Source organism: Labeo rohita, chromosome 2 (genome assembly GCF_022985175.1).
Source record: "Labeo rohita strain BAU-BD-2019 chromosome 2, IGBB_LRoh.1.0, whole genome shotgun sequence".
NCBI classification, from domain to species: Eukaryota; Metazoa; Chordata; class Actinopteri; order Cypriniformes; family Cyprinidae; genus Labeo; species Labeo rohita.
In genome coordinates this window covers 32,991,513-33,113,408 of record NC_066870.1, presented here as the reverse complement: position 1 = coordinate 33,113,408, position 121,896 = coordinate 32,991,513, and the positions used below count along the sequence as shown (strand labels likewise).

The 121,896-nt window shown below is 36.5% G+C and overlaps 1 protein-coding gene and 1 long non-coding RNA gene across 5 annotated transcripts; one reads left to right on the top strand and one right to left on the bottom strand.

The window, feature by feature from the left end:
* Positions 1 to 3,957: 3,957 nt before the first annotated feature.
* On the bottom strand, positions 3,958 to 32,130 carry wu:fb63a08 (MAM and LDL-receptor class A domain-containing protein 1). Of its 4 annotated transcripts, XM_051093751.1 has the most exons (37): positions 31,997 to 32,130; positions 31,855 to 31,895; positions 30,912 to 31,001; positions 29,972 to 30,222; positions 22,456 to 22,537; positions 21,966 to 22,321; positions 19,511 to 20,051; positions 18,792 to 18,988; positions 17,326 to 17,706; positions 15,542 to 15,825; positions 14,471 to 14,736; positions 11,831 to 11,881; positions 11,614 to 11,751; positions 11,244 to 11,500; positions 11,061 to 11,145; positions 10,740 to 10,814; positions 10,214 to 10,351; positions 9,875 to 10,134; positions 9,709 to 9,793; positions 9,504 to 9,590; positions 9,218 to 9,355; positions 8,850 to 9,109; positions 8,648 to 8,732; positions 8,430 to 8,534; positions 8,144 to 8,281; positions 7,779 to 8,035; positions 7,537 to 7,624; positions 7,332 to 7,418; positions 7,046 to 7,183; positions 6,520 to 6,779; positions 6,234 to 6,318; positions 5,963 to 6,103; positions 5,677 to 5,814; positions 5,309 to 5,568; positions 5,026 to 5,110; positions 4,744 to 4,889; positions 3,965 to 4,419 (listed from the first exon to the last, which is right to left on the bottom strand). In XM_051093751.1, exons 1-36 carry the CDS (start codon positions 32,071 to 32,073, stop codon positions 4,765 to 4,767), a joined length of 6,132 nt encoding a protein of 2,043 aa, XP_050949708.1. In that variant the 5' UTR covers positions 32,074 to 32,130; the 3' UTR covers positions 3,965 to 4,419; positions 4,744 to 4,764. The 4 variants fall into 4 exon arrangements, with proteins under 4 accessions (XP_050949731.1, XP_050949722.1, XP_050949716.1 ...); XM_051093765.1 differs by lacking the exons at positions 5,309 to 5,568; positions 5,677 to 5,814; positions 5,963 to 6,103; positions 6,234 to 6,318 and having other exon boundaries at positions 3,961 to 4,419; XM_051093759.1 differs by lacking the exons at positions 5,677 to 5,814; positions 5,963 to 6,103; positions 6,234 to 6,318; positions 6,520 to 6,779 and having other exon boundaries at positions 3,961 to 4,419.
* On the top strand, positions 15,715 to 46,902 carry LOC127152895 (uncharacterized). Its single transcript, XR_007825141.1, has 3 exons — positions 15,715 to 15,854; positions 38,154 to 38,242; positions 46,452 to 46,902. It is a non-coding gene; the product is annotated as an uncharacterized LOC127152895 (long non-coding RNA).
* The last annotated feature ends 74,994 nt before the right edge of the window (positions 46,903 to 121,896 follow it).

Here is a 121,896-nt window from a genome sequence, read left to right as displayed (position 1 = left end):
GGTATGATGATTCAATGTACTTCTTTGTTGAGGTGTTGATGAGGATGCAGAGATTGGTGGTGGGGATGAAGAAGAAGGTGGTTCTGAGGTTGGTGATGATGATGATTGGTTGGTTGTAGATAGAGAGGATGAAGATGGTGGTGAGGTTGATGATGATGTGGCAGCTGAAGGCGATGTTGAGGATGCTAGTGAAGCTGGAGATGAGGATGGTGAAAAATGGTTAATGTTGAAGAGTATGAAATAAATATGAAAAACAAATAGATTTTTATTTATAAACAGGAATGTTTTAATTCTGGTTTATCATATATAAATAAATAGAGGCAGGGTTGTAGTTTGTATTTTATTTATTAGTTTAGTTAGTTAGAGTACTGATTAATATTCAGATACCAGTATCCTCTCTAAATTATGGAAACTTAAATTAAAGGTAAATTGTATTACAGTGCGTTATGGCATGTTCTTGTTTAAAGAATAATATCTCACTGAAATGTTAAAGATTATCTTATTAGGCAATGTTGAGCTGATTATAAACATGTATATTTTATATCAAGAGTATTTAGTCTTACACTGAATGCATGTCTGATTGTAGTCATCACAGCAGTCCGTTTTTGTGACGCAGTACTCATCACAAAAACACCCACCACGCTTGCACTGGCTATTCTTTCCAGCACAGCAGAGCACTGTAGGTACTGAACACTGGGCTAAAAGATATGAAACATGAACACACAAAGCGCTTTTAACCAAGATGTGTATTCTTTGCTTTTGTAAAATACAGATCTGACTCTCTACAACAGCTTTACTGCTCTCTTTCACCCAAAAATTGTCCAGATTTAATTGTTAAAAAAACTTACTTCTCACACAGCACAGTCATAAACATGATGGAGCGCTTGGTTGAAGCTCTCATAATTGCTGTAGTTTCTCACAGAACTGAAGCATGCTGTCAGTCTTACCTGAAACCTGGTTTCTGTCAGTTTGGACCAGGAACAATAGGAGAAGCCAGGAGCGAGCATCTGAGACCTTCATCTTAGTCCAGCTGAGTGTGCACATTGCGGTTTGGGTGTTTTTTTTTTAAAGTGAAGCATTAGTGAAATTCACACCCAGACACTGGCATCATTTCCTTGTACTACTCATGTTTTAAACATTTAGCTTTTTACATGTATCTTGTCATTCTGGTTCATCTTTGATTGATGCAGAATTTAATATTTAACATGCTACTTCCTGTTTGTCTAAAAAAAATACTGATTTTCCAAAGAGCGCAAGAAAACTTTTCTATTAAAGACTGCTTTAAAATCTCTGTTTGCAATATATTAAAATTAGGGCTGTCAGTCCATTACATTTTTTAATCTAATTAATTACTGGCTGGACTATTGCCGTGCTCTTTTGGCAGGTCTTTCAGACAGTTCTATCAAACCTTTAAAATTAGTCCAGAATGCGGCTGCAAGATTAATTCTTAATGAGCCGAAAAGAACGCACGTCACACCTCCCTTTATCAATTTGCACTGGCTACCAGTAGCTGCTTGCATAAAGAAGGCATTAATGTTTACCTAAAAAAACACTGACTCTATTCTAATTCTAATTCTATTCTTTATATATATATAAAAAAAGAACTTGCCCTTTAAGACTTACACACTATTCATCTTCTCATTGCTAATTTTTTTCTTTATTTATTATACAAATTAACAAAAAGCAAAAAAGAAGGCCTCTAACACTAGCTTGCTATTCTTTTTCTGTTATAAAAAATATATATTTTATTATTTAAAAAAAAACCTTGTTACGTGTTCTGCATTAGGCTAACTGAGACTTCTCATAGCACTTGCACGTTATTGCTCTTTTGTTGATTTTTAATTGCCTCCATTGTCCTCTTTTGTAAGTCGCTTTGGAAAAAAGCATCTGCTAAATGTCTAAATGTAAATTACATGATGTGTCGATTAATTAATCGAATTAATCACATATTAATTGAAATATAAATTTGACTTTGAAAATACCCACAAAAGATTATTTAAAGTTACTTTCATTTAAATGAGAAAGTAGCAAGTAGAGATTACAAATTGTGGCTTTAGAAAGAAATAGTTTATTTGATTCAGCATAAAATGTATTACACATAAACATTTAGACTGCAACTGCCTAATGTGAAATATGGAACATAAAAGAAGATCATTAGAGTAACGTCTCAGTATTTTTTGTTCATATAATGAAAGTCATGGTGATCAAAATAACTTTGTTACCAGCAGTCTTCAAAATACCTTCTTTAATGTTCCACAAAAGAAAGGTTTGAAACGACATGAGGGTGAGTAAATTTTTTGGGGTGAACTATTCCTTTAATGTTGTTATTATTATTATTATTATTTAAATTAAATGATTCTCTAAGTGAGAAACTAAATCTGCCAGCAGGTGGCGGTAAATGTCTTTTTGAGTCATTCACACCATTGGTTCAAAACGCGGATTCATTCAGAAACTGATGCTGCATTCACGCCATCTCATAATTCCGAGATGAAAACACGTGACTCTACTCCATCTGAATTATGAGTTTCTATGGCAACACTATAAACGCCAAAGCCCTCAAGTGCTCCTGAACTCGTAATGACAACGTGTAAACTCGGAATGTTCTGAGAGTTTGACTTGGACCAGTGACAGATGGTAGTGTAAAACAACACCCTTTTTACCTTGCCAAAATCAGCTCTGCAAAAATCATCCTATTCTGGTCGAGGCCACTTTAAATGCAGATGAACTCTGCTTGCCCCGCCCCTCTCTTCTCTCTGTGGAGTGACAAGCCTGTTTACTTTAGCTGCATTTAGCCGCTAAACTTACTAACTAGCACATTATTAGGAAAGGCGATCACAAACATTCATAAAAAAAACCCTTATACTCACTTCTGCTGTAAGTGAAGCTGGATCACGAATGATTTGCGTGAACATAGACGCATTTATGTAGATCGGGAGGCGCATTCCCTTCACAAACAAACGTAATCCACTGCATCTTCAGCAGCTCAGATGCCGGGAGTAAATGACGACCACTATGTTCATTACTGCTTCCTCTTACTGGCAATTTAATACGCATTTGCTACGACACTTGGCGTCAAGATATAAAGTTATGTTCCTCAAAAGAAAGTAATTGCAGTGGAATGCTGGAAAATGGGTTTGCTACAAAGATTGCACCCACAAAAATGTTTCGTGTTATGTATATAATTCAAAATATTTTCTATGAACGAAGTACACAAGCAGATGAAAAGATAAAGAGGTCACTCAGATTCAAATTTTATTAAACTATATTAAAGCATATTTGTTTGTTAAATGTAAATGCAAAACATTCACACTAGATCTAAAACCAGTATAATTAACCTAATATTTGTGTGGGCTATACATTTTTGCTTATAGCTCAATAGAGAATTGAGAATATGTGTTGTAAAATCTGATTACATTTTTGTCTTTTTTGGAGATTTTTAATCTCATTTTACAGTATAACACAGTACATCTGCTCCAGTGACCTGCTGTTTACGCATGTTTTATGCTGTAGTGCCACCTAGTGAAAAACATGTCGTTTTTTAAATTGATATTAAGGATGGATTAAATGGGGGGGGGTTGGTGATGATGGCAAGGATAATAATGATGATGATGGTGGTGGTGAAGATGATGCTGAGAATGATGTTGAGTTTTGTGATGATGATAGTAGTAGTGAAGTTGGAGATGACAGTGAGGATGATTGAAATAATGGTTTGGTTGGTAATGATGATGAATATGGTAAAATTAATTCGATGGTGTTTCTGCTGATGGTAATGATGGTGGTAAGGTTATTGATGATGCCACTTCACTGTGTTTAAGTACAGCTGCTGAATTTTCTTGAGGCTACATATTGTTTTGCATCTGCATCTTGCTAAGCTGATTTTGTAGAATCATAAATATACAAAGTTAAAGAAATAACAGGCCCTTCAAAAACTGTTTTATTGAATGAAATAATGTTTATTAAATGAAAGACAAAAAGAGATAACATGCATATTACATAATTTTAACAAAAAGAAGTTAGCTAGTTTTTTTAAATGATAAAACAGATTAAATATTGAAAATTAAAATAAGTAATTGCACATTCTGTGGATGTTCAAACATTAATGTAACGTTCTCATAATTAATGTCCTGAGGTTACAGTCCTGTGTGAACTTGAGGAAAAAAATTACTGTATCTTTCTATGGTGTTATCTGTAACTGGTAATATGAAATTACTATGTAAGAGGTGATAACAGATATGTCCTAGGTAAACAACACTTGCACACCAAATGCTCTTGCTAAAACTGGTTTGAGTAGTTCATGAGCTATGATGTAGAGGGGGTCCATATTGACAGATGACAGGTGTTTTCAGGTAATCGTTTGCTTCGTATGAAGGAAGTGTTTCAACTTAAGCCCGAAAACGTTCCTTGAACTGCAGGGATCGCCTGCATACCAAAGATTAAAGGCAAATTAACATACTGATGTCAATCATGTTTGTTAAAAAAACAACAGCTAACATCAGTGTTTCTTAAACAACTGCATAATTTCATCTCATATATTATATATGAGCAGAAAGAAGAACAGCTATTAAACCAAAACATACAATACAGCTTATTTTCTTACATAAATGTACAACTATATAACATGCACTATAAAAAGTATTGTATAATTAGTATAAAAAAGTATAATTGCATAAATGCATGGTAAGTAAATTACAATCACATGTGCATATAGAGTATACAGTATACTGTATATAAAAGGCTCTTTACCTCCGTCTTGCTGTGATTTTGTCATCTGTTGCTTTCCAACTCTCTCCAAACTCTTTCTCGTTCTTTGCCCCCCTCCTCATTCGGTTTTATCATGTTATTTTTGCTAATGCTGTCAGAATTTCCACGTGTACCAGAAAGAGTGATCTCTGCAGAGACAGAGAGAGAGGTTTTGCTTGCATGCTTAGGTATTGAAGTTGGATTATACTTCTATTAAATCTATTTACAAGTCTTAACACATTGGGCTGTTTAAACTAAAGGACTCCAGAGATAGGAGAAACATACCACTACAGGCTCCTTTGTGCAGTGAGACGTCATCAATAGCAACATCTGATCGGGCTGAGCTTCCTCTTCGTCCCTCAAAGATCACCTGGTAGATCAATAATAGAGATTTTTTTCTTTACTAAATGCCACTCAAACATTTTTCTTTGCCAAAAAGTAATTAGGATATACTATATAGAAGAGGTTCAAGCCTGCACCTCATGGTAAACTAATAAAAAGTTCCGTAACGTTTAACGTGGAGCATTTAATGAAGATTAGATACTGTAGTTCTCAAGCTTTTACTGACCTGGAATTTAACATCTGGTCTCAGGTCCACCTGTGCAAAATGCCACATGTTTCCCTGGTCTTCTCTCATTCTCCACACCTCCTTGGCCACATTGCCATATTGCAGCAGGTAGACGCTCAGTCCCATGGTCCAGCTGGAGCCATACATGTGGTACCAGAACTGAAGACACTGAGGTTGAGTGTCAGCGCATTCTGCACTGAGGAGACGGGCCGTGTCACCATGGGTAGCACTGTCACCCTCAATGTACATATAAAAACCACCTGGAAAGGAAAATGTACAATGCACCTATTAATTTATTCATGTAAAATAATTATGATTTTAATCTTAAAATTACAGAATGATTTCAAGACCTAGAAAATAACACCTACTTCCTGTTGAGTGGTCAGAGGAGGGGCCAGTCATTGATGTGGGGGTGGAGCCTCTGTTTCTCGTCCAATCAAAAACATCAGTCGGCAACTGAGTCCAAGCGCAAATGTCTTTTTCAAAATCACAGTTGATGACACAAGCTGGAGGAAAGAATCAAATTTCATTAATGGTTTCATTAGTCTCTTTCTGAAAACAATGGAAGCTGCAGATAATTAATTGAGGGAGTGTTGTGGCATCATCAGTCATAACAGAATGTGATCACACTGTGGTAGTAGATAGTAAGCTCACATGCTGAGGTGTTTGGTGTTTCTGTAGTATGGATGGGTCCAGGCTGTGGCATTGTTTCTGTAGTTTGGATGGGTGCAGTCTGTGGCGTTGTTGTAGTGGGTGGCAATGGAACTGAAGGAGGATTCCCAAGGTTTGGTAAATCTAAAAGATATTTACAACCATTAACATTTTAACTTAAAAACTCCTTTGCAAATGTCATTCTGCTGAGTAAGCTGACTTGTTTTTAAAGCTAAATGTTTTCACTAAGGGCCGCAGCGGAGTAGAAACATACCGCTACAGGCTCCTTTGTGCAGTGAGACGTCATCAATGGCAACATCTGACCGGGCTGAGCTTCCTCTTCGTCCCTCAAAGATCACCTGATAGATCAATAACAGATTTTGTTCTTTACTAAATGCAACTCAAACATTTTTCTTAATACGCTTTTTACCAAAACATAATGAAGATATACTATATAGAAGAAGTACCTTATCCTAAACTGATAAAAAGTTTAGTACTGTTTATTTAAAGTGGAGCATTTAATGAAGATTAGATACAGTAGTTCTCAAGCTTTTACTGACCTGGAACTTAACATCTGGTCTCAGGTCCACCTGTGCAAAATGCCACATGTTTCCCTGGTCTTCTCTCATTCTCCACACCTCCTTGGCCACATTGCCATATTGCAGCAGGTAGACGCTCAGTCCCATGGTCCAGCTGGAGCCATACATGTGGTACCAGAACTGAAGACACTGAGGTTGAGTGTCAGCGCATTCTGCACTGAGGAGACGGGCCGTGTCACCATGGGTAGCGCTGTCACCCTCGATGTACATATAAAAACCACCTGGAAAAAAAATTTGTGTGACACACTAATTAATTCATTGAAATTAGGATTAGGAGATTGTTTAGCAGAGAAATTGTCAACAGGAAGAGAATTTGTGCAACAGTACTTTTAATTTATTAACCTGAAATAACTTATAATTTTGGTGGTAAAATGATCTTAAGACTTAGAAAACAAGACCTACAGAAGTTGTGTGACACCTAGTAATTTATTAATGCAAAATGATTATGATTTTGATCTTAAAATTATAGAATGATTTTAAGACCTACTTCCTGTTGTGTGGTCAGAGGAGGGGCCAGTCATTGATGTGGGGGTGGAGCCTTTGTTTCTCATCCAATCAAAAACATCAGTCGGCAACTGAGTCCAAGCGCAAATGTCTTTTTCAAAATCACAGTTTATGTGACAAGCTGGAGGAAAGAAGCAAATTTCATTAATGGTTTCATTAGTCTCTTTCTGAAAACAATGGAAGATGCAGATAATTAATTATGGGAGTGTTATGGCATCATCAATCATAACAGAATGTGATCACACTGAGGTAGTGGATAGTAAGCTCACAAGCTGAGGTGTTTGGAACTGTTCTACGTTGGATGGGTGCAGCTGGTGGCAATAGGTCTAATCGTGGAGCCACTTGGTTTGGTAAATCTGAAAGATATTTACAACTGTTAACACATTAAGTTCACAACTCTTTTGCAAAATGTAATAGTTGTTCTGCTGAGTTGCTTAAATTTTTACTAAGGGCCAGCACAGAGTAGAAACATACGGCTACAGGCTCCTTTGTGCAGTGAGACGTCATCAATGGCAACATCTGACCGGGCTGAGCTTCCTCTTCGTCCCTCAAAGATCACCTGATAGATTAGTAACAGATTTTGTTTTTCTAAATGTCAAACATTTTTCTTAATGCTTTTTCACTGCTGATATATTTCCTAAACTCATAGTTTAGTACTGTTTACTTTTAATTAGCATTTAATAAAGCATTCCAAGAAGTTTCACTTTTACTGACCTGAACTTAACATCTGGTCTCAGGTCCACCTGTGCAAGATGCCACATGTTACCCTGGTTTTCTCTCATTCTCCACACCTCCTTGGCCACATTGCCATATTGCAGCAGGTAGACGCTCAGTCCCATGGTCCAGCTGGAGCCATACATGTGGTACCAGAACTGAAGACACTGAGGTTGAGTGTCAGCGCATTCTGCACTGAGGAGACGGGCCGTGTCACCATGGGTAGCACTGTCACCCTCAATGTACATATAAAAACCACCTGGAAAGGAAATTGTGCAATGCACCTATTAATTTATTCATGTAAAATAATTATGATTTTAATCTTACAATTACAGAATGATTTCATGACCTAGAAAATAACACCTACTTCCTGTTGTGTGGTCAGAGGAGGGGCCAGTCATTGATGTGGGGGTGGAGCCTTTGTTTCTCATCCAATCAAAAACATCAGTCGGCAACTGAGTCCAAGCGCAAATGTCTTTTTCAAAATCACAGTTGATGACACAAGCTGGAGGAAAGAATCAAATTACATTAATGGTTTAATTAGTCTCTTTCTGAAAACAATGGAAGATGCAGATAATTAATTGTGTGAGTGTTGTGGCATCATCAGTCATAACAGAATGTGATCACACTGCGGTGGAGGATAGTGAGCTTACATGCTGAGGTGTTTGGTGTTTCTGTAGTTTGGATGGGTGCAGGCTGTGGCGTTGTTGTAGTGGGTGGCAATGGAACTAAAGAAGGAGTCACCGGGTTTGGCAAATCTGAAAGATATTTACAATTGTTAACATTTTAAGTGAAGAACTCCTTTGCAAATCTCATTCTGATGAGTAAATTGATTGTTTTTACAAAGGGTCGCAGCAGAGTAGAAACATACCGCTACAGGCTCCTCTGTGCAGTGAGACGTCATCAATGGCAACATCTGACCAGGCTGAGCTTCCTCTTCGTCCCTCAAAGATCACCTGATAGATCAATAACATATTTTTCTATGTCTCCTAATGTCACTGCTGATATATTTCTAGCCATAGTTTATTGCATTTAATTATATATAATAAAGCATTCCAAGAAGATTCACTGACATTGAACTTGACTTCTGGTCTCAGGTCCACCCGTGCAAGATGCCACATGTTACCCTGGTTTTCTCTCATTCTCCACACCTCCTTGGCCACATTGCCATATTGCAGCAGGTAGACGCTCAGTCCCATGGTCCAGCTGGAGCCATACATGTGGTACCAGAACTGAAGACACTGAGGTTGAGTGTCAGCGCATTCTGCACTGAGGAGACGGGCCGTGTCACCATGGGTAGCACTGTCACCCTCAATGTACATATAAAAACCACCTGGAAAGGAAATTGTGCAATGCACCTATTAATTTATTCATGTAAAATAATTATGATTTTAATCTTAAAATTACAGAATGATTTCATGACCTAGAAAATAACACCTACTTCCTGTTGTGTGGTCAGAGGAGGGGCCAGTCATTGATGTGGGGGTGGAGCCTCTGTTTCTCGTCCAATCAAAAACATCAGTCGGCAACTGAGTCCAAGCGCAAATGTCTTTTTCAAAATCACAGTTGATGAGACAAGCTGGAGGAAAGAATCAAATTTCATTAATGGTTTCATTAGTCTTTTTCTAAAAACAATGGAAGATGCAGATAATTAATTGAGGGAGTGTTGTGGCATCATCAGTCATAACAGAATGTGATCACACTGTGATAGTAGATAGTAAGCTCACATGCTGAGGTGTTTGGAACTGTTCTACGTTGGATGGGTGCAGCTGGTGGCAATAGGACTAAACGTGGAGCCACTTGGTTTGGTAAATCTGAAAGATATTTACAACTGTTAACACATTAAGTTCACAACTCTTTTGCAAAATGAAATAGTTGTTCTGCTGAGTTGCTTAATTTTTTACTAAGGGCCAGCACAGAGTAGAAACATACCGCTACAGGCCCCTCTGTGCAGTGTGATGTCATCAATGGCAACATCTGACAGGGCTGAACTTCCTCTCTGTCCTTCAAAGATCACCTGATAGATCAACAGCACAGTATTTACTTTAACATATAGAGCATTTAAAGAAGATTAGGTAGTTCTCAGATATTTTCTGACCTTGAACTTTACATCTGATCTCAGGTCCACCCGTGCAAGATGCCACATGTTTCCTTGGTTTTCTCTCATTCTCCAGACCTCCGTGCCCACATTGCCATGTTGCAGCAGGTAGACGCTCAGTCCCATGGTCCAGCTGGAACCATGCATGTAGTACCAGAACTGAAGACACTGAGGTTGAGTGTCAGCACATTCTGCACTGAGGAGACGGGCCGTGTCACCATGGGCAGCACTGTCACCCTCAATGTACATATAAAAACCACCTGGACCAAAAAAAAAGTATTAGGAAAATGGTCAGAAAAACTTGAACAATATGTGAAATAATATGTGAAATTAACCTACTTCCTGTTGTGTGGTCAGAGGAGGGACCAGTCATTGATGTGGAAGTGGAGCCACTGTGTCTTGTCCAATCAAAAACATCAGTCATCATCTGAGTCCAACTGCAGATGTCGTTTTCAAAATCGCAGTCGATGCTACAAACTGTCAAAGTAAAGCAACCAAATAATCATCATGCAAGCAGACTCTGATCCACCAACATGAGAAACTATAAACTGATGTCTGATATCACACAAATCCCTGTTACTTTTCATTCACTCACTCCCCTTGTGTGTCTAACTCCCACTCTTCACAATCCATCCACTTTACGTTTATTTTCACAAGACACATGTTTCAATTGCATTGAAGATAGACTGTACATTTTATCAGTTCATGCATTCCATGAAAATTAGACTCATGTCCTCTGCAGTTTGAACTACAAAAACATGTACATGGACAATTACCTATGAATACTGTGTGAACATCTCATCTCACTTGATAAAACAACAGGAGATAATTAATATAGATAAATAATTAATATAGGAAATCTTACTTGGATGGGGGTCAAATAAGTCTGGAGTAGATGGATGGGGTGCCAGAGTCGAGTGCAGATCTTCTACAGACAAATCTGCCAATATTTTGAGATCAAATTAGTTGGAGCTTGTTTTAGTCAAAATATAAAATGCAAAAAATATTATATATAAAATATACTTTAAATATAAATATTCAGTTAACAGCAGCATTTCTGAAGAAGAGTCTTAAGTAGTATTTTTGAGATAAACTATGCTTAAAAAAAGACAGAAAGTAGTCACAGATCATGCCACAAAAAAGAATCAGCTTCAGTTTGTAATAGATTTATATATACATGACTTACAGTCACATGCACCATGCATTATGGCCACATCGTCTATGGATACATCTGAGTGAGGATCTGAGCCCCTGATGGCTTCTATGATGATCTGAAACAACAAACAGTCACTCACTCATCATCATATTTAACATTATGTCCTCTGAATTCAGCACATTCTACATGCAATCTACACATACAGTAACTTACCTCGAAAGGATGTTGTGGTTGGATTTCAACCTGGCCTTTGTACCAGTTGTTGCCCTGGTTGTTGGCTCTGGACCATATTTTGATGGCACGATTGTTCTCAAATATATAGAGATTGAGTGACATTGCATTTGCCAGGCCATACATGTGAAACCAGAAACTCAAACACTGCTTGCCGGAAGTGTTGCAGATGGGGCTCATTATTCGGGCTGAGTCGCCATGGACCACACTATCCCCCTCGATATACATGTAATAGCCACCTGTATAAAAGAGTCAGAGAGGTGAATAAGGCAGTCAACCCATTTTTTAAAAGTATTTACAAGTCTGCTTCACAGAATGCCATCAGAATCCCATAGTCTACCAGCAAACCTACGTCCTGTGGTGTGGTCACCATCTGGCCCGGTAAAGTTTGATGGTGTTGACCCTGACCATCTGGTCCAATCAAAACTGTCTTGGATAAGTTGTTCCCACCCACATTCATCCTGGTCAAAGTTACAGCTCCATGTGCAACCTATGTGATGACAAAAGAATTAAAATAAATACAGAAAGGAAAAAAAGAAAGACCGATAGATAGAAGAGAGGCTGCTTACTTGCAGACGATGGAGGTGGTGTGGGTTTATCTGTTGGGAGTGGATTGGCAACTGTATGGAAACAGAAAAAAAGAGTCTAATATCTAATACACTGTAAAATCTAATTAGTTGGGCTTACTTAAAAAAAGCATGCAAACCGATTGCCTTAAAAAAACTAAGTAAAGTGAAATAGGAATAGTATGTTGTACTGACAAATGCTTAGTTAGTATAGTTTACTTACACGAGAGTTCTAGTAACTACAAAAGAACTGTAGGGGGTACTTAATCATTTACTTTAGGCTTACACTTGACTTAGTATAGCTACTCACTGACTCCCAGAGTGCATTGCGGCAAGAATAAATTATGCAATTGCTTTGTTTTACTGTTGTTGTTTTTATTTGCTAATTTTATTTACTGACTTGTGTCAGTAGTAGCACAACAAAAAGAGAAAATAAAATAATATAATGGTTATTGTCACGATTACTAAAAATAAATAAAATTGAATTGTTACCACTGTTGTGATTCACGTGCTGAATGTTGAAGTCTGTGACTTGAGCACATTACCATAAATATTAAAGGACTGTCTCAACCCAGTAAAGTTTCTCAAGGTGTTTATGAAGAACAATAAAATTGTGAAACGTCATTAATAAATATACAAAATACATCAGCTAAAGAATTAAAAGATTTAGCTAATCAAAACATCAGAATTACAAGGTTACTTTCTAAAAGCAACCTACTTATTACTTTTCTTCCCTTGAAATCAAAAATTATGACTTAATGTTACATTGCTGCATCAAGAAAATTATAATGAGAAAAACAAAGTTCCAAGTGCCCAACCAAACGGAATATTAATCACTATAATGGTAAGTAAAAAAAAAATAAAAATAAAAATAATAAATAAATAAATAAAATAAGACACACCAACAACATTTTACGAAAATCAACATCAATTTATGAAGTCAGCGTATGTGATGTTCTCTCAAATATATGGTTGCATTGAAACAACATTCAAGATGACTTTGGGAAATGAGTGAATGTAACTAATGAAAAATAACTGCAGATTAACAATTGCCACCTCAAAAAATTGCTTTTCTTCTTCTTCTGTTGTTATTTTGCAAATTAGCAACATATTAGTGCACTGCTGCCTCTAACTGGTTTATTAATGTCATTGGTTCCTTTGTGGCTACTTGAATATTTTAAGTAAGCATCACTCAAAGTAGTAAGTAAACTGTTTTACTCGCTTGAAAGTAGCTGTAACTTAATAAAACCTAGTAAGTATAGCAACTAAGTAAAGATCAGTGTTGGGAAGGTTACTTTGGAAATGTAATAGGTTACAGATTACAAGTTACTTGATTTAAAATGTAATAAGTAGTGTAACTTTTCAATTACTTTATTAAAGTAATGTAACTTATTACATTTAATTACTTTTTGATTACTTTTCTAAATTTCTAATATTTTCAAATGTTAATCATTTTGAAACATTTAAACCAGGCAGAGTTAACCTTACAGTAGCACTCAACACTGATTACTGTCAGACTTTCAAAATCCTTTATCACTTGAATTAGGATTATAATAAGTAAGGGATAATATACATTTTTATTTTGCGATAGCAACTGGCTGAATGTACATTATCTCACTTATTACACAGCTGCTTGATAGATTATTTAGATGTTTCCTGTCAAAATTATTAGATCTGAGTTGAAATATTTGAACACAAAGCTTCCATGAAGAAATCAGTTGCTAGAAAACGTCAAGTTCAAACTAGACATTTTAGGGATACAGTGCAGTCATACCAGTTTTCTTACACAACATTTCAGTTGTGTAATAGTACTAGTTTGTTAGTTCTTATAATCCATTACAATGTAAAAAAAAAAAATGGCAGCAGCTGCGTTTGTATGAAACAATAGAACAAGTCCACGATACCAGGATGACAGAATTAAGAAATTGTCCACATAATACTGAATTAAGCTTTAATATTTTATTACTTAACCAAATGCAAAGCTTCCGCCAAGAAAAATTATCAACCATATAGCACTGACCTAAGTTGCCCTAAAAGAGTCTGAGCTGTGTAATAATTTAATTTAAAGCACAGCCACCACAAATTCAGCTTTTTTTTGTATGTCATTAGATCAAAATATAAATAACATCATAACAAGAAATATTTTAATAGCTATGATACTCGGTTTGAAATCAAATGTTTGCATAGTTATGACAGAAAACACTAGCATCTAACAATGCCTTGGAAAAACATCTTAAAAAATAAAGTTTATGCATAAACCCAAATAGGAAATAAAACAGTTATCGAATAAGCATGTGTCCTATTCTGTGTCCTAAACTCCTGAAACATTGGTGTCTTATTTTAGAGCAGTCAATGCAATTTAAAAGAAGTTAATTAAATCTGTAAGTGGGGGTGGGTGTGTGGAAAAATTCAGATGTAATCCCCTTTGTAATCACTGGCTTTTTTCAAAAGTAACTGTAATTTAATTACATATTTTTTCTTAGTAACTGTAACTAATTACAATTACATTTATTTTGTAATTAAATTACGTAATTCCGTTACATGTAACTAGTTACTCCCCAACACTGGTAAAGATAACTAATTATATCTAAGTAAGGTATCATCTAGGCTTTTATTTTTTTTTAATTTTTACTGATCACTTACAGCACAAGGTGTGATTCCTCCAATCTGGCAGAAACACCTCAGTCATTTCACAAGCAGACACATAGTCCTCAAAAGAGGTGCAGAGCTGAGCTTTGTCGCCCTTGGAAATGCAGTAATCAGAAACACAGCTGCTAACATAAATCTGTGGTGGAACAAACCAGTGGCACTCTTTGAAAGCGTCTTCATACAGTTCACTGCATTTTGTATATGCTTCATCCTCCAAGTCTGAATGACACTCAGGAGGGTATGGAGAGCCATTAGTGCAACTGGAAAAAAGGTAGAAAAAAAGGGCATTATGTATTTATATGATAATACAATATTGCAAATCTGTTTATTTTATGCTTATTTTATACTACAAATACATTTACATATTATGCACTTAATAAAAATACCCGACAATTGTACTTTTAGTATACTAAACTGGTATATTCTGCTAAATTGGAACAACTAGTTGTGTACTTAATGCACTTTAATTGTGTGGAAATAGTGCTGAAGTCCAACTAATGATAAACTCAGCTATATTTAATTGTGCTAAAGTGGAACTACTGTAAGTATACTTCATGTACATTTTTTGCATTTAAAGACTGATATTATTTAAAGATCATAAAATCCCCATTAATAGTGACATTAAAACATATTTTAGACTTAATATTAAGAAATGTGCACTGTGCACAAGTAGCACTCCAAATAAAGTTTAATTACAATTTTATATCAGTAAGTCTCAAGCTATATGTCAGTAAAAATGTTAATAGACTTGAACTATACTTAGTGTAAAATAAATGCATTTTAATGCATCTATATTAATTCATTATTTGTCAAAATGTTGTACCCCCTTTATAATTCACAATCTGAACCAGTTATCATTACTTTTCTATTTTATCCATAACAGTGAATTGAGTCAGTGAGTCGCTAAATCAACGCATCGTGAACAATGTGAACGTGAACAATGATTCGTTCACAAAACAGCGATTGTAACCTGTCAGAATCATTGCGCAATATCTTTTTTATCTGTCTTTATCAATTTAACGTAATATTTTAGAAATCAACGGAGAGTACTCATTGAGTGCTTACGGCCAGTCGGTGTCGTCGGTATTCCAGCTGCTGGCGAACTCGTACGGATTCGCTACTGTGTTGCCGCCGGGTGTCAGAAAATCGTCAAACTGACTTCCGGAGTAGGTACCGCAGAGGCCGCACAGCACTCCTCTGTAGCGTTCATCCACCTGGACGAACAACCTGGAGTTTCCAAACAGCAGCCTCAGACCGAAGTTTGTATTAATCTGAGTATAAGGTCCTGACTCAATCACAGACACAGAGGAACTAAACTCCGCAGGGAGGCGAACCTGAGCACCGTTTGCCTGGAGTAAAGAAAAAAATATTGGTCAAGGTAAGGAACATTTTAAGTCTGTCTCATCAATCCTGTCGAGAAAATGAGGCCTGTATTTAGTACCGTTACGATTAACGATTACACATATGACTATCTGTCTGTCTATCTATCTATCTAGACTTAACTATAAAACTTCACATTACTATAACAGTTGCTACTAATTATACTAAGAATACCTTAGTTTTCCACCACAATACAATAATAGGAATATGAGTTTTTTTTCTTTGTTTGTTTTGCGTTGCATTGCAATAATGATTTTCCTAATGTACAAAAATAGGTAAAAATTAATATCACAACAGAAAAAATTGCAATGGTCCTAAAATAAGCTTTATTTTATATATGCTTTTTTTGCGCTGACATTTCTGAAAGTGTTTTTTTAAGTTTCAACTTTTAAGACTATGCAGATGAACTATGATAGCCATAGATTCTGCCAAAATACTATTGATCCTGTTACTATTATGAAGTCATGATGCATTTATTGTAGTTGTGTAATCTCCTTCTAAATGATCCTTTCAGAATCTTTGTCGTATTTATTTATGTAATGTTTGTGGTAGCTGATGCAAAGTTGACACAGTTGTAATGTAGTAAAAATATCTGGAGTATGTTTAGTATTCTTCTAGGACAGTTTTAGTAAATGTTTGATAAGAGATATTTGATTATAATCTCAAATTATTGCCTATCATAAAAAAGATCTTGAAGATTTGTGAAATTAAAACTGGGTCATTGATTTGTTGGCACATTGCTTTATCTCTAATGTGAAGGCCAAAGAGTGTCATCTTACTGATAACATAGCGATGAATACTTCGGTTAAAAAAAACGAGACCAGTTTAGATTTGAAGGACTGCAGCTGTATATCTTTGCCAGAGTACTGATTATGTGAAGCAGAAGTGATTATCAGGACGCTCCTCAAATGTTATCACTTAAAGATAACATATGTCGGCATAAGCAAACATGTCTCTTATCACTTACTTAAAATATGAACATTTTACTTACTGTAATCACTAATTACGGGTCATATATTTTGGCAGCTCCTGCCCACATTTCTTTCCACGAACTGTCCATGTATATCATGAATGATTAGGTACATCATGAAAGATAAGTGCAATGTGGAAAACAATGTGGAGGGATCGTGAACTTCCCGTAATTGTACTCTAACACAGTGCTTGCTTGTTTTCTGGTTCTCTGGTGCTATGTTTCTTCCCCTATTTTCTGATCACATGTATAATCACCAGATTGGATGGTCATGTGTTGATGCATTTATCTGTATGATGTTGCTGAAAGTTGTCATTTTTGCATTTTTCATAGTATTTCAAGCCCTCATTGCCCATGATATGATTCCTTTGGTATGCAACTCATGCCAAATTAATATTTTCCTTATTTTTAAAACTGCATATTTGTGGTGTAACTGAATACATTACATCAGTATGCACTAATGGTGTAGTCGAATAAATGACAAAAACAAGACACTCACGTAAACTTGCTTGTTCTTCCCGATGACAATGTGTAGGCCTTTCGTGTGAAGAGCTACAGAGTTAAGAGAGGAAGTTGGAGAGTTGCTCTCTCCCTCATTTCGTGCCGTTATCTCGAACGGGGTGTCAGTAGGCCCGCAGGTCTTTGCTATGGTGTAGTTGCAGGTGCCCCAGAAGGAGTAGGCTTTGCCATCGAAAGTAATGTAATGGGGGTCACCGTAGACACTGCAGGTCGCCGGGCTCGATGGAAAGCAACCCAAGACGCCGTCCTTAACCATGCACGCTTCATCAGCCAAGCAGGACATACGTGAACATTGAATGTTCCCTTGGCCCAAACACTGGCATTGTTGCTCACATTCACCCTCCATAAATGTCTGTGTGATCTAGATAGGACAAAAGAGAAAGAATGTACTGAAACATACTATTTTGGTAAGATACACAGAAATATTTTAGTAAAATATAATGTGTACTAACATGTATAACATATTTATTTTATTTTGTTAGTAAGTAAAATAAAAGTTTTTGAACAGTAACATTTTTAATGTTTTAATTTTGAGACATTTTTACTGTTTAAAAGAATTGTTTTCTATTTGAATATATTTTAAAATGTAATTTATTCCTGTGATTTCAAAGCTGAATTTTGCCATCATTACTCCAATTACATGATTTTTCAGAAAGCATTCTAATATTCTGATTTGCTGCTCAAAACATTTATTATTATTGTTATATTATGTTGAAAACATTTTTTAGGTTTATTTGATGAATAGAAAGTTCAGAAGATCAGCATTTATCTGAAATATAAATCTTTTGTAACACTACAAACGTCTTTATCATCACTTTTGATCAATTTAAAGCATCCTTGCTAAATAAAAGTATTAATTTCTATAATTTCTTTACAAAAAAAAAAAAAAAAAGAAATTATGACTCTAAGCTTTTGAGTGATATAGTGTTTAATGTTAAGAGCTTTTTACTTCAGAAAAATTCTGATCTTTGGATGTTTTTGGATTCTAAAGAATCCTGAAGCTCAACTGCTGAGTACTCAACTGTTTTAAATACTGATGATAATAATAAATGTTTCTCGAAAAGCAAATCAGTGTGTTAGAATGATTTCTGAAGGATCGTATGGTACTGAAGACTGGAGTAATAATGCTAAAAAATTCAGCTTTGATTGCAGGAATAAATTACATTTTAAAATATATTCAAATGGAAAGCAGGTATTTTAAATAGTAAAACTATATGACAATTGTACTGCTTGTGTTGCTTTTTTGATCAAATAAATGCAGGCTTGGTGAGCAGATGAGAATTCTTTAAAAAACATTAAAACTCTTACTGTTCAAAAACTTTTGACTGGTAGTGCATGTACAATGTGTATGTGTGCTATAATATTTAAATGTATAACTTTGTAAGGACAAATGATAGGTATAAATAATAATGTGATGATAACAATAAGACGGCTAAGCTATAGTACCGAATAATGCTGTTCATTAGCCCAGCATCCACAGTCTTCAGCTAATACGCATGCTGCTCCGCTGAGCATAAAGCCATCGTCACAATCACAGCGCTCTTCACATATCCCACAAAGCCCTGTAGCGTCCTGGGTGGAGCAGGTCTTAGGGCAGCCGCTGGCACAGGCGGTGTAATGGCTGTTAGGCCCACACGTCACAGCTAAAACACAAACCAGGAGAATCAATCATAATTAATCTGACTTACAGATTCACAGTGTGTTTCCCAGTGCCTTTGTAGTTTGTAATGGAAAGTTTCAGGTCTGCCGGTGAATGTGTGGGAGATGATTAATTAATAACCAGTGACTATGTCTAGTACTTCTGTGTGGGTTGTTAGGTGGAGACCAGACTGCTGATTACAGAGAGGTAGTTTGCTCTAATCAGTGACTTAGTGACTCAAATCAGGTAGTCTGATCTGACACATCAAGCCTTAATTTATATTTATGATTAGCCAAACAATACTGGCATTAGTAAATTGCTGGTCTGTATTTACACTAAATGTGCTCATTGTTTCATAGCTTTGGGTGGAGATGAGATAAGCTTCAAAGCAATTTTAAAGGTTAAATGCATTTTGATAGAGCTCAAGGCCTGTTTCATGCATGCTGCTTGATGCCTGTTTTAACATTTAAAGGACGATTTATATAGTGTTATTTGTAATTAATATGAGTAATTGTTAAGCACGTACGACAGAATGTGGAGTTCCTCCAGGCCAGAACAGAGATCCCAGCTTTCTTGCAGGTTGCACTGAAGGCCTCGATGGCATTGCAGAGCGCGTCAGGATCTCCGTGAGTTGTGCACATATCATACATGCAGCTTTGGAAGAAAGTATCTGCATTCAGAACAGATAAGCACATTGAGAATGGCCCTTGTTTGGATGTTAGCATGCCGCAGTAAGCCTCGCTGGTGTACTGCTTCTCCTCTGCGTCTGTGCAGACCCTGGGCAGGGTGGGCTCCTCACACACTCTCTGCCCTAAAACATGAGCGTCCTGCACATGTGACCCATCTGGGATCTTGAAGTCGTCTTCTGTCTTGTGGTTAAAGTTGCCACACATGCCACAGATTCTGTTTGAGTAATGGCTGGGAACGGTCACCTGAACGGCACCGGATCGCATGTAGAAGACGGACAGTTTGAAGTCGGTCTGAAGGACCAAAGCATCTTTCTGGGCGTTAACCGTAACTCTGTTTTCTTTCAGGTGTAGAGGGAGATTATTCCAAATCCCGTTTACCTAATTAGGACAACAATGGAGTGGTTGAAAGAATAGTTCAAACAAAAATTAAAATTTGCTGAAAATTTGCTCACCCTAAGGCCATCCAAGATATATATGAGTTTGTTTAGTATTAGAGAAATGTAACATTACATCACTTATTCACCAGTGGATACTCTGGAGTGAATGGGTGCTGCCAGATTGAGAGTTTAAACATCTATTAAAAGCATCAATATAATTCACAGGGGTTGACTGATTATCAGCCTGACTGGTTATCGATGCTGATAATAAGCATTTTTATGGTTATTGTTATCAGTCATTTTTAAAGCCAGTAAATAATTTAAAAGCGTTGAAAGAGAGTTTTTGACATTTAATTTTCATCTTTACACCAGGCATACACACTCCCAGTCAAAAGTTTTTGAACAGTTACCAAGCCTGCATTTATTTGATCCAAAATACAGTAAAAGCAGTAATATTACGAGAGATTTTATTTTATTTAAAATAACTGCTTTCTAATTGAATATATTAGAATAGGCCTCATAATTTTATTCCTGTGATCAAAGCTACATTTTCAGAATAATTTTTCCAGTCTTCAGTGTCACATGATCCTTCAGAAATTATTCTAATGTGCTGATTTGCTGTTCAAGAAACATTTATTATTATTATTATTATTATTATTATTATTATTATCCGTATAAACAGTTGATTAATTTTTTTCAGGATTCGTTGATGAATAGAAAGATCCGAAGATCAGCATTTATCTGAAAAAAAAGGGTTTTGTAACAGGGAGGGAGGAAGAAATTATAGAAATTAATACTTTTTTTTTTTTTTTTTAGCGAGGATGCTTTAAATTAATCAAAGATTATGATAAATACGTTTCTAATGTTACAAAAGATTTTTATTTTAAAAAAAAACGGTCTAAAAGCTGTTCTTCTGAACTTTCTATTCACCAAAGAAACCTAAAAACAAATGTTTTTTGAGCAGCAAATGAGAATATTATGATTTCTGAAGGATCATGTGACTGGAGAAATGATGCTAAAAATTCAGCTTTTAAAACACAGGAATAAATTACATTTTAAAATATTTTCACGTAGAAAAGAGTTATTTTAAATAGTAAAAATATTTCCAAAATGTTACTGTTTTTGCTGTACTTCGGATCAAATAAATGCAGGCTTGGTGAGCAGAAGAGACTTCTTTAAAAAACATTACAAATCTTACTGTTCAAAATCTTTTGACTGGTAGTGTATTTTGGTTCAAAATATCGGTCTACTTGATGATCTGTAATAATCGGTATTGGCATCAGCCCTGAAAAATGCATATCGGTCGACCCCTAATCCACACAACTCCAGTCCATCAATTAACTTCTTATGAAGTGAAAAGTTGCATTTAAAAAAAAAAATAAAATTTGACTGTATAATCTATAATAGTACTTCCCCTGGTCCATCCTCTGTTGTCCTCTCACATCGAAACCCACCTATATATTTGTTTAGAACTGTTTTTGCTTGCTTGATCTGTGCATCATTCACTCATAATTCAGGGAAAACAACTTTTTTACTGGAAAAAGCAATAATTATGGACAGAAGACTCTTATTTTAGCTGGAAGCAATAGTTTGTTAAAACTTCTTGATGGATGTGTTTCTTACAAACAGCTTTTCACTTCACAAGATGTTCATTGATGGACTGTGATGTGGATTACTTGTAGATGTTTTTATCAGCTGTTTGGATTCTCATTTTGATGGTGCACCATTGGTGAGCAAAGGATGTCATGTAAATTAACACCAAATATGTTACGATGAACAAACAAACATTTCTGCATTTTTGATAGCCTGAGGTTATTCAACTTTCACCAATTTTAATTTTTGGATGAACTATTTCTTAAGGCAAACAGACATTAATGTTATATCTAATCATCATAAATTATGGTTGATCGCTCACCATGACTTTCTTCTTCTCTGTCCTCATCATGGTCACTGTGAGACCATGTATATTGACGTTCACCTGCTGAACGGAGGATACGTGTGACTCCCCTTTTTTCTCATTCTGCACCTCCACTGCAAACTCCGGAAGCAGCCCTGACTCATCACAGACCTTTGACATTACATAGGTACAGGGACTCTCAAATTGGAAGCTGACCCCATCAAAAGTAGTGTAATGTGGGTCAGAGGCCACATGGCAGGTGCCAAAGGTGTCGCTGGACCAAGGCATGTGAGAACAGATGAGTTGCTCATCAATGCAAGCACAGTAAGTGCTTTTATCAGTCCAAAATGTGCTTCTTTGCTGACATTGTGGCCCTGTGGATGATATATTAACACTTTAGTATTTCTCAAAGGCCAATGAATGTGGTGAATTTATATCTCAGTGTTAGCCTGAAGATGTTTATGTTGGTAAATGATGTAAAACTAGGTCAAAATAATATGTCACCCACCACATTGTCCCTTCCGTATTCCTATTCTGTCAAAAGCAGTTTTTTCATCATCATGCAGGCCTTTTGATAGCTCAAAAACAACCTGCCAGAGAACACAATTACAGTTGCAGTGAGTAATAGCGATTCTTTAGTGCCTGCAAAAGTTCATCGCTCAAGACACAAACATTTCAAATGCCTACAATTACATTTGTGTAACAACTTCATCGTCAAACAAATTCATGTTGTGTTTTAAGATGGCAGACAGTTTAACTTCAAATTCATATGTCTAGAAGTTAAATCCTGGACGTTTTTCAAAGGGATTCTACTTAATCAGTCTCTACTGGTGAACTGAATGGAGTTATTGTTTTTCTTTATTGCATCTTTATTGTATTTACTGTAAATTGTGCAACCAAATGCATGTTTGTATATGTGACCCTGGACCACAGAGTCATTAGGATATTAAGTATAGATCATGTTCCATAAAAATATTTTGTAAATTTCCTACCGTAAATATATCAAAACATATTTTTTGATTAGTAATATGCATTAAGAACTTCATTCGACATCTTTAAAGGCAATTTTCGCAATATTACATTTTTTTTGCATCCTAAGATTCCAAATTCCAAATTCCATATATTGTCCTATCCTAACAAACCGTACATCAATGGAAAGTTTATTTATTCAGCTTTGTAAATGACTTAATCTGAATGACTTGTTAATTACTGCACATAGCTTGACTATAAAAAATAAAATAAAAAAATAATAGTGGCAATATTATTATTTCACTTTATTTATTTTGTTTTTTAAATAAGTAATAAACAAATTAACAAATAGAGTTTGATAATACCATTATATTTTAAAAGAAGAAGTGAGTATTAAATAAATATGCTTGTTTTAGTACACCTAAAATATTTACATTTTCAGTTTTTTTTCTTTTTAACTTTACATTTTTTTTGTTTTTAATATTATTTTCAAACCTAAGCTTTTATTTTGACAGGTTGCCAGCAAGTAAGTATATGCGCTGGTGTTTTTAGCACTGCCGAGTGAAGTGCGTAAGTGAAGCACGCCAGTGAATGAAATATCAGTTCCCCTTCAGTCGTTTCACTACGACGTTACATATGGGAACTCGCTTGAGAGTCCAATCATCTCCAAGCCTTATTCAAAAGGCCAATGAACATTCATGAACATTGGCGAGTGGTATTTGCATGCCGAGCCACTCCCCCGTACATACGGGTATATAAGATGGCGGCGTGCAACCACTCATTCAGACTTTTGCTTTTGGAGCCTCGTCTCTGAGCCAAAAGATAATAAAAAAAAAAAAAAGAAAAGAGTTCCTGAGTTCGCACTCTCTCTGCTGGCGTGCTGCCGAACTTCTAAAAGAGCTTATACTAAAAGAGCGTTCGGCAGCCGCCAGCATAATCCTGCGGGCTGCCGTTTTCACGGCATTAACGCCTCCCGCACTCCAGCGAGCGCCCCGTCTGAGTGCACGGTTGTGCCGCGGTTCCTCCCTGGGCGGACCGGGATTTCAAAAAGAGTGAATTTCTCACGGCTGTCGAGGGCATCTTCCCGGTATGTCTCTCCGGCCGTGCGCTTCCGGGTGCGGTAGTTTCCTCGCTTCTGTGGACGGACATGATCACTGTCTCACGTGCCTGGGCCGAGAGCACGCTGAGGCAGCATTCAAGGATGGTACATGCGTTCATTGCGAGCGTATGTCCATGGCCGCGTTAAAGTCCCGCCGCTCATTCATGAGCCGGCTCCCCTTGTCGTCTTCCCGCGGTAAGTCGTTGAGCCGTCAAGGTTTTATCGGCTGCCGCGGCGAGGCACTTGGGGGACATACAAGTGACTGTACAGAATGTTCCGTCGGCCCCTAAAGCCCCGCGGACTTCTGTGTCACGGAGCGGTCCCGTTGAGCTGCCAGAGCAGTACACCTCCCTGTACAGCGGGCTGGGTGTCTCCTTTGGCGCTCCCCAGGACGTTGAGATGTCTGCTGCAACATCAGAGGGAGAGCCAGGCGGTGAGGCTGACGACTCGGCGGATCGATACCCCTCTGCGGTTGCCGCTCCGTCTGAGACGGATGCTGAACTGTCGGCTATGCTCCTCCGAGCCACCAAGGAGATCGGTCTGAACGTGCCCCAAACACCTCCGGCCGATCCCTCTAGGCTGGATGATTGGTTTCTGGGGAGGGCTCCTGCGGCGCCGCCGCGCTCTCCCCAGTACCTTTCTTCCCGGAGGTGCATGAGGAGCTGGTGAGGACTTGGCGAGCCCCGCACTCTTCTCGTCCGCGTCCCAGCTCCTCTCCCCTCGCCTCTCTCGATGGCGGTGCAGCCCGGGGTTATGAGGCGGTCCCTCAGGTCGAGCACGCTGTCGCGGTGCACCTATGCCCGCGCGGCGCCGCCACCTGGCGGGATCGGCCCCATCTCCCCTCCAGGGCGTGTAAGCTCTCGTCCGCTCTCGCGGGCCGGGCTTAACACGCCGCTGGACACGCTGCCGCCGCCTTGCACGCCATGGCCACCTTACAGGTGTACCAGGCCAAGGTGTTGAAACACCTACACGAGAAAGGTTCTGACCAAGGTGCAATGGAGGAACTCCGCGCCGCCACCGACTTCGCCCTCCGGGCTACAAAGGTGACGGCGCGTTCCCTTGGTCAGGTGATGTCCACCATAGTGGTCCAGGAGCGACACCTATGGCTGGCCCAGATGGCAGACGTCGACAAATCACGGTTTCTCAACGCTCCTATCTCCCAGAACGGCCTATTCGGCGACACCGTCGAGGACTTCGCCCAGCAGTTCTCGGCGGTTCAAAAGCAGACGGAGGCGATTAAACACATCTTGCCCCGCCGTGACATTCCATCCACGTCCGCGGGGCCCCCCCCTCCGCCTGCTCGTCGCCGAGGGCGCCCCCCCGCGGCCGCAAAGAAACAACCAGCTCCGTCCCCTGCTGAGGTGCACGACGCCAGATTGGCAGCCCGACGTCGAGCTGCCCGCGGGAGAGGGGCGCCGCCTGCGTCTCAGGGACCGGTCACCCGCAAAAGATCTGCGAAGCGTCCCTGACGCGGGCAACCCGGAGGTGGAGGGAATCGCTCTTTGGGGGGCGACAACATCAACGTCCCCACTCCCGGTGGAGGGCCGGGAGCTGCTGTGTGCTCAGACACTGCCGCCGGCCTACGGGTCGGCGGTACCCACAAGGTCACAGAAAGAGCCAATTTTCTCACCTCCGGGGTTCAGGCCCCGAGTTCCCTCTTTGAGCAGCGCCCAAGAAGTGTTTTCTCGGACTCGGAGCCTGATGTCGCCAGCGCGGGAACTAGGGAAGAAGGTAAGCACTGCTCAGTGCAGTCTGACTTTTCTCCAGGACGTTCTTCCTTCTGGGATCAGTCCCCATCCCCTTCCCCCCCAGGCTGCCCCACTGCGGTCACGTCGGTCAACGTCCCTTTGATACCCCTGGCGACCAGGCTGGGAGCCTGGCTTCAGCTTCCCAGCCCCTCGCGGTGGTTGATTCGGACGGTACGTCTCGGCTATGCGATTCAGTTCGCCAGGTGTCCGCCCAGGTACAGAGGCGTCCTTTCCACTTCTGTCCATTCGGACACACATGCCGCTGTGCTTCGTGCGGAGGTTGCAGTCCTACTGGCGAAGGACGCAATCGAGCCTGTCCCTCCAGCCGAGATGAAGTCAGGGTTTTACAGTCCTTACTTCATCGCGCCCAAAAAGAGCAGTGGGTTAAGACCCATCCTGGATCTTCGAGCCCTGAATCGGTCCCTTCTCAGGCTGCCGTTCAAGATGCTCACGACGAAGCGCATGCTAACATGCATTCGTCCCCAGGATTGGTTCGCAGCCATCGACCTGAAGGATGCGTACTTTCACGTCTCGATCCTGCCTCTCCCTTTCTCCCCGCGCCTTTACAAAAGTCGCGGAGGCTGCCCTGTCCCCTCTTTGGCAGACGGGCATTCGCATCCTCAACTATCTCGACGACTGGCTTCTCATAGCTCACTCGCGAGATCTGTTGTGCGAACAGAGGGACTTGGTGCTCCGGCACCTCAGCCATCTGGGCCTTCAGGTCAACCGAGAGAAGAGCAAACTCTCCCCAGTGCAGAGGATCTCTTTTCTCGGCGTGGAGCTGGACTCGGTCAGTATGACAGCCCATCACTCAGACACAAAACAGCGGTCCCTCTCAAAACATTTCAGAGGCTCCTGGGGCATATGGCAGCCGCAGCCGCAGTGACGCCGCTCGGCCTGCTTCATATGAGACCGCTTCAGCGCTGGTTACACGATCGAGTCCCGAGATGGGCATGGCACCGTGGCACACTCCGGATTGGCGTTTCCCCGCAGTGTCGCCGCCTGTTCAGCCCGTGGTCAGACCCGGCCTTCCTTCTGGCCGGAGTCCCCCTGGGACAAGTCTCCAGGCATCTTGTGGTATACACGGATGCCTCTTCCACGGGTTGGGGTGCTGTATGCAACGGGCAAGCAGCATCGGGCTCCTGGACAGGACCTCGACTGCAATGGCATATCAATTGCCTAGAGTTGTTGGCTGTGCTTCTGGCCCTTCGTCGCTTCCGACCGACGTTGCGTCACAAGCACGTGCTTGTTCGTACCGACAGCACGGCGACTGTAGCCTACATCAACCGTCAGGGTGGTCTACGCTCCCGTCGCATGTCACAACTCGCCCGCCATATGCTCCTATGGAGTCAGACGTGGCTGAAATCGCTACGTGCCGTTCACATTCCAGGAGAACTCAACCGTGCAGCCGACCAGCTCTCACGGCAGTCCACCCATCCTGGAGAATGGCGACTCCACCCTGAGACAGTCCAGCTGATTTGGAGCCATTTCGGGGAGGCCCAGATAGATCTGTTTGCTTCCCCCGAATCCTCCCATTGCCAGCTGTTTTACTCCCTCGACGAGGCTTCCCTCGGCAGGGACGCACTGGCACACAGCTGGCCTCCGGGGCCCAAGTACGCCTTTCCCCCAGTGAGCCTCCTTGCACAGACACTGTGCAAGATCAGGGAGGACGAGGAGCAGGTTCTGCTGGTTGCGCCATACTGGCCCACCCGGACATGGTTTCCAGAACTCATTTCCCTCGCGGCAGCCCCTCCCTGGAAAATCCCCTTGAGGAGAGACCTTCTTTCTCAGGGGATGGGCACAATTTGGCACCCGTGCCCCGACCTGTGGAACCTGCACGTCTGGTTCCTGGATGGGACGCGTCAGACCTCTCCGGCCTTCCACAGGCTGTGATAGAAACTATCACTCAGTCCAGAGCCCCCTCTACAAGGCAGGCTTATGCGCTGAGATGGGGTCTGTTCGTCGACTGGTGTTCCTCTCGTGGGGAGGACCCACAGAGATGTACAATTACAGTAGTGCTTTCCTTCCTGCAAGAAAAGTTGGAGCGCAGGCTGTCCCCTTCAACTCTCAAAGTGTACGTTGCTGCCATTGCAGCGTACCACGATGCAGTGGATGGAACATCCCTAGGTAAGCACCAACTCATCGTGAGGTTCCTGAGGGGTGCGAGAAGGGTTAATCCCCCCAGGCCACACCCCATACCCTCTTGGGACCTCTCCGTCGCCCTCCAGGGCCTGCGGGAGGCCCCATTTGAGCCACTTGCGTCAGTTGAGCTAAAATATCTGTCACTCAAGACAGCGCTCCTGACCGCACTGGCCTCCATCAAGAGGGTAGGGGACCTACAAGCTTTCTCTGTCGACGAAGCGTGCCTAGAATTCGGGCCCGGCGATTCTCACGTCATCCTGAGACCCCGGCCTGATTATGTGCCCAAGGTTCCCACCACGCCTTTCCGCGATCAGGTGGTGAACCTGCAAGCTCTGCCCCTGGAGGAGGCAGACCCAGCCTCTGCGCTGCTCTGTCCAGTTCGCGCTCTGCGTATATACGTGGACCGCACTCGGCACTTCAGATGCACCGAGCAGCTCTTCGTCTGCTTTGGAGGTCAGCAGAAAGGGAATGCTGTTTCCAAACAGAGGTTGGCCCATTGGGTGGTAGATGCCATCTCCCTGTCGTACCAAAACCAGGGAGAGCCATGCCCCTTAGGTGTTCGTGCCCACTCCACACGGAGTGTTGCCTCATCCTATGCGTTGGCTCATGGCGCCTCTCTAGCAGATATCTGTAGAGCTGCGGGTTGGGCGACACCTAATACCTTCGCCAGGTTCTACAACCTTCGCGTAGAGGCCGTATCCTCCCGTGTCTTAACATAGACATCACAGGCGAGCGGGAGTACGGCTGGTGTCGGCTTGCTGCGCCATTCCTAATGGATCCGTGCGCTATTTCCCTCGGTTGTTCCCTCCGGCGAACCTGGGTCCTCCATGCCCCGCAGTCAGGCCTAGTGCGGAGTAGTGCTTGTCTGTGCTCCGGTTGGGTCTCCTTCGCCCAGCAGGTTGTGGCAACATGTTTCAGTATTTTTCCACGGTCAGCCAGAGGGCCGATGTTTCCCTCATATATCCCTAAAATCTATGGATATATTGAATTTCTTGTGTTCCACATGTAGAGATGTCATGTGCTCCCCCCCCAACTCCTGCTTCAGTACAACTGGCATCCCTGAGGGGCCCCCTATTGGCCCCCAGGGCGTTGGGAAGGTTACGCTCATATCCGTCTGCTGACATGTCCGCCTGTCGGCGCGCGGTGTGTTGCGTAACGCGACGTCTGGTTCGTGGCCTGTTCCATGGGTCTGTTCCCATATGTAACGTCGTAGTGAAACGACTGAAGGGGAACGTCTAGGTTACGTACGTAACCCTCGTTCCCTGAAGGAGGGAACGGAGACGTTACATCCCCTGCCACGACCTTACGTCGCGCTGACGCCGGGCTGCAGCTCGGCTCCTCAGCAAAAGCCTGAATGAGTGGTTGCACGCCGCCATCTTATATACCCGTATGTACGGGGGAGTGGCTCGGCATGCAAATACCACTCGCCAATGTTCATGAATGTTCATTGGCCTTTTGAATAAGGCTTGGAGATGATTGGACTCTCAAGTGAGTTCCCATATGTAACGTCTCCGTTCCCTCCTTCGGGGAACGAGGGTTACGTACGTAACCTAGACGTTTTGCATTTTGCTCGGAAACAGGCAGTGCATAGCCACAATTTCTGATTTCCATTTAAATGCAAATCTTATACAGTTACAATTTGACGATCTAAAACGGTGATTGTACATTCACAGCTGTCAGCCATGTAGGGACGCAAATGAGCAGTCTAAATATATATATATATATATATATATATATACACTTTTCAAATCTTGGTCTCTCAACTTTTTTTGCAAGCACATTGAAATGTTTTGCTTAACTTTTTTCCTTTCGTAGAAAGTATTTTTATTTATTTATCTTTTTTTTTTTTTAAGCTCATTGGACAGCGGCAGATTATGCATGTTAAATGCATTTCTGTTGGTTTGTTTCTGTTGGTTTTGGCTGCAAAATGTTTCTAGATACACAGTTAAAACAAATGAAAAATAACTAATAAAAAGAAAATATCTTCTCAAACATTTTAACATAATCTGCTATCTTTCTCCATATAGATGTCCAAAACCTAAATATGAATATTTAAAATGCTGTACCTGGACGTTGTCATTGTCAGATTGCTTTGTGAGAGGAATGAAGACTTGTCTCCAGTGTCCACTGCTAGATGTCTCCGAGGTCCAAATCAACGTCTGCAGAATGTCATCCACTAGCGAAACTTTGAGTTCAGAACTGTTCTTGTTAGGTTTATGGTACCAAAACTCCAGACAGGAGTCTTCTGAGATCGTAAGAAATCCACTCTTGAGACGAAACACACCAGATGGACTCTCAGGATGGAGAGCCGTTTCCTCTATAGAACAAGTATAAATTTAGCAAGAGAGCTGCTGAAATAATCTTGTCAGTTATTTCCTGTGAACATTTTCTGCCTTTCAAAGTTGGTAATTTGCCATTTTATAATAACAGTTGTCAATAATAATTCAGTTTTACTGCTGTGTTTGTGGATAACACATGTATCCGGCTTGCTGTTACCCGTCCCTGTTCTTATAAGTAGTACAAAGCCCAAAGAACAGCTGTTTCATACAGGTTAAACTGCTATGAATGTTTTTTCTCTAAACAAATCGAGGTTGTCATGTACAAGCACAGGCTGTATTAGTAACATATGCTCTTGCATATAGATCATAGATTGACCTCTAAAAGCATGCAGTTATAAATAATTATCAAATCATCTGCTTAAACGTTCAAAGCCAACACGTGCCACAAGTTAGACTCTGATCTGAACTTTGTGTTTTGTGAATTCTTACAGTGTAACCTGTCGATCGATTCCTTGTTCGCACAAGTGGTGCCTAGCGTATTTGAAAGCCAAGTTTAAGAACATAATTTGAGGAATAAGAAGTTTAAAGAAGCTCTGCTAAGTGTTGTTAGAAAGCTATTAACTGCTGTTGTTGTTGCTGCAGGTGAATGGATTGGTGGTAAACACCAGCCAAATAACACAAAGCAGCAACTGTCTCTGCAGCAATTTCGTCTCCGCAGTATAATTACCTGTTGCCGTCTGAGCGCTGATGGGTCCCTCAGAGGTCCAATCGCAGGATGCTGGCAAATCACTGCCAAAATCACACTTTGCGAAATAATCTACAGCACAGGAGGGAAAAGTGATTAAATGGACAATAAAAAACTAAAGTGGAACGAGAATAAGAACCTAATCGAAAACAAGAAACAAACCGAAAACATAGTTCTGTTTGGCTTGTTATAACAAATGTTTGTGTCCCCCAGTCACTCTTGCGAGAAATTGGTCATACCGGTGTGAGTGCTTCTATTAGAGAAGCCTAAAAAGTTTTCAACTCATCTGAGTTTGATAGAATGGTTTCTGACAGGTCATCTTTTCAGTACTGCAAAAGTTGGTTACACTTTACTTAAAGCCTTTATATATAATCCATTATATAAGCGGTTCTGATGCATTAATTATGCATCATAATGCACAAATAATTGTTTTAATGTTATATTCATTGTTGCACATTTAGAAAGTATAATGCATTAAAACAAGACAAAGAAACCGTTAAACATTGTAATGCATTTTAACTTGACAGTTATTTATGAAAAAATATAATGCATTACAATATACATTATAAATATTATACATAAAGGGTTAAGTATTTTCAGTAACACTTTACTTAAAGCCTATGCATTATATCTTTTCATAAATAATTGTAACCAACGTTAAAATGCATTATAATAATTTGCAGGTTGGTTGTCCATACATAAATATCATAATTAGTGCTGTCAAACGATTAATCGCATTCAAAATAAGTTTTTGTTTACACAATTTATGTCAACTATTATTCATGAGATTATAGAATGCATTATAGGGTGCATTACAAATCATAATTAATGCATTAATGCATTATATTTTAAGGCTTCAAGTGTTACCACCCTAAAATTATAATAAAAGTGCGGCATCTGGATTTGTGCTGATAAAATACAGTACCTGCATTTGACCTCCAGTCAGGAAGAGAGAGTGGAAGACTTCTGCAGATGATAAATCGAGAAAATGTGATGTTATTAAAATGTTCAGATGGCTTTGTTATGCACAGTGTGCACAATGTAAGAGTGACAGAAAGACAACCTACCTTGAGTAAGCCTCAGTGTTGAGAACACATAAATAGGCTACTACAGAGAGCAGCCTCAGGTATGTGTCCCCTGACATAGTGTCTCTTCCAGTGTCCCGCTAATAAGTTCTCTAGTGTTAAGCTGAGGTGGGTCTACCTCACGATAATGAGAAGGGTTTGAATGTGCTGGCTTTTATGAAGGTGAGGAAAGTGCACCATTGACCCTGAGAAGGCGTGGTGTTGTTGATGGTGCCCCACTGAAAAGGGTGGGGTTTGGATAGTTACGGTAACAAAGATGAATCAGATGTTCAGTGTACTTTATTTCATTCAGTTTAGTCCCAGTCACGTCCTTATCAAAGTCCAGTTATTGCATTTTAGCAACGGCTTTAATTACTTCTGTCTAATGCAACATTACAATTAAAATGTTACATAACAATATTTCAGGAACTCCAAGCTTTTTGATGACCAAGCTGATATTTAGCTGGTTTCATTAGGTGGCGTGGCGATTGGCTTGACCTGCTGAAAAGTCCAAAATTATTTAGAACCAAGAAACCTAATCAGACTTATTTGCATGTTTATGTGACCGATTAGCGTTATGCAGAACTGATATTTGTTTTACTTCTGGTTTACTTCTACTGAACTGAACAAGCTGAATTTTTATTTATAACGCTGTCAGTGATTTCACTCCGCCCTTGCAAACAAAACAAAGCGACTTTATTTCTGCATCAGTAAATAGAGGTGTCTGAAACTGAAAAAAGTAAAGTGCAATATCAGTAAAGTGCCTTTGTTAAATGAAAGCAAAATGAAAGCATTTGTAACAGGTTACAAATAAAGAACATAAATAAAGAAAACATTCTAAATCAGCTGAATAAAAAAAGCTTTGCTACTTTAGTGGGGCTTAACATGCCCAGTTGAGCAGAACTAGGTCGTAGTGTAGAAAATAGTGTCTTTCAGCACTCTAACAATACACAAAATAGATTTACAATGTCAAATGTTTTAAAAACAACACATAAATAAACCACAGGAGAGTCTATCCATTTTACAAACATTTTAAACTACACGTTAACCATCTGCAGTATAAAGCTACAGTGTGTAGTTTAATAGACTAAAGTCTGTGAAGATCGCTATTTAGCTGGAGTAAGTTTACATTGCAAATACATAGTCAATATCGAATGGCGCATTATCAGGGTTAATAGCCTTTTTTCTATCTAGATTATGAAATGCCTGCTGACAGAGTGCTGTTTTTATCTATGGGTTTACACCGAACGTATACACCTTATTCTTCAACAGGGAAGTAAACCGTACAGTAAATTGTAAAACTGTTTGCACTACAAACCAATGTTCATTATTAAGATAAGATACCCCAATTAAATCAGTCAATCAAGCAGCAAAATTAGCTGTTTTGTACAGCTGAAAAAATGGACGCAGATAAAACTGGAAACCAGACCCATAGAATTTACAAATGGCCATGCCCCCTCTTGCAGGAAAAATAAGGTTGATACTCAAATTGCGGTCTCTCGTGGAGATAATTTCCACAGAACTGTAATTACTTGAATGCTTTTTAATGAAATAAAGTAGGGATGCACGATATAAGCGGACCGATATCAGAATCAGCCGATAATGGGTTCAAATGTTAATATTGGCATCAGCCTGATATAAAAAATTATGCAGATATGTCTTGCCTATAAGAGGAATAGCTCACATGTGCTCAAGGTGTGCTAGCGATTAGATAACTTCAGCAGTGTGACTCATTCTTGAAGCAAAGTTTTGCCTGAATGATAATTACATTCACTGTTTCACTGCATTTAATCTGAGAATGCGCATACAGAATGACACGTTCTGTGTAGGATACAGGGCCGTCGCCAGAAAATCTTCAATGGGGGGTAATTTCGTTTTCATAGGGGGCACAATTATGAGCAGCTATAAAATTATAGTACAAATTTATATATACAAATTATAAAATAAATCATAAATTATAGTGGCAGTCGTTATGAACAACATATAAAAGTCAAACCAAAATGAATTTAAAAAACAGACAAATTATAATATAAAACACAAATTATAATGGCAAAGAAACAGTCAAATTATAAAATGAAACAAATTATTATGGCATTCGTAATAAACAACATATGAAAGTCTAAGCAAAACATACGATACATCGATACATCTCTCATTCGGCACGAATACAGATATTTCCCACGAGAGGCTCTGGCGCAATCGCTTAGATCTTTTTTCCTTATAGAAGCAGAAACAACTTACTATGTCATTTTTGGTCGTGTAGAAAAGAATAAGACATTCAGAATTGCAAAAGTTTTAGAGCGTGCAGACGAGACGAGGTCATGTTAGCTTATTTTCGGAGCCTGATGTTTGGGAACGCAGATCTGGGAGTTAATTGCAACAAAAGACTTTGACCAGACTTTGCTCAAGCATTTTAGAATGAAAAAACTAGCATTTCAGATGCTGTGCAAAGAGATCGGTTTGTTGGTTAGTCCAGTTATGCTGTCTCATCGCATTTACGTGTATTTTTTTAAGGTGTTTCCATCGTAGTTTATGCGGATGTTTTCTTACCGGATAAGAATTTTAACCACTTTGAGCAGATAAGTTTTTTTATGCGTATTTTTAGAATTTAGCAGCCCCCCCCAGGTCCTAATGCCCATTCGGTAAGGAGTTTTAATACCGTAGGGTATTAAACATTTAGACTGTGTTTCTGGTTAAAAAAAAGCAGTAGCAAACAAGTATATGCATGTATGCAAAAAGTATGCATGTATGCAGTATGCAAAAAGCATATGGTGTCAGTATTGGGACATGCCTGAGCGTCAAACAGGTAAGTGAACGTGCTCAGCAAATGCCAGCTTTACGGGAATATAATTATATTACATAAACAACAAAGAGAGTTAAATTACGCTGGTTTGCTTCCAACATACACTTATCTAAGTCTGTCTTATTTAACTCCTCTAAAGTCACGTTTTTGGGGCATGTCTTTATGGATTGCACATCTCCTCTTTTTATCTCTATTTCTCAACACCAAGCTTATCAAGCAAATCAAGTTGCTTTTCCTGTAAACAATATTGTTGACCTTTTCTCTTCAAAATGCAGAGCTGTAATGGCAGTCTTGCATGCCACGAATTGACACCATATATTACTGAATCCGAAATCGATAACCGATAATAGAAAAATGCTTAATTATTGGGAAAACTGTTGGTAAAACTGATTATCGGTTGATTTCTGATCAGTAAGAGCACCAAGCCAGCTCAGGCTGGTTTCATTTTTTTATTACATAGATTAAAGAAAAATTGTAGTTTTCGAGCGGCACATAAAAAAGTAATTTTGATTAAAAAAAAAAAAATCAAGTGTCATTTGTCTGCATATGCAAGATAGGTTTCTTAACATGACCATGTTATGTAAATTGGACACTGTTGGAAAATATTGTTTATTATTCAAGTAGTGTATTAGAGTGCATGCAAATAGATTTGCAGTGTCCTCAGGTTAATTGAACCTTGCAAGGCCATTAAACACACATTTGAGACATATTTTACTATGCTTTACTAAACATTATATTTGTGTAGATCAAAAAAGAGCAAAACCACTATTTAAACTGATGCTGGGAATTGACACCTTGACCTTGTGGTCCATAGCTGTACCCCTGACCAGTTAAAGGCACATTTCTCTTTGTCTCAAGCACTTTTTGTAGGACGACTGTATTTGAGCTAGAGCTAATGGACTTTGCTACAATTATGTCACAGTCTTTGGCTTTTTGCACATGTAAGTTTCCAAATTTATTTCTCCTGTTCTTCTCTTTAACCTGTCTGATAGATAAGATAACACCAGCAGCCTTGTATTGTAAGAGATGGCCACATGCAGTATCAGATAGTAATTTTCTTTAATGATGTTATATCAGATGTACGTAGGTGGTCTGACTTCCAGGATGTGGGTGTCATACATATGCTATCACGTAAAATCTTGGATTCCAGCAAACAAAACTCCTCCTTTACTGTAAGCTGTGAAACAGACTGCAGGTGAAGAGACAGGTGAATGACTGCGATTTTTATCTCTGATAAGATTACAATTGCTGTTTACCCTCAGCAGATCATTAAGTGTCATCCTCTGACAGCAGATGTACAAAATCAGGAAACGAACATCGCTTTTCTCCTGGCACTTGGCTTTAATGAGAAAGTGTGCATGAATGATTGGAAACGAATGCCCTAAGAGAGGTTAGAAATAGCTCTTCTTCTGATGCTCAATTATAAAATAACCAAGGTCAAGAGCAGGTCAAACCCTTGTGTATAAAGAACCATGGCCAGTTGCACCAGCTGTTATGACTTGTTACATAAATGCTTCCCATCAGACCCAAATAAATTAAACTTGATCTCATCGCTGAACTTTGGGCCTGTTCTTCTCTCTCCACACAACATGCTCCTCAGCAGAGGTGAGTCTTTCTGTTGATAAGAGGCTTGGTCACTGCAGAGAGCGTTTTTTTTGTTTTAAACATGACGTGACAGATCCTCACCCTGTTCAGCGCTGAACTAGCAAGCAATTCCAGCTGCAGTGTTAAACCGATTCCCCATTGAGAGTTCTGCATTATTCTGTCTTCTTGTGCATTTGACTTGCGTTGGCGACCAGCCTTTTTGGGGGACTTGAATTAGTCTCTTTGCAAACCTGCAATGCAACTTCTCTTGCAGTTGCTGACTAGGGGTCATCTGGACAATCTACTTTCGCAGGGTTTCATTCACCTTAGAGCAGCCCACCAATCTTGCAATCTCAGTGAAAACTGGAGGAATGCTGCCAGTTTAAATAGGGTTTGTCATTTAATTAAGAAAATTAGCACAGTCTCTAATTTTGTTCTATTTCAAGTATCTCATTTAAGTTTTTATACTGTGCTTCAGAATACAATTAATTGTGACCACAATTAACCAATTAAATTGTGGACCACAAAACCAATCATAAATAGCACGGGTATATTTGTAGCAATAGCGAACAATACATTGTTTGAGTCAAAATCATTTATTTTTTTCTTTTATGGCAAAAATAATTAGGATATTAAGTAAAGATCATGTTTCATGAAGATATATTGTAAAGTTCCTACCGTAAATATATCGAAACTTAATTTTTGATTAATAATATGCATTGATAAGAACTTCATTTGGACAACTTTAAAGGCGATTTTCTCAATGTTTTGATTTTTTTTTTTTTGTACCCTCAGATTCCAGATTTTCAAATAGTTGTATCTCAGACAAATATTGTTCTATCCTAACAAACCATTCATCAATTAAAAAAAAAAAAATCAACCCTTATGACTGGTTTTGTAGTCCAGGGTCACAATTTATCGAATATGCTTAAACTGCCCTTCTACTCCTGTTAGGATAAATTCAAATAGAACTAGCTTTTCTATTAAAAATCATTCATATTGTAATATCAGAAAAGTGAAATTAAAATATTTACCTGCAAAATTTATTTACCTCCAAATATTAAATAATGTTTTGCAGTTGAGTACCCCCTCTTTTCAGAGATGAATACATTCACGTGTTTAAATTTATTGAGCCATTGTGTGAAAAAATTTGAATGCAGAAGCACTGTCACATTATGTAGCAGATTAATGGCTTTTATGGGTAGTTTACAGGTGTGTGATGTGTATACAGAGCCCAGATAAAGGCTGGTGTCAATGAGTGTTTGTGCAGAGTGTATTTGCCAACTGTCAGAGATAAGCGAAGCCTCTCTATGAGAGCACAAGACTGACAACTCTAAATGGACATTCCCCCAGCCGTTCCCTGACACTTACTGTCATTTGTGTCAATATAGACTGAACTGAAAGAATATTAATGCTTTGTTCTGTTCTGTTCTGTTCTTTTCATCTCATAATGTCTCTCTCTGAGATTTTATGTAACTGTTTGCACACACAGAGAGAAATTACGTTTACATTTAATATTTAAATAACTGAAGTGATGTGACAACTAGATGGCATTTTTGACAGAAACACTACACTTTGGTGTCTCACTGTCCCTTTTTTGACACAGGTTTGTTGTGAGCTGTTATATATATAGTATGTTTGATAAATTGTTATAGTAAAATTTAACTCAACATAACTACTTTTAAGCATTAAATACCTGTGATTTTAACTTGAAATCAGTTGCATTGGTTGTTTTTACACAGCCCTTAATTAGTTTCCAAAACTTTCCTGCAGAGACCTTAGAAGTGTGAGCTGTTCGAGAAACTTGGGAGAGACGTGTTTGCGGTTTGTTGCTCAGCGAGGGATTTGTTGCGGAAGCCCTGGTGAGTTAAGCTGAGAGCTGCTCTGTGTTTGAAGTGTAATGTTGGATAGGTGATATATTGTGTGCTTTTCCGAACCATTTCCCCTGGACACCCAGCGGACAGACTGTACTCTTACAAAGCTCCAGTTCTCCATAGTGTTTAATTTCAGACATGATCTGACCCATTTCAAAATGAGGCAAAGCCCCAAACTCAGGACCTGTTAATAAGATGTTTATTTAGGGCAATTTGTTAATTGAGCTTAATCCACATCATTCAGACTCATTTTGAGGTCATAAATAATTTATACCCTTAATTTCAGTTCTCTGATTTGATTGGCTTGACTGGTGGTAGAGTACTTATAATTTGGGAACACTAACAATATATTCTCCCTTACACAAAAAAATATATGAGGACATCATGTAAAACAAAGGATTAGAAACATTGCAAGTCGATCCGTTTACCACTTCGTCATGCATTAGCATGTAAATTCCAGCAGGGAGCGCCAAACCCCAGTCTTTCCTTTCCTTCTGCTTCTTTTTATTTAAATCTTGTGCAAGAAGTGTGTGGAGAGGGAGCTAAACGTGTGAAATTCATCTCTTTATTGCCAGGAGAAAAAAAAACAAACAAACAAATCAAGTATAAAATTGAAGGATGCATTAATACAGCAGTGTCATGCAGTAGGAAGATCTGAAATGTGTAAAATTTAAGATGCTTTATGACTACAGTCAATCATTATATTTGATTATTACTTGCATTTCCTGAAGAAAATATGTTCCCGAGTAAAATGGCTTGCCACATCAGAGTAGAGATGCATCAGTTAGCCCAGTGGCCGTATGGTTAATTATTGAGGTCAACTTTATTTTATTTTATTTTATTTTATTTTATTTATTTTATTATTTTTTAAGCAGCTGTGCTTTAATTAGTGCATTACTTTTTTATTTTTTTATTATATTATTTATTTATTTCTTAGATGCAAGAAAACCATGACCGATCACAAGTCAATATCCAAATAAATGCTACACTCTAAAAAACAATGCTGGGTTAAAAACAACCTTGGGTTATTTGGCAACCCTGCGCTGGGAAAATATTGGACAAAACACATGCTGGGTTATTTTGACCCAGCTGGTTGGGTTAAATGTTTTTACCAAACATGCTGGGTTATTTTAAGTCAACAGTTGTTTAAAAATTATTATATTGCTGGTTTAAAATGGAGTGGAATTTATAAAAACACACACAGAATTACTAGAGGCAACAGCATTAATCAAAAGGTGAACATTTATTATTAAGCAAGAACACATGGACAAAATACATATATACAAGACAAACTAAATTTATTTTGGTGAATACAGCATAGTTTACAATATTACATACATTTAAACTAGTTTAACAAGCATTTTAGAAAAAAAAAAAACAAACATTTAAAAGTAGAATTTTAATTTTAGTGTATTTAATGGTTCTCTGTAATTGCTTTTTACCAAAATAGCGCAGATTCTCTTGCTGATGTGTCACCGAAATCTGAGCCGGTGAAGGGCTGCTGTTTGCCGGGTTAACTGCGAACTTCAGACTGTGGCCTTGTTGTTCATTCGTAGCTGAAAAATCTCATGACTGACTCCAGAACCTACCCATAAACAAACGGTACTGACATTAGAGGACATATTTTAAGATTAACCTCAGTACAGTAACAAATAAAATCCATTAATTTTATGCAGGGCAAAAGGCGTTTCGATCCTGCGAAACAACCGCTCCTGACGCAGCATTTTCATCTTGTCCTTATGTTGCGTTGCATAAAATAACACAATTTACAGCACAGTAAAGACTTAAAAATTAAATAAAATGTATATAAACCTTTATTTCATTGAAGAAGTGCAAATCGTTAGTGCTGAGAGCCAGTCTCTCCTATAGAGGACTCAAAAGACCTGCGCTCTGACTGACTGTAACTCAGCAGCTTGGTTGTTTCGTCAGAGACAGGCTTAACCCAGTGGTTGGGTAGAAAAAAATAACCCAGTGTTAAAAATGACCCAGCAACTTAGTTACAGAAAAACTACCCAATAATAAAAAATATTAAAAATAACCCAATATAATGACCCAACAAGTTGAAAAAAAAAAAAAAAAAAACAGCACCTGGGTAAAAATATTAAAAATAACCCAAAAAAACAGGATAAACCCAGCATTTGGGTTAAAAAAAATAACCCAGCATTTTAGTAGAAAAGTCAGAATTTTGAATTGTGACATCATGCTATTGGTAACATTTTTAAATGGCGAACATTTACAGTTCACTGAAACAATTTACTTTTAATCTTAAATTTCTCAGTATAAACTGATGATAAAGTGAGCAGATGTTACTGTCAGCAATCTGTATCAGCTGCACTTCAGATATGCTTTGCATCATCTGTCACTGCATGTTGTTATCAGACATACTGAAGATGCTCTCTGAAAACCTGTGTATGTATTTGCATGCATTTTGATGTGGTAAAATCTCAACATTTTAGATCACCTTGGTAATACAGCATGTAAACACAGGATCTAATAGTGCTTGGTCTGTCATAGTCTATCTGAGATTATGTGTGTGTGTTTATGTGACTGTGTTGTTGTCCAGACCTTGACAGGGTCATGCAGCTCTGCTCTCAAAGTCATTTCCACGCCCTGCATGCCACCTCAGCACCACGCAAACCCATCAAAACTGAGAACAAATGCGAGGAAGTTTAAAAAAAGCGAAAAAGAAAGGGATGAAGAACTAACTCCCCCTCGTGCCTCCCTGGTCTCATCGATCCGGTGAACTTCAGAGAGGAGATGATCTTATGCTTGTGCCTTTTTGGATGGCCAAAGCAGAGGGGGGGGACTAAGATCAAAGAGCTGTTCCTGTCTTTCTATCCCTCTATCTCTGGCTGTGAGTGGAGGAGAGGAGGGAGTGAGAAAAGAGGAGAAGAGGAGGAAGATCAGTGCATGAAAGCAGGAAAGATCTTGGTGGATTTAGTGGATCTGAGGGGATGGCATCCCGCTGTGTTCACCTTGCATATACGCACATCACGCTGAGTTTGACCGCATTGAGGGAGTCAAGTAGTATGAAGGCATTTGAGATGGTAGCATGGGTCAGTTTACTAGATCCAAACAAACATGGCGTTAAACAAGTTCAGGCCCAGTCCCAAATAAACGCTATTACCACTGCCTAAAAAATGTGAAATTTGTTAAGTCACACACTAACATTCAAAAGCTTGGAGTCAGATTTAGAATGATTTCTTAAGGATCATGTGACATTGAAGACTGGAGTAATGATGCTAAAAATTCAGCTTTGCATTACAAATAAAAATTAAAATGGAAAGTAAATGTAATAATATTTAGCAGTTTTTAGTTTTAAATACCTTTTTTTTTTTCTAAATAATCTTTTGGTCAAGTTAATTAAAAATCACATCAATCCCAAACGTGTATATATACACATTTATGTGAATAAATTTTGTTAGCATTAGAAATGAAATAACTAAGTGACCTTAGAAATAATTATTTATTTAAAAAAGTTTTCCGAGTGAGAAAAATGTTTTGCATAACTTGCAAATCATGCTTTTTCTAGTTAAAAATGAATTCCATGAATTAAAATTCATTCTGTGTCCTTGCATTCTGATTTGAATTGCAGGATTATATCCTGTTTGCTGCCTCAATTCAAATTCAGGAATTTCATTGGAGTTTAAAGTGCCTTTTCACTGAAATATTGCAAAAAAGATCTGCTGCAAAACACACTACCAAACAAAATGGTTGCAAACACAGAACAAAAACAGTCCCGAACAAAGTCACTACCCAAATAAACACAGAAATGAGGGTGAATTGTGTCTCTTCTGCATTATACGATTAATTGAATACATTAGCTGAGTGCACCTGTGACCTGACTGCATGACGAACTGCAGGGAATGGAGGGGAATGTCAAATGAGAGCAGGATGTAGAGAGATGAAAGAGGGAATGATTTCTGCAGCAGTGTGCATTACAGAATTCCCAAACAACACACTTACAGATTAAACTGTTTTGTTCCAGTGTTGCGCGTTTCTGCCGGGGAGTCATTTTCACCTCAGCAGCTTTCCCAGACGGGTCCAATCTAGTGCTGGTTAAATCAGAGATGGGCCAGACCAGTAGTTTTTTTACGTGTACTTGCTTGTACTTGTGCCTTTTTTACATAATGGTTGCTTTTCGCTCAAAGCTTATTATTTACTATTCCTTTCAAAAGCTGTAAATTCATTACTGCAACTCTCCAAAGCACTTGAAGTGTTCATTACGGTTTGCACTAGTAATCAATTGTTCCTGTCATGTTCTGGATCAAACTAATGACTGATGGCGTTTAATGACTGTGTTGCAGAATGCTTTAGTTTGATTAATTTTGCATCGGTTTAAATGCTCTTTTCTAAGCCAAAATCACTTTTCCATAACGTTGGATGATACCTGAAAGCAGTGTTTGGTAAGTTACCCTAAAAAAGTAATTAATTACTAGTTACTAATTACATCTTTAACAGTGTAATTAGATTACTGTACAAATTACTCTCTCCAAAAAGAATTTAATTACTTATTACTAATTACTTTCTAAATCCTATATCAACCTCGGCAAGTTAATGAATGATACAAGGATAGACTGAATAAAGGTAACACTTTAGTATAGGAAACAATTCTTACTATTAACTAGTTGCTTATTAGCATGCCAAATCATAGCATATTGGCTATATATTAGTACTTATAAAGCACATATTCTGCATGACCATATACATCCCTAATCAACCCAATACCTAAACTTAACAACTACCTTGCTAACTACTAATAAGCAGCAAATTAGTAGTTTATTGAGGCAAAAGTCATAGTTAAGGGTTTGTTAATAGTGAGAATTGGACCTTAAAGTGTTACCCGCATAATTATTACATAATTACAGAAATTATTCTGGTCACACTTTAAATTACACTGTAAAAAATAAAAAAACATAATTTGTTACCCTGCTGCCTTAAAATTTTAAGTTCAGTCAACTAAAATAAGTTTAGTCAACTTGAAATGTTAAGTTGTACTAAGTAACAACTTAGATATTTGTGTTTGCTAAACTTAACAGATGGGTAAGTAACCATCTGCCTTAAAATTTTAAGTTGATTTAAATCAAATATCTAAGTTGTCACTTAGTATAATTTAACATTTCAAGTTGAATAAACTTTTTTTGAAGTTTTTAAATTTTAAGGCAGCCAGGCTACAAATTATTTTAAGTTGACTCAACAAATTGTTTTTTAAAGTGTAGGATCCAGTTCTGACTGTTAACTAGCCATTAACTATGACTTTTGCCTCAATATAATCCTAATTACTGCTTATTTATACTTAGTAGTTGTTGACAGTTAAGTTTAAGAATTGGGTAAGATTAAGGATTTAGAATAAGGTCTTGCATAATAAGACATTAATATGTGCTTTAAGTAACAATAAACAGCCAATATGCCAATTATATCCACACTAGTAACTAACTAGTTAATAGAGAAAATTGGACACTAAAGTGTTACCAATATTCTTATTAACTCACTAAAGTATTTGAAGTAAGAGGGTTACATAAAAAGCATGCATTTTAACGTTAGACTTTATATTTTGATGTTAAATCCGCTATTGTATTGTACATAAATGTTCTACAGTCTATACACAGTATTAAGTTTAATTACATAAACTAGTAGTAATGTAATTAAATTACAGAAAAACTAAGTACAATATTTTTTTGTTTGTTAATTCTATCTTTCTGAATATTAGATATCTGCACCTCACATGTCCAAACAAGATAGATAGAGGGGAGGAAAGCCAAACCTGTAGTCTCTAAAGTGCTATTAGACTATCTCTCTGAAAGCAACCAGGACAGAGATGTTCTTCATTAATTCTGGTGGGTAATTCTGGTTTTAAGTATGTCTTTCGCATCATTGTACAGTTTTATTATCATTGTGCAGTATGTTTTATTTGTACTATTGGCTACTATACAACTTCTGTTGTGCCTCATGAGACAAATTCTCTTTACTCATCTCATTACGAATCGTGTATGTTAGAAAGAGACAGTTTTTGGTTCAGTGAGTGAGAACCATTTGGACTGTCTCAGTTTGCTTTGTGAGCCAGTCGTTCAGGGCTGTGTTTCCCATAAGCATCATAGTCCAAGTAGATCATAGAGACCATTGATGTGGGTTTTGTGAATAATTAGTGGAAATGGGTTGGCTCAAAAGAATGATTCATTCATGAATCAGACATTGCTGTTTTACAGCTCAGGTTAGTCGCTAGTGAAAGGTTTTGGACTGTGTTGTTCTTGTGGTGCCATTATGCCATTTTCCAGCATGTTCAGAGTGATTAGTCACATGATATTTTCTGTTCAGGCTCTAAAATTACTTTTTTTTTTTTTTTAAACCAAATGTTGGGTTGGTTCATTTTAATGGGTTATTTTAATATTTTTACCCAGGTGCTGGGTTATTTTTTCTGTACGATGCTGGGTGATTTTTAACGCTGTGTTATTATTTTCTACCCAACTGCTGGGTTAACGTGAAGCCTGTCTCTGATGAAACAACTCAGCTGCTGAGTTACAGTCAGTGGGCTTTTTGAGTCCTCTAGAGGAGAGACCAGTTCTCAGTGCTGTCGATTTGGTGCACTTCTTCAGAGCAATAAAGGTTTGTATACATTTTGTTTTGTTCATAAAGTCTTTACTGTGTTGTAAATTGTATTATTTTATGCAACGCAACATAAGGACGAGATGTCAGTCAGCTGCGTCAGCAGAACGGAAACTCCTTTTGCCTTGCATAAAATAAATGGATTTTATTCGTTATTGTACTGAGTTTAATATAGTTTGATATTAAAATATGTTATCTAATCTCAGTACTGTTTGTTTATGGGCAGTTTTTGGAGTCAATCATGGTATCTTTCAGCTACGAGTGAAATGCTAGGCCGCTATCTGAATTTTGCAGTTTCTCCTGCCGAACAGCAGCCCTTCACCGGCTCAGATTTCGGTGACAAACCGGCACGAGAATTAGCGAGAAATTTCAGTAAAAAGTGATTACAGAGAACGGTTGAGTACACTAAAATTAAAATGCTTTTAAATGTTACATTTTTTATGTATTAAATGCTTGTTAAATGTATGTAATATTGTAAACTATGCTGTATTCACCCAAATAAATTCAATTTGTCTTGTATTTTGTCCATGTGTTCTTGCTTAATAATAAATGTTCATCTTTTGATTATGGCTAGTAATTCTGTAATTCTGGTGGCTAGTAATTCTGTGTGTGTTTTTATAAGTTCCAGTGCATTTTAAGCCAGCAATACAATACTTCTTAAACAAAAGCTGACTTAAGTAAAATAACCCAGCATGTTGGGTAAAAACATTTAACTCAACCAGCTGGGTCAAAATAACCCAGCATGTGTTCTGTCCAATATTTACCCAGCACTGGGTTGCCAAATAGCCCAAGTTGGGTTGTTTTTAGTGTAGCTTCATGGATCACGCAGCAACCTTTGCCTATAAGATGAATAGAAATCTTACCAGCTTTATCCAGGTATCTGTTGAGAACTGCTGTATTAGTCCTCTGACATTACCTAGGCTGGTTTGCTAGTCTTAGAACGTCTCCAATCAAGGTCAGACTGGTCTGATTTGCTGGTTTTAGAAGGGCTTGGGCCCTCCATAACTGGAAGACCACCTGGTTTGAAGATGAGCTTAAACCAGCTAAAACCATAAAATCAGCTCATGCCAACTTCACCCTTTTTGCTTTTTTTGTTATATGTGACCTTGGACCACAAAACCAGTCTTAGGTAGCACAAGTATATTTGTAGCAATAGCCAAAAATACACTGTGTGGGTCAAAATTATCGATTTTTCTTTTATGCCAAAAATCATTAGGATTTTAAGTAAAGATCATGTTCCATGAAGATATTTAGTAAATTTCCTACTGTAAATGTGTTAAATCTTAATTTTTGGTTAGTAATATGCATTGCTAAGAACTTCATTTGGACAACTTTAAAGGTGATTTTCTCAAAATGTATTTATTTATTTTTTTTGCACCCTGAGATTCCAGATATTTAAACAAACCTGTCCTAACAAACCATACATCAATCAGCTTATTTATTCTGCTTTCAGATGCATATATCTTGAATTAAAAAAATTGACCTTTTTGACTGTTTTTTTTGGTTCAGGGTCACATATACAAAATACCCTACACACACACACACAAAAACTGTTTCTTTCTCTCCCTCTCCTTCTCTTTGTTTGTCTAATCAGCAGGCCGTATCAGATCCGGTCCTAAAGGTCAGCAGGTGGAGAGAATCAATCTACACCTTGCCCTTTTTAACTGAGGAACAGGTCACGGCGTGCGTGGAGGAGAGGCTGTGCGCTGCATCATCTTCCTGCTGCACACACACACACACACACACACACACGGACAGATTATCAGGTCAAGGTCATTGCTTTTGTTCCGATCTGTTGCTCTCGCTGACCTTTCATGTTTTCGTCTGCAGTCTCTGCAGTATCTGTCTGTAATCAGGATTCCTCTCTCACACCGAGTCTTATTTCATCTTCAGACCTTTTAAAAGCTTTTAAAAGTCAGGATAGAAATTCACTGTTTGCACAGCATTTGGGATTTTACTGAGAAAGAGGGTCACCTTTGAGGGCGCAGAACTCTTTTTGGGAAGCACATCTATCTAAAGTCTCTCCCTGTACATTTTAAAAGCATTTAATTAAATTATGTAAATATGTATTTTGTAAATACTTGTATTACTTAAATTACATTGTTTACATATGGTGGTTTGTACTACCTTTAATTCATCCAGATTTGTGTGTGTGTTTGTGTGTAATGTATAACACTTTTTTAAAATTAGTGTATTTCAGTCATGAAAGTCTCCATTAAGAATGATAAAAATGACAAGAAAAGCCTTCAAATTAAAACATCCAGACACATTAGTACTGGCAATTCAAGGGCAAATGTGCTTAACTGTCATAAAATTAATGGCACAATGCAAAACATCTTAATGCTCTTATCGGCTTCATTTTCTTTATGCAAAATACAGTTATTTATACTTTACTTTTATTTCTGGAGGAGAAATGCACTGTTTTGTGAGATTCACAAGAACAAGCGTTAAATGAGCAGCAGATATGGATCTTTAGACGGGCGTCTGTCTTCCCGAGGGTGGATGGAGGCAGGGGATTTCTGGCTGAATATGGCTCCTGTTGTTCTACATTGGCAGAGCAGTGCATTGTGTTAGATATGATCAATAGATGTGAGCAGCCAGCGTTTAATTGCCTTTTGTTAACATGGAGGTGTTTGACAGAAGGAAAGGAGAGTCCCCTAGGGCTGAGCAAGGGTGTGAGTGGATGCAGGAGAGCGTGTGTGCGCTTGTGCCCGTTCTACATGCAGGACACGCTTGTACCTTTGTTCCTGCTGATGCCACATTAATTGCAAATTCAACTCAACAGCTCTGCAGACGTTGCCTGTTTTCTTTTCAAGGCCCGAAGCATAGCCTATGCAACTGTGCTAAAGGAAACGCTTCTAGCTACACAAAACTGCGTCAATGCATCATGAAATGCGTCAGACTGCAGGACAAGTACCTATTGCACAGTCCCACGGGGAGTTAGTGTAAACTCTAGTTTTACGGTCATTTCTCTCTTTTGGGTCAACTGTGAGCAAGAGTTTGAAGAGACTGTTAAAGTTTTAAGTCACTACGTATCTGAATGATGACACATTGGTTACGTTTGTCAGCAAAGCAAAAACACGGGTCAGTTGTCTTCACGAATGTTAAAAAGGTAATAAGTCTGTATGTTTATAGCAGCTATCTGAACAGCAACGCATCTTGTTTAACGGCATAGACATTGGAAAAGGTTTGTTAGCAATGTAGAAACGCATTAAGTATGGACATCCAACAGCAGGGCCAAAGTGATGTAACTCTGTGGAAATGAGCTCATGAATATTAATTAGTTCAGGGATGATGTTGCTTGATAATCTTCATACACCATTCAGTCACACCTAATTAATATTCATGATCTACAGGAGTTCCATGCCGATTTGCCTTTTACTTACAATATAATGCCAGTTTTACAGTATTATTATATTTACTTAGATTTATTAGATTTTTTTTTGTTCGAATTAAAATGTACATTTATGTATTAAAATATATTTATAGTAATAGAAAATTAATGTAATTAAAATATTACAGATCATTTTGTACATTTTAGCTTGTAGTAAAATAAAATAAAAATGTAAAATAATTAACAAAATTTACAATTGTCAGTTGTTTAACTGTTGCTTCACACAAATGTAAGATAAAGAAAATGCATATAAAAATAGTTTTCCTAGAACGTCCAGTTACATTACCTAATTAATATTTATGAGCCACAGAAGTTTATCAGTTTATTCATTTATTTTTTAAATTCTAATTAAAATATAAATGCATATATTAAAATATATTTATAAAATATTACATTATATAAATAATGCAATTTTTATAAATAATAAAATAATTTAATATAAATGTAATATTCATGAGCCACAGGAATTCCATTCTGTGTTGGCTTTTAGATAAAATATGCCAGTTTTACGTTATTATCATATTTGCTTAGATTTATTTGATTTTATTTTCATTTAATATATATTAAAATATTGTTATAAAAATAGAAACTTTACTGTTGGCAGTATTTTGGCTATTGCTCTACGCAAACGTAAAAGACTAAGCTCTACGCAAACGTAAAAAAAAGTATTATTATTATTTTTTAAATTTTTTTTAAAAGTTTTTAAAAATAATTTTCATAGACCGTCCAGTCACATTACCTAATTAATATTATTAATATAAATAAAATTTACAATTGTTAGTTGTTTGGCTACTTGTTCACACAAATCTAAGATTTGTAAACAAAAATTTTATGAAATGTATATAAAATGTATATTAAAATAATCTCTCTAGACAGTCCTGTCACATTGCGTATTTAATATTCATGAGCCATTGTTTTGAAAAACAACAAGCCAGTTTTACATTGTTATTTTACTTAGATTTATTATTAATTTTTAATTCTAATTAAAATATACATTTATATGTGAAAATATATTTATATATTTATTGATACATTTAAATATAACATTTATATAATTAACAATTTGATTTTTACCCTGTAGTAAAGCTCATAAAATAATTTCTAATTTTAGTTGTTTGGCTATTTCTCCACACTAGTTTAATTTTTTAGTTTTTAATTTTTTTTTTTTCTTCTGAAATGTAATTTGTTTGAAGAGTCTTTTTTTTTTTTTTGCTCAGTTCACAAAGTCAAATGCGCATTTGAGAATTTATGATTACTTTGTAAACACTACTGTTCGTTTGGGCTATGCTAGACATGTTTCAACAGCAAATGTTTTCAGATTTTTCCAACTGTTTGACCCTGCCAGTATCTTTCTCTGGGCAACCTTGTTCTGGCTAAGTGTCAGAATCGTAACCGCTCCAAAAATTCAGTAGATCTGTGCGCAGATACTTTGATCTGTTTTTTCTTTCTTTCTTAGTACAAGGTCAAAAAGGCACATGTACATGTTCGAAATATCACCAGGTACTAAAACTATTGCAAATTATAGCCTACATCAGAAATGTGCTTTTAATGCAAGCCAACAGAAGTAGATCATATAGCTAACAAGGATGTGGGCTGCACTCGTGTACGTGGGGGTCGCACACTTGCAATGCGTTGGACGGGCATTCCTGACAATCAGTTCGCAACAAACAAAACAAACACTGTTTGAGCCAAAAGACTGAGATGAAAACAGGGTGCTTCAGCACAAGAGAGGGAGGGAACGGAAATATAGAGGACCAGCCAAGACTAGTTCAAATTATTTGTGCTGTGTGTGTGGGTGTGTGATATCTTACAGTGTCTAAATGAGGATACACACATGCAGGGACTTTTATGTGTGTGATTTTTTTTTTTTTTGGTGTTGCAGCCGTCATGTGGAGTGTGTGTGTGTGTATTTGTATAAATGAGGAAGCTTGCATGCAGGGCAGAGAGGACACATAGCTTTGAAGTGTAAATTACTGGCACAGGAAGTGTGTGTTTGTGGTGCTGGGACACATTTCATTATGCTCCAGCCTTTCTGTTTAGCATTTAGGTAGACCAGGTAAAATCACAAAGCGTGGCTTGGTCACATAGTCTGTCCCTGCCATCCTATGCCCATGAAACAACATGATATACTGTGTTACTGTGGGGAAAAAGTATCAACTTTGGTAGCTTTGGTTTGTATAAATTACTACTTTACCTTTTCATTGACTTCACATGTTGATGCAATGCTGAAAGTAAAGGGAGAAAATTACAAATTTGAAATTAAAAAGAATATACTGAAGTGTGATCTAAATGAATGAATTTTCAGACACCTATCTGCATGTTAATTGCCGTTTAATGAAGGTTTAAATGTATATTTAATTCAGTTAATTCAGTTTTAATTCAGTTAGTTGAACAGTTTTTTATTTATACAGTGCTAAGCCATTTAATATAATTTTATACTTCTATTGTCTTTGAAACATGCCTGAAGCGTGCTGCTGAATGTACAGACAAGCATTTATGGTAAATTAAAATGTATTTAAATGTCATTCCTATTGAAATTGATGTCATGTTGTTAAATATATTTTCAATTGCACATGTACTGAAGTATACTTCAGTGGCCATTTACTTCATTAATATTATAGTATCTGCAAGTACAGTTTATTAAAAAAAAATATTTTTAAGGATATTTTCATTTTTTGAAATTAAATTAAATTACATGTATTTTTTTTTTTTTTTTTTTATTAAAAAATATACTGCTAAGGATATTTTACAGAAGAAAAGTTTAAATTTAATTTAATTTAATTTAATTTAATTTAATTTAATTTAATTTAATTTAATTTAATTTAATTTTAATTTTAATTTTATATTTAACTTAATTAATTTTCATACAGAGAAAGCCAGTGGGGTCCAGTTTTGTTTTGTTTTAACTGAAATTCAGTAGGGTCCATTCATGTACAAAAAAAAAAAAACAGAAACAAAAAACAAGTGTACTTTCTTTAAGTACACTTAAATGGCCATTTATTTAATTAATACTATCTTATCTGCAAGTGCAGTTAATTAAACAATTATATACTTTTAAGGATATTTCACAGAAATGTTTTAATTTTTTTCAATTTAATTTAATTTTCAAATATTTAATTTCATGAAAAATATACTGTTAAGGATTTTATTTTATTTTATTTTATTTTATTTTATTTTATTTTATTTTTTTATTTTTTTCATGTGAAAGCTTTTATTTTGGACCCTACTGAATTTGTCAAAACATTCTTTAAAAAAAATCTTACATAAAAAATCATAATTTAGACTAAAATTAATTTTTGTTTGAGAGCGAACTATCCCTTTAATGGAATAGTTCTCCCAAAAATAACAATTTTCTGAAAATTAACTTGTCCTCAGGCTATCCACAATGAGTTTGTTTCTTCATTGGAACAGATTTAGAGAAATTGAACATTACATCACCAAACAGTCCAAACAGCTGATAAAAACATGACAATAACCCACACCACTCCAATCCATCAATGTTGTGAAGTGAAAAACTGCATGTTTGCAAGAAACAAATCCATAATTAAGATGTTTTTAAATTTAAACCATTGCTTCCAGCTACAATATGAATATTCTATCTATAGTATTGCTTTTTTCCAGAAATTTTTTTGCGGTGAACTAATAGTTGAAGAACAGTTGGTTTAATTGTGTTTTTGTTGCGCTGCTCTTGTGACACGTTTCATTTCTGTGTCTTTGAGTCTTTTGCACATCAGTATGACTACTCGACTACCAACAAGGCAAGACATCACGCTCTGTCGCTTGCAAACATATGAACTCAGACACTCTCTCTGCAGTGATCAGGCTTTTCTGTCTGGCTGGTGTGTGGCGTTTCAAACATGAAAGCATTTAAACTTGTAAATGGCGGAATCAATATTTTCTGACATCAAGAGATCCTGACCGAGCTGTTCCCTTCCACAACAGCAGAGGAACCCTCTACTGTAATTGCTAATGAGAACATATACACACACCCACACACATATACACACAAGCACAAAAGCTTCGCTTAAGGACATTTATCAGCGGTTTGCCAGGAACAGAGACTTGCTGCACTTTGAGACTCTTTCTCCTCACGCTTTTGTCCTAATGTCTCTTTCCCTCTCTTGGACCCCTGCCGTCTCTCCTCACTGCGTTAGGAACGACGAGCCCTGACCTCTGACCTCCGGACTTCCTTCAGAGTGCGCGGCAGGCACAGATAACGCACCGTTCCTCAGTCTCACGCAGGTTCAGAGCACCTGAGAATGTCAAGCGTCAAATATCAGGAGTTTGCTGGGAAATGGCACACGTTTCCTATCAGTTCTCTTAGAATCGCTCTCTCTAGCTGAGAATAATAATAACAGGAGTGAGGAATGAGATGTTTTAAATGTAAGAGTGTGATTTCTTTCCCTCAGATGGAGCATGACTGATGTATTTTTCACTACAGTGAATGGTTTTGTGTTGGATGAATAAGGCATGAGTCAAAACACAGGGAACCTTATTGGGCAAATCATATGAAATCTCTTACTTACCCTAAAATAAAGGAAAGAATAAGAAATTTTAACAATTGCATAAAGATACAGTTGAAGTCAAAAGTTTTACGTCCACCTTGCAGAATCTGCAAAATGGTAATTATTTGACCAAATTTGAGGGATCATACTAAAACATGAAAGACGTTTACATATAGTCCACAAGAGAAAATAATAGTTCAATTTATAAAAATGACCCCCTTCAAAAACAGCTGTGGAGAAAAGGAAATGCAGTGCATTAAGCTGGGGGTGAAAACTTTTTTTATTTGAAGATCAGGGTAAATTTAACTTATTTTGACTTCTAGGAAACATGTAAGTATTTTCTGTAGCTTCTGAAAAGCATTACTAACTGAAAACAAATATAATATTTAGGCAAAATAAGAAAAATGTACACATCTTCATTCTGTTCAAAAGTTTTCACCCCCCAGCTCTTAATGCATTGTGTTTGAACCTTCTGTTATAGTTGCATATGAGTCCCTCAGTTGTCCTCAGTGTGAGAAGATGGATCTCAAAATCATACAGTCATTGTTGGAGAGGGTTTAAATACACAAAAATGCTGAAAAACCAAAGAACAGCAGGCAGTTTAACTGTTCAAGACAAATAAGGGACTCATGAACAACTATCACTAAACAAAAACTTATTCAGGTAACAACACACTATTAAAAATCAAGTGTATGTAAACTTTTGAATGAGGTGATTTTAATAAATGTATTATTTTCTATTGTGGACTATATGTAAACATATTTTATGTGAAATATCTTATTTAGGTCAGAACTAAAGAAAAATAACTTGCATTTTGTGTGATCCCTCTTTTTTTGGTAAAATAATAAACACTTTGCAGATTCTGCAAGGTGTATGTAAACTTTTGACTTTAACTATATTACAAAATTGTTATTTTGTAATTCCTAGTATTATTAGCAGTTTAATAAAGTATTTAAAACAGTCATTGAATTTACAGTATTTTTTTTGTTACATTACAGAAATGAGAAATTGGAAGTTTGTTTTTTATTCATTAGTTTATTTTAGCAGAGGCCGCACACATTAATAAGCAATAAAAGATACTGTGTTTTCAACAGAATCAGCTGAATTATCTGAGGCTGTTTATTTTTCATTTGTAGTCTCTGGGAGAATGTTTCATTCACTCTAAAAATTAAACAAAAAATGTAAATGATAAAACTATTAAAATTATGAAAAAAACAATAAAAAAGCATACAAATGGCAAACATAAAAAGAATGCAGTGTATTAGACACAAATCTGAAAAGACTTAACTAAAATAATTAATATTGTGCTTAATTATCATAAATATATCACAATGAAACTAATGAAATGAAAAACTAAATTTACTAAATTTAAAGGGTTAGTTTACCTAGAAATGAAAATTCTGTCATTAGTTACTCACCTTCATGTCGTTCCAAACACATAAGACCTTTGTTCATCTTTGAAACATAAACTAAGGTATTTTTGATGAAATCCGAGAGCTTTCTCACCCTGCATAGACAACAACACAACCGACACGTTCAAGGCCCAGAAAGGTAGTAAGAACATTGATAAAATAGTCCATTTGACATCAGTGGTTCAACCGTAGTTTTATGAAGCTACAAGAATAATTGTTTGTGCGCAAAGAAAAAAAATAACGACTTTATTTAACAGTTTCTTCTCTTCTGTGTCAGTCTTTGACATGCATTCATGACAGCACCATGACACCCATGTATTCTCGTAGCTTCATAAAATTAAGGTTGAACCACTGATGTCACATCAACTATTTTAACAGTGTCCTTACTACCTTTCTTGGCCTTGAACATGTTAGTTGCATTGCTGTCTTTGTAGAGTCAGAAAGCTCAGATTTTAACGAAAATATCTTAATTTGTGTTCCGAAGGTGAACGAAGGTCTTATGGGTTTGAAACAACATGAGGGTGGGTAATTAATGACAGAATTTTAATTTTTGGGTGAACTATCCCTTTAATGTCTAAAGGATAACGTAAAGAATATTTTGAGTAGGACATCTGTGTGTGAAAGTGAAATAGAGAATGTTTCTAAGAGAAAGTGAGGGATTTTCACGCTGTTCATGAGGTTTGTAGTCTGCTCTTTATAAATAGTTGATCTGATGTGAGAGATGACACATTTTAGTTGGCTGGGTAAAGGAAAGCTCATGGTGATTGTGGGACTGAGGTGACTCATCAGACACAACAGATGTTAGGGGGGAACTGAGATCAGACACACATTAGCATGAGACACTCACCTTGGTCCTCCTCGAGGACCCTGGGACAGTCAGACACTGAATTTTAAAGGGGTCATATATTGAAATACCACTTTTTTTGCGTGTTTTGCAGGAGAAATGTATTATTCTGTTATAAGAATTCTCTTTTCATATCAGTATGTGCATTTTCTGGGAGTCAAACCCATGTCCTTGTTTCTAGTGTTATGCTTTGCCAGTTGTGCTATAGAAACACTGAAGTATAGCTGTTAGTATTATAACTGAGACAAAAATAAATATATAAATAAAAAAGAAGAAGAATATAGGCCATTTAGTACACACATAAATCCATCATCCCGGAGACAGACTATCATACCTGAGGTTCGGATGAGGGCCGGTAAACACATACACAGACATAGTCGATAGACAATCTCCTGGATTTGTTAAAAATACATACACTCTTTGATCCAGCCGGCTGACATGTGATCTCTGAAATGTCAGACAGTGGATTATTGACTGATGCCATTTCAGTGATATTCTTGGGTCGTTCTATGAAATGGGTGCCTTTTCCATTTTGAAAATATTCTGTTTTGATTTTTAAAGTAGAGTTTGGTCAGACCTTGTTCTGAAAGACAAAGACTTGTATTTAAGTGCTATGTGCGTTGGCTAAATTAATAATATATGAGTGTCTTGGGATATTCTGAACTTGTGAACTTGCCAGGATTGGATTAATCATATGGGCATTTGGCCACATGCCCAGGGGCTTATAAACACCATGTTAGGCCATATAAATGTTTTCAAATAGCAGGAGATGCGGTTCAAAAGGGCAGAGACGATCCCCACTGGTCACCTGGTGATTGGCCGCCAAAACAACATCGCCAGGGGCCCCGTGATACCTTAATCCGGCCCTGGCTGCTGCTAGCGCTGTTATCGTGGCTCTGGTCTCCTATCATTAACATTCAAGAGTCAGCAATATGAGATAATGAAACACATTTTTTTTCTGTCTAATATATGTGAGGAAATCAAAAAAAAAAAAAAATATATATATATATATATTTACATTTTTCTACAGATGTATAAAAATACCTCCCTTAAAATATTTAGCTAAATACCGAATTGAATACCAGATAAATTCAATTCATAAAAATATATATAAATATATGATAAAATTATAAAAAATTCTGTTGTTTAAATAGGACAGCCAGTACACATTAGGCATGGCAAGTTTATTTATATAGCACATTTCATACACAAAGGTAATTCAAAGTGCTTTACATAAAATGAATTAAATAATTATTTTTTAAAAAATCACAACAAAGCAAGGAATTAAAATTTTTAAATGATTTATAGTAGTGTAAGAAAGTTCTACAAGCCTCCTTTAAAATAATTATTCAAATACTTAATTAAATACTTCGTCAGATATATTAAAGTTAGGGCTGTCAAACGATTAATCACAATTAATTGCATACAACATAAAAGTTTGAGTTTGCCTAATAAATGTGTGTGTGTGTACTTTGTGTAATTATTATGTATATATAAATACACAAATTAATGTATATATTTAAGAGAAATATGCTATTTATGTACAAAATATTTTTATTTATATATAATATAAATGATATAAAATCATAATAAATACATATACTTGTAAAAATTTCTTAAATATATACATGCATGTGTTTGTTTTTAATATACATAATTATTACACACACATTTATTAAGTCAAACTTTTATTTTGTATGCGATTACTTGCGATTAATCGTATGACAGCCCTAACTGAAATTTATTTATATAATATAAAATTATAATATAAATGATTAAAATATTTTGTAGTCTGAATAGTACAACCAATGCACTTTTAAAAAAAAAAAAAAAAAAAAAAAAAAAACGTGTTAAAAAAGTTTTGGAATAAATAAATAAATAAATATATAACATTTCTAGAGACATTTACAAATGCCTACTTTAAAATATTTATTGGTTTAAATACTTGTTATACTATTAAAGGAGTTCACTTCCAAAACAAAAAATTACAGATAATGTACTCACCCCCTTGACATCCAAGAGTTTTATGTCTTTCTTTCTTCAGTCGTAAAGAAATAGTTTTTTGTTGTTGTTGTTGTTTTAAAGAAAACATTTCAGGATTTCTCTCCATGTCATCCTGAAATGTTTTCCTAAAAAAACTGAAGAAAGAAAGACATGAACATCTTGGATGACGAGGGGGTGAGTACATTATCTATACATTTTTGTTCTGGAAGTGAACTACTCTTTTAAGTTAGTATATTTAAGCTTACAAAACTCAAATTTCAGCAGTTTTTATAGTTTATCAGATGCTGAGTGTTCAAATGGTACAGTACTACTTTCATGGAATGACTCTTCCTCCTCTTGTCATGTAGAAAGACAAACTAAAAGTTCGGATGTTCCTAATAGCTTACGATATCAAACGAATAGTCACGATGTGGCTCATTCCCTGTGTGTATGAAGCTACAGACGGATTAGAGTGTGGCTGAGGGCTTGTATGTTTGTTACGGTTGCCCCACTGCTTTTCAGATGAACCTCTGAGTCTTTGAAGACAGCACGACTCAGGATTCAATCATCTCTAATCTTCCTCTCTCCCTGACGGCAGACCCCAGAGATCCGCTCTCAACCCCACATGGCCTCCGAGTTCTCAGGGTAGCCTGTCCCGCCTCTCAACTTTCTCCGTCTCTTCCTCTACCCTCAACCCATCTTTACGCTTCTCTCTTCTGCATTTCTCTCCATTTTTAATTTCATGCTAGAACTCTCCCTATCTTTCAGCCCTAATATTTCTCTCTCTCCTCTGTTGAATGGCTGGTTGTGGATTGGTGATTAGCATGGCATGTTGGTGTGCTTGTGTCTTCACCATGCGGCGCTGATATACTTAAAGTGAAATCGAAGAATTAACTGGTGTGGTGTTAATTTTAAACAGTTAATTTTGGGAGTTCGAAACAGCTAAGTTTGGAAAAATGCACTAGATGGAAGGAACAATTGTTTTTGTGCAGAGTTTCTTGGCAGAACAAAAAATGTTTATATTCTTTTTCTCTTTTCAAACTTATCCTTAAGAAATTTATGGGAATGCAAAAGTTGTGAGCAATGCCAAAGTTTCATGTCAGAATGCAAAACTTTTACGTTCTCTTGCAAACATTTTGCATTTCCCTAAAGAAAGTTACTGCAAAACCATTGAAATATTATTTTCATTGCAAATATTCTTGGGTGCATGCATGCAGTGAGGTGCCGCAAAGTGTCGTCTTGGAATGCAAAGGTTTTTTGATTTTTGAAAATGTTTGATGTCTGATGTCTTTGACTCACAAAAAAATCAAAGGATTTATTCACTCTGAAACACATATTCACACACACAGCATCCATAGCAGGTTTTTGGGGTACTGCTGGGAGCAAGTGCATTTCTATCTGTGTTGTTCATACTCTTACACACACACTTTTGTTTTCCTATCATGGTGAGGGCTTATGTTGTTTTTATACTGAGCTAACCCTTTTGCTTTTTACGTTAAGTCATTATTTATTTATTATGTTTATTAGGCCATTTTCCTCGTGGGAGCTATTGGATGCTCCTAAAAATGTAGCTGAATTAAAGTCTTAGAGTCCTTGAGGACACATTTTTGGACTGCTGTATTTCAGGCTAGGCTGTAAAGTAAATGACACCCTTTCCTCATGTAAGGATTTCTTTATAAGCGTAGTAAATAACTCTGCAAATGGTATCACTGAGTATGGTATCAGCCGCTGAACTACGCTTGACAAACTGTGAACTAAAACAAATCGTCTCCATACCTCACGCTCCATTCAGGTTACACACACTCTCACTCACTCTCCAGCTTTCTCTCTTAATTCATTTAATCAGGCGGAGAGTGAGGTAAAAATAAATTAGAATGAGATATAACGGGAAAGAAATAAGACGAGATGAAAGCTGACCTGTCACTGCATTGACGAGTGAGATGTTTGCGTTTTCCTTTGATGTGGTTCCCTGGAAACAAAACTTATGGAAATTAGTCAGGTAAAGAATCATGTGGGGAAATAGCTACATTTGCATTCATCTGTCTGCATGACCTTTTGACCTCTCTCAGGAGTGTAGGAAATAAAAGTTGCTTAGAAGAAAGGTAAAGTGAATGAGCAGTACAGAAATGATTTAATATGAATGTAAAATGAAAGATATTTATATATAACATGACCCAGTTATGTCAGTTAGTTTTTGTTGTAATGCTTGTTTTTTTCTAGATTTACCTGTGTGTGTGTGTGTGTGTGTGTGAGAGAGAGAGAGAGAGAGAGAGAGAGAGAGAGAGAGAAAGTATTATAGTGTTAAATGCTCAATATTTTATTTTTAAGTCAAACGATTACAAATCATTCAAACTATTTGCACAATATGCTGATCAGCTGACGTTATATATTATTGTGGTATATAATGAATTTCTTGAATTTAAAGGATTAGTTCACTTCCAGAATAAAAATGTCCTGATAATTTACTCACCTCTATGTCATCCAAGATATTCGTGTCTTTCATTCTTTAGTCAAAAAGAAATCATTTCAGGATTTTTCTTTAAATAGTGGACTTCAGTCCCAGCCAAGAAATAAGGGTCTTATCTAGCAAAAGGATTGGTCATTTTCTATAAAGAAATAATTTCTATACTTTTAAACCACAAATGCACATCTTGCACTAGCTCTGTGAGGTTTCACGCATTAGATAATCACATTGGAAAGGTAATGTGCGGTTGGTTCTTTGCCTTTACTCTGGTTCAAAAAAGTATGGTAGGGCCAAAAACTCCATCTCATTTTCTCCTCCAACTTCAAAATCATCTGACGTTGTTGTTTTACCTTTGTTTGTAAAGGCCGTTCTTTGTATGTTCACTTTATAAACACTGGGTTGGTACTTCCGCCTATGTCACGCGTGATTGTTCAAACGTGACTACATAATGCATGCAGTCGAGCTAGTACAAGATGACTATTTGTGGTTAAAAAGTATATACATTTTTATTATTATTATTTTTTTTTTTAGAAAGTGGCCGATCGTTTTGCCAGATAAGCCACTTATTCCAAGCCAAGGGGCTGGGATCGTGTAGAGCCCCTTGAAGCTCCATTGAAACTGCAGTTTTGAAGTTCAACCCATTGGCTACTATATGGAGAAAAATTCTGAAATGTTTTCCTCAAAAACCTTCATTTCTTTTCGACTGAAGAAAGAAAGACATGAACATCCTGAACATGACATGGGGCCGAGTAAATTATCAGGGATTTTTTTTATCTGGAAGTGAACAAATCCTTCCATGTTTCTTCCTTTGTTCCTTTACCAACCACCCAACCAACCCAACAAACAAACCTAGCAAACAACAACCGACCCAACAAATCTAACCAACCAGCCCAACAAACCCAACCAACAAACTCAACCAGCCAACCCAACAAACCCAACCTACAACCAACCAACCAACCAACCCAACAAATCTAACCAACAAACTCAACAAACTCAACCCAACCAACCAACCAATCCAACAAACCAAGCCATCAACCAACCAACTCAATCAACCCAACCAACCCAACCAACCCAAACCAACCCAAACCAACCAACCAACCAACCAAAATCAACAGACCCAACCAACCAACTTAACACAATAGACCCAAGCCTCCAACAAACCCAAACAACCAACCAACCAAGTCAACAAACTCAACCCAACCAATCCAACAAACCAATCCAACAAACCCAAACCATCAACCAACCAACCAACCCAACAAACCCAACCAACCAACCAACTCAACAAACCCAACCAACCCAACCAACCAACTTAACACAATAAACCCAAGCCACCAACCATAAACCAACCAATCCAACAAACCCAAGCCAGCAACCAACCAAACTAACCAACCAAACAATCCCAACAAACCCAACCAGCCAACTAAACAAACCCAACCAACCCAACAAATCCAATCAACCCAACAAACCAACAAAATAAATGTAGGCAAATCTGAAATAATTGGGGCCTGTTTGTATCATGCTTTATTTTATATCTGGCAGAATATTTATTTATGCCGTCAATTTTTTGGCTTTCTCTCTCTTTTTTGCTGTCTGTTTGTGACTGTCATCTGGGTCTTCTCATGTGTGCCATATTTAGGCCACTCATGCAGTCCACCCCTTTTGCACCTTTTATTTATGTCATCTGGCCACCTGCTGACCCTTTGTGCTCTTCAGAGTTCACTGCCTCTTAGATTTAGCTGCGAGTCACAGTGACCTGGTAACATGTGGTGCATCTAGTGATAGCAGCCCAGACTGGACGTCTATATGCGATTGATCAGATTAATGAGCATTTTCAGATCCAAAAGAACATAATCAATAGATGAACGACTTCTGCTGGCACCACCGGGAGCCAGAAAGCTAAAGTAAACAGGCCATTAGCCAAGGTCAAAGGTCAAGAGCTGATAAATGCAGGGGAGCTCAATATGAACTGATTTTTCCTTCACTACCAATTTAACAGCATTTGCATGTTAGCTGAGTAAGTAACCAGGTGAGATTTTTTTTTTTTTTTTTTTTTTTTTTTTTTATGATGGCAGGTCACGGCACCCCCCGCTGTTTGGCATCAATTAGCGGCTTTGCTGAATACAGAAAAGTGCTAAACAGGAGATTATAATTACCTGGTAAATTGTGCAGCATAATCAGCACTGGCAAGTACTTAGGCGACTTTGCAAGACATTATGTTAACAACTTGTAAAAAAAAGTCATATCCTTAGGTTTTTAAACTGTAAGTCATGCAACAGTGTTAAAAAGAATATAGCATTAGATGAAACTAAAATCTAATTGTCTAGTTTAAAAATGTGTAACTGCAATCTGCTTTGCTTTAGTTTAAAATAAACTACGCTATATGCCATAATGTTTCTGTAAATGAGTAAATGAGTAAAAGGTGGCTTTTCTTCAAGACTATGTGTTGACAAGTTATTTTTGTTCTGTGGATACAGTGTTTGTAGTTATTTCTTTCTTGTTTACTTGATGAACAGAGGGTAAAGATAATGACAGTGTGAAAGAAGGTTTTAATCATTAGCTCTTTTGAACTTGTTGAACTTGAATCAGAGACTCGACCACCATTACAGTAAGGCATTGTTGACATCATAATTAGTTTACCATAATTAGCTTTAATGATCTCTCCACTTCTCTGATTTACTGATTACACCAGTATTAAAATAATTACCACAAAAACAGTGTGAAAGTAATTTATGGAAAGTGATGAGTGTGGCTCTGGCACTAGTGTGGCTGGTTTGCGCTTCTCTATAATTTTATCATCATTTGATTAATTATTGTGGGTGGTATATGAAAATTCAGGGTTTTATGCTGAAATATGATCTAAAGTGGCCCAGTTGTTAGTAAATTTGATCTTAGTTCTTAAAAAATATTCAGATATAAATTATTTTGAGTTATTCCCTGAAATTGATCCATCTGTGATGTTGTTATAAGCACTACACATTCTACACATTCTACACATTTTTTCTTATTATATTATATTATATTATATTATATTATAATACTATAAAAATTATTTTACAAAGTTGAAGAGATTTCACAATTTTTAATGTAATTATTTTGGAAATATACTACTGATTTCTGAGTAAAAATAGTTTCTACACATTTTTTTCTTATGTCTTATTATATTATATTATATTGTAATCATATATTATGTGATATTATATTATATAAAGTGTTATTACGCTGTAAAAAATGCTTTTACTAAGTTGTAAATGAAACAAAGATTATTATAGGTTTTACAATTTTTAAAAATGTAATTAATTTGGAAATATACTACTGAGAGTAAAAATAGTTTTTACACATTTTTTTTCTTATATTATGTTATTATATTATATTATATTATATTACATTATATTATTACACTGTTAAAAATGATTTTATGAAGTTGTAAATAAAACAAAAAGTATTATAGGAGGTTTCACAATTTTTTTATGTAATTTGGAAATATACTACCGATTTCTGTGTAAAAATTGTTTTTACACAATTTTTTTAATTATATTATATTATATTATGTTATACTGTATTGTATTGTTGTATTATATTATGTTATATTATGTTATATTGGTATATTATATTATATTATGTTATTTTATATTATTATGCTGTAAAAAATGATTTTACAAAGTTGTAAATAAAACGATTACTGTAGTAGGTTTCACAAGAAAAATTTCCTTATAATTAATTGTGAAATATACTAGCGATTTCTGAGTACAAATTGTTTCTACACATTTTTTTTTCTTATGCTGTGTTTTGTTAGGTTATATTACTTGATATATTATTTGATTATATTATTATATTAATCAAAGTAATTAGATGGATTTCTACAGGATTAAAGGCACATAGCTAGTTTTTATTACCTGATTTTAACCATGTTAAAATAAAAAGGAAAAAAATTGTAAAATAAAAAATTATTGTACCTATTCTTGGAAAGCGGCATGTGATCAGAGAGTTAATCTTATGCCAGTACAGTGTATCAGTGTGCTTCTGTTTGAGATGGTTGATATCATGTTTATTTTTGTCATTACGGGTGTCTGCTCATTCTGCGACCCTCTGTGCTCTATTTCAGTTGATTTTCCAGCCTGAAAATGTCACGTCGTCTGATGATCTCAGGTGCCGTTCTGATATCGCACTCCATGCGCGGTCCAACCGCATGCTCAGTCACACTCGCCATGGCCTCGGGTTCACGCCAACAATTTCAGTCACATTAACCCGCTGCCATGAAGAAACTAACCGCGTTCTGAAACAAGCATGTACGTTCTTAATTAAAATATCAGCTCAAGGTGCGAGATGGCAGTTCATTGAACCCAATGATGCGTTTTAGCCATTTGGTTCTTTGAACAGCCATCTTGGCAGATGTAATCACGACATTCAGATGTTGTACAAGATAGCTTATGATTATTACCTGCCATTGTGGACGCTTCCTCTCGCTGCGCGGTGATGCTAATGTGATGGGAGTCGAGGGACACGTTGTAATGGGATCCATCTTTCCTATGACACGGATTCATTAAAAAAGCACAGGAAGGAGATAGAAAGAGCCTCTATTTGTGGAATGTTACAGATATTTTCTGCTCTCCTGACAACACACTGGCAGGAAATGACAAATCGTAATGTAAGGACGCACGGTACGAAAAAAGGTCAAGCGCATTATCAGAAATACGGTGAAAAGGGGTGGTGAACGCAGTTGTAAGTATCTATTTAAGTAACTGCGACACATTTATACAATCTCATCCCTGTAGGGACCGCTTCAACATTTGGTCTGTGAGAAGAGAAGTAGGACACTTACAGTATGCAGTGCTAGTGCTGAAATGTACCTTTCTATATGTTCTCAAATGGTTGTGTTGTGGGTGGTTACCAGAGTGTTGCTATGCAGTTACTTGTGTGTTCTGAGGGGTTTTTAGTTTGTTGGTATAAACAAACAAATATACTATAATTTTGTTGAGTAACAATTTGTTTAAATTGACTTGTCTGTATATATTATATTATATTATATTATATAAAATATATGTAAAATGTGTTAGATTTAGCTAAGGTTGCTAATTTTCATTTGTAGTAAAAAAAATAATACAATAAATAAACTAAACACTAAAATACCTACAAATAGTCACTTATAATATAATATAATGTAATGTAATAGATTTTATATTTTTGCTTATTTATTTAATTTATTTAATCTAAGACAATAAGGGCTAATAATACAAAAACAAACAAAAAAAAAAAAAAAAAACAATGTAAAACTTGGCAGATTCAGCCAAGGTGGCTAATTTTCATCTGTAGTCCTTTCATCTGTAGTAAAATAATAATGATAACAACAACAACAACAATAATAATAATAATAAAAATAAAATAAAATACCTATAAATGTTCATATATTATATTATATTATATTATATTATATTATATATCCATGTATTATATTATATTATATTATTTTCCATTTAGTAATTTAATCTGGGACAATAAACATTAATAATACATAAAATCAATGTAAAATGTGACAGATTAATAAATAAACAAATTTAAATTTAAATAAATTTAAGTGTGCATGTAATTAATGTAATATGCTTTTGTTGAAACCTCAGCTTACATTATTTCATCTTATTTTGAAAAAAAAAATCAAGTTTAAGAGTGGAATTCCTGGTCAAATACTACATTACCATGAATCTCCACCAATCAGAGAACTGCGACAAGCAAATTTCGCCAAAAGAACCACCCACTCCCATGAAGCACTGCAATATGCTCTCAAACTTCTTTGTACATTTGTACATATTTGCATATTTTGTAGCAAATAAGTGATTTTTGTTCACAGTGCTGTAGATCTTTGTAGATTATTCCTTCATTAAGGACAGTTCTGTACAGTACCTTTTACCTTTTTATTCGATTTTCGCATACTTTTTTGCTTCAAATCAAAGTTGTAATATTGACAGTTGGCAGGCATTGTTGCACTACATAATAATAGGGATATTTGTCTCAGCAACTCATCACCAATTAGATATTTAAAGTTATGAACACAGTTGTAAGTGTAGCCATATCAGGAGAACTGCATTGGTAGCTTAAGGACAGATGGAGGAGTACAGCCTCCCTAGAGGCTCCTTTACCCTTCGTGGTATCAGTCTCAGACAGATGTCACAAGAGCCCGACACCCACAGGGGTCCGAGAGGGAGATTTGGAAAGCCAAGCTAGATGAGCTTTCCAACTGAGTAACAGCCAACAGCCAGCTAGCTTGTTGCCCACTGGCCCATCCCGTGTCCTGAACCCCTCTCACGGCTCTCTGGGGTCTGCAGCAGAGCCAGCGTCTTCGCCCGCAGGGGGGTTTCCGTGTCCCGTGTGACTGACTCTTTATCAGTGTGAGATAGGCTATTACTGGGCGAAGGTGCTGACATACCCGCTGATTAGCCAGCTAGCTCTGGATGTGCAGAGGCATGCTAGCCCTGCAGCAGGACTGAGCTGTTTCGTGATTTAAGAGACATTTTTACAGAGAAGATGAAGTGTAAATGGAACTAGCTGGCGCCATAATGTGTCTTTGTTTTCAAAATCCTTAATCTTTTTGTGTATTTGCAGGTTTGAATTTTGGATTTTGAATATGAGGTTGTAATCTGAAATCATATAATCCTTCAGAAATCATTCTCATAAGCTGCTTTAATACTCAGGAAACATTTATTATTAAAATGTAGTTTTGGTAGGGCTGGGTGATAAAGCGATAACGGTATTTATCGCGCAATATAAATTTCCTCGATAAACGATAACAAGAGTTTGATAAATGTTGGAATTACTGTTTATGCGGCAAAGGTGGAACAAAAGAGCCCTAAAGCGTGCCACTCGGACCGTTTATCCGCTCGGATCAAAGTTCAAATGACGGCGCGGTGCGAACTTTCTAGAGCAGATGTTTTCGCGTTCGGTTTAAAGCCAGATGAAACAGCGCTGACAAACAGGGGAGACAGTCATAAGGCTTTTCAATTTACAAATCACCATCATTTACCATAGATTTACTGTAGTAGCACTAACTGCACAGTGGTATTGTGTCAGAAATATGGGTATATTTGTGTTGAATTTTATTATATTATTAATGTAGACATGTATTAAATGTATTGAAGGAGGAGTGATGGAATATAATTACAGTATTTTTTGTGATTAAGCTATAGCGTTTATGCATTTATGCTAAATGTATTTAGACTACGGTTTTTAATACAAATACCTAGGAACCATATTACATTTTTACTATAATATTGAGGTGCTATATTTATGGTTTTAACTGTTATTATCATGATCTATCAATGGCACTATGCAAGAGCAATGGATAATAAAAATAAAATATTAATAGTAATAATAAACTCAAACAGTCAGCATAATTAAATTTCACCATATAAAAATGATGTTGCTAAAATTTTTACTGATATTACTGATTTTGATAATGAACATAAATCTACATCTGCATCCTAACTCAAGCTACCATCAAATGTGTATTTGAGTATAAAGAGAATATATTTTTTAAATATTATTATTACAGTTTTTCTCAGTCGCTTTGGTGCATTTCTCACAACACTATTTACATTTGCACAACAGTTAATGCATTTCTCAAAACAATTAGTACAAACTGCAAAACCTAGTTGATAACCTGCAAAAGCGTGTCACTTGCTCAAAATGGATAGCTCATTCCTCAAAAGCAAGTATTCATGTCAATGAAAGTGCCAGTGTCATCAAGATGAAAAGTCCTGACACCATTGTTTATGAACAAAATAGTCAAATGGCTTTGTCATGTTTTCATTATGACAGTTTACTCTGTAAATTTTTTCCTATGCAAAAAAGTCAGATTTTGGTGACACTTCCTGAAAATGCTCAAGACAGCACTATATACTATTTGCACAGCCATTTGAAAACTACAGTAAAGCTAGACATTACTGTATTTAGTGAGGTATCTGAGTACAAGACACTGAATATGTATGTTTCACATTTTTACTTCATATGCTCTTTGCAATTCTAATTTATTCAAAGCATTGTGCAAACGAATAAATACACCCTTATTTACAACAAACATAAACTCCCTTTGGGTAGAGCTGTGCACAATTGTAAACAATATTGCAGTACATATTGGAACTGAACCTACAACATACATAGGTCTGTAAATCATTCATGCACATTTGCAGAAATTGTTCAATTTAGAAGACATTTTCAGGAAAAAAAAGATTTAAATTTTTTTATAAAATTTGCTTGACAGATTTTGACAACTAGTTCAACATTTTTGTATGTAATGACTCAAGCAATGAAATGAGGACTATTAGTTTTATATGGAATGACTATTCAGCATTCACAAGTTTAGTTAATTTTGACTGACATGACATAAGCAAATGATAATGTTATAAAACAGCAGAGAGTTGTATGAAAGCAATTGATGCATGTCCAAAAGCATTTGCAATTTGTTGGAAGGAATGAGAAACTGCTACTATGATGTGCACAAATGACTAAATGTTGTGGAGGTTGAAGTAAATGTTGTGCAAATGTAAATAGTGTTGTGAGAAATGCACCAAAGCGACTGAGAAAAACTGTAATATTATCATATATATTTTAGGATTATTTGATGAATAGAAAATTCAAATGTCAGCATTTATTTGAAATCTAAATATTTTGCGGGTTTTTTTTTTTTAGTATTTTTAGTATTAGATCATCCAAGATAAATCTTAAAGCCAGGTATACAAGGTGTTATTGATAATCCAAAAACATCTCTTGAGGAGGTTACATATATCACATAACTTGATTTTGAACCACCTGCTGTCTCTGCCGGTCGAGGCGCCACTCTTTTCTTATCATTTCTTATTATTGCAACTGTATTGACAGGCTCATTGGGAGAATGAAGTGTCATTATGATCTCATTCAGGTTTACCCCATTCTCATCCCCTTAGTCTGCTTCGTTCGATACTTTTTTAGCCAGCATTAAGACTTCATTGTGGTTTTGGGTGTGTTTAATCCATCTTAGTGAAATGTTGGATAATGGTCTCTAAAACCATTATTTATTGATAAGAAATCTCACAGTTTCAAAGTAGAGGCTCACAGTCGTCCTAATGATCCATGTCTCACACTACCATCCATTATTTAGCCTGAATCAATAAATTATTGACTACATGTCACCAAGAATTGAAATCCCTCATGAAATTGTAATATGTATTAAAAAGTGTTGCACAAAAAGATAATGATTGTGTAATGTCTGTGTGGTTTCAGGGCCTTGACAAGCACATTCATGTCATACGGTGTTAATACATATACAAACATTAGGTGCAATATTTCAGTTTGATATCGAAACCGATTAGATATTTGGCAAGTAAATTGTGCCAATAGATGCAATCTTTTTGGTCATTTTTAGTATTTTTTTTAAATATACACTGCCAGTCAAAAGTTTTTGAACAGTAAGATTTTTAAGGTTTTTTTTTTAAGTATTCACTTCTGCTCACCAAGCCTACATTTATTTGATCCAGAGTACAGAAAAAGCAGTAATATTGTGAAATATTTTACTATTTAAAATAACTGCTTTCTATGGAAGCCCGTTTCCACCACTGCATAGAAAATAAAAAAGGTAATTGCGACTTTTTATCTCACAATTCTGACTTTTTTCTCGCAATTTCGAGTTTACATCTCGCATGTCTTACTTTTTTTCTCAGAATTGTGTCATATAAACTCGCAATTCTGACTTTTTTCTCATAACTGTAAGATATAAACGCACAATTGTGAGTTATAAAGTCAGAATTGCTAGATATAAAGTCAGAATGGCTGGATATAAAAATTGCAAGATCCCTCAGAAATCATAATGTAATATGCTGATTTGCTGCTCAAGAAACATTTTTTTTTATTATTATTATTAGTGTCAATATTTAAAGTAGAATTTTTTGATAAATAGAAAGATCCAAAGATCAGCATTTATCTGAAATAAAAAGCTTTTGTAACATTAAACACTATACAGTTCAAAAGCTTGGAGTCAGTATTTATTTTTTGGGGGTAAGAAGTTATATAAATTAATACTTTTATTTAGCATGGATGCTTTAAATTGATCAAAAGTGATGATAAAGACATTTATAATGTTCCAAAGGATTTCTGTTTCAGATAAATGCTGTTCTTCTGAACTTTCTATTAATCAAAGAAACCTGAAAAATTATACTCTGCTGTTTTCAACATCATAATAATAATGAATAATAATAATAAATGTTTTTTAAAACAGCAAATCAGAATATTAGAATGATTTCTAAAGTATGTGAATGCTAAAAATTCAGCATTGAAATCACAGGAATAAATGACATTTTAAAATATATTCAAATAGAAAACAGTTATTTTAAATAGTAAAAATATTTCACAATTTCACTGTTTTTGCTGTACTTTGGTAAACAGAAAGAGACTTCATTAAAAAACATTAATAATCTTACTGTTCAAAAACCTTTGACAGGTGGTGTATTTCTGTATTTTTATTTTTATTTTTTTTGCCATTTTATTTTGCCATTTATTTTATTTCAAGTACTTTTTTAAATTTAAATTTATTAATTTTAATTTATTTATTTTTTTGTTTTGTTTTTTGTTATTTTTTAGTCTATAATAACCGCTATAATGACATGCTGTGATTTTGAGATTCCATCCATCTATTCATGCATTTGTTTTTATAATTTGTAATATTTTTATAATTCGAGTCCATGCTACAGCACTTCCCGGTCTCATTTACAGCATTATTTTGTGGCTTTAAAGCACATGCTTTGTTTGTTTGTTCAGTGTCTGATTTGAAATGAAAGCCTGTTGCCCGTTCCTGTAGTCTGAATTTGATGCGCACCAAACAAAGCTTGTCTTTTCTCATAAATATATAGTGCATCAGCAAGCTCTGCTATTTTCTCTTTCGACCTGTCATTGTCTTGACACAAGGTCTCAATTATTTTCACTCTCAAGCACTAAAGCTAATTAGTGAGACGAGTACACAGGATGCTCTACACCCCCGTTTTTTAAACAAAATGACAGTTTTCTGCACAGCTGCCAAGAATTAAAAGCAAACAAAAGGTACGAACACATTTTATTTTGCTTCCTCACAGTTCTCTTTTTTTGGTTTTAATTAGTCACACAGCTTCTAAATGACCTGCTCAGGAAAGTGCAAAAACTTGCATTTGGGTATTTAATTAAAAAGAGATGCTAATTGCCTACACACTCACAGATAGATCCTGGAGTTCACAGGACCTCTGAAATCAACTCCTCTGCCTAATACAACACTCAGCACAAATGCTTAAGACTTGCTCTAATTACTAAGCCAGAATTAAATGTAATAAATTGCACATACTCATGTAAGAATAAGCTGAAAAGTCTCCTCACGTACCCTTGAATCTAAATTAGCTTCTAAATTCTACTGCCTTACACTGATAATACACTGTAACAGTAAATGGCTGATGGGAAAAGTAACAGGTACAAGAAAATTCGTGAAAAAACACAAAGTGAGAGGCAGAGGGATATCATGGAAAATGAAGAGACTGAAAAGAAAAATGGAAGTGAAGGCGCAGTTCAAGAGAGAACCTTTTTCTTATTTTGCATGGCCCCAGCATAAGATTTTAAACATTTATTTAAATGTGATGGCCATACAAAAAAATAGGGTTGTCCATGGTTTCAGAATTTGTTGTGGGTGTATGGGATAGCCTGGATGAGTGTGAAGTTTCCCAGCCTGAAATTTTGTCCGAGTCCGGCCCTGTTCTACATGGTGGTTGTTTAGCCTTGATACATTCATTAGCTAACAAATTTTAAATGTAACTTATTTCGTATTAATGTGTCAGTATGATGTGAGGTCCAGTTACCAGCGTGACATTAAACAGGTAGTAGAAATGGGTACTTTTTAGTACATGTACATGTCTGAGCCCATACTTCTTTACTTTAACTTAAGTAAAAAAGTGATGTCAGTACATCTACTTTTACCAGAGAATTTTTAAACACAAGTATCTGAACTTCTACTTAAGTGTCTATGGATGTGTGCACTTTTGTAAAAACTTTTATAAACTTTTTATTAATGCACAACATTGCTTAGCAACTGCAAATGGTCTACAGTTATGTTGATGAAATATATTATTTTGTGGAACATTTCAGTGATTATAATTAATAATCATTATACCGTAATTTAATGCTATTTATTTATTGAATATTATTTATTAATATATATTTTTATTTAGTGCCTTTTATTGCTGTCGCTGTCATTTTATATAAGAAAAAAGACATTCTATGCAGTGTTTTTTTTTTTTTTTTTTTTCATTTTTATATTAGTTTAGAAGTTAATTTAGAATTTTTTTGGTCAGTATTGTTAAAATAGGGTGATCTCTGTTTTTTTCTTTGTCTATTTTTCATCTCCTTTTCCCCCTTTTTTGTCTTTTCACCTTTTCTTTTCTTTATTGCACATTCATCGCTGTGTAAATGCCTGCTTGACACGTTAGTCTCTAAATACATTATCAATGTAATGAGCTCATTTCAGACTCTCCGCTGCCAATTAGCGCTTAATGCCATGCAATAAATAAGGATTAAATTACATTACATACCAATTATGTTATATAAGCCACAGTTTCACAGAGACACGTAAACATGTACATGACAGATTTTATGCATTGAAATGCCAAACTAATAAACTTAGAACTTGTATTACTCTCAGAGAGAAGAATTAGTTGAGGCGTAAATCACACCCAACACCCAACGCATTTAAATTGCAGTGAAATGATTACATTTAGTGGAAGTCTAAACTTTTACATATTGCTATATAACAGGTAGTCGGCTATTGAAAGTGCTTCATATTAAATTTAAGATATAAGAAACTAAAGCAGCCCATTGGTACTATTGCTTTTAGAGAGGGTTTTTGATTGTTTTGAGAATAAAGAACATAGCACAATGCACACATTTGAGTGCAATCAATGAAGAGTGTAATTTTTGTGCAATCAAGGCACAGAACGTTCACTAGACAAGTGCTTTAATGAAGGGTAATGAGTTTGGGGGTTTAATGCAGGTACAGTCTGAAGTGCTGTTTTCAGACTGCATGGTAGCAGTGATTGGGCAGATCCAATTGTAGTGTGTGGCTGGTAGGCCAGAGCTTGGAAACTAGATTTGAAGGTTATGTTTTCATTAATCTTGATATATATTTGAAAATGGCGTTTTAGTTTCAAAGGCAAGCCTTTTTAAGTGCATGCCTTGTGATACCCTCATGAATGCGCGTAGAAGACTGACAGGGAAGAGAAGAAATTGTTAAATAAAGTCGAGAATTTTTTTTGTTTTCTTTGCACACAAAAAGTATTCTTATATCTTCATAAAACAATGTCCTTGCTACCTTTCTGGGTCTTGAACATGTTGCATTGGTGTCTGTGCAGGATCAGAAAGCTCTCGGATTTCATCAAAAAATATCTTAATTAGTGTTCCAAAGATTCTGAAAGTCTTCCAGTTTGGAATTAATGACAGAATTTTCATTTTGGGTAAACTATCCCTTTAATCAATAGGTTTATAGTGTCTTTTTCAACAATCAAGTCTTTGATTCTCATTTTCTGAGTGTGTTTTTCTGAATGCTACATTTCTAATGAGCCCTTTCATCAGTGTTTCCTTAGATTTAGTTCAGATTAGTTTTATTGCGTCTTTGCACAAAATCAATCCATTGGAATTCTGTCGTAAAACACATTAATGCCCATGTACTGCCGTACTAAATCAGTGTACATTACGGCTGTGTGGAAATTATAGTAGCGGGTAAACCAATCACTGTCACTCACAGACTGGCGAGAGCTCTTGAGAGGCATGCTGGGTAAATACAATCTCTCATCCCATTAGTCCAACAGGCGTGTCACTACGGCATCTAATGTATAATGCATGTCATCGCTCGTTCCAATTTGTCTGTGTAAACGCTGGTAACGGTGGGACTGAGGGTCGAGACCCTCATTCATTTCATGCCACTCCTCTCTCTTAACTCCTTCCCACTCACACTTCCTTTTTGTGCTCTGTACGGTGGCTGGAGTTGATTTGTCACTTACTGACTTTGTTTGTACATTTTAAATGCTAAGGGGAGTTGAGTTACTAAGTCTATAATTGAGTACAAAGGCCAATGTTTGGTTTGTATGTTTAGTGTGAAAGTGGGTTTTGAGGTCTATATATGTATGCTCTTTATATTTTTATATATGTTATATATTTTGTTATAGGGTACAATGGGGCTAAAGGCACACCCTAAGAAAACATGTGCTGTTCACTGCACCCAAAATGTATGATTGCAGAAAAATATATACGTTTGTATTGAACATTTACGGAGCAACAGATTTTGTGTGAAATTAAATCATACAAGTCGGTCATTTTGTTTAAAAATCATATAAATGTATGAGAGAGCAAGGGGGGCCTTTTACTCCACACACAGGGTAAAAGGCACACAGTATTTTTATTTTTTATTTTTTAATGATGTTTAATGATAAGTTAATATTTCAAAACAGTCACTTTAACAAAGTTTGTAACATTTTCTGCTTATTTTGATAAATAAAATAATTAATTTTTGTTCAATAAATATATTGAAAATATATGTTAATATATTGAAATATGTTAACATAATACACAGAAAACAAAATAATTTAAAAATAATTCTATACTTGAATATAGATTTTCAGAAGTAACTACAAATTATATTTTATTATATGATATGATTAATAGCATGTTTTTAACTATGATGGTTTCATTCTAAACATGATGATTATCTCTTAGATGGACACATAATGTATGATATTTACCATCTGAATTTAACCATTTCGTGTCAACAAATGGAAAAGTCATCCATCTATTAATTATCAAAATTATTATTGTGCCTTTTAGCCTCAACAGCAGGAGCACTTTTTACTCCAAATACCGTTGTTTAAAAACTGCTGCATTAATGATCTTAAACTAAACTGAAAATCATTAAGAAGACATTTGTCTCAAGATATATTCAAAAAATTTAGTGTTTCTTATTTGCTACTTAAATCTACAACATTTTTTAAAACATCAAATATGATTAAGTGAGCACAGAATCGACTTTGCTTCGCTGCTGCCTGCAGTCACGTTAAGGATCAGCTAAATTTGCGTGTGTATCTTGGAAAGCGGATGTTTTGGAAAGTGCTACACCACTTTTTTTTTTTTTTTTTTACAATCAGAATCAATAGTATTTCTGTCACCAAAGCAATAATCATATTTTAAACTGATCATTTTAAATTAAATGTAACTATCAGAACTAGAAAACAATGTAGGCTAGGCCTATTTATATACAGTCCACTCCATTAATATTGGCACCTTTGGTAAATATGAGCAAAGTTGGCTCTGAAAATAAATAGGCATTATTTATCTTTTGATTTTTCGTTAAATTTTTTTTTATTAAACTTCTAACCTTTTATTGAAGTACAACAAATGAAAGTGGAGGGAAAATCTCATTATGAAATGTTTTTCTCCAGTGCATGTTGGCCACAGTTATTGGCACCCCTAGAAATTCTTGTGAGTAAAATATGTCTGAATTATATTCCCATTCATATTTATATTTTAGCACATCAGGGTGACTAAGAGCATGAAATTGTCCAGCCATAACTTCCTGTTCCACAGGATTATAAATATGAGGAGCGCAAAGGCCAAATTCCCTTAATCGTTCATTACAAGGAGCAAAACCAAAGGATATAGTTCTGATGTGCAGAACAGTATTGCTGAGCTTCACAAAACAGAAAGTGGCTGTAAGAAAATAGCTAAAGCATTGAAAACCCCAATTTCCAACATCAGGGCAAAGAAAATTCACAAAGATCACAGCTAGAAAATTGCAGAAATTAGTTGAATCTCAGGGTCAGAAAGCCTTAAAAAAAATATCAAACAGTCTCTACATCACCTGAAGTTGTTCTGGAAGGTTTCAAAAAAAATCCCCCTCATCCAAAAACAAACTCCAGCATATTCAGTTTGAATGGGACTGGCTTCTGTGGTTGGATGAAGCTAAAAAAAAAAAAGAGCCTTTTGGCAGCAAACCCACCAGATGGGTTTGGTGCAAACAGGTATAAAAAGTAGCCCATGCCCATGGTTAAATATACTAGTCTTTAATATCATGGGCCTATTTTTCTGCCGGAGGTCCTGGACATCTTGTTCAGACACATAGCATCATGGATTCTATCAAATGCCAGCAGATAAAAAATGTAAACCTGACTGCCTCTGTTAGCAATGTTATAACGGGTCGTGGTTGGATCGTCTATCAGTACAATGATACAAAACAAACGTTAAAAATGTGCTGAGCACAAAATGAAGCTTCTGCCATTGCCGTCACAGTTTCCTGACATGAATCCTGTCGAATATGCGTGGGGTGAACTGAAGAGAAGAAGCACCAGTGTGGAGTTGGGAATCTGAAGAAACTGGAGAGATTCTGCATGAAGGAATGGTCTCTGATCTCCAAACTCATCAGGCATTATATCTCCTGTACTCAGAGCTGTTGTCTTGGGAAAAGGACGTTGGAATAATTGGGTGCCAATAATTGTGGTCAATGTGAACTAGAGAAAAACATTTATTTCATAATGAGATTTTCCCCCCACTTTCCATTCTTTTACTTGATGATAGGTTAGAATTTTGTGATTTTTTTTTTGAACGAAAGAGCAAAAGGATAAACAGTGCACTTTTTTTTCCATAACACCTTTGCTCATATTTACCAAGGGTGCCAATATTTTTGCTATTAAGATGTGTCCCAATTAACCAATTTTTGTCTCAGTCTTTCAACTCTAATTCAACTCTAGTTGAAAACATGTTGAATTATAGTAAAATTAGTATTTTGGCACAAAAAAATATAGTATTCCTTTTTTTTTTGATTGATTCATTCCAACTGTTTGAATGAATCGATTCACTCAAATGATTCAGACTTAATGACTAGCATGTGTTTGTTGTTTTAGTTTACCTGGCTTTTGTTAGTAGTGTTAATTGTATTTAGTTATTGTCAACACTGTGTGCTCTAAAATCATGTAGTGTAAATTCAGGTTAATTGGAACATTTTTTCCCAGTTATCTTAATGATGACTGAGAGAAGTGTCCTATTTTACCTGTATTCGCCCATAGTGCGACTTACGTGCAGATGACCTGTACTCTGGTTTTGATCATTTCCCACTGCCGCTATCTTCTTATCATTTCCTGTCTCTTTTTCGCTTTCTTTGCCAGTGACTAAAAATGAATCACACTCCCCAGTGCTACACTCGTAGTATGACAGCAAGGGTCATTGTTGTGACCTATTGAGCATGACTGTCCATTCTCTTCTCTGTACTATCTCAGTCATAAATGCATGAATGGATTAAGGAGGACAAAAACAGGGAAACACTTTGAGTCTCTCATGAATACATGTAAACTCCAAGCTTCCTCTAGAATCCATCTTGCATCCGCTTAGATCCTCTTCTTCGTCAACTCTCTCCATATGCTGAATCCCAGTATGTTCAGACATCCAGTGATAATTAGAGAATTTACTACAGCGGAAATAACCAGACTGTCATCCTCTGTTGGAATTACATCTGTGTTTTGATCACCGAAATATTCCTGTGTTAGTCACACCGTATACAAGACTTGAAGTCATTACTGTAATTAAATATGATTAGTAGCTTTACATTAACGAAGGTGCTGCAGTTCAGTGAAAGCTGAGCTTCAGTGTGTTCTCTCTTGCAAACACAGCTGTGTAAATCATTTCTTAAGTACAGCCTTGTTTGATTACTAACAAACTGTGCTTCACGTAATTGCAACATCATCATATGATATATTAATATAAATAAAACATTAAGTATGTTTCATTGAGGAAACTGTATAGAAGAAAATGTTGACTGCTATGTTACAGATAAAGCTTTTAGTGTCATGTGTGAGATTGCTCAGAATTGTACCTAAATTACAATTATTTACTGAATGATGAAAAATTCTAAAATTTTTTCAATGTTTGTTGTATTGTTTGTAAGTAGCAGTTGTTTATCCTGCTGTCCATTAATCTATTTAGAACAGCTTTGGGACCCACCTGTTGAGAACCACTTGGCTCAACTTTACCCCTGTGCCTGGAGCTCTATTATTTGCCTTGTGGCAAGAATATTATCATTAATTCTCTTTGATAATAGGCTTGACACTTTTATCACTGACCTGAGATCTGTTATGGCATGTTTGGAGTTGTGCTATTGCTGAATAGCAGGATCCCAGAGCAGCCTGAAGAACTGAAAGATGTAGCACAGAAATAAGGGAAACAAAAAGCTTCTAATCGATGGCTGGCAATGCCGACTGACATGAGAGAAGATCAAGTTTGACACGTTTATGTCTTCCATTTATCGAGTGTCAAGGCTGCTTACTGCCAGCTGACGCAACCCTTTGAACCCCATGTTGATTTCTGCCTCGCCGTCTAAATTACACAGGATTCTGACAGGACGCTATTTTATTTTAACCGTCAGACTGAGAAGAAATACATTTACACAGAGACTAAACACTAATCATCCTGCTGCTATAGAAAATGTCAGATGCTTTAAAAGAAATTTTAATTTTCTGCTTTGCAAAGCATCTATGTTTATGTTGTCACAGAACAAAAATTTCACTTGAGTAATTAAATGGTTCAGTGCAATTCATTTTTTAAATTAAATTCAGTTTTAATCCTTATTCATCTTTATTTTAACAATCTTTTAAACATACTTTTAATAATGTGTAACTTAAATTAGGATATATATCTATATATATCTTAATTAGGATAACAATTAAAAATAACAATAACTGTATTTTGGATAAGAAATGAACAGAATTACACATCTACGTTTAAAGGCCACTGTAACATCCATCCACCTGTCCATCCATTGTTCTAGGATTCTGTCCATCCACACACATCCGTCCGTCCATTGTTCTAGGACTCTGTCCATCAACACATCTGTCCATTGTTCTAGGATTCTGTCCATCCACACACATCCGTCCGTCCGTCCATTGTTCTAGGACTCTGTCCATCAACACATCTGTCCATTGTTCTAGGATTCTGTCCATCCACACACATCCGTCCGTCCGTCCATTGTTCTAGGATTCTGTCCATCCATCCATCCATCCACCCATCCATCCATTGTTCTGGGATTCTGTCCATCTGTCCATCTGTCCATCCATCTATCCATCCGTTGTTCTAGGATTTTGTCCATCCATTCATCCATCGTTCTAGGATTCTGTCCATCCACACACATCCGTCCGTCCATTGTTCTAGGACTCTGTCCATCCACACATCCGTCCATCCGTCTGTCCATTGTTCTAGGATTCTGTCCATCCACACATCCGTCCGTCCATCTGTCCATTGTTCTAGGATTCTCTCCATCTGGCCAGCCGTCCGTCAGTCCGTCCATCCATCCATTGTTCGAGGATTCTGTCCATCCATCCATCCATATGTCCGTGTGCCCCTCCATTGTTCTTGAATTTTGTCCGTCCATCCGTCCATTGTTTTAGGATTTTGTCTGTCCATCCATCCATCCATCCATCCATCCATCCATCCATCCATCTATTGTTCTAGGATTCTGTCTGTCTGTCCGTTCATCCATTATTCTAGGATTTTGTCCGTTCGTCCGTCCACTGTTCTATGATTTTGTCCGTCTGTTTTTGTCCGTCTGTTGTCCGTCTGTCCCACCGTCCATCCATCCATCCATTGTTGTAGGATTTTGTCTATCTGTCTGTCCATCCATCCATTGTTCTAGGATTCTGTCCATCAATTCGTCCATCCATCCATCGTTCTAGGATTCTGCCTGCCCGTTCTTCCATCCATCCTTCCGTTGTTCTGGGATTCTGTCCATCCATCCATCCATCCATCCATCCATCCATCCATCCATCCATCCATCCATCCGTTGTTTTAGGATTTTGTCCATCCATCCATCCATCCATCCATCCATTGTTCTAGGATTCTATCCATACATCCGTTCATCCATCCATCCAAATAAATATAAGGTCAAAATAGTTTTTTTTATTATTTTTTTATTTTATTTTTCGAGTAGTTCTGGTTCACTGTTAGTTTTGCTTCAGGACATTTATACCAAAGTGTTAATTGAATATTAAATATATTGAATATAAATTAAGCTAGTATTTTTATTTCTTGAGCATTTTGTGTCACCTTAAAATGCAAAGTCATGAAAAAGACCTCTGTGTGTAATGTTTATTGTTCTAGTCTCTCTGTGTGCGTGTGTTTGCTGTCTTTTGGCTGTGTTTCTGTTAGCGAGTCTGTGCAGGGTGCCGTGATCTGCCTATTATTGGCAGTGTCTATTAGGGGACCTCTTGAGTTTTCCCAGAATGCCTTATGTTCTGACAGAGCCTGTAATGTGGACTGAGCCTCTGCTCTCACATGGCCGATGAGAAGCACCTGCTGTCAGCGAGCATCACAGCCAATCAGCTGGTCCTCTCCCCTGGGTTCAGCCGCTGAGAACATGGCTGTGATAAGTGCGGGACGTGTGTGAGGATGTGATAATGGTCCCGGCAGCTTCCCGGCAGGGGCGTACCAACTAGTATATCAACGAATTTAGAATGATTCATATTTTATTTGATATAAAGTCAAAAAAAAAAAAAAAATAACAGCTGTATTTAATTAAATATTCTGCTATGAAAAGATCAAAAATACAGAAACTCTATTCTCACGCTCAACGTTTATTTATTGATTAATTGATTTACATTAAGCTAATTCAAAAATATCAATACTATAAATTAATATTTCATTTATAGTATTAATCTTTTTGCATTGGCTTTCTATTATTTTATTATTATCATATTTCAATATAGCTTTTCATATAGCGCCAGCTGTGGTTCGATCTCTCTAAAACTTTGCATGCTTGTTTAGAATCATCTGTCACATATACTCAGCAGATTTCATTAAGTTTTGCGTTTTCCTTTAGGCTTTATAGGATTTTTGGTAACTTTGGACAGGCCTCTTTTCTAAACAACCCTAATAATTATAGCTTCCCAAAGGGTAAATTTCAGCGTTTTTTTTTTTGATAGTTACTGACCTAGATACTTCAGAGAATTGTACCACAGTGTTTTTTGTTTTTCAGATTCGATATTCACTCTCCAGAGAATCTTTCTGCACTGGTTTGGTTCTGATTGGGCGGAAAAAATGTTTAAAAAAAATCCAAAATACCCCAAAATTTTGCCAATTTTCGATCTAATCTGAATTTTGACTGTCATTGATTCTGACATACAAGGATTGCGCCAAGGATTTCTGGCGGTTTAAGAGTTATGAGTGATTTTATACCTTTGACCGCTGTAGTGCCCCCGTCAGGCCAATTGGGGTGAGCCTTAGTCATGTTGTCAATGGTCAATGGTGTGAATACTACTATCCCTCCAAGTTTCAAGTCTCTACGACTTACGGTTTGGTATGCATAATCAGTTTTACTTGGAGATATGCTGTTCCTTGGCCATTCTAAAAATTAACAGCTACACGCTTGAACCCCTAATTAGTAAGTTGTAGTTAGCACTAACTTACCAATGTCTGCCATTAAGCAAATCAGGTAGGACTGCTTAAAAAAAAAAAAAGGTTCCTGTGCCACTGCTTGCTCATTTGGAGCAGTTTCAATCACTGCTCAGGACTGCCACTTACTTTGATCCTGTGCTCATATTTCTGCACCATACAAGTGTGTGTTTGAGTCAGATGAATAATGTGGGTCCTTTATTATTTTATGTAGAGCCACATTTCCTGTCCTCGTCTCCTTTGTGGATCATGGGGTAGGTTGGCACCACATCTAACAACTCCACTGCCACTCTGAACAATAGCCAGGGTCGCCCGCTCTTTTTTCTTTTCTTTTCTTTTCTTTTCTTTTCTTTTCTTTTCTTTTCTTTTCTTTTCTTTTCTTTTCTGTTCTTTTCTGTTCTTTTCTGTTCTTTCTGTTCTTTTCTTTATTGCTGTATCTGTCCATCTCTCTTGTTCTGCATCCAGTTTTGGCACTGCGTCCAAACCCAAGTCCCAAGTGAAGCAGCATCATGTTTTGTAAAACAAGCATGTCAGGCATGAATAAAACATGGGCCATGAAATGGACTGGAAATGAGACAAAAAAAGTGTGTAACTGCTTAGTGATAATTACACACACACACACAGGCCCAATGCTTGCCAAGGCCTGCAGATCGACAGAAGCCTGTGATAGAGACTGTACACAAGATATTAGTAGTTAAATATCTCAAAACCTTTTAAGAACATGCTTGAGTTGTATTTTACCACAAAATCAAAGATTTATAGAATATACAGTTGAGGTCAAGTTTACAAACACCTTGCAGAACCTTCAAAATGTTAATTATTTTACCAAAATAAGAGGGATACTAAATGCGTGTTATTTTTTATTATATGCAACTATTATAGAAAGTTCAAACGCTCACTGATACTCCACGATGCATTAAGAGCCAGGGGTGTAAACTTTTGAACAGAATAAAGATTTGTACATTTTTCTTATTTTGCCTAAATATTATATATTTTTTTCACTTAGCACTGCCCTTAAGAAGCTACAGAAGATACTTTAATGTTTCCCAGAAGACAAAATAAGTTACATTTATCCTGATCTTCAAATTCCAAAAGAATCATCAAGTATTTATGGGACCTGAAAGATTTTTCTGAAGAACAGCAGGCAGTTTAACTGTTCAGAACAAACAAGGAACTCATGAACAGCTATCACAAAAAAAAAAAAAAAAAAAAAAAAAAACAGCTGTTGATCATTCACATAACAGTGTGAATTATCTTATTCAGGGCAGTACTAAAAAAAAAAAAAAAACATACATTTTGCATGATCCCTCTTACTTAAAATAATTAACATTTTAACTGTATTTTTATTTTATTTTATTTTATTTTATTTTGTTTATGGCAATATTCTGTTTATACTAATCATACTGTATTCCTAATGTGAAAAGAAAGACAATGACTTAATTTACTGTAAATACACATGGCTGGTTAACCCAGCTTGTGAATGGCACAACTAAGCATTTTGTATGATCCCTCTTATTTTGGTGAAATAATTATATAAATAATACATTTTAACTGTTTTTTTTAGGATTTTATTTTATTTTATTTTATTTAAAAAAATTTAATTATTATTTTATGGCAATATTCTGTTTATATTAATCATACTGTATGTGTCCTAATGTGAAAAGAAAGACAATGACTTAATTTACTGTAAATACACATTTACAGTAAACCAGCAGTTAACCCAGCTTGTGAATGGCACAACTAAATAAAATTGATTTTTTTTTTTTTTTTTTTTTTTTTTTGTGCTGAAATACCTTGCACAGCTTCTTCTACTTCAATCTGAATCTTTGCCCTCTATTCTAGTGTTGATTTCTCTGGGGGGAGCTGATATCTGCGCTACATGGCACTCCAGCCCAATCAAAAAGAAAAGCCCTATCACATTCAAATAGAATGACTGACACCATTTCCCTCTTCCTTCAGTTTCTTTTTTGGGCGATGTTAAATTTTCATCGCTTCCTTTTCTTTTGCCTGTGGTGTGTACAGTGCAGAGGGTCTAATTAAAGAGCAGAGAGATGATGTTTTGATGGTGCAGTCATACTGCGGTATTTTTTTTTTTTTTTTTTTTTTTTTTAAAGCTGCGGTGTTCCCCTTAGTTGTGTCTGTGAAGATGAGAGCTTTTAGGAATAGGGGAGAGGTGACATCAGCACACATGCATTTTACATCAGTGCTGCATTCTAGCAAGCATTTAGACGGATCCAGGGGACTTTACTCTCCATGAGAGAACAGGTCAGTTGCTGAATAATGCATCAGAGAGTTAGGAAGGGATTGTGCTTAAACTGCCTTTCTCTGAGGTGTCAAAGGAGCAGAAGTGTTTAGAGTCTATCAGTAGTAGGATGAAATGATGCAGATCAGTTTTTCAGATCCAATCCGGGATAAATAAAGCTGTGGGTTTCTTTATTGCACTCTGAATTAAATCACCTGATTCAGTAATCGTGCCACTCAACCAGACTAATTTCATCACAGAGTCTGTGGCAAGCCAGACTGGCCTGGTAATCTGATGAAAATAGTTGTATTGCTGATTCTGGTCCTGAAAGTTCTTCCAAAAATTAAATTTGCACTATAGTTCAATCTCCTGAAATCATTCTTGAATCTCACCCCCGTCGAAAAGAAATTAAGGTTTTCAAGGAAAACATTTGAGGATTCTTTTTTATATAGTGGACTTTAATGGTGACCAACAGGTTGAAGGTCCAAATTGCAATTGCCCCAAATTGCAGCCTTGCAGAGCCTAGTGCAAGACGAGCATTTGTGGTTAACCAATTATTTAACCGTTTTGCTATATAAGACCCATATTCCTCGGCTGGGATCATGTAGAGCCCTTTGAAGCTGCACTGAAACTGCAATTTGGACCTTTGACTTGTTGGCTAGCATTCAAGTCCACTATGTGGAGAAAAATCCTGGAATGTTTTCCTCAAAAACCTTCATTTCTTTTCGACTTTAGAAAGAAAGACATTAACATGTTGGATGAGTAAATTATCAGGAATTTTTACTCTGGAAGTGAACTCATGCTTTAACCAGCAAGTTTTGACCTCAGCCAAACCAGCATAAACCGGCCTGGTCTAGCCTTTTTTTCTAGCAGAGTATTGTTTTTAAACAGTTCTATCCCACGTCGAAAAGAACAAATACAGTTTCTTATTTGCCGTGAATTTAAATCTTCATTTCCTTCCTGTCAAGTGTAAAACAAGAGATGAATACTGTGTAAGTCTCTTTCTAAAATTGCATGGCTCTGAACCTGCTCAAACTGTGTGCCAGATTTATCACTTTGAAATCCTCTAAAATGAGTTCAATTATGGAGACAAAGAGAGTTAAAACTTCATTAGAAGACAGTCCAAAGTCCTGAATCGATTTGAATATTATGTCACGGAGTCCGACACACTCTCCCTTCTGAAAACAGAAGACGAGCTCACACTTTCTCCCAAATACAATTACATTTGTAAAGGGAAAGATGGTCTTAACTTCAACGAACAAAAATGTTCTTTTTTTAGTATTTTCTTTTTTAATCTGTTTGGGTTTTCACTGGGGCTCTTCAGCGTCTCCTTGACAAATCCAAGGATAATGACTCAGCCTGGTGTCTCGGGGAAATCATTAACTTTCAAAACTGATCCAGAGTTTTTGTGCTAGAGAGGCTTTACCCAGTGTTCCATTCAAACCTATTTAATTGTCCTGCTAAGCTTTAGGCTTATCTTCAGCTGGACGAGTGAAGCTCTGCAGTCTGGATCTGCTCCAGGGTCTACGCTCACCAGTTTAATCAAATGCCAATTAAATGATTGGAATCTGGCTGTTTATTAATCAGTTTAACCAAGAATCATTTAACCACAGCATCTGTTAATAATGAAAGTGTTTGCATAGTTTTGTACAAGCCGTATCGCTTCAACATTAAAGGATGTTCTGCACATATGTGGGTCAACTCAGTGTTGACTTCATGTTTGTGGATGATAACATTCTGTATTGTATATCTGTAGTTTACATAGTTTCTGCCTAAAATTAGTCATTTGTAGTCCAAGCTGGTAGTTGATCAACTATAGCACACAGATTCTTTTTTCCCTAAAATTAATTAGTTGATTTGCAAGACCAGTCCTTGAGCCTCTCAGTCCCTGCAGCTCTCAAATGTCATTGTCATTCAAACTAGCAAGACACACGCGGGAACCTTCAGCATCAATGATGTTTGGCATCAACAAATTTGGAATAGTATGAGGCTGAGTACTATAAATGCAAGCTCATTTTATACTTGTTGATACAAAATGTTTATATTTTGAGTGAACTATTCCTTTAAGTGCTCAAGGTTACATCAGTAAGCAGGACTGTGACCTCAGTGACTTTCGAATTGATCTTTCAAAATGGCCAAATCAAAATTAATGCAAAACATACAGTGGGATTCAAAAGTCCACTTAGGAAAATGCATTTAGTCCATTTTTGTTTTTCAAATTGAGTAGTTTTCCCCATTAAAATTATATTAAATGGGTCATGAACTGCCTTTTTTATTATTTTGTACTGTTCTCTGAGGTCCATTTACAATGTTATCAAGATTTTGTACATCAAAAATCGTCGTAATTTAGAAGTAATAGGCTATTATCTGTCCTGTTTTTAACCCCCTCATCAGAACGCTCTGTATGAATAGGCGTGGCAGATTGTAGACTCAAAAGTTAACACCCACTGGTATGATTGGCTAACAGATGTGTATGTTTGACAGCCTACATCCTTCACAGATGGACGCTGCTTTGGTTTAAAATGCATTAATACTCCGAAAATGTCAAACAATCTGTAATAATAGGCAAAGCAATAGTGACCATGTAATAAAAACAGTTACTCACACTTGTGTGGTGCGAGAATACTGTTGGCCCTGCTGAAAAATCCAGCATAAACCAGCATGGATTCCATGCTTTGCTGGTTAGTGCTGGTATATGCTGGTATATTCATGCTGTTCTCCAGCAAAATTGAGCTGGTGATGCTGGTTCACCATTATGATCTTGCAGTGTTTAGTATCAGTAGGCCAGCTGTCTGTATACAAGCAGTATTTTGGGGACAAACATAGTTTTTGATTGCATATTTCTCTATTTAACAACATGTGCTTTTTATTAAATAACATAATTTAATTAACTAATTAAAATTAATTTGGAAAATTGTCTTGATGTTTAACTACAAACACACACTAAGAAACATGATATGTAACAAATGCACAAGTTTTGTTGTAGTCTTGCTGGGATCATACCAGCACCCAAAAGACAACAAATGCTGGTCCACCAGCCAGAGTATGTGAGCAGAGCATGGAGTGGAGCGGTATGATTTTGAATGGAGCAAGGAGCGGATTTTTTAAAAGCCGGAGCATCTACTACCGCTCCATCACGAATACAATTCATGCCAACGGCCCGTAATATAACTGCATATTTAGCAAGAACTCACGTTAAACATAGTCAGCTAGCTTGATATAGATGGATCACTGAGATCAGAAAGAATGTCATGATTATAATGACAGCAGTATACAGCGGGAGGTTTAGGAGGATAGTTTTCGAGGAATTTGTTTGCTCCTTCTATATACTGACTATTTTCGAATGAAAGCATGATTTAAACAGGTACAACACTTATTTACGCACGTAGTTGCTATCTCAATAATGGATTCAGTCAAATGTAATCTTACAATCTGTATCCGATTTCGAATGAGCAGAAATCTGTAGGAAAGGCAGCGATCCGTAGATAAAATAACTAATTATTTTCATCCTTTACAAACAAAATTTACACTGAAAAAAGCAGATGATACTTTTTAATGCTTACAACCACGTAATAAGCTTGATAGGAATGTGGTAGGAAAATAGTTTGCACACTAGTGGTCCAATAAGCCACAAAATTTCTCTCCTAGTATTTTATTTTGTTTTATTTTATTGTAATATATGTTATGTGATATTTCAAAACATACTGAAAAACTTTAGCCGTAAATTTCCTTGGAGCGAAGGCGGAGCGGTGTTCCTGATCAGCTGGGCAAGGAGTGGAGCAGGGAGTGGGAAATGGTGAAACCGGAGCGGAGCTGGAGCAGAGTGATTATTGAATGCTTGGAGCGCGGAGGGGAAATTGTTGCCGCTCCACTCCGTTTACATACTCTGTCACCAGTGCACCAGCATCCCAAGCTGGTCCCAGCATACAAAACACACCTTATGCTGGTCTACCAGCACACCTGCTTACCATGCTGGGGACCAACAAACCAGCAACCAGCATCCCATGCTGGGATCCAGCAAACCAGCATCCAATGCTGGGAACCAGCACACCATACTCGGACCCAGTAAACCAGCATCCCACCCTAGGGACCAGCAAGGAAACCAGCATCCAATGCTGGGGACCAGCAATCCAGTAACCAACATCCCACGCTGGTCACATCATGCAAAACATACCTTATACTGGTGACCAGCAATGCTGGATTTTTCAGCAGGGGGATCCAATATAGTTGGCACATCAGTCATTCTAAAATTTCAGTCGTTCTAAAAATCCTGCATCGAACTGGGCATTGTTTGTAAACAAATCTTTGGTAAAATTAAGTGAACAAAGGACCAAGTTCTTACTGACGTGGTTTGAAACTTTATTAAAAATTTCATCCACTCTTTCCTAATGTTGGAATCAGAAGGAAGGCAGTGCAAAGACTGTGTTTTTCCACAACTTGGCTCTATACAGCATTGCAATGATGTAGAAGCAGGCGTTGATCATCTTCTGCAGAGTCAGTGTTTAGCCACACTATTACATCATAAATTGACATTCCACAACCTGTCATTTTGTCCGACTGCCTTCAGTATAAGCTGTTTTTAGACTAATAAGAATTTTTAGAGTTCTAAAACTTACAGGATGTTTTTATAGAACAATGAACTCTTATATGTCAAAAGATCAAGGGGTTTTGGATTTCTCAGTTCATGACACCTTTAATAATAGAACAATTCGATTAAAAGATTGAATTTAAACATAGACATGATTGTATAATGTTTAATGACAGCAGCATTTGACGTGCACGAGGCCCACAAGTGTGTGTAAAACCAGATGATCATGTTATTCAGCATGGTTTGAGAGTGATCCAGGAGCATCTTGTGCTTCAGTGGAAACAAGAACATCTGACCTTTTGTCCAGCATGGTCAGTGTCACAAATATGCCTATTCAATCAGTGACCTAGAATGAGTGCAGCATCTTAAAGCAATCGTTTCTGACATTATTACTCATGCACATGTCCTTCCAAACCTCTATGTCGTTGTTTTTTTTATTTGTGAAGCAAAAGAAGATTCGTGATTTATAGTGACCAATAATGATAGGTGCTTTTTGAGGCTTCGAAACCATTGCGAATCATTTGTTTTGAATCAGTGATTCAGAGTGCAAATCAAACTGCCGAAGTCAGTCTTTCGAAATGTTTCAAAATTGTATTGATTTGCTGCTAGAGGGTGATGATCTCTGTGAACCCATGAACCAGTGTGTATCCTTTTTACCTGATCTTGGATCAGTTGTATAAATTTGTAGTATTTTATTATAACATTTGTATAATAAAAAGAAAGATTTGTAGATAATAAAATTTATTATACAATAACATTATACACTTCATATTGGTACTACATGATTTGTGAATTCCAAATAAATGGATTATACTCTCAATAATGCATTTGCAGTTGGTTTCTAAACAGTGCTTTATGCATGCTAGAGCTTAGTTATGATTGTTTTTATAATGTTTTGACCAGGAGGTCAGAATCATTTTGCAAAGCAATTGGTGTGCTAGTGCTAGGAATTGGTTCTAGTGACCAAAGGCTAGCCAGCTATGAAAAAGCACTCTAAACCACCATAGAATAAGCCCATATAACTAATGCACAATATTCAAAGTCAATTGATAGCTTTGTGTGTGATGAACAGGCTAAAAATTATTCACTCAATTCATTATTCACTCTCAAATTAAATCATTCAAGCAACCCATAATAGTATCTAGTAGATCTCATGTTTAATGTCATGACATCCAGTTTGCTCAATAGACTCCATATTGAGTTGCATGAATTATTTGACTATCATTTCCGCCTGTATGACTTTCGAAGACCCAGAATGTACTGCATGCAAGTCATGTGGACTATGCATTTTGTCAGTTACAAGCTTGACAGCCGGTGGTCCTTCCAAACACTCATTGAATAAAAAAAAAAGCACAAGCCGTTCATGATGGCAGCCACCCCAATCAGTGAAAGAGTGATGGTGACTTTGCTGAAAACTCTCTGCTGTTTTCTCCTCAGGGGCGGTCATTCCGGTTGAAAGACAGCCACTTGTTAAAATGAAAATCTCAGACGGGCACATAGACCTCAAATTAAAATTCTAGCACCGGAGCAGGTGAGACAATGTGAGAGGTCCTGATTGAAGCTATGCAAATGACAGCGTGTCCACAGTGAGTGGCAGCTCTTTCTGAGGAGACTAAGATGGCTTATTAAAGGTTTTCATTTACCCCTGACTGAGATTAATCACAGCACACACACACACTTTCTCTGGTGAGAGAACCCGGCGCAGAGATCAGGTGTGGACGGCAATGAAATGACAGGGGCTGCTCGACCTTGCCGGGAGAGAGATCACCCCTGGCTTTCTGTCTGCTGGTCTCTATCTCGCTGTCATAAAGCTCTGCTTATAGCCAGAGTGACCTTGTTCCTTTGAGGCACTGGAGGTCATCGATTGCGATTTGGGAGTGAGCATCTTTGAATGGTTTTGAATGTTGCTGTGATGCGACAACCACAAGTGTGGCTGTGGGATAAACGTTCTTTTAACCCTGCTGGGAATACTTACCAAAGTTGAGAGACTTATTTAAAGGGTTAGTTCATCCAAAATGTACTCATTTTACTCATCCTCCAGGTATCCTAGGTGTATATGACTTCCTTCTTTCAGATGAATCCAATCAGAGTTATATTAAAAATTATCCTGGCTTTTCCAAGCTTTACATGCACTGTAAAAAATAAAAAACACAATTTGTTGAGTCAGCTTAAAATAATTTGTTACCCTGCTGCCTTAAAATTTTAAGTTCAGTCAACTAAAATAAGTTTAGTCAACTTGAAATGTTAAGTTGTACTAAGTAACAACTTAGATATTTGTGTTTGCTGAACTTAACAGATGGGTAAGTAACCCAGCTGCCTTAAAATTTTAAGTTGATTCAACTCAAATATCTAAGTTGTCACCTAGTATAATTTAACATTTCAAGTTGAATAAACTTTTTTTAAGTTGACTGAACTTAAAATTTTAAGGCAGCCAGGTTACAAATTATTTTAAGTTGACTCAACAATTTGTTTTTTACAGTGTGGGCGGGTGTTTCTCTTCATCAGTCCAAAACAATCCAATAAAGTGCATCCAGAGTATGTGAGCAGATCTTTCGCATTCGTCACATCTTACGTCATCCGCCTGGAGCTGCTTCCAGGTACGACCAGCTGGGGCAAGCTAGATTAAAGTGATTTTTATGTTTTAAAGATGTATATTTTACTTACAAAAACGCATTGATTCACTACAGGAGGCCTTTATTAACCCAGCAGAGCCAAGTGAGGCACTTTTCATTATGGATCGATGCACTTTATTGGACTTGTTTTGGACTGATGAGGAGAAACACCTGCCCATGCAATGATAAAGCTTGGAAATCCCGGGATGATTTATAATATAACTCCAATTGAATTCGTCTAAAAGAAAGTCATATACACCTAGGATACCTGGAGGATGAGTAAATCATGGACTAATTTTCATTTTTGGGTGAACTAACCCTTAAAAAAAATTGAGATTCCTACCAGTATCACAGTTTTAACTGCACATAATATAAGAATCATATGTTTATGTAATTTTTGTTTGCAAAATGAAAACAGGCCTTTTTTTTAATTCCCTTTAGAAACTAAATAAACATTGTATCACAAGAGGCTCTTTGATCTTTTTTAGCATGAAACCTAGATGAGGAACCTTAACCTACTTTATGCTCATTGGAAAAAAATATGCCTCTACCTCCATTTTAGCTCCAAAAACGCAACTATACATACAATTCACTGCAGATTCCAGACGAAATGAACACTAGGGGCAGTAAAACAGTAACTACTTTCATTCCTTTATTGATTATTTAGGAATAAAGATTTATTTTGATGCACAGTACTACATTATATCCTTATAATTTTTTACCATAGAGCATGATTTGTAAACTAGTACATTGGCATTTGCATTACATTATTGTTCCATATGTATGGCTTTTCTGTCAAAGTAAACTTGCTCGGTAGCACGCCTGGTACAGCATCGAACTTGCAACGCAGAATGTCCAGGTGCATTTCCTGTGAAACCAAGTCCCGATAAATGAGCTCAAAGACTTACAAATTAACAAATTAAAATGGCATGGTTGTTTCAGTTTAGTGTAGGTGGTGTGTCATTCTCACATGCGATAGAGTACAAGAAGCAGTGTAATAGTTTTTTTTTTTTTTGCAGAAATGTCCCCCCGAAGACATGTTTTCCATTGAGCCTGGGTTGTTTTCATCAGTATTATGTCCATAGCTGTTGTTGCCTCAAACTAGCAAGTACATTATTTGGCAGGTCAACTAATTAGCTTGTTAGCTAAGCAGTGCAAAGCAAGGTTGTGGTCTTGTTTTTTGAGGATCTGAGCTGTTAGCAACAAGGCTGGAGGATCAGTCTCGGAGAGCTGCACACTTGTCTTTGTAGCATAGCATAAATTCTGCATGGCAGCCATCGTTCTGATACACGTCTGCAGGGAGAGCAAAAGAGAGATGGTCGCTGCGGGTTGTGGCAGTGTTCCTGGCTTCGTGCTGGGCGCCTGGGCTGCCTTGGGTGGTTCTGGCCCGACTTTGGTCCAGGAGAGGATTTGCACACTGTTCTGTATTTGAAACATGTTCTGCCGGAGGTTGGAACTCCAGCTTGTCTCTCACTGTGAAATTTAAACCTGGCGGCCATGGCTCAAAGTAATCCAGCCAAACCCGCTGCCCTCTGGGAGTGGCACTGTGCCTGCTGGTTTGCTCACACTGGTCTGTGTGCTGTGTTTGACATCTAATTGTTTAATCCTTATCATTTATTTGTCCTACTAAAAAGACTATAAAGAAAGCCTGATTCCGCATTAGTCTAGTGTAGCTATGCTGGTGAAACTGGATGATTAAAGTAGTCAGAATCCAGATTCAGAATTGAAGAATTTCCTGTCTATTTTAGTGTTCTATTCAATTCTATTCTATTCTATTCTATTCTATTCTATTCTATTCTATTCTATTCTATTCTATATTTTTTAAATCTCTGTCATTCTGTCTGTTGTTCTATTGTTCTGTCATGCTTCTGTCATGCATTCTCATCTATCTATCTATCTATCTATCTATCTATCTATCTATCTATCTGTCTATCTGTCTATCTGTCTATCTATCTATCTATCTATCTGTCTGTCTGTCTGTTTTCGTTCTACCTATCGTTCTGTCTTTCTACCTATTGTTCTATTGTTCTATCTATTGTTTTATCTATCGTTGTCATTCTATCATCTTAACTTTTAACTAATCTGTCATTCTGTCATTTTATCTATCGTTCTATCTATCGCTCTATCTATCGTTTTATCAATCGTCATTATATCTATTTTAACTATCGTTCTATCATTCTGTCGTTCTTTCTATTTTTGTATCATTCTTTCATTCTATCTACCTACCTACCTACCTATCTATTGTTCTGTTGTTCTGTCGTTCTATCTATCGTTTTATCTATTCTATCGTTCTGTCTATCAGTTTATCTATAGTTCTGTCATTCTATTATTCTATCTATCATTTTATCTATCATTCTATCGTTCTTTCTATTTTGTATCATTCTGTCATAATATATCATAATATTGTATCTCGTTTTACTGCTCTATCTATCGTTGTCTATCGTTCTGTCATTCTATCTATCATTTATCTGTCTATTCTATTCTATTCTATTCTATTATATTCTATTTGTTCTTTTTATCTTTCTGTCATTCTGTCATTTTGTCTATTCTGTCATTCTGTCTGTTGTTCTATTGTTCTGTCATGCTGTTATTCTGTTCTGTTCTGTCATGCTATTTATTCTATTCTATTCTATTCTATTCTATTCTATTCTATTCTATTCTATTGTACTCTATTCATTTTGTTTCGTTCTTTCATTCAATTATTCTCTCATCTGTTGTTTTGTCTATGTAGTTCCATCTATTGTTCTATCTATCATTCTGTTGTTTTAGCTATCATTCTGTCGTTCTATCTATCATTTTAACTATCGTTCTATTGTTCTATCGTTCTTTCCATTTTTGTATCATTCTATCATTATCTATCTATCTATCTATCTATCTATCTATCTATCTATCTATCTATCATCATCATTCTATCGTTCTATCTATCTATCGTTATATCTGTCTGTTGTTCTACCATCTATCGCCCCATCTCTCGTTCTGTTTGTCTATTTATCTGTTTATCATTCTATCTGTTGATTTATCTATCTATCTGTCGTTCTATCATTCATTCTATTATTTATTCTATCATTCATTCTGTCTATTGTTCTGTCTGTCCATCTTATCTATCTGTCTTTCTGTCTACCATTCTTTCCATAGTTTACGTGTATGTTTAATAATTCAATCAGGCTTCATTATTTGAATCCCTGCAGGAGGTAAAAGTTCTTTCCTATAGCACCTCAGAGTAATCCCAGAATTCCCCAGTAGCATATTCTCCCTTACAGGTACGTGTGTAGAAGCCTTTCACACACTCAATCATTCAGTATCCTCTCCATTATTCTCTCTCCACTACTCTCTTTATTTTTTGTTTTTCCGTCTTTCGCAAAAGCTCTCGCATTTGCCACATGACCGAATAACTGAATAGGTCAACAACAGCAACAGAGCGACCGAAATCCATTATCGCCTTGCACAGTTTCTCCAAACGGCACGCCTTCCACCCAGCGAGCTGATGAGGCAGACTGAAGCGCGCGAGAAGCCTCTCGTCTGACAGCGAGAGCTGATGCTGATGTGTCTTCACTGATAAAATAACGAGCAGAGGCTGCAGAAATCATGCTTTATTCAGACCCTCAGCTATTGTCTACGCACCCTGTCAAACTTCTGCAAACCCCATCTCCACTCCGAAGCTATTTATGAGTCTGCTCTGCATGAATCCATTTCCATACGGTGTCTGGAGGGCAGGAGATAAAGGAATGTTTCAGGCCTACTTAACTGGAGACGGAGGGAGACCAGAATCGCTTCAAAGTTGCCATATCTAACGCAAAACTTGAGCTTTAGAAGATGAACAACAGGAAGCGCATAGCTGAACATAGACTTGCACACACACACACTCTGATGACTTTATCTCACCAGAATAATGTCAGTGAGCTCATTATTTAGACATTATAACGTGGCACCCACCGGCCCCCTGCTGTCAAAGACCCGCAAAACTATCCAAACACGCACGCGGAAAATACTCACGTACTCCAGATGCTTCCTGCCGTGTTCAGTCTCCTCCTGTCAGATACAAACATGACACCTTGGTGAAGAGAAGATGTGACGGTTGTATTGAGTCCTGGTGTGTGTGAGTGTGTGTGATGGAGTGCCTTCTTTTCTTCTTCCTCTCGGGCATTCGCTGTGAGGTGCCGTCATATTCAAATGTGCATGTACGTCATGTGTTTTAACGTCGGTGCAACCAAAACACATCTGTCTGAAGGTGGCTCAGATAAATAGGAGTGTTTGAATAAAATGTTGTGTTTGGGGGAAAAATGTTGTGTGTGTGCGCGCTTCATCTCGCCTGGCCTATTTCCTCTTCCTAACAACCTGGGAAACAACCTCTCAGGGGAGACAAACTACATCTCATATCACAGGGATTCTCATTTCCTGTCTCTCACTGTTCACTTCACATCCTCATGTTCCAAGCCCTTTCCCTTTTCACTGTTTTTCCTCACCTTTTGCTTCTTTTTGTACTCTGTTTTGCTTTTTAATCTCTTACTTTCACAGTTTCCCCTTTTCTCACTCGTTTGGTGCTAACTGTTAAGTGCAATAAACCTTAAGAAGCTAGTGATTGTGGGACTACAGACAAGCATCTCTATTTTCAGGCATTTTAAAGTTTTTTTCTTTTTTTTTAAAGCTTTAGACGAGCCAACTGCAGGAACGAATCCCAATTTCATTCACAGTTGGAGTTGTTTTTTTGCACATAAGGAGCCAGTGTTGTTATTGTTCACCAAAACCAGTAAATACCAGTTAAAATTAGTTTTCATTAATTTAAATAAAGTCATTATTAGATTGAAAACCATTCACAGCACATCCCAAAATGAAAAATCTGTCTTTCATTTGTGGAACGTGGTGATGTTTTAAAGGGGTTGTCAGATGCAAAATACACTTTTCCATGTTGTTTGAATATAAATGTGTATTGGCAGTGTGTATACACAACCACCTTATAATGATAAAAATCCACACAGTATTTTTTTTTTTTTTTTTTTGTATTTAAATCGGCACAGCTATTTTAGCACAGACCCGCCCTGAGTGAGCTGTAAACAGTCCGCCATTGTTTCGATACCTGAGTGGGGACAGACAAGAATGGCTCCTAAGTGACTGAGGTGTATTGTGAGTATAAGGGTATAAGGGTTTTTATGAAACTTTGCAAATCGCCTTTCCTAATAATGTGCTAGTTAGCAAGTTTGCGGATAAAGTTTACAGTCTCTCAGAGAACGGCTCGTCTTCCCATGGAAGAGAGGGGTGGGGTGAACAGAACGCACTAGCATTTAAAGGGACATGCACCAAAGCGGGTCGCTGTGAACAGAGCTGTTTTTGACAAGGTAAAAAGGGTTTTGTTTTGCACTACTATTGAGAAATTTTAACCAAAGTATGTTATAGACTTTTCATTAAGACCCTAAAGAATCATATCAACTTGTGGAAAATGGGCATCTGATAACCCCTTTATAGAATGTTGATACCGAAACAGTTTTGGCTCCCACTGACTTCCAGTCAAACAGGTTGGCAATAAAATGAGGGTGAGTAATTGATTTAGAATTTAGTTTAAAAAAAAAACAAACAAAACAAAACAAAACAAAAAAAAAAAACAGGAGAAACTGAAGTAATATAAACTGAAATATAAATTACTAAAACATAAAATGAAATTTTAAATTACTAAAAAATGTTAAATTACTAAAATATAAAATGAAAAATAAATTAAAGACAAAATAAGACTAATAAAACTAATAAAAAATGATAAGCAACACAAGAAATTGATTAAAACTTAAACAAAAATTAAAATGTAAAAAAATTTAAAATATAAATAAAAAAGTGAATTGAAAATGGTAATAAAATATGAAAACAGCACTAAGAAACTATAGGTCCGCTTTGCATTTTGAGCAATTGTTTTACCTCTTTCTTTAGGCTAGATATAATGCAAAACAAAACAAGCCAAAAAATTAAGTTGTATTTTTTAGTCCTGGTGTCCTGTAAAAATATCTAAATAAATTTTAAGAATTTAAAAATTCTTATTCCCCCCCCCCCCCACCCCCCCATTTCCTTTTTCCTTCTCTTTTTTTCAAATGTTTTCATCCCCCCCTCACACCCAATTTTCTTTCTTCTTTTCTTTTCTTTTCTTTTCTTTTTTTTGCTTATGTTCGAAATCTCCAGTCTGCGCAAAATATACTTAAGTCTTAAATATGCATGGTCTCAAAAAAAAAAAGTTTCAGGGATTTTTTTAATACTTTATGATATTTTAATACTTTTGCAGTGTACCAGCAGAGGAAACTATATGAAATGTCTTGTGGCAGAGATGTGTCTGATACAGTTCTTGAACAGGAGTTTTCATTTTGTTATCAAGCTGTCTACAGTACCTGGAATTTGTGATTTGTAATATTTTGCTTGCTGTGGTTGCTGGAAAGAGACAGTGCACTAAAATCTTGCTTTTCTATGACTCACTATCTACAGTGAATTCCAAAAAATATAACTTCTATACCAATGAGCCACACTAGTTTTCTTAGCAGAAGCTTTAAGCTACAAGCTTTTTTTACGATAATGATGGTCTGTCTATACGTTATCCCTTACATACCCCTTTCAGGCACTGTATATAACGAGAAGGTTTGAGAGCAGGTGTTGTTATCAGGTCTGCATTGAACACACAGAGCGAGCTGCTGTCTGCCAGACTCTGATTGTAAATGTTCTCTCCGCTCATTCGGTCTCCCTCTCTCTCCTCTGTTCGCCCTTTAAACAGGGATCCGCTATGTGTCTTTCCTATCTCATTCGGAGATAATGCTGTACGGGACAGACACACACATAGTAACAGCGGGAGAGTGTGTGATCTGTCACCGTTGACGCTCCTACAGTAGTCTGGCCCGAAGTCATTTTCCACAGGAGAGAAAAGGAAGGAAACAGCTAATGGTTGCTTAGTCTGTTATAGTCTGTGTCGTGTGAAAACTATGACCATCACTGCATGTTTGGAACTCGACACTGGTCCAAACTCTAGTGAGATGACCATCTAGATAGCTTTTTATGCAACATAGGCATGCTCATGATGCAAAGGCTGGTTGAAACTGTATAACATACTGTACCACCTGTACCATAGCACTCTATATGTTGGCCAGAATCTAAGAAAATATTGCATGTGTCCTTCTACCGCTATCTCATGGCCAAGTTGTATGTATTTTATGAGGTGGATAATTCGTATGAATTTGTACTACCTCAATTTTGTACGATTTCTGTGACGGTTGAGTTTAGGGGCAGGGTTAGGTGTTGTCCTTTAGTACAAATTCCTACGAAATTTGACACCTTGTAAAATATGTAAGATTTTTCACAAATATGAATTTTTACAAGCGAGATCGTACGAATTTGTACAAATTAGCCTTTTCAAATATGTACGAATTGCCATGAGATTGGGTTGGTCTTTTGTAAATGCTGCTGCTGCAAAACATAAACTAAACTAAACTAAATTAAAATAAAATAAAAAATAAAAAATAAAATAAAATATGTATTTTTCAACATTTCCCCCATTAGCATTTTTCTTGTTTTATGCATGAACATCATTAATTTGTTCATTCTTAAAACAAGGGAAAAAAACTGTGTACCTGCGAGAAAAAGCAGTGATCTCTGAAAACAGCAAGAATGTTATTATTAATATCATTATTTTGTATAGTGCCTTTCAGGACTTAAAGGTCAATTATATTAGAATATGCTCGGTGATTATGTATTTTTTACTAACAAGTAAAATGTGTGAAGTTTATTAAAAAGACAAAATTTTGTAAGACACTTTTGCATGATTATCCAGTTTAAATCTTTCTTCTGAATTACCATATTTTCCAGAATATAAATTCTAGATTGTATTCTATAAAACATTTTTGAATCATTTGAAATGTGATGTGACTTATATTTTAAAACAATTTAATGCAATTAACGCCAATCACACAAAACATGCAAAATGCCAACCCGATCTCACAGCAATTCGTACATATTTTATGAGGTGGCTAATTTGTACAAATTCATACAATTTAAAAAAATCTGTATGTATTTACGAGGTTGCATATTCGTAGGAATTCGTACAAAGGACCACTCCTAACCCCGCCCCTAAACTAACCCTTCACAGAAATCATACAAAATCGTATGATTGAGGTTGTACGAATTCATACGTAGCATTGAAAATGCAAACATTATGATTTGTGCCGAAAGAGGGAGATACAGGAGCCCAAGTTTTAGTTAAAATAACTTCCCACACAGTTGATAAGTTTTAGCTTCACTTCAAAAATATGTTCAGGTTTAATGTTTATAATAAATGTTGTTTATTATTTTTTTTTAAATTCCTGTTCTGGAATGCGTTTAATTCAAAGGATTTGTTTTGGAGTAAGGGGAACTAAAATACATGTTTATAATTATAGTTTATAGTCTTGTTTTAATCTCTTAACTAAGGCTGTGCAAAAAATCGGATGCGATTATCATGCGCATCTCGTCAGTAATGCGGGTTCTGTGATTAGTCGTAAATCTCCATCACGTGCTGTCAGATGGAGTGGCATTTACTACACAAAGCTGTAGTTCACTGACAAGCTATGCAATATTGCATTCATCATCAAATATCTATCGTTTCTGATTATAAACTCGATATTGCGTAGCTTGTCAGTAAACTACATTTCTGTGTAGTAAATGCCACTCCAGCTGACAGCATGTTCGGCAGATTTAGGACTAATCGCAGAACCGGCATTACTTACGAGATGCGTGTGATAATTGCATACGATTTTTTTGCACAGCCCTACTCTCAACAGTTCAGCTGGTGTGACCTCACTAGTAGTCAGGTGCGACCTACTTTCTGGAAAATACGGTACAACTCAGTCTCCCTTGAATCTCCCCCTAGAGTTCCAGAAGAGATCCCAGTGTCTGACAGGGTTCTCAGATTTGCTTTTATACCAAAAAGTCAGATATTTTTTCTTAATGACTCATTTTTTTTAATCATTTTTTTTTTATTATTTGTCACTGTTTCCTTTTCATACTAAAGAAACATCTGAGATGCAGTCGATGCTTTAATGGAACTACTTTTCTTTCCTCTGATCTGTGAAGGTGAAACCTCAATTTGAAAGTAATTAAACAACCTTTCAAATAGAACATGTCCTTGCATTCAGAACAATTTTCTGTAGTGCATCTACAAACTTCTGAGCTTCACCAAACACATTTACTGCAGACATTCTGCTGCTGTTGTCTCCTCGTCAAATTGAAATAATGTTTTTGGATGCTCATACTGTAGAGATGAATATTCAGACAGATAATCGAGATTATCATCATCCTGTCACAACAAACAGCAGTCAGTGAATCCACACTCTGGCAGCCATATGTAAAAAACATCTGTGGATTTTCCTCAGGTGTTAAATTCAAGGCATATAGTTACGCCGTCTACCAATAGGGGCCAACTGGACTGTACTAACCAGCCAAATGTTGACCCACCGGTTGAATGCATGAATTATGAGTTGTGTTTGTGTGTATGTTTTTAGCAGATCACCTATTTTTGGAAGAAAAGACACCAAAAGAAAGAGTGCGTGCTGAGGAAGTAGGGAGGTGGAATAAGAGAGCGAGATGAAGCAGAGGTCATGCTGTATTGTGGTATCTCTAACATGTCTGCCGCTGCCCTTTGAGGGTATTGGCTGATATCGGCGCGGCTGTCGACAGGCCACAATTCCCTGACGACTTCAAAGTCATCTGCTGCAAATGCTGAAGGCAACAGCGGCGCTAGTATGAATAGAGACTATGAATGCGCTGCCTCAGCTTATTGAAACTGCCTGAATTTTAACAAGCAGGGATCCCTATTCCAGTCGCTCTTTACATCCTGTCCTTCTGACCCTGCTATGCCTGTGCTCATGCATTAAATATCTAGGTTTAGAAAACTAGAGATGAATCGCTGCGTAAAAGTGCTTAAACATAGGGGGAGAGAGAACTTTAAGGTCTTGTAGTCATTTATTAGCTGTAATAATCAGTATTTTTGTCTTATTTTCCAAAGCTAGATAAATTTACTTAAGGGGTAGTTCACCTAAAAATGAAAATTCTGTCATTAATTACTCACCCTCATGTCATTCCAAACCTATTTTTGATGAAATCTGAGATCTTTCTGACCCTGCATAGACGACAACGCAGTGGACACATTTAAGGCCCAGAAAGGTAGTAAGGACATCATTAAAATAGTCCATGTGACATCAGTGGTTCAACCGTAATTTTATGAAGCTATGAGAATACTTTTGTGCACAAAGAAAACAAAAATAACGACTTTATATAACAATTTCTTCTCTTCCGTGTCAGTGTCTGCCACATGTTTGCAAGAGTATGAAGTTAGTATGTTTACAGATGGTAGAATGTGGGTTGCTACTTCTAAGCCTTGTATCTTTTGTTAGTAAAGTTTGAAAAATGAGAAGGAAGCCTTCCTAGCATATTTTAAGATATGATAGCAAAGCAAACATGGCAATTACACACTGGGTTGGCATGCTGAGTTGGCTAACTTCTTTGGTTAGCTGCCTTGCTGTCTTTCTCTGACAGGCTGCAATGATAATGCTGACACTAAATACTTCTCTTCGCATGCTCAGAAAATTTGTGCAGAATACATGCAATGCTCAAATGAGGGTGTTTCTTCAGCTCTTCTGTTCACTCACTCTCTCTCTCTCTCACTAGTTTAATTGTCCAACAGTGAGCTTACATGAAATACCATTAACATTTCTGCCAATAAGCATTCTGTGCTCAAATTATGTTTAATAATAATAAAACATTAAATTGGTGTAATAAATAAATAAATAAATAAATAAAAATCTGTTGTTTTGCCAAGGCTATCCTAAATAAAATTACATACAATTTTTAGCCTGGATATTTACCTTAATTTTTTTATATATATGCTTTCTTTAATAAATAGAAAGCATATATTTAAAATAGAAATCTTTTGTAACATTATGCTTTACTGTAAATTCTGATCAATGTAATTCATCTTTGGTAAATTTCTTAAAAAAAAAAAAAAGTCTTACCAACTCCAAGCTTTTTTATGTTTGGATTATCACAGTTTTATGCATAATTATCTGTTTTTATTGGCTTTTCATAGTTAAAGTTTGCAAAGTGTCAACAGTAATAATAATATATGCACTATCAGTCAAAAGTTTTTGAATAGTACGATTTTTAATGTTTTTTAAAGAGGTCTTTTCTGCTCACCAAGCCTGCATTTATTTGATACAAAGTACAAAAAAAAGTACAATTTTGAAATATTTCGCTATTTAAAATAACTGTTTTCTATTTGAGTTTTAAAATGTAATTTATTCCTGTTATTTCAAAGCTGAATTTTTATCATCATTACTCCAGTCACATGATCCTTCAGAAATCATTCTAATATTCTAAATTGCTTTTTTTTTCAGGTTTCTTTGATGAATAGAAAAACAGCATTTATCTGAAATAGAAATCTTTTGTAACATTATAAATGTCTTTATCATCACTTTTGATCAGTTTAAAGCGTCCTTGATAAATAAAAGTATTAATTTCTATAATTTTACAAAAGCTTTTTAATTCAGATAAATGCTGATCTTGGGATCATGCTATTCATCAAAGAATCCTGAAAAAAATTCACTCAACTGTTTTAAATATTGATAATAATAATAATAAATGTTTATGGAACAGCAAATCAGCATATTAGAATGATTTCTGAAGGATCATGTGACACTGAAAACTGGAGTAATGATGCTGAAAATTTAGCTTTGATCACAGGAATAAATTACATTTTAAAATATATTCAAATAGAAAGCAGTTATTTTAAATAGTAAAAATATTTCACAATACCTCAAATAAATGCAGGCTTGGTGTCCAGAAGAGACTTCTTAAAAAACATTAAAAAATCTTACTGTTCAAAAACTTTTGACTGGTAATGTATACATAAAGGTAACTAATAAGTATCAAACATAAATGATGAAGGCATGGTGAAAATGTGACCTTCATATAATAAAAAGAAAACAATCAAATAAAAACCAGTCCCTGGAATATAAATGTGGCTGCAGTTGAAGAAACACCTCTAAGCGTCTCTTTTAATACTATATTGAAGTGTTAGGGCACATATAAACAGTGCATTCACAATCAGTTTATTCCATGGCTCCAACCAATTAACTTAATTTTATGTTTTTAGTTTTCTAAACTCATCTGCTTTGTTTGCGTTCTGTGTCATCAGAAATGTCTTGTTCTTTCCGGTGTTTGCTGTTTTAGCAAGGTCAGGGTAATTGCATAAAAGCGTCTGCTTTCATTGTTAATTTGCCTTTATTTGAAAGAGCTTGGGATTTGTTTTTGTGTATCCGCGCGTGGGCAATGTGTCGATGTACCCTGAGGCTGGATCTCTGCACGTGGCATATTTTGGGCATTATGTGCACTCAGCCTCCACAGGGCTCAGGTGTACACTCACTAACCAATTAAAAACCTGCAGAGAGAGAACCAATCGGGCGTCTTTCATTGTGCTTCCATCCTCCAGTGCCAAAGTGCCCCGTACCTCCCTTGTCTGCCCACACACCCTCCCGCTGCCCTCACGGGCATATGCTCCTCACACGCTCCAGGGCACCACCAGGTACAGGTGTGGACGGGGCCAGAAATGGGCACTGGATCCTGGAACCAACAGATGAGCCCTGGAGGGTTTCATAACAGCCTGGGCCCTCGTTCTCTGACACACACGCATTGACTAAAAATGACTGGCCCCTGGAGTGCGAAGAGGAAACGGGAGTTAGATCACATCCAAGAGGAAGAGAGGAGAGAAAACAAGGAGAAACCGAGATTCAAAATTAACCTTGAGGAGAAATTTGTGTTCTAAAAACATTTTTAACATTCTGTTTAAGTTGTGGGAATGTTGAGTAATATGAGTGTGGAATAGTTTTTGTGTTGGACACTTCTGAAGAAATGCTCTCTGTTTCTTTTTTGTATTGGCAAGGAACATTGATTTATACAATGTTCATTGTCAAATTATTGGTAATGAACAAACTTAGTTTTAACAGTTATCCAGTAGTTGCTGTATTTTGTACCACAGTAAAATTGCTGTAAAACTACTGTGTATTGAAAAAACTAAGTACAGCATTATACTGTTTATTTAATTTCATTTAATTTCATTTAATTTCATTTAATTTCATTTCATTTCATTTCATTTCATTTCATTTTATTTTATTTTATTTTACTTTACCCTGGACCACAAAACCAGTCTTAAGTAACGTGGGTATATTTGTAGCAATAGCCAGTAATACATTGTATGGATCAAAATGATCGGTTTTCTTTTTTTTTATGCCAAAAATCATTAGGATATTAAATAAAAGATCATGTTCCATGACAAACTTCATTTTTGATTAGTAATATGCATTGCTAAGAACTTAATTTGGAAAACTTTAAAAGTGATTTTCTCAATATTTATTTATTTATTTATTTTGCACCCTCAGATTCCAGATTTTCAAATAGTTGTATCTCGGCCAAATATTGTCCTATCCGAACAAACCAAACATCAATGGAAAGCTTATTTATTCAGCTTTCAGTGATGTATAAATCTCAATTTCAAAAAATTGACCCTTATGACTGGTTTTGTGGTCCAGGGTCACATATACTCAGTAACAGAAGTCATTGCTTCACACCAACAGCTTTATTCAGGCTTCATCCTTTACATTTAATAGCTGAACTTCAATAAAATACACAGAATTACAACCATATAAACCATATTTTATCAATGAACAAAATAAAATTGTAACCTACTAGTGAAATCACAGTAACACATTGTGAAAGTGGAAAATAAATGGTTGAAATATAAAAATTAAAGTTTCAAGTGTTAATTAGTGACCGTATACAGCAATAATCAGAGAACACATGATTGTTTAAAATGGTAGTTTTAATAATTTTAGTGCTTTAGCCTAAACTTATTTGAAGTTAGTTGCAAATTTGCACATTTCAATTTTTCATTTTTTTTTGTCTTTCACTTAATATTTATGTATTATTTCATTTGTATTTCAATTAACAAAAATGGTTTTAGCTAACAATAGCAGCACTGATTTTATTTTTCAGGGACTAACTGGATTATGAGAAGTGTGAAACCAGAATAAAGCCAGATTAATGCAAGTTTGGCCATTTTCCCTACTGAGACCGTAAGCGCTGTTGGTGATTTAAGATAAAAGGAAAGTCATTGCAGAGGCCATTCGTTCCTATTATTTGCTCGACCATACATAAACCCAAAGTGTTTGAGATGTTAGATGGGAAAATGGGAGCAATAAACATGCTGTATGGTGCTTTTGTTTATTCCGTTCTAGTGTTATTCCTCATCTTCTTTTCATAACATTGCTCCATCACTCGCTTGACAGGTGGTTTACTAACAAGCCGTGCCCCCGCTTGAACCCGTTACTGATTCACAGCAGACAGCAGACTGTGCCCAGTCCACCTGATCTGCCCGCTGGCGCCGGGCCCGTGACCCGCTCCGGTATCCCACAGTACATGGACACGCTGTGAAGGAGAGCGTTTACCGCACACTGTAGTCATCAATCAAAACACTCTTCACCGCAGGTACATGACCATTAGAAATGGCTGCCAGTCATAGACACATGTAGATCTCATGACTCCACTGCTGACACCATGCGCTTGTTTCTATTCTTAACAATTCTGTCAGCAAGACAGACTGAAAATGGCAACTTCCAATCTGATTGGCTAGCTTTATAATGTATGCATCGTTTTTCATTCTGGAGCATCAGTGAGCGTTTGAACCTTCTGTGATAGTTGCATATGAGTCCCTCAGTTGTCCTCAGTGTGAAAAGATGGATCTCAAAATCATACAGTCATTGTTGGAAAACAAAGAATTTGTGGGACCTGAAGGATTTTTCTGAAGAACAGTAGGAAGTTCAACTGTTTAGAACAAATAAGGGATCACACAGCTGTGGATCATGCATTTTGTATGATCCCATTTATTTTAAATGAAAATCATAAATATGCTGTCACTTTTGGTCGCTTTAATGCGTCCCTGAAGAATGTAAGTATTAATTTATAGTAGTGTGTATATAGAATTTGTATTCCTGTAGTGTTACTAATGCCAGGGGAATGAATGATCTGATAAAATTGTAAGTCTTCCAGATGTATATAATCTGTTCAGAAAGATCCAATTATGCTAAAAGTCAGAAGTCTTATTATGTGAGGCCAGTGGTCCGGGATCATTTCAAGGCTCTTCCTCATAGATCCTGTTGTCCAGCTCTATGTCTGTTCAACACATTTGCATAGTCCTCTCTAGCTCCCATAATCCACCTGTGTGTGGTCATGACGATTGGAGATCAATGTGAGTAAACACATGATGTGGAAAAGATTGAGTTGGGAGGGGGAAGTCTCGACAGTAGCCAAAGCCATCACATTGTTGCAGTTGCAGGCATAAAAGACTGTCTTAATGACAGAAAGACGCTGTTCGATTCAAGCCGAGGAGCGGACAGCCTGCCGATGAAGAGGGTAAGGTAGAAAAACAGTGAAAGGAAGAGGGGCAGAGAGGTCACACTGAGGTGTCTGAAGTTGAAATGCCAGTGGCGTGCATTCGCGCCCATTAAATTTTAACCACCAGTTTTGGATATTGAGCGTCAACCCAACAGGGGGCGAAACTCCTGTAGCAGCGTGCTGTGTCTACCTCTCTATGGACTCCCGGCACTCTTGCATAGGGTCGTTCTTCAATAAATAACTAGAATCATAAATTGCATAATAGAAGCTGGTCTAGAATAGATTTGGGCCCAAAAGTCAGGCTGTGTTTTTGACAGCTCTATTAACCTGTGAGATTTGTGTTTAGTTGCTGATTGTTTTATAATGTGGCTGTTGCTGTCTATATTCACAACAAGTAGAAGTGTAGAAGCCTTCATTTTATGAGTAGAAACAAGCATTGTTGTGAAGTCTTTAAAGCATGTTTTATTTTTTTAAAAAAGAGTGAACAGTTGTTAAAAGAGAAGGACATTTAAAAGGAGAGTAGATTCTAATAACAATGTAGTTTTTGCATGCATTCAAAATGGTGAGTGAATATTGGTAATGACCTTGTCACAGACACATCCAGTATCCCCCCCGACACTGACATTAACATTTTCATGGTGTTTATTTGCGTGGCAAAGTTTATACATCATTTATGCATCAAATGCTGTTTGTATTATACCCGACACTGAGAACAGAACTTTTTTTTTTTTTGCCAAAAACCTTTAACCAGGTCTATATGAGATTTTGATCAAATTGTTGTTGGCAAATTGTTGTATTGTATAGTACGATACCGTTTTAGTGCCACATAAAAAAAAAATCTAAAAATCCTGAGATTAAAATTGTAATTTTTTAAGAATAAACTCTAAATACTTAAAGAATAAAGTCAAAATTATGAGAATAAAGTCAAAATAGTGAGAATAAAGTCAAAGTATTTTGAGAATAAATTCAGAATTACAAGAATAAAGTCAAAATCTTTCGAGAATAAATGTTTTGAGAATAAATTATGTAATTACAAGAATTAAAAAGTAGCAATTAAAGTTATAGCCTACTATTTATTTTTTATTTTAGTTATAGCCCGAATTGGGAGCCCCGGGAGAAGTTACCAGACCATTCGAATTTATTTGAAAATATGTGGAATTATAAGCAGGAAATCAAACAATGTGTTATACTCGCAGGGACAGTATGCATGGAAATAATATTTCACATTTAAATATTTCAATATTTGTAGTGCACCAGCCACCCAATAATAGCAATAAGCTTTGTGCTTTTGGTACTTTTAATATTAAACAGAGTTTTATAGCGAAACACAAACAATGTGTCTTGCAAAAGTATGTTTTTCACGCTCTTTAATGTGACGGGACAGATTGCTGTATTCATGTGAATCAGACATCTTTTCAGTTACAATGAGACATTTGCTTTATTAAATTATAGTACTGTTTTCTTTGTGAAAATTCCACCATCTACTCCGCAAATTAACATCTGTGGCATCCAATCTTTCATTCCTCACATGTATTTAATTAAAAAGAACAATAAAATGTTCGAAAGGTTAAAGTGGACTCCAGCTCGTTAACAAGTTATATTAACTTTTCTGAGGTGTAATTTTCCATTTTGACTTTTTTTTAAAACACTTCTCTTAATTTTTACATTATTGTCAAATTATTTTGACTTTATTCTCAAAATATTTTGACTTTATTATTGTAATTTCGACTTTATTCTTTATTTCTAACTTTAATCTTGTAATCTTAGAATTTTTTCATATTTTAACGTGCCACTGAAATGCTGTCATAGTGTAGTAATAATGTTTTGCTGAAGAAAATAATTAATTCAGCAAGCTAAGGATGCATTAAATTGCTCAAAAGTGACAGTGAAGTAAAGAAATTTGTTATAAATGGTTTCTATTTCTGATAATTACTGTTCGTTCTTCCACTTTTTGAACCACGGTTTCCATAAACATGTTTGTCTGCTAGATTTTACATTCTAATTATTATTTACTGTAAAATTAGAACATTGCTTAAATTTTCAGGTGGTAATTCAGGTAAATGATTCAGTGGTTTTCATATAGTGGGTTATGACCTCAAAATGGATTGCAATCACAAATATATCTGCAAGCAGCGATGACGGGTCTTCACCGTCAGTGCAATCGCCATGCCGGTAGAATCAGGAAAACGGTGCCCAGAGGGCAAAATTACACAGATATAAATGTATAAACCTCTCTTTCTCTCTCTGACTCTCTCTCCTCCCCATCCCTACACTCACTCTAACATTCAACACACACACAGGCAGAGGCAGAGTGAAATTAGATGTTTAATTGTTTTTTAATTTTCTTTTTTTCATAGAGCTTTGGATTTTTTGTGAATCTCAATTTGCTCAGAATGACTAGCTGTCTGTATGAAAAAAGTTTTAAAGAGTTTGGATGTTGCATTTTAAAGATATAAGAAAATGAAGGTTATCTTTTTTACTGTTACTTTAATAAATCACCATGTCAAAACCATTCAAGATATCCCAGATCCGCTCGCAATTTAGCATCTTCAGTATCTCGGCATCATGTTGACAAAGTTTGGTGTGAACTGTGCCATTCTGAAACGAGGAGTATTAATTTATTTACAGCCTGATTTTTCCAAAAATCCACATTCAAATTAAAATAGCCGACTTCCTGTTGGTCACAGTTAATGAGTGTAAATTAGAAAGTTGTCCGGCTTGATAAGAACAATATATATATACCAAACCATTCGAGATATCAAAAATCCCTCCGCAATTTAGCATCCCCAATGTCTTGAGGTCATGCTGACCGAGTTTGGTGGCGATGGGAGGAAAAAAAAAACCTGTGAGTATGTGTGAGCTATTCATCAAGTTTTCGGGTCCCATTCTCTGCAGCGTCCTAATGGCCGCAGATTCCAACATGTGTGCCAATTTTCAAGATTTTTTGAGCACGTTAAGGCCCCCAAAGCCACCAAAAATATTGAAAAAATAATAATAATAATAATAATCCTTAGAAAAACAATAGGGCCTTCGTCCTTTTTGGGCTCGGGCCCTAATAAATGTGGCTAGTACAACATTTGTGTCAACATTTGTTTCCTAAATTAGATTGGAAAATGTTTAGCTATTGTCACTTATGCATTACAAAATTGTCAGTTATGTTTTGTCAGGTCTGTGTAGTTTATAGTAATATTTATACATTTAAAATCTGAAGCAAAACCATTTGAGAGCCACAGAGTTAGGTTAGAGGTTCAGAAGGTGATTTTTCTGCTCTCATTTTTTCCCTCTGTCTTTCCAGTCAGTCTTTAGATGTGTAAATCTTTAGCACATGCTGTCAGTCACAGCTAAGCAATGATGAAGCACTTTTCCGCTTCACAGACCGCGATTCATCACATGGAGAAACATGCTAATGTCTCACCGACTCAGGCTGCACGTGACCCACCAAATCACTGAACTGGATTCCGATTTTCCTCATTCTCTCTCTCTCTGACTTTCTCAGAATGATCGATGGTCATCTCCTTGTGAAAAGAAAGGGAAAAGGCACAGCATCAAGCTCTTTCAGTCTCCATCAATGACACCTTTTCATTAACTGACAGCAGCTGGAACACAGATGTCTTTTTCCTGTCGGTTTGATGCTCTCTGCTCCACTAATCGCTTCTGAAAGGGGACACAAAGAAGGAAAATTGGGGTTTTACTTTAACAGATGTATGAATTGCTCAGACTCTCACCCTGACACTCCTTTTCTCTTTCTCCTCCTCTCCGCTGTCTTTCTTTCAGCGTGAGGCATTCAATTTATTTAAATTATGGAGTCCCGGAGCCGAGCTCTCTTCATCTGTTTGTTTGTGTCCATCTGTCTGTCTGTACGTCTTTCAGTCCTGTCACACTCAATCTTTCCAGGTGTGTGTGCGTACACGTTGTAGAACTCTCCGAAAGCCTTCTTGTTTGCCAAAATAAATAAATGATGAACAGGATGGAGGTGGAAAGCATAACGAATGCTGTCAGCGGAAAAAAAAAAAATCCAATTTGAGGAGACGTGTAGAGTCTGGTGGCTGAAAGTGGTGAATGTCTCTTTTATTTTTTTTGTATCTATTTTTTATTTGACTGTGAAGTATAACCAATGCATTACAAAACGCATTACCAGAGCTTTATTCTCTTCTCTCAACCTCAGCATGTCTGGTATTAATTCTGCTGCCAGCTCGCTAACACGTTTGGAACAAATAATATAAACAGCGGGTGGATGGTGCTATTAGAAATTAAAGAAACCAAGAGGATGAACAAAAGAAATTTAAGGCAAATAAAACGTCATTTAAAAGATAGAATTTATGTAATATAGTGAGTTTTTTTAGGAACAGTTTAGAGCAAAATTCTGAATAAAAGTTTTACCTTAAATTTATGTTTATGATTTTGAAATAAAAAATCACACCAAACAGGATGTTGAATTTCTTTTAGAATCACAGGAAGTGGTATTTATAGAAGTTCAAAGAAATTCATCACAGGTAATGAATTCTGTGAAATGACTGTTGAGAAATATAAAAATATAAAATGACAGTTGATTTATTAAATATAATGAAACACAAGGTAAATACATATAGACAGAGTCTGTAAGATCTGCATAAAGATTTTTAAAACTAAAAAAATAACTTTGCTGACTAATCTGACCAATCATAGTGCTGAATCTGCCATTTTGTCTAATAAAACAAACCAGACATTGGTGGACTTTAACTTGAAAATGGTGTGTATTTCCACAGTGGAAAACAAGATACCTTCTGATGTTCATTCATGTTTATTTTGTGCTATAACTAGTAAAAAGGAACAAATGATCAGTTCACATGCCGTTTGAACTGAGGCGCTATAGCGATCTGTCATGACACATTAAAGAGCCACAAAACTGTATTTATTATTTGACTTTCTTTAAAAAATGACAATATTTGAAAGCTAAGGCTTTGTTTCTTACCAAAGGTAACCTTGTCTGACGATGCATTATCAGTGTCCTCTTTACTCCTTGATGTAGGGGTGTGTGATATTGACAAAAAATTATATATATCTCGATATTTTCTGGGATTTTATTGATAATGCTAATTATCAAAAACAATAATTAATGATAATTATTGTGCTGGTATATCTTAGAGACTACCATGGACAGCTGACAGCTTTTTTTTTTTTTTTTTTTGATATTCTTCATGTTCTGTGTGGTGGTCTGTTCACAGCAGTAAGTTTCAATTAATGTTTTACTTTTTATGGCCATTTTTACCTTTATAAAGCCTTTTTCTGCATAAAAGTTTGAATTATTGTAAATAGAAAAAAAAATACTTTAAATGTGATAATAAAACTGCCCAGTAGGTGGCATCAAGTCACTCCTAACAAGTAGGTCATTGCGATTGAACTGAATCATTTAAACATGATTCATTCAGGAACAAAATGCTGTTATGTTGCTCAGAGACACAAAACTGTGTTGTGTTTGGAATTTGTTGGCAAAATAGAGCAAAAACAGGCAATATGGTGTCAAAAACGTAAGTCTCTTAATGTTAACTTCTTGTTTGTCGAACTGTTGTATAAATTCAATATCACATTTGCAATCATGCTGATTTTTTTGGGGAAAAAACAGCATGCTGCGTGTGATACTTATTAACTATATGAAAGTAAATAAATATATACATTTTGTTATTTGTGATGTTATTTGGTTTTTGCGATGTACTTGATAATGTCAAATTGCACATCGTTACATTATTACCGCAGACAATATATATCGCACACCCCTACCTTGATTATTATCGCAGACGATATATATCGCACACCCCTACCTTGATGTTTTTTTCCACTGAGAACACGATGTGGCACCTGAGCTCCATGGCTTGTTGGACAAAGCAACAGCACCTAAGGGGGCAGGTCTCAATTATGAATAGTTTCAATTAGTTTTAATTCTACTGCCTTAAAGAGTTTAGCTATTGACTTCCACAATATGGAAAACAATACTATAGAAGTCCAACTGTTTGGTTACTAGCATTCCTCAAAATGTTGTCTTTTGTGTTCAGCATAAGAAAGAAACTCATACTGGTTTGGAATATCTTGAGGATGAGCAAATCATAACAAAACTTTCATTTTTGTGCGAACTATCCCTTTAAATGAATTCTGCATCCTGTTTGCTATCTCACTTTGAATTCAATTTACTTCCTTCCAAACACTGGAGGAACAAACTTATGATAGGATTATAGGTTTATGGTGTCATCCCATAGATCACGACCTTTTGATTAGTGTTTTTGTGAGCGTGCAGTTGTCATAGTGATGTGTGTCCATCTCCCAGGTCCTTTAGAAGCAAACAAGAAGTTTTTCTTGTGGTGTTTGTGGTCAAAAATGACCAGTATACGAAAAATTGCTTGTAAATCTCTCATTATTACCAAATATTGTGTTTAGTTTTTTATCAGGTTCTGTATTTGTTTATAGAACTGATTGATTGTAGGCCTCATTGATTTGAGCTACAGCTCAGTTTTTGAGTAAACATTTACAAAATTATTCACAAATGATGCTTTTTTACTGAGGTAAATAAGCTCCGAATAATGAGGCCGATGACCAATTAGATCTAAAATATCTAAGTTCTATCATCATTTACTTATCCTCATGTCATTTCAAACGTGTAACTTTTCATCTGTGGGAATTTTGAGTGTCCCAAAACATTTATTTTAATTTTGCAGAAATTTTGCCACAGGCATTTTTCCAGTGAGTCTGGGTTGCAGAAAAACATCGATTGAAATCTCTTTATCTGTAATTTTGAACTCTGTAAGAAAACAGGGAAACATCACAGGTTTGTTGTTGCCGTCTGAAGTGTTCTTGAGTTGCCTTGCTGAATCAAGGAAACTCATCAAACCACTGAAGTATTAATTAAGGCTGGAATACTCTATATGACTTTAGCACCGATTTTCAGTCTGGACAGGTTGACGCAAGTTGCCTAAAGTCACTCAGGGTTCAGGGTTGCCAGGTCTACGTAACAAAAACAGCCCAACTGATATTCAAAACTAGCCAAATCATGTTCCAGGGGAAATTGGCTATCAAAATCCCTTCAAAATTGCTCCAAAATCACATTCTGCAGGTGAAGTTGATATACTTCACAGAAAATTGTGTGGTATCTGATGGGTAGGCTCCCTTTCTTCTTCTTTTTTTTTTTTTTTAGCTTCAGACTATGATTCCATCCAGTCTGAGGATATCAAATATGTTTGATATTTGAACTGTTTTTGGAACACATTTTTTTTTCACAAGGTTAGCAAGTGTATGATGCTGAGTTGAAAAATCTCTTTAAGATTTTAAAAGTAATGTAGTTATTCTAGCTGTCAGGTAGTAAGTGTTGCCAGATTGGAAATGTCCAAGTATCATACCAGAAACTCAAAACTATTGTATTTGGAAGAAAATTATCATAGACGAGTCAAATGTACAGAATACAGCTATTTATCTAGACCAAAACTTATAAATAACTAGATAAATAACTAGGTGTACCGTACTGGGCAGGTCCAAACTCCACTTCTGAGTTGCTGTCTTTGGAAGCCTGTGTGTTGCCAGATGTTGAGTGGGTCTTTTGAGGTACAGATTTGATGCCGTCATGGACCACAACATAGTGCTTGTTGGCTTAAAACGGTAGCTGTAGGATCCACAGCTAGATTAATGAGTATCGAAACCCTATGATTACAATGATCATCATTTGAATTGTCACAAAATTCTAAAATTATTGTACATTGGGATTTTTTTTCATTATTTACCGTACATCATACAGGGGTCAAAATTATTGTACATCTGGCAACACTGCGTAGTGTTTAGTTGTGTGCATAAAGCACAATTTCTAATTTGTCTATTTTACAATTTGCAGCACATTTAATGTCAGGATTGTGACTGGAATATCAAGTACAAAAGTGCTGGATCTGTTTAGTTTTCTTTTTGTATCACACTCACCTGTACTCGTCTTCATACCCTTGTCCTAATTTAGTATTTCATCACGCTGATCTAATGTGACTTATATAAATTGTCTTATGCAAAGTTGTTGCATTAGAGCAGCGGTGATGGAGTTTACCATGACCTTGCCTTTTGATCCAATATGTTCCTTCCAAACAGTCTCCCCCAGCACCACTGCATTTCTCTCTGTGTGTCTCTTTCTTTCTCTCCCCGCCAGCTAAAATCCTTTCATCTTGGACTTGTCTCGTTTTGCCTTTTCGCACTCTGGCTGACTGCAGTGTTAAATTTTTGTATTGCAAATGAGACTGTCACGCTTCGCAGATATGCAGGCAATTAGCAGCCAACACAGACTCTGTCTTTAAGGCTTTTCATGAAGTATTTGAAAGACAATGGGAATAGTTGAATCACAGGACAGAGATGAAACTCTCCCTTCTGCTCTTTCCGAGAGGACGCTTTGAAGTATTCGGATCTAATATTCTTCTCTGAAGATAGTTATTAAGGACACTTGTGCTGTTCTCGTCGTAATAGAAATAGCGAATGTATGTCAGGAGCACTAATGTAATATGTCTTGCTCCAAATGGAAACACCGCAGCCTGTCATTTTAACTGGGCCAATAAGAAAGCAAAATATAATAATGCATGAAACTGTTAATGCAGTTCAATATTTACAAGTTTAATATTTTCTTTTTATAGAGCAGTTTATTCAGGTCTTTTGATGAAATTGGAAAGCAGCGTTCCAGAACCAAAACTTTGAGTGTTCTATAATTACTTCATTCTTAGACACAGTAGAACTACTAACAAGAGGCTTTCGACCAGCAAGTCACTCATTCATATGGAGTAATTACTACACACATCTATTATACATATGTATGTATGATACAGTACATTTTTTTCCTTATGTGTTCATTTTATCCTGAGGTTCATAAGTACATAACCCACACAGCTGAACACACGTCGTAAAGTGTACATGATAACGCTCTGTCAACATCGGTTTATGTCAGGTGCGGCAAGAGTCAAGATGACACGTGCAAAGCTCACAGTGGAAAGTGCAATAGTGTCATGTATTGCTTTAGGATAGTATGTTTGTATGGGGGAGGGTGTTTTTGTACCATATGCAACACTTATTTTTAGTTATTTTGGGTTGTGTTCATGGATCATTGCTCATTGGGATGTAACTGGCTACATCTCTAGAGCAGACTTACAGGTGCATCTCAATAAATTAGAATGTCGTGGAAAAGTTCATTTATTTCAGTAATTCAACTCAATTTGTGAAACTTGTGTATTAAATAAATTCAATGCACACAGACTGAAGTAGGTTAAGGCTTTGGTTCTTTTAATCTTTTATCAAATTAGAATACTTCATAAGACCAATAAAAAAACATTTTTAGTGAATTTTTGGTCTTCTGGAAAGTATGTTCATTTACTGTATATGTACTCAATACTTGGTAGGGGCTCCTTTTGCTTTAAGTACTGGCATGGCATGGAGGTGATCAGTCTATGGCACTGCTGAGCTGGTATGGAAGCCCAGGTTTCTTTGACAGTGGCCTTCAGCTCATCTGCATTTTTTGGTCTCTTGTTTCTAATTTTCCTCTTGACAATACCCCATAGATTCTCTAGGGGGGTTCAAGTCTGGTGAGTTTGCTGGCCAGTCAAGCACACCAACACCCTAGTCATTTAACCAACTTTTGGTGCTTTTGGCAGTGTGGGCAGGTGCCAAATCCTGCTGGAAAATGAAATCAGCATCTTTAAAAAGCTGGTCAGCAGAAGGAAGCATGAAGTGCTCTAAAATTTCTTGGTAAACGGGTGCAGTGACTTTGGTTTTCAAAAAACACAGTGGACCAACACCAGCAGATGACATTGCACCCCAAATCATCACAGACTGTGGAAATTTAACACTGAACTTCAAGCAACTTGGGCTATGAGCTTCTTCACCCTTCCTCCAGACTCTAGGACCTTGGTTTCCAAATGAAATACAAAACTTGCTCTCATCTAAAAAGAGGACTTTGGACCACTGGGCAACAGTCCATTTCTTCTTCTCCTTAAGACGCCTCTGCCGTTGTCTGTGGTTCAGGAGTGGCTTAACAAGTGGAATACGACAACTGTAGCCAAATTCCTTGACACGTCTGTGTGTGGTGGCTCTTGATGCCTTGACCCCAGCCTCAGTCTATTCCATGTGAAGTTCACCCAAATTCTTGAAACAATTTTGCTTGACAAGCCTCTCAAGGCTGTGGTTCTCTTGGTTGGTTGTGCATCTTTTTCTTCCACACTTTTTCCTTCCACTCAGCTTTCTGTTAACATGCTTGGATACAGCACTCTGTGAACAGCCAGCTTCTTTGGCAATGAATGTTTGTGACTTACCCTCCTTGTGAAAGGTGTCAGTGATTGTCTTCTGGACAACTGTCAGATCAGTCTTCCCCATGATTGTGTAGCCTAGTGAGCCAAACTGAGAGACCATTTTGAAGTCTCGGGAAACCTTAGCAGGTGTTTTGAGTTGATTTGCTGATTGGCATGTCACCATATTCTAATTTGTTGAGAGTGAATTGGTGGGTTTTTGTTAAATGTGAGCCAAAATCATCACAATTAAAAAAACCAAAGACCTAAACTGCTTCACTCTGTGTCCACTGAATTTATTTAATACACAAGTTTCACAATTTGAGTTGAATTACTGAAATGAACTTTTCCACGACATTCTAATTTATTGAGATGCACCTGTACTTCTCCTCTAAGAATAATCTTCACTATAGGAATGTGCACAATTAAATTTGTTTGTGTTAATTATTGTTTTTTATTACATTAATACATACTCTAGATAAAAGTAGATTATTTAAAATTGTATTTGTTTATTTTTGCAAAAATGTCCAATCAGTCGATTCTTAAGCCATCCTGAGACGTATGTCCTCATTTCCAATTTGCTCTCTCATGCTTCTACTTAGTTTTCCCTGCAGCCGCTACTCTGAGGATCTGGCTTTGAGCTCTGATAACCACAGCAAGATGGATGAGGCAGAAATGAAGTCAGCGTTAGTCACTCGGTCTCATTTGCAGGCCTCTATATCTTCGTCAGCTACACGACAGGAGTGAGAGGCTGGAGGTGGGTGCTGGGCCGGTTGGGGTAGTTTTAAAGTCATAGATACTTTCCCTTCTTGTCATTTATGACTTGTAATTGCTGTCTGGCCTTGTTAAACATGCCTGTATGAATATGTGTAATAACAGGTGTGCGCAAACTGACTTTCTCTCTCTGGTGCTTCCCTTTTGCCAGCTTGGCTCTGATATATCAGCGGTAATCAGCTCTCGTCACTAATGGGGGAGTGAGTTCGACAGAGATATATTGAGTAGTAAAAAACCACGAGCCTACAGTCAAAATGCAAACCTGCTTGGTAAATTAAACCAGACAGGTTAATGCTCCAAGGAACCATAAATTACACTGACCTTTTTTCAGACAGGACAGGTTCTCTTCCAGTTTATTCATTTTCAAATACTGTAAAGCTTAATGTAGCTTTCCTTCACCATGTCAGCTGGTTAAGTATTAACTGTAAGTGGAACTAGGCCACTTTACCGACTGAGTTCTTTTCTTCTATCCATTTAGTTTGAAACGTGGCCCGCTGAACATGTGGATAAATTCTTTATCACTACTCAAGCTCCAATTTTCCATCAGTGTTATAATATAACAAAGGCTCTTTTAAGCAGTGAATTACTGCAGGATAAAACAGGCTTGTAAAGTGGCCATACACATGTGCATGTAACAAATCGCAGACAGAAATGAGGTACAAATCTCCTTCATTTTCTCCATAGGGAAACTGATTTTAGCAATAAAGTGTAGACCTTTTAAGCCAAACTGAGTGTGGTGAGATTTAGTGATGATATATGATCCTCTAGATGCTATAAGTCTATTTTATTTTAACATTATTGTCTAAAATATTGTGTAATACCCTCTGAAGAAATGCACTACCCATAATCTGGACAAATGGCAAGTCAGTCAGTCTCCCTAAATTCTAAAATTACTTATGTAGCTTATGCATCTGATTTTTTAAAATGATTTAATCAAGGTTGGTAATGTTGCCATTTATTATAGAGCTGGTTGCTTTTTCATAGACTTATAAGATTTTTTTCTGCATCCGAATGGAAAAAACTAAGGCTGCTGAAAAACTGGGTGGTTGCTGTTGTGTTTTGTGTGCCATTGTGGAGAAAAAAAGAAAAAAATGTAAATGTAAACATACAGAAATAGGATAGAAATATATTTAAAAAAAACATACTTGTGGGCAAATCTTAGAGGAGAAGTCCACTTCCAGAACAAAAATTTACAGATAATATACTCACCCCCTTGTCCAAGATGTTTTTCAGATATTTTTTTCCATATAATGGACTGATATGGTGCACTGATTTTGAATTTCCAAGATGCGGTTTAAATGCGGCTTCAAATGATCCCAAATGCAATTGCAAGTCTGAGTTTGTCTCACAATTCGCGAAAATAAGTCGTATTGTAAGAATTGTGAGATAAAAAAGTTGCAATTACGTTTTTTTATTTTTTATTCAGTGGCAGAAATGGGCCTCTATACCATTGTCATACATAATATGGGGACAGAAAATTCTGTGGAAGTTAATGGGGATCATGAAACCATGTGGTTACTCACATTTTTCAAAATAACTTCTTTTATGTTTAACAGAATAAACAAAGTTATATAGTTTTGATAAAACGTCAGGGTGAGTAAATGATGACACAATCTTCATTGTGGAGCGAATTATCACTTCAACTACTTTTTTAAATAAGTAGCTTGACTGTCATTTAGGTTATGAGAAGATTGTAGTTTGGGAAGCTATACACAGTACATATTAGTAAATTATTAAACTAAAAATACCTCAGTGTACTGCAGTTACAGCCAGTCAGTCATGCTAATATCCTCTAAATCTTTCAAACTCCAAAACAAGGAAAAAATGGCACCACAGTGATGTTTTGATTGTTCATCAACATTGCTACAGCAACATTTCTCTTGTGAGACTGGACTGTGCAATATTCCTCTTTCTTGTCTGTTTTTAATAATTCATTTTCACATATCATACTCATTCCTCTGATACAAGGTGAGCAACGTAATCTCTGTCAAATCACATAATGTAAACAAAGCATGTGTACATACGTCGCCATGTGCTTGTTCAATGCCTCCGGGTCGTTCCACTGCAATCTCTTTCCATAAGCTGCTTTATTGACATTAGGCCGAGGCGATTGTGTCATATATATATATATATTGCACCTTGGAAGTATACTACATCTAGGCTGCGGACAAATAAATAATGCTGACCTGATGTGTGATTTCTTGCCTGCAGCCGCATGCTGTGTTTGCTTAGCTGCAGACCGGCATGTGTATACTGTAATGAAGGAGAACATCTATCAGAGTCTACATCAAGACGATAACCGAGAGACATATAGCTTTGTTTATATATTATGAATTATAGCAGAAAGAAATCAGGACAGATAGATGGATGACCCGCACTGCTGCAATTTCAGCATGATGGGATTGTTTTCTGCGAGGTGAACGCAAACAACTTTGCAATATTTTTCCTTTGGCTACTAAGAAATGCACTGTAAAACTGTTCTACTTTTAGCATTTTGTTCGATCTGAGTGACTCTTTTGAATCAGTTCACAAAAAGATTAGATTTTACCACTGATTTGTTACTAATTAATAATTACTAATTACTAATTTGACAATATAGAATGGATGCATTAAATTAATAAAAGTGATAGTGGAAACATTTATAATGCTTAAAAGATTTGTATTTCAAATATTTCAAAGTAATTTCGTTCATCTGAACTTTCCATTTATTGGAAAATCCACAAAAATATTATGCAGCACAACTGTTTTCAACATTAGTAAAAATTATTTCTTGAGCAGCAAATCAGCATATTCGAATGATTTTTAAAGGATCATGTGATTGGAGTAATGATTCTAAAAAGTCAGCTTTGCATCAGAAGAATAAATTACATTTTAAAATATATTAAAGTAGAAAACAGTTATGTTACATAGTAAAAATATATCAAAATATTGCTGTTGTTAATGTATTTTTGTATTAAATAAACAGTCTTGGTGAGCTTAAGAGACCTTTCAAAAACTTCACAAAAAAAACCTTCAAAATCTTAGTGTTGTATGATGTAAAACATGTCGGTGAATCTTTTGAATTAGTTCACCAAAAAGATTCATTCATGATGGATTTGGATTCATCTCAGTGACTCTTGTAAATCAGTTCACCAAAATTATACATTTTGATTTGTTCAGTGATTTGTGAACTATTCCTTCCTTTACAGTGAAGCTGATAGCAGAGAGTCAGGACAGACTATATGAGAGTAACATCACATGCCTGTGAATTGCTTTTATTTTATCGATGACCGGAAATGAAGTGTCCAGAAAGGTCTAGTGAAAATCCAGGGGGGTTCGAAACAAAATGTGGCGTGGTGTCATGCCAGGTAAAAGAAGGTCAGATTGTGATAGGACCAGAGGTTGAAGGCCGGGTGGTTATTAGTGGATTTTACCTGGATCTTGAGGGCACATCGTTCACGCACAAGGGAAACAGGTTCCCCGCCGCTGTGATTTATGGAAGCGGTGATGAGGTGCTGCTAGCAGCAGGATCTCATTATTGTATTTTTTTTCTTTTAGAACTGGCTTCCATTGCATCTATGGATTTTGTAAAATAACTTGTAAATTATCGTAAACTAAAATTCTTGTTATTATTTTATTATTTATTTTTTATATGTAAGCAGTGTTGTCATTGTTAACTAAAACTATTAAAAAATATTTTTTTGGTTACTGAGATAAAAATGAATTTGAAAAATTGAATGAAAAATGAAAAAAAAAAAAATTGCACACACCTTGAAGAATCTGCAAAAATGTTAATTTTAGTTCACCAAAATAAGAGGGATCATACAAAAGGCATGTTATTTTTATTTAGCACTGACCTGAATAAGATTTGTCACATTACCTGAATGGTCTACAGCTTTGTTTTTGTTGATTAGTGATAGGTGTTCATGAGTCCCTTGTTTGTCCTGAACAGTTAAACCACCTGCCGTTCTTCGGAAAAATCCTTCAGGTCCCACAAATTTTTTTGGTTTTTCAGCATTTCTGTGTATTTGAACCCTTTCCAACAATGACTGTATGATTTTAACCTCCATCTTTTCACACTGAGGACAACTGAGGTACTTATATGCAACTATTACAGAAGGTTCAAACGCTCAATGATGCTTCAGAAGAAAACACAATGCATTAAGAGCCGGGGGGTGAAAACTTTTTGAAATTAAATATCAGGGTAAATTTTACTTATTTTGTCTTCTGTAGCTTCTGAAGGGCAGTGCTAAATGAAAAAAAAAAAAAAAGTGCACATCTTTATTCTGTTCAAAAGTTTACACCCCCCCGGCACTTGTTCTCAGTGTGAAAAGATGGATTGTTGGAGTGAGTTCAAATACACAAAAATGCTGAAAAACCAAAAAATTTGTGGGACCTAAAGGATTTTTCTGAAGAACAGCGATCAGTTTAGCGGTTCAGGACAAACAAGGGACTCATGAACAACTATCACAAAACAAAAACACAGTTGTGTTCATTCAAGTAACAACATAGTATTAAGAATCAAGTGTATGTAAACTTTTGAAAGGGGTCATCTTTATTTAACTATTATTTTCTCTTGTGGACTATATGTAAACATCTTTTACGTGAAATTTCTTATTCAGGTCAGTGCTAATAAAAAATAACATGCATTTGTAACATTTTGCAGATTCTGTAAGGTGTGTGTAAACTATAAATAATAAAAAAATAGGAAAACACATAAAATTACTTGAAAACTACAAGTGAAAATGTAAATATAAAAGCTAATTTAATATAATATGTAGTATAGTATGTAAATATAACTGGTAATATGATGTAGAAGTATGTAAAAGTGATACTTGTCAGTTAAAATCGTTATTTTACTCATAGTCAAAAGAAGAAAAAAAAAGACTAAACGAGAGTGTTTAAAATTAACACTGGAGGGATCTTCCTTCACAAAAAGTATACTTGTCAACAGTGTGTTTGGCTCCAAAGCAGTGCATGTATTCTCTGTTTCTCATAATACTGCCAATTAAGTTTTGATTCTGTAAAATAAAGCTTCACTGTAATCTTTTTTTAATCCCTAGAGCTGCGAGTAAAATTACAGCGATCCTAAGATCTG

Coding starts and splice junctions, on each gene's coding strand:
- wu:fb63a08 (XM_051093751.1), bottom strand. CDS start 32,073: ATGTCAGGGGACACATACCTGAGGCTGCTCTCTGTAGTAGCCTATTTA. Junction 11,882..14,470: donor GAGGAATCACACCTTGTGCT/GTAAGTGATCAG, acceptor GTTTCCATACAG/TTGCCAATCCACTCCCAACA. Junction 4,890..5,025: donor GCACAAAGGAGCCTGTAGTG/GTATGTTTCTCC, acceptor CTGTCTCTGCAG/AGATCACTCTTTCTGGTACA.